This window comes from Rattus norvegicus, chromosome 7 (genome assembly GCF_021556685.1).
Source record: "Rattus norvegicus strain SHRSP/BbbUtx chromosome 7, alternate assembly SHRSP_T2T, whole genome shotgun sequence".
Taxonomy (NCBI): domain Eukaryota; kingdom Metazoa; phylum Chordata; class Mammalia; order Rodentia; family Muridae; genus Rattus; species Rattus norvegicus.
This window is the reverse complement of record NC_141540.1, coordinates 33,732,501-33,862,500: the sequence shown is the minus strand read 5'-3', so window position 1 is coordinate 33,862,500 and position 130,000 is coordinate 33,732,501. Positions and strand designations below refer to the sequence as shown.

At 42.8% G+C, this 130,000-nt stretch overlaps 3 protein-coding genes and 2 long non-coding RNA genes across 20 annotated transcripts in view; 4 read left to right on the top strand and 1 right to left on the bottom strand.

Moving 5' to 3' along the window:
• The window catches only part of Actr6 (actin related protein 6), a 20,790-nt gene extending 7,674 nt beyond the window's left edge, over window positions 1–13,116 (top strand). For 3 of the 5 annotated variants that reach the window (XM_087557129.1, XM_087557128.1, XM_087557127.1), the window contains 7 exons: window positions 748–883; window positions 994–1,050; window positions 1,828–1,926; window positions 2,011–2,089; window positions 7,812–7,983; window positions 10,341–10,479; window positions 12,527–13,113. In XM_087557129.1, coding sequence (XP_087413255.1) covers window positions 748–883; window positions 994–1,050; window positions 1,828–1,926; window positions 2,011–2,089; window positions 7,812–7,983; window positions 10,341–10,479; window positions 12,527–12,656 — 812 coding nt within the window. In that variant the 3' untranslated portion in view covers window positions 12,657–13,113. Of the gene's footprint in view, window positions 1–519; window positions 884–993; window positions 1,051–1,827; window positions 1,927–2,010; window positions 2,090–7,811; window positions 7,984–10,340; window positions 10,480–12,526 lie in introns of all 5 variants that reach the window. The other 2 variants (NM_001108081.1, XM_087557130.1) reach the window with 2 other exon arrangements.
• Window positions 13,117–23,927: 10,811 nt separating this feature from the next.
• On the top strand, window positions 23,928–26,135 carry LOC134479655 (uncharacterized). Its single transcript, XR_015625218.1, has 2 exons — window positions 23,928–24,327; window positions 25,899–26,135. It is a non-coding gene; the product is annotated as an uncharacterized LOC134479655 (long non-coding RNA).
• An 11,785-nt stretch (window positions 26,136–37,920) lies between these two features.
• LOC134479856 (uncharacterized) lies at window positions 37,921–45,963 on the bottom strand. Of its 6 annotated transcripts, none has more exons than XR_015625216.1 (4): window positions 45,816–45,963; window positions 44,697–44,764; window positions 42,883–43,055; window positions 37,921–38,686 (listed from the first exon to the last, which is right to left on the bottom strand). It is a non-coding gene; the product is annotated as an uncharacterized LOC134479856 (long non-coding RNA). The 6 variants fall into 6 exon arrangements; XR_015625217.1 differs by lacking the exon at window positions 37,921–38,686 and adding an exon at window positions 41,359–42,149; XR_015625212.1 differs by lacking the exon at window positions 44,697–44,764 and having other exon boundaries at window positions 42,883–43,071.
• Window positions 45,964–46,060: 97 nt separating this feature from the next.
• Scyl2 (SCY1 like pseudokinase 2) lies at window positions 46,061–98,959 on the top strand. 6 transcript variants are annotated; one of them, XM_087557125.1, is made up of 20 exons: window positions 46,288–46,595; window positions 47,295–47,361; window positions 48,770–48,899; window positions 57,072–57,276; window positions 64,420–64,577; window positions 66,318–66,462; window positions 70,948–71,097; window positions 72,123–72,344; window positions 73,037–73,153; window positions 73,960–74,085; window positions 75,019–75,195; window positions 77,685–77,807; window positions 78,925–79,038; window positions 82,058–82,190; window positions 83,036–83,154; window positions 86,392–86,492; window positions 87,927–87,993; window positions 88,123–88,215; window positions 95,695–95,814; window positions 96,620–98,612. In XM_087557125.1, the coding sequence occupies exons 4-20, from the start codon at window positions 57,100–57,102 to the stop codon at window positions 97,265–97,267; spliced, it is 2,790 nt and encodes a 929-aa protein (XP_087413251.1). In that variant the 5' UTR covers window positions 46,288–46,595; window positions 47,295–47,361; window positions 48,770–48,899; window positions 57,072–57,099; the 3' UTR covers window positions 97,268–98,612. The 6 variants fall into 6 exon arrangements, with proteins under 6 accessions (NP_001178709.1, NP_001421479.1, NP_001421477.1 ...); XM_087557123.1 differs by having other exon boundaries at window positions 48,018–48,899; window positions 88,120–88,215; NM_001434550.1 differs by lacking the exons at window positions 47,295–47,361; window positions 48,770–48,899 and adding an exon at window positions 77,565–77,576 and having other exon boundaries at window positions 46,062–46,292; window positions 96,620–98,959.
• Window positions 98,960–115,288: 16,329 nt separating this feature from the next.
• Window positions 115,289–130,000, top strand: part of Slc17a8 (solute carrier family 17 member 8) — a 53,846-nt gene continuing 39,134 nt past the window's right edge. Inside the window, exon 1 of one of the 2 annotated variants that reach the window (NM_153725.2) lies at window positions 115,289–115,989. In NM_153725.2, the coding sequence (NP_714947.1) occupies window positions 115,889–115,989 (101 nt within the window). In that variant the 5' untranslated portion in view covers window positions 115,289–115,888. The remainder of the gene's footprint in view (window positions 115,990–130,000) is intronic. The other variant, XM_087555918.1, reaches the window with a different exon arrangement.

Here is a 130,000-nt window from a genome sequence, read left to right as displayed (position 1 = left end):
TGCACACTGAGTTCAAGGCCAATCTAAGCAACTTGGTGATAGCCTGCCACACAGTAAAAAGAGGCTAAATCATGAGTTCCAGGTCTATCCAAACTGTAGTGTTAGCTTCTGTCTTTGCTTCCAAAATAAAGCCAGCAGTGACAAAAGAAAAAGATTGTATTATTTTCTTTCTCTTACCATGTAAGTTAGTGTGCCTTTTAAAAATTGAAGCATTGAGATCTTAAACCAGTTCTGAAGGGACTGGAGAAATGGCCCAGTGGTTTAGACCACCTTCTGCTCTTACAGAAGACCCAGCTCACGTCCCAGCACCTATGTTCAACCACTCGTAACTGTAGTGCCGGCCTCTGCAGGCCTCTGCACTCATGTGCACAGACACATAGTTAATAAGGTCTGCAAAGAAGACGATTATACATACAGTTTAGAGTTAAAATGTTTTCTTAATTAAAGGCTTTTTTGTTGTAGTTTGTGTGGCTTTGTCATTGGGCGTTTTGTTTGTTCTGAGACAGTCTCTCTATATAGCCCTTGCTGATCTGGAACTCACAGAGATCCACCTGTCTGTCCTTTTGAGTACTGGGATCAAAGGTGTGCACTACCCCACTTAGCTTAAAGGCAGCTTCTTGTTGTTGTTGTTGTTGTTGTTGTTGTTGTTGTTGTTGTTTCTGTCTGCCTAGTTTGCCCCTTTTCCTTGTTATTTTAAGTGTGAGCATGTTGTGATTTGTCTGTCTTCCCTCGGTGTCCTGGAAACAGCTGGCGCTCTTAGTGCCCACAGGTATTTCCGCGATAACCCTTCTGAGCTCTGCTGCATTATTGTCGACAGTGGCTATTCCTTCACGCACATCGTTCCTTACTGTAGAAGCAAAAAGAAAAAAGAAGCAATCATTCGGTGAGCTCTGGTCAAATCATTATTTTCTTTATCATTTTATGTTACTTTCTTGCAGTCTCTTAGGAGGAAATATGTGATAACTGAACCAAGGTCGATTTCTCTGCTTTTAGGATAAATGTGGGTGGAAAGCTTTTAACAAACCATCTGAAAGAGATCATATCCTACAGGTAATACTGGGCTTTGAACCTGGGGAGGATGAGGGTCCCTCACACCCAGTTGGAGGTAGCCTAAATTTAAAAAAAAAAAAAGGGTCTGGAAAGATGGCTCAGAGGTTAAGAGCTCTGGCTGATCTCCCAGCGCACCCTGGTTTGATTCCCAGAACCTACACACAGGCTAACAACTGTTCATGACTTTAGTTGCAGCCCCCTTCTCTGGTCTCTGTGGAGATTGAACACAAGTGAACAGACATGTATGCAAGCAAAATACATATACATAAAGTAAAAATAATTTAAATGATACTTTAGAGTTATGTTCAGTTGCTGCTCATGTCAAATTTTATCCATTTATAAACTTCATTTAGTGTGTGTGTGTGTGTGTGTGTGTGTGTGTGTGTGTGTGTGTGGTGTGTGTGGGGGGGGAGAATTTGGTATCTGCATGTGTGTGTGTGGTGTGTGTGTGTGTGTGAGAGAGAGGGGGGAGAATTTGGTATCTGTGCAAGTGAGTGTGTGAGAGAGTGTGTGAGAGAGAGAATTTGGTATCTGTGCAAGTGTGTGTGTGTGTGTGTGTGTGTGTGTGTGTGTGTGTGTGTGTGTGTGTGTATTTGGTATCTGTGCAAGTGTGTGCCTCCATGAAGGTCAGAGGACAGCTTGTGGGACAACTTGATTTTCTCCTTCCAACTTGTAGGCTCTGGGGATTGAGCCCAGCATGTGAGGCTTGGAGGCAAGTGTCAGAATGTGCTGAGACACCTGGCCAGCCTCACATCATATACATTTCTGTTCTGTTAGGCAGCTCCACGTTATGGACGAAACTCACGTGATTAATCAGGTGAAAGAAGACGTGTGCTACGTGTCTCAGGACTTTTACAGAGACATGGACATTGCCAAGTATGTATAATAGTAATCTGTTAGTTGGGATGTTCAGATGATGTTAACAGTTACAGTTTCATAAATCTCTACTTTGTCTCCAAGGTTAAAAGGAGAAGACAATACAGTGATGATTGACTATGTTCTGCCTGACTTCAGTACAATCAAAAAGGGCTTTTGTAAGGTAACTTTTATATTTCTTTTTTGTTTTATATTTTTATTTGATATGTTTGGGTATTTTGCATGCATGTATATCTGTGTATTATGCATGTGCAATGCCCACAAAGGCCAGAGGAAGAGTATCTAATTCCCTGGAATTGGAGTTACAGACAGTTGTGAGCCACTGTATAAGTGCTGGGAATCAAACCTGGGTCCAGTGCTCTTAATTGCTAAGCTCTCTCTCCAGTCCTTTTAAGGTGCTTAAAAACAAAGTCCTTCATAATATCTTCTTAAGTGACAACCTCAGCCAGATTTGCAAAACATTTCACATCTAGCTAGATTGACAGGGTGTTACAGTGCCTGCCTTCCTTGTAGCCATTTCTTTAGGCACAAGTAGATAAATTTAATGAATAAGTTTCTCACTAAGACCGTTGTCAAGGACAAACTCCACTGCATGTTCCCAGTGTTAAGAGGCAGTTTGTCTTGATTGTCAAGATAATGTCCCTTTGTCTTTGATCAGCTCAGGGAAAGACAGTTCTGTGTTGGCGAATGTGAAATCTGACCCTCTAGTTAACTGGCTTGATAAAGACTCTTGGGCAATTAAAAATTTCGGCTCAACAGTGGTGACACACACCTTTATTCCCAGCATGGGAGGGAGGGGCAGGCAGATCTTGTGAGCTAGCCTAGTCTATAGAGTTAGTTCCCGGACAGCCAGAGTCACACCAGAGAAACCACCACCAACAACAATATAAAATTTCTATTCAGAAATGTAAGGAGATGGACTAGAAAGATGGCTCAGCGGTTAAGAGCACTGACTGCTCTTGCAGAGGTCCTGAGTTCAATTCCCAGCAACCACATGGTGGCTCACAACCATCTGTAATAGGATCTGATGCCCTCTTCTGTTGTGTCTGAAGACAGCTACAGTGTACTCACACATATTAAAGGAAGGAAGGAAGGAAGGAAGGAAGGAAGGAAGGAAGGAAGGAAGGAAGGAAGGGAGGGAGGGAGGGAGTGAGGGAGGGAGGGAGGAAGAAAGAGAAATGTAAGGAGACGTGATAGTATTCATTTAGAACTGTGGGAAATTGGCAACAGCCAAGATATCTAATAGTATATTCATATAATAAATGAATGAAAACAATACAGAGCTACATGATTAGCATGGCTTCACCCCAAAATGTAATGTTTAATAAGAAGCAATCTATAGAAAGGTATGCATACTTTCAGTGTATATAGATTACTTTATTTTGAATACAACAACAATAGCTTAGTTTTATATAGTTTCAAAGATTATGTGAGTGATGCACATTGAATATTAAAGGACATGATAATTTGTCAATTTACATCAAGCTGTTTAATGGTATTTATATTTTATGTAAATATTTGTACTTAGCATGCCTGAGAGCTTTTGTTTTTTCCCTAGTACAGAGGTGAAATACAGATCAAAACTGTCCCAAACATTTCGACTGCAGAGCTGTCTCATTAGACACACTTGACCATCCACATATTTTACATCTAATTATAATCACGATTGAGCGATAATAAGAGATGCAGTGGAGAACATGACACAGTGGTAAAGTTGTCAGTTTTGCATCTGTCACAGTGATTTCTAGTCTCTCCCAACCTGGCAGATCACTGGAGTCATAAGGGCATTAAAATCTGTGTGGTTTCCATTCTTCTTTCCAGGAGTTTTTAGTTCCTAAGCCAGAACTTAGTTTATTTCCTGCATAATGGACAGCCAACTATGAATCCTTCTCCTTAAGAACGTTGCTCCTTCTGTGTAAGTGACATGCCATTAGATTATCACATGATCTTTAAGTTCTGTCCATTCCTTCTTGTTTTCTCAGATCAGCCCAGCTCAGTAGCCAGCATAGGTAAGGTTGTCCTCTCAGCTGACCAGTATTTGTTCTCTGTGCTGGGGGAGGGGCGCGTGGGAGGTGACCACTGACAGATGGTCAGACACTGCACAAGAAGCAAGTGGCATTAAGGTTGTCAGGAGGTTTTCTTTGATCTGTGACCTTGTGAACAGTCGAGTTAGAGCTTGGACTTGTTTAGCTTCACACAGACTTCTTGGCTTTGACCTGAGTGGGCACGACAAGGAAGGAAGCAATCTGGACCCTCAGCACAGCGGGGAAGGTCCAGAGGTTCAGTAGGAGGATCTGTCGCAGGCTGGAAACATCTGAGTGGAGGAAGCCGCAGTTGCTAGTTCTTGCAAACACTGACCAACCACGAGACAGCACTCATACTTGGATTAGAGGGAGGCTTTGCCATTGTAAGCCGGACCCTTAAGGGGAAGGCTGTGCCACTTCCCCATGTGTTGCAGCATGGGTCTTACATGGCAGTGTCTGTCCACAGCATTCCCTCAGGGCCCCATCTACTGCCTGCAGTCACTCGGGCTTCCTGGCTGCCTCACACTAATTGTTAATGGCTTTCATGTAATGTCCACTTTTTCAAATGAGAACATAAAAATGTTAGTTGAACTGGACTCTTTCTAAATGAACTAATGCAATAAGTATATTTTTTAAAAAGAATATTTTATTCTTTAAGTTTCTTTAATACTTGATTTTGTTGTTTCCTGTTAGGAAAGCAAAGACATATTTATGACATTAGAAAAACACTCTTGCTTAGAAGGAGAAAAATGTTTGTGAGCCTTTATACTTTGTGTCTTAGTTAGGGTTTCTATCACCGTGAAGAGACCATGGCAACTCTTCTACAGGGAAACTTTCCTCTGGGGCTGGCTTACATTCTTTTCCTGTCAGGAAGCATGGTGGCACACAGCAGACATGGTGCTGGAGAAGGAGCTGAGAGTTCTACACCCGAGAGAGAGAGAGACTGGGCCTGGCTTGAGCATCTGAGACCCCAAAGTCCACCCCTAGTGACAGACTTCCTCCGATAAGGCCACACCTCCCAGTAGTGCCTCTCCTTGGTGACAAAGCATTCAGTCTGTGAGCCTGTGGGCCCATCCTATTTAAACCACCACATAGGATATTGTTGATTTGAACTGGGATACATTAGTCAGGAATGCTTGGGAAATATGAAGCTTTGATTTCTCCCTGCTGATAAAAAGAACAATAACAACAAATAGAGATGTAAGATCTATAGAATCATTGGACAAAAAACAGAAATTCTAATTTACGTCTTTCCAAAAAGAGGATGCCTGCTAAGGTATAAATTGTCAGACCTGAATTGAGAATATTTCTTTATCTTTAATGACTACCACTGTCTGCAGAACCATTATAACACAAACTGATAGTTTCTTTAATAGTACTGGAAATAAATGTATGAGGGTCATTCCATTCAGTAAACCACAGACTTCACTGACCAGCTTCTCACATCCTTCTAAATCCCTTCACTTGCCTATGTCTAAAGAAAGGTTTTGGAATTGTACCCTTGAAAACAGAAACTCCTTGTACTTCCCGATTACATATTAGTGACTAATGGCATTCGTGCTGACATTCAGCAAGGACACTGAGTACTGGCTCTTTTCCCGGTTAGATTATTTGGTCAGTCAACCTAATCATCATCTGTGAATCAGGGCTTTAAAACAGCTATAAACCTTTAATGTCCTTCAGTCAGTATTGGCTCAGCTAGCTTTCTAGTACTGAAAAAATGAATTATCCTGCAAACTGAAGTGTGTGTGTGTGTGTGTGTGTGTGTGTGTATGCGCGCACGCATTTTCTTTTTCTTAGAACAGGGTCTCCTCCTATAGCCTAGGCTAGCCTCAAACTTGCACAGTTCTCCTGCTTCACCTCCCATATGTTGGGATTGCAGGTGTATAGCATACCAGGCTGCGGTAGTTTGTATGCGCTTGGCCCTGGGAAGTGGCACCGTTAGAAGTCATGCTAGAGGAAGTGTGTCACTGGGGGACAGTGCTTTGAGTCCCATATGTATGCTCAAGTCTGGCCAGTATGATCCAGACCCTTCTCCTGGCTGCCTGTGGAAGACAGCGCCCTTCTGGTGGCCCTTGGACCAAGATGTAGAAGTCTTGGCTTCTCCAATACCATGTCTGCCTGCATGCTGCCATGCTTCCTGCCATAATGAACGGACTGAACCTCTGAATCTGTAAGCCAGCCCCAATTAAGTGTTCTTTATAGCAGTCGCCGTGGTCATGGGGTGCCTTCACAGCAATGAAACTTTAACTACACATAGGCATAATGTCAGTTGTAAGCTATTAGTAAATTTATAGGCTCTCTTCCATTCTGCCTAACACAGTGATATTCTTCTTTGGAGAGTAATATACTATTTTTCTTACTACAAAAATTATTTAATTGGGTTAGATGTGACATATTTATAGCTTCTTTGTTTTCTTTAACATGTATGCTATGAGCCGAGTGTTCCCAGGTAATAGCAAGCCAAATCATTGTATCCAGACTGTATGTAAAGGATAGTTCCGGGCACTTGAGGGAGCCGTGTGACTGTCCTGCGTGTGACCGTCCTGAGCCTAATTATACCATGAGTGAAAGGCAATGCGCCTGTCCTGGTGTTAAGTGAGACTTGTGGAATACATAAAATGTCTGATGCAGTTAATGGCACTGTTATTTCGCATGCCACTGCCCAGGAGTGCATTGAACACCTACCATATACAGGGAACCGTGTGGTGTACTAGGCAGTGCCTATGTGATAAACACTGTAGGTTGGGGAGGACTCCATGTATATTAAGGAAACAACATATACATATATGTGTGTACTTGCACATACATGTGTATACTCACATACATTACTCATTAGTAATACATACATTCTTCACATATTCTGAGTATGTTGTGGTGGAGAACTGCATCTATCAGCTGAATGACATGACCATAGCTGATTCTACAGGAAATGGTGACCGTTAGACTGAACAGGAGCATCGTTTAATGCTGTGGATCTTAAGAAGGAGAGACTCTTTCTAGCTCCTTCAGGTTCACAGCTCACTGACTGGGAAGGTTAGCAGAACCTAAAGACGAGAGTGGACCCGATTATGTAAAGTTCGTGTTTGCTGTATAGACCCAGTAAAAGTTGGCACTAAAGGGACCGTTTCAGCAATGTAAAGCATGTCTTTGCCTAATTGTTTGGAAATGGATTTTTATTGTCTGAGAATTTCATTCCTGCATTTAATGCCTTTTCAGACCCTCTTTCCTTTCTCTCGTCTTCCTCCGTATCCTTACCACCAGTCTCCTTCCTAACAAAGTGTGCTGTATTCTTCAACCGAGCCTACTTAGTGCTGCCCACGTACACGTGGGTGTAGGACCATCGACTGGAGTGACAGCCACATGTGCAAGTGTGGCCGTGTCACGTGTCCACCTCTGAAGGAGAGGAACAACCTGGGTCGGGACAGGAACTCAGGAGAGCAGATGCTGTCGCTGCATCATCTTTGCTTAGCAATGGAGTCACTGCAGTGACAGGGCAGCTGCGACATTCCCTCTTCTGTGTCCTCCTTTCCTTTAAAGACGCACAGAGTACAGCTGGAAGATTATCTGCAGGGTGGGATTGACAGAGGAACACAGCTCTCCCACCTACCCCACACCTGTCCTGGAACCTATTATGTAGCCCAGGCTGGCCTCGAATTCACAGAGATGCTCCGGCCTCTACCTCAAGCTAGTTTTTATTTGTGTACTATGGCAACAGAAGAGAAACCTCTTTTCTAACTTTTGAGAATCGTAAGACTTCTATAAGAACATGGTTACTCGACAAGTATTAGGTTTCTAATTATTATCTGTCCTATGAGCAAGGTACTGTAGCTCAAACTCTTTTTCTCGCTTTGCTTTAAGCCCAGAGAGGAGATGGTGCTGAGTGGAAAGTATAAATCTGGGGAGCAGATTCTTCGCCTTGCCAACGAGAGATTTGCTGTTCCAGAGATACTCTTCAACCCCTCCGACATTGGCATTCAGGAGATGGGGATTCCAGAAGCTATTGTCTATTCAATCCAAAACCTACCCGAAGGTACGCTAATGGTTAGAGTAAAATGTGAGAGAGAAATGGTACTGAAAAACCATAATCACAGTATTGTTTCTTAAGTAATTTTAAAAGATAACATCTGTATTATTGGCAGAAATTTCCAGATCATATAATGCATTTAAATAAGTCTTAGTTGATTTGTTCTGGATCATAAATTGTATTTTTTAAAAAGTCATTATGGTCTATTTAAGCATGAATATATCTTTCCTTAAGTTGCTCTGTTCATTTTAGAAAAGTATTTATTTATTTATTTTTTGAGGCACAGTCTTGCTATGTAGCTCAGCCTGGTCTAAAACTCAGGATCTTCCTGTTCAGGCTCCTGAATGTTAGAATTATAGGTGTGTGCTAGAAGGCTTGACGGAAAGCTCTAACCTAAACTTAAATAGAATTGAAATTGGGAGGTTTTAGTGGGCTGCTTTTTCAGTAGTTCATAAGACTGGTTTATTCATTATTTAGAATGACAGGATTACTTTTTTTTTTTTTTTCGATTTTTCATTCTTTTTTTGGTTTTTCAAGACTGGTTTCTCTTTTTCTGTGTAGCACTGGCTGTCCTGACTCTATAGAACAGGGTAGCTTCTAATCCACAGGTCTACCTCTGCCTCCAAGGTGTACATCTGGGTAACTTTTAATAAGATAAACAGGAAGATGGCCCAGGCCTTTGTGTATGAATCTGACAGCATGAGGTAATTTCCCAGAACTTACATAAAGGGGAAGGAGAAAACCAATGTCACAGAATGTCCTCTGACCTCTACACTTGGTCTGTGGCAAGAATGTCCCTCTCCTATCGTGTGTGTGTGTGTGTGTGTGTGTGTGTGTGTGTGTGTGTGTGAGAGAGAGAGAGAGAGAGAGAGAGAGAGAGAGAGAGTAGGCATACGCACAGTAATAATAAAATAAAATGAAGATGACTGGAGTATAGTGTTTCGTGGTGGCATCTGGATTTTTCTTATGTTTAAGTGTCCTTGAGTTTTGTTTTGTTTTGTTTTGTTTTCTTTTCTTTTCTTTTTTTCGGAGCTGGGGACCGAACCCAGGGCCTTGTGCTCGCTAGGCAAGCACTCTACCACTGAGCCAAATCCCCAACCCCGAGTTTTAGAATAGCTTAATATGCTGCCTTCCTACTAAAGGTGCATTTGTTTATATATGTGTGTATATAGTGTTTGTGTGTGTGTGTGTCTGTCTGCCTGTCTGTCTGTCTGTCTTGAGGTTATGTGTGCCACATGCATGCAGGTGTCCTCAGAAGCCTGAAGATGCCCTGGAGCAGAGGCTATGGGCAGTTTCAAACTGCTGGACGTGGGAATAGAACTCGGGATTTTTGGAAGAGTACTAAACTGTTTTAGCCACAGAGTCATCTCCCCAGTCCTTTCTTCCTTCTCTATCAGGAGCAGTCATGGCACCAGAAGAAGTCTAGTGCACACGGTGTACTTTCCTCTCAGTAATTACAAAGGGAAGGAAGGTCATGCTATCCCTCGCACGGCTGTTTTCCCGACTCACAGTGTCTATGTAGTTGCAGTCATAGAGTACAATACGAACACGGGGCTAACATGGGCAGCTTTATCCTGATGAGTAGAAGCAGTAGGTGTGGGTGGCCAGCGCCCATTACATCTTCTCGGGTTTCCCAGTTGTGCTCTAGGTGCACCTTATGATGCTGGCGTTTGCCATCACGTGCCGTTAGTGTTTGTTCACATCTGGCCTCTTCGTCTGAGGGCTAGATAGAGTGTGAGTGTGTTCCCCATCAAAGGTATGTACTGTGCAGTAGAGAGATCTGTGTTAGTGCAAGAACATAGAAATTTGGGCTATCAAATTAAAAATACAGAGGAAGGCCTTTCTGTTACAGAAGTTTATAATCTCGTCTGTGGTAAAGACTCCCTTCATTTTAGGAAAGAAGAATGATAAGTATGACTCAGTGTCTGATGCAGAAAGTTGCTTATCTGTGGCTTCCGTGCAAATATGATTGGTAGTCAGCAGTTCTCCCACCTTAGTGTTTTGTTTTAAAGACCTGTGAGGTTCACCACTGTCTTAGTGTCTCCCCCCGTGTAAACTCCCGCCTGGTGGTAAATTTTAAAATGTAGCCTCCTGTGGTGGGGCAGGTCTATAAGTCCTGGTACTCTAGGGAATGAGGCAGGAGGATTACAGTTTGAGGCCATCCTGTCCTATCTTGTGAGGCCTTGTCTTAACCAGCCACAACAGAATCTTAATAGTGAACACAAGAAAAAAATGTAAAATCTTAACCAGTGGACCCCCAGGTTGTGTGGCCTCCCAGCCACACCCTGACTTAATTGCCCACATTAGGAGATTTTCTGACACTCTTTTACTTCTTTTTTCTCCTTTCTTTTTTTCTTTTAAAGAAATGCAGCCACATTTTTTTAAGAACATTGTTTTGACGGGAGGAAATTCCCTTTTCCCTGGATTCAGAGAGCGGGTTTACTCAGAAGTTCGGTGTTTGACGCCAACAGACTACGATGTTTCTGTCGTGTTGCCTGAGAAGTAAGTATTGATTTATAGGGAAGCCAAGGGCAGCTTGCAGGGAGGGGGCTTGTGGAAGGTATGACTTTAAAGCTGGTAGATTTATTCCCCAGCGGGATCCTTGTTCTCTTTCTTTCAAAAATGAAATCTTAATTCTTGAGTGAGGTAGAAGAGGTGGCACGGACCATGCCGAGCACACGTTACATTGACACATGACAGAGCTCGGTAACAGGAGCTCTTTCCGTGTGTGTCTCAGTCCTCCTGCCGAGGCTGGTTATAGGCAAGGAAGCCAGACTGTTTCTTGACTTGTCTTAGACGTGCCACCTCGATAGGTCCCCTTGAGAGTATCGTTGCAACTTAAGCTGTAAAAGTTAAGGCAGATCTTCAGAGCTGTGGGAGTGGACTTAAATAGCATCCTACTCCAAGTTTGCATTGGACATTGGAGAGAGAAGGCCTTGTGAGCCCCTGACTCATGCTGAGTTCATAGCAGTGACCAGAGGAAAGCCCCATTACATCACCTGCGTCAAAGGGCTTTCATCTTATTGTCATTATATGTACATGATGTGCAGGGTTGGGGATGTGCACATACTCCAGGCATGCATGTGGAGGTCACGGGACAACTCTATGGAGTTGGTTTCCCTACACCTTTACCTGGGTCCCAGTGGTTAAACTCATGTTGTCAGTCAGGCTTAGGCAGCAAGAAGTTACCCTGTAAGCCAACTACCTCACCTCTCCAAAACAGGAGTTCCCTTTGTCGTTTGTTGGAGATAGTCTCACTGGCTGGTCTGAGACTATGTAGACCACAGTAGCCTCAAATGCATAGAGATCGCTCTGCCTCTGCCTTCTGAGTGCTAAGACTAAAGGCTTAGCCACCACACCATGGCCAGATGGGAGTTCTTAACCTTAAGATTGTCTAGTGTCAGTGGCAGAGTTACAAATGAGATCCTAGTCTAATTAAATTTAAATTCACACTGAAGTATTTTTCAAAGTCAGTAAACCAGGCCCTTATCTAAATCATCTTTTAGTTTTCTTTTTTTTATTTTTTTTATTTTTTTGAGCTTCAGCATTGCTTGTTGTGTAGTTACAACAGACCCCAACTGGCGTTCATTGTGCGCATGCTCCCAAGTGCTGGGGTCACAGATGTGAACCACCTATAAAACTGCCATTTAAAGCTAGTAGACCTTAAAATTGTTTAAACTAATCTTTAAATTAAATCCTTACTGAAACCTTTCAAAGGAATAAGGAATTGTTAAATGCTGGAATCATTTTTGTCAGCAGTAATGCTCATATACTTCCTGACATTTTTTATCTTGCAGATACATGCCCAAGGCCGAGGGACTGACAAATTAGCTATTGTTCTTTAATTCCAGGAATCATAATGGGCATTTCTCCTCCACCCCCCCCCAAAAAAAACCCATAGAGGTACAAATATAAAGATATAAGTCAGCCTGTTGATAAAGGTTGCAGATGCAGTGTGTGAGAACAGTTGTCTCCATTGGTCTGCTCAGCTGGGGATGTGGTAGCGCTGAGTCAGCACAAAGCTGGCTCGGCTGTGGTCAGCAGAGCCAACCTGCATGCTTCACGGCTCACTCGTGGGTTTTACCTACTGTCTGACCTCTGTGGGACTATCAGCAGTGTTCTATAGCAGCCACAGGACAGACTGAAGATGCCCTGAGACAGCTGCAAGGTTTACAGCGTAGATGCAGGGTAACTTAGACCCTCCCATTTCCGTCCCATTAGGGACTTAGGCAGCTGGTCTGTGGCTTCTGTGAGAAGCACTAGGTTAATACTTCTTCACTGGGTTTAGGGCCAGAGTTGGAACATTTCCCCCTTTACTCATCTACAGCTTCTGAGTATGTTCTGGGGTTTTCACTAAAAGAAGAGGGGGTCATCCATAGGGCACACAGGGAAGAACCACCCACTGTTTGTACTGGTGAGGAAGAGCTTATCTCTACACCATAAATGAGATTCCATTAGGTTGAAGAAGGCGTCCAGCTGTTTAGTTCATGAGTGGCATTTGCTCTATAGTCACTTGGTGCTGGGTTCATTTGTGTTGTCTCTGTTTCAGCCCTATCACTTACTCCTGGGAAGGTGGGAAATTGATATCTGAAAACGATGACTTTGAAGATATGGTGGTTACAAGAGAAGACTATGAAGAAAATGGACATAGTGTCTGTGAAGAGAAATTTGATATTTAAGAAACATTTCTGAATGAAAGACTTGGAAAGTTTATTTCAAAGTTCCTTTTATTGGAGGTTAAGAACTATGTTACTTTTCATCATAAAGCCTTGAACTTACATAACTATTCTGAGTCATGGCTGAGGTGCACAGGCTTCTTAAATGGGTTATTACAGTAAACTGTAATTCAGCCGTGTTTCATTAAGTGCACTACTCAGCAATTCTATACTGTTCCTGAGAATAAATTATTTTTCATGAGAAAGTAAAAGAGCAAATATTTAATTCTTCATACTTGAAAACACAAATTGAAATATCCCACCCATCAGTTTTCTTTAGAAGGTACTTTGTGTAGTTTTGACTGTGCTTAGCTAAAGTATTTACAGACTGTTAAGATTCTGCTGCCTTAGAACTAAGTATTTTATTTAAAGTTTGTTATTCTTATTTGTACATAATAAAATTTGAAAAATCAATATTAAATATGTCTGTGCTATGTTTATTTTTTACTTAGTGTAAGCTTGCAAGATAGAGATGTCTGTAGTGTTTGTGATCACCACTATTTTGCAGAAACATACTACTTTGTTTCAGAAGTTCTTTTATTCGACCCATAGTCAACATATTAAGATAAGGTGCTTAGTGACTGTACTCTTCTGGAGCATGCTCAAGGGCCTGTGTCTGAGCTCTGCATTTCCAAAGCAATAGCTTCCCAATAGCTTCCCAAGGGCCTGTGTCTGAGCTCTGCATTTCCAAAGCAATAACTTCCCAAAGAATGAGTTAGTAATTTCCTTGAGTTAAAACATGGCATCCTAGAGGAAACTCAAGAAGAACTAAAAAGAAGCACATTAAAACTCAAAAACCAAACAATTCAGAAGTCTCAAAAAGTCCCTTAAGCTTAGCAGAAGCACAAGACCTCTTCCTTCCTGGCATATGTTAATATTAATGCCTTCTGAGAACAAACTTTCTGACCTGCAAGTCATGTAGAGCACTCCAAGGTTTCAGCTTTTTCTAAGTTGTTGCCCATGCTGGTGGGCTTTCAGTGACACAGCTGCCTTTGAGACATCTGTGTTGCTATAAGTAATCCCTCACCCATCTTCCTATAAATAATGCCAATAAACATCTTGGTTCACCAAATTGTATTTGGGTTATGTTGTTATTTTGGTCTGTTGTCTGTTCCCTATCTGTGATAAGTAGATATTTATTTATGCCTTGCCCTGGATAGTGTCACACAACACAGCAAACGGGTCAGAGAAGGTGCTGGGACTGGATGAGTGATAGACATGATCGCATGGGAGTCCCATATCTGTAGAGGTCAGAACTGTCAAAAAAAAAAAAAAAGTGCCCCACCACAAGGCTGGATAGCTGCATGAAGAATGAAACTACATCCTCTTTCCCTGCAACTCTAAATGGATCAAAGACCTGATCCTGGGATCTGTTTCAGGAGAAAGTCAGAAATATGTCTCAACTTAGAGGCACAGGAAAGAATTTTGTGAACAGGATAGAGCAGCATAGACATTAGGACCAACCACTGACACATAGGACCTTGTGAAGTTAAAAACTTATGTATAGCATAGGTCACCATCATGTGGTGAAGAGGCACCCTACAAGAAAGGGGAAAAAAAACATTTGTCAGCTGTATGTCTGGTGAGGGGTTAGTGTTTAACACACCTAAAGGCATGCACCTTTCACTCCAGCTCTTGGGAGGCAGAGGCAGATGGATCTGAAAGTTCAAGGCTAGCCTGGTCTATGGAGCTTGTTCCAGGATCTATACAAAGAAGCCCAGCCTCAAGCAGGCAAACAAAAAGAATTAGAAACATGTCTTATATATCTATTACTGCTTTGGAAGTGCTATGTTCTTTCTGAAAACAAAAACCCCTATTGTTTCAAATCATTAACGAAGAAAATGCAACCTCAAGTCAGTGAATGCTGATGTCATTAAAAAGTCTGTGTGTACAGGTTTTCTAAACTAATCTATGTGCTTTACATCTTGAGAGACAATGTTTGGTTTCAGATTTTCCAGCTTCGTCACAATAAATAGATTCCTTCTGTCTAGAAGAGCTTCACTGGATAACTAGCATTCTAGATAACTCTGGTGCAGACGGACTCTTGCCACACTGTCAACAATACTTGCCTACAAAGAGGTACTTATTAAAATAGCCTGACTCATGGAAGAAGGTGTGTGTCTGTGCTTCATTTTTTGAGACAGGCTCTTGGTGTACTGTCTAGAGAGAGAGCCTGGAGTTTTAGGCTCCTTCCACTTCTGACCTGCCAAGATGGGAAGAGTACTAGCTGTCTCTCTCTGCTGCCTTGAACCCTATCATGCCAGGATAAACCATCACAGTGGACTGCATACCTTTAAACCGTGAGCAAGAATAAATCTTTCCTCTCTTAAAAAAAAATTGTTTCTTACTGTAGTAATGACTTCTAAAGTTCTACTTCTTCTAGAAGAGCTCTCATAAATGCTTTTCAATATCTAGTTCAGACCTTAAGCCCAGGGTTAAATATTGTTACCACTCTGAAGCCTTTCAGATATCTTAAGAAATAAATCCATTGTCTCCAGAGTTGCAACCACAGCTTCATGTTTACGGTTCTTCTGCTGGATTTTCTTTTCTAAGAATGGGACCCTGACTCATCCATTTTATATCTCCAGCATAATTCCTAGTGCAGAGAAATGCTAATTACACTCATGATTGATTAATTTGGTAGCATTATCAGTCATCAGGTTTGATAAGTTATTTCTCCGACAGTGAAATGAGTCGATTAGAGCCAGATTAGATTACATTAAATGCAGGTTTATTGGGAAGCTGCTTTTGGGTGGGCATGTTCACTGGTCCTAAGGAAGGAGTCAAGGGAAGGTTTAAGCAACGGGTCTGAAGGTACCTGGAAGAGAATGGGGGACAAGGGACGAGAAGAAGGATGCCAAGACAAGAGTCTGATCAAGGCGACAACATTATTTTTCCCCAAGGCTGAATTTATAACAGAACATGGGTAGCAGAGGGCGGGGGGAAGTAAGAAACATTTACGCAGGCCAAGGACACAGTATTCGTGTGGTCAGGGAATCGGCTGATGTTGACAGACTGTCAGAAAGGTCATAGGTTTGTCATATCTATTAGTCAGCAGGAGAATTTTATCATATTATTATTTTTCTTGACCACCAGATTTGTATTAGTCTTCTGCAGCTGGCTGGGGATTTTCCATGAACCTAGTCATACTTAATTCTAACATCAACAATGGAGGACTTCAAGGGCATCGCTCCCGACAGGAAGGGAGAGAAGACAGGAGACGGGGGAGAGAGAGAGAGAAAGAGGTACACACAGAGAAAAAGAAGAAGCAAAATGTCTAAATTATATAGGCTAGAGTCTCTGGGACAAAGACAGCTCTATCCCTGGGCTGGAAAGTTCAGGGTTGGGGGTCAGTGTATGCCAGGTAGGGACCTGGGATGCTGGGAGAACCTGGGGGCCAGGTCTGCTTTGATATAAAAGTAAGCACCTCAGTTCCTTGTCTTTGCTGTGTTTAATAAAGAGAAGCCAGAGACATGCTTGGCGGAGGCATAGTATGGTGTTGGGGAAGGGGATGCCTCTGCTGGCCTATGCTGAGGCACACCTTCCCCCTGAGGTACCAGCCACACGAAGGTATAGTATAGAATAGAGTTTATTTAGGGCATGGGGAGGGGAGTTGAGGGGTACTAGGGACAGGGAAAGGCAGGGGGGAGAGGAATAGAGGCTAGCCATGAGCACATGGAGAGAGAGGAGGGAGGGGAATGGGAAGGGGGGAAGAGGGTAAGGGAGCAAGAGAAGAGAGCAAGATCAAGAGAGTGAGGAGGGGACAAGCAATCCCTTGGTGTGGGCTTAAGACCCTCACCCTAGCAGCCTGGAAGTCTGTCTTCCGCCAGCAGCCTTCAGATGAAGATGTAGAACTCTCAGCTCTGTCTGCACCATGCCTGCCTAGATGCTGCCATGCTCCCACCTTTGATGACCCTCTGAACCTGTAAGCCAGCCCCAAATACATACATGTTGCTCTTTATAAGACTTGCCTTGGTCATAGTGTCTGTTCACAGCAGTAAAACTCTAAGACCCTTGCCAGATACAGGTCTTTGAACCTTAAATCTCACAGCCTTCAGAACTCCAATTAATGCATTTTCTAATTATTCAGTCATTCTACTGTAGCAGCATAAAACAGGGTAAGTCTGGGTCAGTGGATAGACTTGCTCAATTGTAAAAAGGATTCTAAAGTCTCTGAATTGCAGAAGACAGACAAGGGTGATCAGATAACACCTAACGGGAGATGAGAATCCTACAAATAGTAGAATGGTGAGCTTCTTGCTAAACCTACTTAGTAGAGTTACCTGTTAAAACAGGCTTTGGTAAGGAAGGACACAAATGGATCTGGGAGAGAGTTCAGAAGCCTTAAAATCTGACCAAGCAAAGAATCTTCGTCATACCCCAATCTGTGAATCATAGGTTAAATATTACTCAAGCATGAAAAATCAGAATAAATTCTTGTGGAAATTCACTGAGTATTTTTACTAGAAGATAAGCATTTATTTATTTAATTAACACCCCCCTAAAGTTTTGCATATGAGCATACTGCCCCAAAGTTTTTAGTCTAAAACTGAATGGCATTATCCTTAGGATTTAAGTTCCCTTTAAGCCTAATAAAATAGTAATAATAGTAATAATAATAGTAATATATACAGCTGCCACTAGGTGGCAGTGAGTTGCTGGTACAGGTACTTCTGCTTCGAAATCATGGCCAAGGACACAAAAGAACCACTTAGGAGAAGTAAACTTTCTCTATAAAAAAGTTAGAATTAATATGTATATATATATAAACATACGTGTCTGTGCATGTGTGTATTATATATATACACATATAAACATATGTGTCTGTGCATGTGTGTATTATATATATACATATAAACATATGTGTCTGTGCATGTCTGTATTATATGTACATTACTGAATATTTCACAGAACATCATTCAGTTTAAATAATATCGCATTTATATAAAGCACGACTCACTGTCCTCATCGAGGCTCTACTTCTTTAGGTGCCACAGCTTCTCCGGCTACTACCATAACAGGAAAACTGTGATCAGAGCATAAGCCCACAGGACACACCTCCCAGTCAACCCGTGCTTGTGCTTTGCTATCATCTGGTCCAATCTTCAATGTAAATACAAATCTATATGCACATACATATACACACATCCACACGCCACTTTTTTTTTTTTTTTTTGAGCTAGAAGTCTGAAGGTACAGCATGAAGTGACAAGGAGCTAACCCTGTGGTACAGGCTGGACTTAAACTCGTGACAGTCCTTAGCCTCCTGAGTACTGGGATTTATAGGCATCAGGGTTGGCATATTTGTTTTATTATTTTATTGGGTTCTTATATCTACTTCCTTTCCAGTCCGTATTCCACCCTGATCCCTTCCAATCCCCCAACACTAGGTAGGAGAGGAAGAAGGTTAGAGGGGATAGGGGTTGTAAACTTCTTTAGACCACTTCCTGATGATTAGGGTCGTTGGGTTTCTTGGGGGGGGGGCAAGTCTAATTTTCATTGTCAGGATATCCAGCAGCCCAGCAACAGCAAAGAAAGCAGCAGCAGGGGGCAGCAGGGGCTGCTGCAGGCTCTCCCATGTAGACCCTCTGCAGAGTCCCCCGAGTTAAACTGGGGGGCAAAAATAACCGCCAATCCTCACCCAGGGTGAGAAACATCAGGGTTAAAGGCTGTGGACAAACTGAAGCAGTCCCATACTCCACACTTGGGATGAAAACAAAAACATGGGTTTTTTTTTTTTAAAGAAACCAAAGTTCTCACTACATATTAGTCACTAGGCGTGATAAATTTGTGTCTGTGTGTATGTAGGTGTAAGTACATGTGTTCACAGAGAGGCTAGAAGACACTATTGGGAATCTTTTCTCTCTTGCCTCTTGCTCCTCTGAGGCGGAGACTCTCCTGGAGTTGCAACTCCTGCTTTCTCAGCTGTTCTGAAAGCCCCAGTGACACATTTACCTCCATTGCCTTTGAACCTGGGGTGATGGTGTGTGAAGGTTGCCTGGCTCTTTATGTGAGTGCTGGGATTCAAACTCCACTCCTCTTAAGATTTATTTATTTTATGCATATGACTACACTGTTGCTGTCTTCAGGCACACCAGAAGAGGGCATCAGATCTCATTACAGATGGTTGTGAGCCACCATGTGGTTGCTGGGAATTGAACTCAGGACCTCCGGGAGAGCAGTCAGTGCTCTTAACCACTGAACCCTCCAGGCCCCTCCTCTCCTTTTGATTTTTTGTTCAGCAAGCATTTCTAACCACCTCTCCAGTCCCATTATGTCTACTTTAGTTAATGAGTTAATTACTTAATTAATCAACTTTCAATATAGGGTTTCTTTAGAAACCTGGCTTTCCTGGAGCTCACTCTGTGGATCAGGCTGCCCTTGAACTCAGAGATCCATCTGCCTCTGCCTCTGCCTCCCGAGTGCTGGGATTAAAAGCACACACGACCACGTCTGGCTTACGTTTATCCTTTGTTATGTTTAATACTCACAAATTATCTTCAGAGATGATAGGCCAAATTCGGGAGTTTTATTTTAGAAATTGAAATTACAAAACTGAGGCTCAAAGAGAAGATATATGCTGAAAGCTTTTAATATTCTAAGCAGTCGATTCCATGGCAGAGAAATACCATTAGAGTATTGATCCAAGTGTCTGTCCGAGAGATGACCAGCAATTTTTTATCAGTTCATGTTGAGAGGCTTGCTCTTTCCCTGGGGGCTGGCATGGGGTACGGCTGCACATTTACAATAGTCTCCTGTTTTCTTATAAACCAGCTTCTCACGTCGTGCACTGGAGGTATATTAAAGACCTTCCTAATTCTGAAAATAACACATTGGGAAAGTTAATCATTTTTTTTGAACTTATAAATTCTTTGTGAATCTCACATCATGCACCCCAACCCACTCATCTCCCCATATCAATCCTCTGCCCTTGCAACCTCCCCACGCAAAGAAAACAAAAAATAAAAAATAAAAATAAATAAATAACCCCATCTCCCTGTGGGAGCTGCAGTGTGTCACGATGTGTCACTGTACATCTTTTCGCACAAACAGCTTTACTTGCAAATGTTCATTGCAGTGAGTCATTGGTCTGGTTTGAGGTCTCTGACTTCTGCTACGCCATCAATAGTGAATTTCCACTAGGACACCTTGGATATCCTGTTGTTGCTCTGTATCATGGGGATCTGCTTTGGTTCTGCAGGACCGGTCCCTTCATGCGCTCTATCAATTCATAGATGGGTGGATGTTGGGGTGGCCAACTGGATCTGGGCCTGGGTGGTACCTGCGTTGGTCAGCCTGCCAGCTCTCCAGTGGTCGTGCCATTGGGGTAAGCACTCTAGCACTGTCTGCTTGAGTGCTGTAGCCGGTGAGGGGCAGGGCCAGCTCCTCCATGCTGACCAGGTTTGGGAGTGGGCAGCTCTCCCAGAGAAAGTTAATCTTTTAATAGAAAATATCACTATACTTGGTTTTCTGCTTCTTTTTCAAGTTGGAAGAAACACAGAAGTCCTATAGCTTAATGTTCTATTGTAAGAGAACATCTGAAGAGTTGATTAATAATCTACCCATAAAGTAGAAGCAAAGTTTGAAATATATATACATATATATCAAGGCAGACCTTTGTTGTATCTCGGAAGAGACCACACCACACTGCCCATTCTCTAACCCAGTCCCAATCTTCATTGATAATCTTTGTGATAGTATGAATCTTTCACTGGAAAGGTATATCTGCATAGGTATACATAGTATTTTACAAAACATACTGTTATACTGTGGGGAATTTTTTATTTAATGAGAATAACTCTTGCCTTCAGAAACTGAACTTGAACTTTTTTTTTTTTTTTTTTTTTAGTTTTGGTTTTTCAAGATAGGGTTTCTCTGTACCTTTGGCTGCTTTGGTGCTTTGAATCTTGCTCTGTGGACCAGGCTGGCCTCAAACTCCTAGAGATCCGCCTACCTTTGCTTCCCAAGTGCTAGGATTAGAGCAATGTACCACCATGCCCTGGCCTTAGAAACTGAACTTTGTCAGACCTTGCAACTAAGTTAAGAATAAGCTTTGAGACCATTTGAAAGTTTATACTTGGTCTATTTTCCAGGTGTGTGTTTACTTTAACTGACACTTCAGAAACAATGTAACCAACCTTAGGTGCCTAAGACAGCTTTTACAACTTAAACACTTAGCTTTAATTTTAAACTATGTGTTTATTTTTCCATACCGTGACCCGGAATAGTGGTGTATGTGTGTGTGTGCTTGCGTGTGCTTGCGTGTGTGTGTGTGTGTGTGTGTGTGTGTGTGTGTGTACACGTGTGTGTGTGTGTGTGTGTTGTAATCATTTACTGAAAGCAGGCAATAGATTGAAAACAATCTTAAACAAAATCCACCATAAAATTTGGGAGGATTATAAGGATATAGGTTGATAACATTTGTTCACAGTTTTGAGTGCTATCTGGGTCACTAGGAGTCAATTCATTGTAAAAAATTATGTTAAAATTTTTCTGCAAAAAATTCCTCATTCTTCCCTCATACTGTATGTTCTATACTGTTCAATAAATACAGAACAAAACTCTTTGTTAGGGACAGACAGCAAGGCAGACATTACACACCCATATGCTCCCAAACACACACACACGCTCCCAAACACACACACACACACACACACACTCACTCACACACCACAGATAGTGTTGGGGTAGAAATCTCGGTTCGCATCCAGACAAAACAAACTAACATGGTTCGATGTGGAGAGATTTAATGAGAGAAGAAGAGTAAAAGTGGGAAGGAATGAAGGCCGGCCATGAGCACATGGAAGGAGGGGGGAGGGGGAGAAGGGACAGGGACAAAGAGGGCATGAGAGTAGAGAAGAGTCAGGGCAAGGGCAAGAGCAAGAGAGCAAGGAGGGGCCAAGCAGCCCTTTATATAGTCAGGCATACCTGGCTGTTGCCAGGCAACTGTGGGGCGGAGCATAGCTGGCTATTGCCAGGTAGCTGTGGGGGTGGAGCTTAGACAGAATACCAACGTCAGACATATATAGCAAACAGATGGGATAGACACAGATTACAGACATCAGAGAGAGGTGGATGACATAGACAAACAGAGAGTTCAAATCTGTGTCCATTGTTGGTCTAAACTACTTATTCTAAGATAAAGAATACTTGGATGTGGCATCAATACGGTGCACCAGACTTTGGATATTTGAAATCTTCTCATCTCATTCCCTTGAGACGGTCTCTAACTCAACCTGGAGCTAGGTTTCCAGCTAGCAAGCTCCTACTTCTGCCCCTAATTGTTGTAGAACATTTTAATCCCAATCCGGGTTTCTACAATGCCTTGGTCATTCAGGTCCCGGATAAAAGATACACAACTTTTATTGTTTACAATAAGCCTTAATCAGTACAATAGCTGGACAGATATCTACCCTCTATGCTATTCAAATCTATTTCCTATCGATAGCCAAGAGTTATTACTTACTATGGTTCATCTTGGCTGCTCTTAACTCCAAATGGTCAGCCCCCAGGGTCATGTTTTCTTAACTCCTAATCCATGGCTACTTTGTCATCCTCTTCACTTTCTTCTCTCATTCACGGTTCTCTTCTGACCCCTCAAGCCCAGGAACCCTAAAACCTGCCTATGTCTCTTCTGCCTAGCTATTGGCTGTCGACATCTTTATTCACCAACAGAAATAACTTAGGGCAGGTGGTGGGTGGGGATAGGTGGGTGGTGGGTGGGTGGTGTTGTAGTAATTATTAAATAATGAATCTACATCCCACTCTAGTGCCAGCACCACAGTGCCATATGGCATTAGCAGGTAGCCAGTGGCAGCTGGCTCTAGGGCACCATACCACGCTACCTCTAACTATCCTCTATCCCTGGCAGTCTCTCCGTCCCCATTGCTAGCTGCCCTCTCCTGGCTGTATCAGCTGGGAACTCTCTGGTCCCAGCAACCCTGTAAAATCAAGACTCAAAAGCTTAGAATTTAGCAATCAGACTTACTTGTTATATTCTCAATCTACAATTCATCCACCCAATAAACTCAGAGCCAACTGAATAATGCTATAAACTGCCCACCTAAATAAGATAGATTGACCTATAAAAATCCATCCCTTAAGAAATATTCATAACTACCTGTGGCCATTTAAGGCCACATGGATCTGGGTCGTCCTTCTCTGCCTCCGTCTTGGTTCTCCTTTCTCTTTTCCTCTTCTCCCCTGCCGTACAAAAACTTTGTCCCTGCCTTACTTTTTACTGTCCAATTACAGGCCTCGCCTTAACTTGTGCCAGCCCTCACCTGCCTATAGACATCAACCTACAGGGTGGAAGGTCACATAGCTTCACTTGGGTCTATGTGAGGACTCGCTTGTCTCTGAGGCAACCAGGTCTTGGGGGCCTGCACTTAGTATTGCAATATGCAGCACAAGATAAAACCCCGACACTTCATAGTCCTGGGATTTCAGGTATGTACACTCATACTTGGCATTTTTTTCAAAGATTTATTTATTCAATTTATGCATGAGTACACTGTCACAGTCTTCAGACACACCAGAAGAGGGCATCGGATCCCATTACAGATGGTTGTGAGCCACCATGTGGTTGCTGGGAATTGAACTCAGGACCTCTGGAAGAGCAGTCAGTGCTCCAGCCCCATACTTGGCATTTTTAATAGAAGCTGAGGATTCACATTTGCGCAGCAAGCACTCTTACCTGCCTCATTCCTTTCTTGACCTTAAAGTTAGCACACAAAGTAATGAATTTCATTGTGACATTTTCATAAATATGTCTGCATAGTTTTAATTGGGAGCTTGAATCTAAGCACTGAAATCCAAGACAAATAAAGCAGCTTTCGTATAAAAAGGTGGAAACCGATACCAACTCAGGGTGTTTTTTAAGCACTTACATTTTAAACCCCATTTTCCTCGTGACTAGTGACGACGACGATAATAACAACAAAAAAAATGCAATTAAAATGCTTTCTGTTTCTGTGTAACTTTTAGTGGAAACTGAATCTGTAACCCATGCCAGTTTAAGAGAGTGGTGCCGGGGTTGGGGATTTAGCTCAGTGGTAGAGCGCTTGCCTAGCAAGCGCAACGCCTTGGGTTCGGTCCCCAGCTTCGAAAAAAAGAAAAGAAAAGAAAAGAAAAAAACCAAGAGAATGGTGCCAGAGGGTGAACTAACCAGTGTGACAGACAGCAAGGAAACAGTGAGAGTAAACGAGGGCAAAGGGAGGTTGGGGGAGGGGCTGAGAAGATGCCAAGAAAAAAAAAAAAAAAACCTCCAAGTGCCAAACAGGGCTAGAGGGAGTGAGCAAAATCGTGGTTTTTTAGATACTTGTGATTTTAAAATATTTAGTTTTTTTTAATCTTCTACCTAAATAATTTAAAAAGGTTTATTTATTTTACGTGAAGGAGTGTGATGCCTATATGTATGCTCGTGAATGTGTGTTTAGTGTCATCCAAAGAAGCCATAAGAGGGCGTCAGATTTCCTGGAACTGGAGTTACCAGATGGCTGTTGTTCGGGTTTAAATCTCGGCCGGTGCCGGGACAGAACGCACCAAGCCGCATGGAGAGAAGAGGAGAGGAGAGGAAAGGAGTCCGGCCATGGGCGCGTGGCGGGAAGGGGGCAAGAACGGAGAAGAACAAAGAGTACGAGCGAAGTAAGGGGGTGGGGGTGCGGGGAGCAAGCAGCCCCCTCTCTAGTCAGGCACAGCTGGCTGTTGCTAGGCAACTGAGGGGCGGAGCATACCTGGCCGTTCCCAGGTATCTGTGGGGGTGGAGCTTAGACAGAACACCACCAGCTGTGAACTGTCACGCAGATGCTGGGAACTGAACCTAGGTTCTCAGCAAGAGGAGCAAGTGCTCCAAACTGCTGAGCCATCTCTCCAGCCCCTCCGATCCACTATTTTGACATCGATGATTCTATTTACATCGTTAAGTTCTACCTCAAGGAAATAGCTTGAAATGCTATTACCGTAAGGAGAATGTCCATTTTGTCCAGGGAGCTCAGGCAAGAACTGGGAAAAAGGACTTAAGGAAATGTACTATACCCTCAATAAATATTTAGTATGCGGTACTAACAACATAAATGACTCAGCAGAGGCAAAGACTAACTTGCACTCATTTTAAATTTTTAAAGAATTATTTATTTATGTATTGTGTATATATGTATATAGATTTACACATATGTTATATTTGGAAGGATCATGCAGATATATAGATATATATATATAGAGAGAGATAGTTATAGATATACAGAGGATATATATCTTCAGACACACCAGAAGAGGGCATTAATCCCATTACAGATGGCTGTGAGCTGCCATGTGGTTACTGGGACTTGAACTCAGGACCTCTGGAAGAGCAGTCAGTGCTCTTAACCCTGGGCCGTCTCTCCAGCCCTTGCACTCCTTAAGATAACATATTTTTAAAACAAGATTTTACAAACATGTTTGACGACTATCCTCCCTCTCAGAAACACCACCATTACCAGGCAACAGTTTGTGTTTATACATTGTAATGCTTTGCCTCAGGAATCTCAGTTTACAGCTTCTGGGTGGCATTTTTGACATTCTTAATTAGTTTTTTTTTTCTGTTTCAGAGAGATACCGAGGTTAATATTAATTTAATTTTTATTTTAAAGTGCCAACTCGCTTCTCCTCCCTTCTCACACTCCTTTTCTGTCAAGTGTTGGCAAGTGTGAAACCTTACAAAAGAAAGCAAAAAACCGAAAACCAAAACAACCCGCCCCCCACCCCTCCACACAATCAAAGTAGCATTGGGGAAGCGATTTGTAAAAAGGCAACATCTAAAAGCCTCCACACTGTCTGAGCAGCATGCATTTTTAAAACAATTGAAGGGGCAGATGCCTCCTAGCTATTGTTAACCCCACTGAAGAGAGTAAAGACCGTTACCCAAATTCTTTGGCCAGTTTATGAAAGCCTTATTTTCTGTCAGACAGGGCTATCTCCCTAATTCGGGTTTAAGATAGTAGCATCAGACAGAGGAGAAGGAGGGGTTTATATTAGTTCCCCAAACTATAAGGCTTGGGGGATGGCTTCCAAAGGGTTTTGATTATATAGGAACTTGGCAAAAATATTTCAAAATTATTTGGCAGAATATTTTATCAGGGTGGAGGCTAGGGTATTAAGGTGTGGAACATGTCAAATTCCAGAAGATAGTTCAAGACCTGGTAAAATATAATTTTTTTTTTTTTACAGAAAATAGGAACGAATTTATTTTGACATCGAGCTGGAGTCAGGCTGGTCCACCACCATCAGGAGTGTCTTAAATCAATGCTCATGTATTTTAAGTAATCGAATGGATGGATAAGAGATACAACGTAAAGCATAGAGATAATTTTAAAAAATCAATTGTGTAATTGAAGCAAGTTCAAAATTTTACCGAATAAGAGATAAAATCAAAATAATTAAACTGCTTAGGGAAAAATATTGCCAGATAACTCTTTGTCATATTTTTTTAAATGCCTGTTTAAAATATCTCAATGCTGGCCTTAAATTTGCGCTGTTGTACCAGGAGATGTGTTCATTTGTTCAAGTAAGGAAACTACATCTGGTACAGCAGACGTAATCATAGTTACTACCCATTTAGTTCGCAATAGTCAACTGACATTCTCCATGAACCATCCATCTTCTGCAGTGGCCAGATAGGAGAGTTAAAGGGAGATGTGGTGGGAATCACCATCCCTAAATCTTTCAAGTCCTTGATGGTAGCACTAATAATTTCTGCAGTTCCTCTAAGAATACGATACTGTTTTCGATTCACTATTTTCTTTGGCAGAGGCAACTCCAAAGGCTTCCATTTCATCTTTCCAACCGTAACGGCCCTCACGCCACAGGTCAGGGAAGCAAATGTGAGAATCCTGCCAACTTCTAAGAATATCTATCTCAATTATACATTCTGGAGCTGGAGAAATAACCGCAGGATGTGTTTGAGGACCAACTCCACAAATCGCCTGGCCTTTGTAAGCCCCTACTTTAACGAGAGGGTCATGATGTTTCTTGGGATCTCCTGGAATCAATGTCAATTCAGACCCAGAATCCAACAGACCCTGGAGAGTCTGATTATTTTCTTTCCCCCAGTTTACAGTTATCCTTGTAAAAGGTCATAAGTCCCTCGGGGGAAGACCTGGAGAAGGGCTAACAGGAAAACTTTTAGGTTGTCTTATTACCTCAAGGGAATCTGGCTACCCTTTCATTCAAGGGGGTTATGGATCTGGAAATTGATTCACTGGCCAAGATTGTCTTTTGCTATGATCCAATGTAACCTTTCTTGCATTTGAGAGTTGTTCTGCTTATACAGATCCAACAGAAACTCAGTAGGCTTCTTCTCTATTTCTTGCCTGGAAATATCAAGACTGATTAGCCAGTACCAAAGATCCATTCGAGTTGTGCCGTTATAAATGTCACCTCTCCTGTGCCACCATTATGGACCAGTGTAGATTGCTGTCAATACGCAGGTGAAATATAAGACTGGAGTCTGTGATCAGGCAGTGAAAAAAGAAGGTGGGCTGAGAGTTTTAGAGATGTGACAGAGAGGGACAGAGAGGACAGAAGGACAGAGAAGATGGAGGAAGAGGAGGATGAACCCGATCTACATGGCTCTAAATCGCCTATCAAATATGCCTATCATAGAAGAGCATAATATAATATAGGGCAGTTTATTCAGTCTCAGCGGGCAGCTTGTATTGATATCAATGAAGGGACTGTTGAGTTCTTTGTGTGGGCGTTTTATGGGTTGAGAATTTACTGATGGGCTGGAGAGATGGCTTAGCCGTTCAAGGCTAGGCTCACAACCAAAAATATAAGAGAATTTACTGATATAAATCTGATCAACAAATTACGAGCATCTAGAGTTTTGATTTCACTGGGTTGTGGGCTTTGTGACAGCTAGCCACAGGTGGTTGGTAACAGGGAAACGTGAGCAGGTTCTACAGCAAGTGAACCCTCAAGAAGTTAGTCAGACAGTGCATGGGGTTAGCCATGGGGACGGGGAGTCTGCCAGGGCCCGAGAGTAGCGTGGAGTTAGCATGGTTTGTTTTTTAATTAATACACGCAACAGGCTAGGTCATTATGAACATAGTTTTGTCTTCACTGCCTATTCATTACACTGCTGCCCTGGGAGCCAGTTAAACTCATTGCATTTAATTCATCCAATTGAACAGCAGATCTCCAAGCCTAAGGTCTGGCACAAGGAAATGGGCAAGAACAAAAGTCTTCAAATGTGCTGGTGCCCCTCTCACCAGTTTGTATCTTATAGGATTCGTGAAGGGCGTATTTGAAGGGGGTATCTTCTGGGCCTTCCCACTGTGGAAGATTACGTCTTACACAATGTATCCACTCTGGCAGCACAATTTCCCTGAGCCTTAAAATCCCTTTGTCAACACTAAGCCAGGGACTATCAGGCATCTCTAATCCGTTTTAGTAGGCCATCTTTTGATAAACGCTTCAACCAGCCATTCAAGCAAAAGTCTGACACATGTTTTTTTTTTTTTTTTTTTTTTTTAACTGTGCAAGTTTCCATATTAAACCTAGAATCTCCACTCGACGGCCCATATCAATAAACTCAGCCTGATTTAATTTTATGTTCCTTCTGCCATTATCCTACACCCTTAAAATCCATCCCCACACATATGCCCCAGACTTCTGCTGGAATGGATCAGCAAACTCAGTAAGTTCCTTAGTAGGGTAGTGCGTTTCCTCATGGACCACACTTTCTACCTCCACTCTAGGGCCAGCTTTGCCTGGAGTCTGGTTATAGGTCTAGAAGCAACTACTGGTGGGCCTTGAGGAACGTCAGTAATGTCTTGCCTGGCATTTTCTTCAGAGATAAATCACTGCTGCTTTATCAGACAATGATGGATTAATTTCCTCAGGGGAAAGGGCATTATTTCAAGGGGGTAGGGCTGAGAGTACTGCTTCCTCAGGTGAGTAAATCTTTGAGAATCTGAGGATTCAAAGTTCTCAGCTTCAATAGGGTCCCCCCACTCATCCCCATCCCAAGTTATAAAATCCCATTCTTTGCCAATTTATGCCCTTATTTATTTATTTATTTATTTTCCGGAGCTGAGGACCGAACCCAGGGCCTTGCACTTGCTGTGCAAGCGCTCTACCACTGAGCTAAATCTCCAACCCCTTATGCCTTTACTTTTAACTGCTGACACCCTCTGAGGTTGAGACTTGAATTTTTGCTGTGATTTGGCCAACCTTATAATGAGGCTTTGGCTTGATTTTCTATAACTTGAGCTCCATGGCTGCTGGAGAGAAGATTCCCTTCAAGGGCACACTTAGAAACTTTTAGATTGTTTATTTGAATCTGGAGCCATTCAATTTTATCAAGAAGCTCATTCCTTTATCAATTTATCCAGAGATGCTAAAAGCAATGAGCCAGCAAAACCATTTTCCTTATTTCTCACCAAACTGTAGAAACTTTCATATACCAGGTCATGTAATCCATTGTCAGTCACAGTTGATGGGTCAAGATAACCAAAGGCATTTACTTCTTCAAGTTTGGAATATAGTTTCCACCATAGGCCTTCAATATTTTCTGAGCTCTCAGGAGATTGTGTCTGGAGAGGTTTCAGTAGTCGAAGGTGCTGGTGAATTGGAAGGTGCTGGCAAATTATGAAGCCCATTCCAGATATGTAAAAGGTTCATCCTCATGCTTCTGTTCTTCCAGAACCACTCCTGATACCAACTTCTGCCTTAGAGTTTCCATTGCCTTAAAGAGACAGCGTGACCAAGGCCACTCTTATAAAGAACAACATTTAATCGGAGCTGGCTTACAGGTTCAGAGGTTCAGTCCATTATCATCATGGCGTGAAGCATGGCAGCATTCAGGCAGGCATGGGGCAGGAGGAGCTGCAAGGTCTACATCTTCATAAGAAGGCAAAGAGGAGAAGACTGTCTTCCTCCTAGGGGGAAATTCCCAAAGCCCACCCCCACAGTGACACACTTCCTCCAACAAGGCAACCTCTCCAAAGTGCCACAGTTGCATAGCAAGCTCAGCACTCCTGAGTCACACAAAAGACTTGCACCCCACTACTGGTAATAACAATAAAGGAGAAAGCTGGAATCAATACCTAACATTTGGATCTTCTTCACAAAGAAGATTCTTAATTTTCATACTAACCAGATCCTATAAGGTAACTTGTGTCTACATCAAAACAGGGATTCTCAAATACTTAATATGATTTTTTTTTCTTGTCATGAATTCAGCATAGGAAAAAAAAAAACACATTTGTTTTGGGCCAAACCGTCGAGGAAGATTACAGATGGGAGGGGTGGGTGGTGGAAGGCCCGGGAATATAGAGAGTAGGAAGTATTTTTATTCTTAAACTAGATTTTCTGCCTTTGTCTATGTACTTTATTTGAACTTAGGTTGATGAAGTATTAGAGAAATGCTTGTCTGGAAAAAACGAGTTTACTCATATTCTGACGATGCCATCCATGTGCCTGGGGAACTTTACATCATCATCACATGGTCTATTTTTAAATGGTGGCTCTGAAAGACATGGAAACATTTTCTTAAATTGAGTCAATGCTCCTTTTCCAATAGATAGCGACATTAGCTTGAGGCTAAAGTTCCTCTGCTCACATGGTTACAGAGCCAAGTCCTTAGTCACCAGGGCCCAAGCGTGTATACAGGCAGTGCCATCACCCCGGAATCCATTGTTGAGGCAGAAATGTCTGCTTGCATCCGGACAAACCACAACGGGCCAACATGGTTCCGCGTGGAAAGGTTTAATGAGAGAGAGGGAGGGATGGAGGGAGGGAGGGGGAGAGAGAGAGAGAGGGAGAGAGAGAGAGAGAGAAAGAGTAGAAGAGGAGAGGAGTAAAGGCCGGCCATGAGCACGCGGAGGGAAGAGGGAGGGGAGTAGGGAGGGAAGGGACAAAGGGGCAAGAGCAAGAGAGTGAGGAGGGGACAAGCAGCCCCTTTTACAGTGAGTCAAGCATATCCGGCTGTTGCCAGGTAACTGTGGGGGTGGAGCTTAGACAGAATACTAGTATCTGTGGGGTGGAGCTGAGAATACTAACACCCAGAAAAATGAAATACCTTTCATTTTTATTTTATACTTCCTTTCCCCCTTTCTTTTAAAAGTTTTGTTGCTGGGCATAAGACGTGGAGCCTCATGTGTGCTAAGCAGCTGCGGCTATTTCACTGGCTGGTGCATCCCTCCCTCCACCCTCCCCACTTGCCCCCCCCCAAATACCTTTCTATAGTTCCTTCTTAGCCTCTCCGTTGTCCACTTTAATTCAGCTATAAAAACCAGATGATTGTTTTGTGCTAGCTGCTGCTCTGGGCTACGAATAAGCAGGTTAGCAAAATTACAGCCGCAAAGGACAGACAGACAATGAGAAATACACCCATGAACACGTAATTTTCGGTGCTGATTTATTTTCCAAAGGAAAACATACAGCAGGACAGAGGTAGGGTGGTTTGAATAGGAATGGTCTCCATAGACTCATGTGTTTAAATACTTGGTCTATAGGGAGTGGCACTTTTAGGAGGTGTGGCCTTGTTGGAGGGAATGCATCACTGTGGGGGTGGGCTTTAAGGTTTCCTGGGCTTAAGCTCCTCCCAGTGTAGAAGAATATGACCCCTTCTGCTCCAGGCAGATCAAGACGGCAGATCAAGTCGTAGGACTCTCAGTTCCTCCATCACTACTGTGTCTGCCTGCTTGCTTCCCACCATGATGATAATGGACAGAATCTCTGAAACTGTAAGCCATGTGCAATGAAATGTTTTCTTCTGTAAGAGCTGCCTTGGTTATGTTGTCTCTTCACAGCAACGAAACCTACCTAAGATAGGAGGTGAGAGTAAAGAAAGCAGCTATTTTGGCCAGTAAAGGAAATGTCCATCTTTCTGAAAGGTAACACTGGAGCAGAGGTCCAAACAACTGTAAAGAAGTGGGTCTTCAGAAATGAACCCACAAACCTATGGTCACTTGATTTTTGATAAAGGAGCCAAAACCATCCATTGGAAAAAAAGATAGCATTTTCAGCAAATGGTGCTGGTTCAACTGGAGGGCAACATGTAGAAGAATGCAGATCGATCCATGCTTATCACTCTGTACAAAGCTTAAGTCCAAGTGGATCAAGGACCTCCACATCAAACCAGACACACTCAAACTAATAGAAGAAAAACTAGGGAAGCATCTGGAACACATGGGCACTGGAAAAAATTTCCTGAACAAAACACCAATGGCTTATGCTTTAAGATCAATAATCGACAAATGGGATCTCATAAAACTGCAAAGCTTCTGTAAGGCAAAGGACACTGTTATTAGGACAAAACGACAACCAACAGATTGGGAAAAGATCTTTACCAATCCTACAACTGATAGAGGCCTTATATCCAAAATATACAAAGAACTCAAGAAGTTAGACCGCAGGGAGACAAATAACCCTATTAAAAATGGGGTTCAGAGCTAAACAAAGAATTCACAACTGAGGAATGCCGAATGGCTGAGAAACACCTAAAGAAATGTTCAACATCTTTAGTCATAAGGGAAATGCAAATCAAAACAACCCTGAGATTTCACCTCACACCAGTCAGAATGGCTAAGATCAAAAACTCAGGTGACAGCAAATGCTGGTGAGGATGTAGAGAAAGAGGAACACTCCTCCATTGTTGGTGGGATTGCAAACTGGTACAACCATTCTGGAAATCAGTCTGGAGGTTCCTCAGAAAATTGGACATTGAACTACCTGAGGACCCAGCTATACCTCTCTTGGGCATATACCCAAAAGATGCCCCAACATATAACAAAGACACGTGCTCCACTATGTTCATAGCAGCCTTATTTATAATAGCCAGAATCTGGAAAGAACTCAGATGCCCTTCAACAGAAGAATGGATACAGAAAATGTGGTACATCTACACAATGGAATATTACTCAGCTATCAAAAACAATGACTTTATGAAATTCGTAGGCAAATGGTTGGAACTGGAAAATATCATCCTAAGTGAGGTAACCCAATCATAGAAAAACACACATGGTATGCACTCATTGGTAAGTGGCTATTAGCCCAAATGCTTGAATTACCCTAGATGCTTAGAACAAATGAAACTCAAGATGGATGATCAAAATGTGAATGCTTCACTCCTTCTTTAAAAGGGGAATAAGAATACCTGTGGCAGGGAATAGAGAGGCAAAGATTAAAACAGACACAGAAGGAACACCCATTCAGAGCCTGCCCCACATGTGGCCCACACATATACAGCCATCCAATTAGACAAGATGGATGAAGCAAAGAAGTGCAGACCGACAGGAGCCGGATGTAGATCTCTCCTGAGAGACACACCCAGAATACAGCAAATACATAGGCGAATGCCAGCAGCAAACCACTGAAATGAGAACGGGACCCCCGTTGAAGGAATCAGAGAAAGGACTGGAAGAGCTTGAAGGGGTTCGAGACCCCATATGTACAACAATGCCAAGCAACCAGAGCTTCCAGGGACTAAGCCACTACCTAAAGACTATACATGGACTGACCGTGGACTCTGACCTCATAGGTAGCAATGAATATCCTAGTAAGAGCACCAGTGGAAGGGGAAGCCCTTAGTCCTGCCAAGACTGAACCCCCAGTGAACGGGATTGTTGGGGGGAGGGCGGTAATGGGGGGAAGATGGGGAGGGGAACACCCATATAGAGGGGGAGGGGGAGGGATTAGGGGGATGTTGGCCTGGAAACCCGGAAGGCGAATAACAATCGAAATGTAAATAAGAAATACTCAAGTTAATAAAGATTTTAAAAAAAAGAAGTAGGTCTTGGGTATGTTTGGAAGAAAATGGTTCTGGACAGCAGACAACATGAATAAAACATCCTGTAACAGAAGCATGCTAGGCCTCTATATATAAAGACTCCCAATTCAGGCTCCCGAAGCACCTCCTTGTCTAATCTCTAGGAACCCTGCTTCCTGGATCCAACACTCCAACTTCCTCTAGCTCATGTCAAGTTCCCTTTCTCTCATTGTGGCGTACTACAAAATGTGAGCCCATATGTCTCTTGACGATGTTGCCACTTGCGATATGGAGGAACAGTAGAAAAAAAGAACAAAACCAGAAGTATCTGTCATATATCTGAAGAGGAACGTATTGCTTAAGCGCTACCTAAAATGTGTGATCGCTGTTATCCAGCTCTTTACAATCTACCCTCTACACAAATGCAGAACTTTCTTTATAAGTGACAGCCAGATCAGGCACCGCGTCTCTCAGACTCGCCCATGATTCTAATGTGAGGGCATCATTGGGTACCCACTGGGCCCCTTATCTCATTTATACAACTCCCGGCTACCCCTCCCCCACCATCCAGAAATCCTTGCACTAACTGTTCTCTTTCCCTTTTCTATGGCATTTATTACTTCTCATCACGCTGTTGGCCTTGATGTTGTGTCTTTTTATCATCTGCCTTCCTTCTTTTGGGTAGAAATTCCCCGAGGGCTTGGATGTTTACATTTTGTTCACGGACGCATTATATTCGAAGCCAGTAGAACAATGCCTAGTCATGCATCAGAAACGGATCGACTACATCAATCCATCAAAGTACCAAGGTTGCTTTAAGTGGGTTTCCGTCTCTGGACCGGGTATGAGGAGACATTGCTCCTTAAAGCTTTTGCGCATTATGGGTACTTAGTAAATTAAGTAAACGACTTGTCTTTTTGCTTAACACAAATAGAAGTTAATGTGCCCAGATAAGATATCGTGATGCACTGGCAAGCTCAGAGTGGCATTACAGCGGAAGCCGGAGCAGTTCAGCCCGTGCTTTTAATAGTGATTTGGTTTGCAAGACAGCGTCGGCAGGAGTTTTGAGGACCGCCGTTCCGGTACCACACTATAAAAGGAAAGAATAATATTTAGCAACTGGTTTGGAAAAATCTGGTGAAAGATTATAACGCCGCTATTCCAAAGCTTTTGACCTGCGCTTGCAACGTTTAAGAGTAGGGTTCTGATGTAATAGTCATAAAATTAAGCAGCTGCCACAATTCTCTTCTCCAGTGATGGAAGAGCAATCTAGGTATGGTGGTAGTCAGTGGCATTCAACCTGTGGGTCATGACCCCTGGGGTTGTCCAGTGGCTTTTTCAGAGGGGTTACAGAAAGCACCATATATTTACATTACAATTCACAATGTAGCAAAATTGTAGTTACGAAGTAGTAATGAAAATAACTTTATGGTCGGGGGTCACCACAAGATAAGGAACTGTATGAAGGGGTCGTAGCACTTAGGAAGGTTGAGAACCACTGCTCTGGGATATTTTACTAAATGAATGATGGAGTGAATGAAAGAAAATGGCTTTTCTCCTCACCAAATAACCATTGTATGCCTGCATGCCCACTGTGTTTTATTACTTATTTCTTGTATTTAATGCTTTCTCTTCTATCCTATCGGTGGTTCTCCATTTCTTTTTTTTTTTTTCCCCCTGGAGCTGGGGACCGAACCCAGGGCCTTGTGCTTGCTAGGCAAGTGCTCTACCACTGAGCTAAATCCCCAACCTCGGTTCTCCATTTCTTTCCAGGACATGGGTGCAATTCTGTTGCTATCTGAGAGGAGGAGACATGTTCACTCCCCTCTGTTTGTCATGCTTGGAACTGGGGGTGTTTTATATTTTTGGACTTTTTCAGATTTGGGTATATTGACACAGATTTCGAGCATCTTGACAGTCTCTAAACTTTAAGTTTTAGAACATTTCAGATTTTTAGGTCACAGATACTCTCACCCTGTATCAAACTTTCCTCCAACCCCTACCTACTGCTTAGCCTAATACATACTGTTTCCTCCTTGCCTATCTATCCCAGTAACATTCGATCTCAGGATCCAGCCATGCCCTGGTCTTCTGTAACTCAAAGACTCTGTCAGAAGTCTTGAATCCCATTCTCTACATCTGTTGGCCTTCCAGCCTGGAGATTCCCTCCTCTGGTTGAGATTGGTTGGTATTTATCATTCTCTTAAAAGTAGTGTCTTAGGGTTTTACTGCTGTGAACAGACACCATGACCAAGGCAACTCTCTCTTTTTTTTTTTTTCAGAGCTGGGGACTGAACCCAGGGCCTTGTGCTCGCTAGGCAAGTGATCTACCGCTGAGCTAAATCCCCAACCGCCCCCCAAGGCAACTCTTATAAGGACAACATTTCATTGGGGCTGGCTTATAGGTTCAGAGGTTCAGTCCATTATCAAGGCAAGGAGCATGGCAGCATCCAGACAGGCATGGTGCAGGAGGAGCTGAGAGTTCTACATCTTGTTCAGAAGGCAGCCAGAAGACTGCTTCCAGGCAGGTAGGACAAGGGTCTTAAAGCCCAAGCCCACAGTGGTACACCTACTCCAACAAGGCCACACCTGCAAATAGTGCCACTCCCTGGGCCAAGCATATAAAAACCATCACACATAGCTTCCTTTAAAAACTGGGCAGCATATAGTTATTTTACGATATCTGTATTATTCTTCAACTTCTGCGCATTCCCACAGTCTTAACCATATTTACTTGGGATGTATGTGTGCATGCATAGTGGGTAAGAAGGGAAAACGAACAGTCGAGCCGAGAACAAAGTACGTTACCTACTGGTTTCTCTGCTCCTCTTGCCCTTCCCCCATCTCAGCCTTCTAGGTATTTATTCGTTCTCTGACTAAAATATTTTCTCAAATACATTTTTCTGAAATATATTAATATATTAAATATATATATCATAGTGTATAACATAATATTTTATATTATTTAAAGGTACTCAATTATACACAATTAAATATATATATACTGTTATATATTTAATACATAATATTTATATTATATTTAATACATATTTGACTATATATAAATATATACATATATATTTGTTATTATATAAATATATATTTATATATTCCTGTACTGAAGATTCTACCTGGGGGTGGGTGCCTCATGCATGCTCTGCCTGCACTCTTACCTCTAATCTATATTCCCAACCCTAGATGAGTTTATTTCTTTGAGTATCTATCCCTCCCTCCTTCCTTCTCTTACAGGTGAAAATGGTGTGTCTTGTAGGATCTGTGGGACTTATCATCTTCTAGACCTTAGGATCAGTAGCTGAAGATAGTATGGTGTGGTAGTTTGAACTGGCCTCCATAGTCCCATAGGGAGTGGTACTATTGGAAGCCGTGGCCCTGATGGAGGAGTGTGTCACTGTGGAGTTGGGCTTTGAGGTCTTACATATGCTCAAGTCATGCCCAGTAGGATAGTCTCCTTCTGCCGCCTTCGGATCAAGAACTCTCAGTTCAGTCTCCAGCACTTTGTTGGTCTGTGTGTTTCCAAGCTCACAGCCATGGTGACAATGGACTGAACCTCTGAACCTATAAGTCAGCCCCAATTAAATGCAGAATGGTAGACACTACATGGACCCACAAGTTCTCAGCCACCATGCCCTTCCCAGATAAGCTTACTGCCTCCTGGCTTTGGAGGCTTAGTCACCATTTGGTTCTCACAGAGAAAGCATTGCGTTTGCACTTTGCTGGAACAGCAACCAAAGCCAAGGTTCTCATATCTCCCAGCTACTGGTTTACTAGAAACGGCAAACATCTTGGAATTGGGAGCATAGTGGAAAGTATTCAGTTTACAGGACTCCCTGGGACTCTTGTCCACAGGCTGACTTTCATGGTGGCTTCATCAAACTGCACTGTTTTTTTCTTTCATGTCTATCTCCTTTACTAGACTGTGGACTGTAACCATTTGGTCTTTTCTATGTCTGCCCCAGTTCCTGAATAATGAATGACATGATGGCTCATTCATTTATGGTTAATACCTAGGCCTTAAGCTAGGGTTGTTCCTTAACTAGTTCATATCTCAGTGAATTCATTTATACTATTCTCTGTCTGCCATGTTGCTGGTTACTTCTCCTCAGTTTTACACCTCTGTCTTCCTCCATTTCTTGGTGGTGGAACCCCTCCTTCTTCACACCTGACTCCTTCCCAGAATTTCTCTCTCTCTCTCTCTCTCTCTCTCTCTCTCTCTCTCTCTCTCTGCTGAATATTTCACCTTCTCTTCTCTCCTGCCTTGCTAAAGGTCATTCAGCTTTTTATTGACACGTGATGTTCTTACACTGTGCACAAGAGATTATCCATACAGTAGATTTTGAAGAGAGGGAATAAATAATCTGGTATAGACTGTGATGTTCAAATGTTTTAGCATCATAAAGCAAAAATGATGAGTTGGGTTGGCGTGGGAGAAACTGGAAGCACATAATGGAACACCAATTTCTAATGGTCTCATCTTTTATTACCAGTGTTGGCTCTGTTAGAGAAAATGGAAATTCAGATGGCCTTCTTTTTGCTTTCTTTCCTCTAACCTTCTCCTCCTCCTTTTTGTTCTTCTTCTTGTTCTTCCTCCTTCTCTTCCCTTTGTTGAAAAAGTCTTGTCATGTAGATCAGCCTGGCCTCAAACTCACAGAGATCTGCCTGGTTTTTCCTCCTGAGTGCTAGGATTAAAGCACACCTATCTGAAAATTCAGTTAAATCATAAACTAGAGATGGGACTATGGGCTTATACTATAGATGTGTTCTCATGTCTTTTTTTTTTTTTTTAAGATTTATTTAATGTATGTGAGTACACCGTCGCTGTCTTCATTCACACCAGAAGAGGGCATCAGCCCCCATCACAGACGGTTGTGAGCCACCATGTGGTTGCTGGGATTTGAACTCAGGACCTCTGGAAGAGCAGTCAGTGCTCTTAACCGCTGAGTCATCTCTCCAGCCCCGTGTTCTCATATCTTAAGGTACCAAGAACAAATAAATGGGAGAGCTTTTAGTTATAAATTATTTGACAGTGTATAATTTTGACTCTTTACTTGGGTTTGAATCATCTCCCTCTTGTCTCAGTGTTAGAAATGACAACATCTCCCTCTTCACTTAGCTGGGAAGTTTGCATTTTCACTGGAGGCTTTTCAAAGGATTTTCAAAGATCAGAAGTGGATCCATTGAAGAAGATGTGACAATGTTTGTTGTTTCCAGCTGTCCCTCTTAGCTGAGAAAGAAAAAAAATTCATCTGTCAAGATTAACAAGTAAAAACACATGTTCAACCAATATAATAGTTATTCCATTTCTAAACCATAGTTAATGAGAATACTTAATTAATTTAAATTGATTGATAAATGCAAATAAAGGAAATGCTCCAAGCCATGTTTTCGCATTGTAGAAAATATATTGTAGAAAATATATTGCAGTTTAGGGCCAAACTGAAATCTCATAAGGCAGCAATGTAAACATGTTATTCACACAGATATTTACATTACAGTTCATAACAGTAACAAAATTTTAGTTATGAAGTAACAACAGAAATAATTTTATGGCTGAGGGTCAGCACAACATGAGGAACTACATTAAAGGGTCCCAGAATGAGGAAGGCTGATCTAAAGCTACCATGGAGGATGTATGACACGAACTTTTTAAAATGTATTTATTCTATCATGGAGAGCACTTTTAAATATTTATACCAAGAGAAACTTTATGTCTTCTGAGGAACTGATATGCTTTCTCATTTTAAAAACCAACCAAGCCAAGGATATCTAGAGACTCAGAGCAGAAATTTACTCTATTCTGCTGACTGTATTATCCTTTGAGTGTGTTAACCTTAGAATTACCATATGCATTGACCCTTTATTTCAAAGCCTAATCTGTCTTCTATTGTTGACAATTTAAGAAAGTTATTCGTTATATATATTGTGATAGACTGCCTTAAAGCCCACCCCCAGTGACACACTTCCTCCAACAAGGCCACACCCACTCCACCAAGGACACGCCTCCTGATAGCACCACTGTCTGTGAGTCTATGGGGGCCATTTTCATTCAAACCACCACAGGCAGTCAGGTGGGATGCAGTCATATTTCATTAATGGTTACAACCTTTACTGCATTTCTTTCATCAAGTCATCACAGAATCAAGTACATACAGGGTGCCCAAGGAAAGTATGTAGAGAAGAAAGAACTAGAAGAGACTCTAGGGAAGACTAATATTTAGAGCAGAGATACTTAAATGATTTGCATTCCCAGCCCTTCTTCACCAGAGAAGTTTTACATAACCATGGACATACAAGGATGTAAAATGTGATATATAAGTCAAATAATCTTAAGAAGGTCACTTCAGAACACATGTCAGATCAGAGTAAATAAATCTGAGTCCTCATTTTTTTAAAGATTTATTTATTACATATCAATATATTGTAGTTGTCTTCAGATACACCAGAAGAAGGCATCAGATCTCATTACAGAGGGTTGTGAGCGACCATGTGGTTGCTGGGATTTGAACTCAGGACCTCTGGAAGAGCAGTCAGTGCTCTTAACTGCTGAGCCATCTCTCCAGCCCCTGAGTCATCATTATTACAGAGCTATGGCTTCCCAAAGATTTCTGTTCTTCTCTTTCTTCCTTCCTTCCTTTCTTTCTTTCTTTCTTTCTTTCTTTCTTTCTTTCTTTCCTTCTTTCTTTCTTTCTTTCTTTCTTTCTTTCACCACGATTCTTTCCTTATTTCCTTTCTCTTTTATTTTTGGTTCTTTTTTTTGGAGCTGAGGACCAAACCCAGGGCCTTGCGCTTCCTAGGTAAGCGCTCTACCACTGAGCTAAATCCCCAACCCCGCCTTTCTCTTTTTTTAAATAAGGATTTCTGTCCTTCCTTCTTCCCTCTTCCCTTCCCTATCTCTCCTTTTTCTCCTTCCTTCCTTCCTTCCTTCCTTCCTTCCTTCCTTCCTTCCTTCCTTCGAGACAGGTTCTCACTATGTAACACACACACACACTACACACACACTACACCCACACACTACACACACACTACACCCACATACTATATACACACACTACACACACACACACACACACACACACACACACACACACACATACACACACAGGACAGAGACACAGCATGCTTGTTGTCTTAGTCAGTGTCCTATCCTTGTAGAAAGTCACCAAAGAGTCAGCAGCTCCTTCGAGACAGGTTCTCACTATGTAACACACACACACACTACACCCACACACTCTTTACACACATTACACACTATACACACACACTACACACTATACACACACTACACACACATATATTACACACACACACTACACACACACACTACACACACATATATTACACACACACACTATACACACACACTACACACACACACTACACATTATACATGCACACACTACACACACACACTACACACACACACTATATACACACACTACACACTATACACACACACTACACACACACTACACACTATACACACACACACTACACGCACACACACACACACTATACACACACTACACACTATACAGGCACACACTACACATTATACACGCACACATTACACACACACACACAGGGCAGAGACACAGCACACTTGTTGTCTTAGTCAGTGTCCTATCCTTGTAGAAAGTTGCCATGACCACAGCAGCTCTTACAGAGGAAAGTATTTAACTGGGCTGGCCTACAGGTTCAGAGATTTAGTCTGCTATCAGCATGGCAGGAAGCATGGTGTCAGGCAGGCAGACATGGCACTGGGGAAGGAACCGAATTCTACATCTGAATCAGAAGGCAGCAGAAAGAGTGAGCCACTGGATCCGGCTTGGGCTTCTGAAACCTCAAAGCCCACCACCAGTGACGTACTTCCTCCCACAAGGCCACACTTTTTTTTTTTAAATCTTTATTAACTTGAGTATTTCTTATTTACATTTCGAGTGTTATTCCCCTTCCCGGTTTCCGGACCAACATCCCCCTAACCCCTCCCCATCTCCTTCTATATGGGTGTTCCCCTCCCCATCCTCCCCCCATTACCACCCTCCCCCCAACAATCATGTTCACTGGGGGTTCAGTCTTGGCAGGACCAAGGACTTCCCCTTCCACTGGTGCTCTTACTAGGCTATTCATTGCTACCTATGAGGTTGGAGCCCAGGGTCAGTCCATGTATAGTCTTTGGGTAGTGGCTTAGTCCTGGAAGCTCTGTTTGGTTGGCATTGTTGTTCATATGGGGTCTCGAGCCCCTTCAAGCTCTTCCAGTCCTTTCTCTGATTCCTTCAACGGGGGTCCCGTTCTCAGTTCAGTGGTTTGCTGCTGGCATTCTGGGTGTGTCTCTCAGGAGAGATCTACATCCGGTTCCTGTCGGCCTGCACTTCTTTGCTTCATCCATCTTATCTAGTTTGGTGGCTGTATATGTATGGGTCACATGTGGGGCAGGCTTTGAATGGGTGTTCCTTCTGCCTCTGTTCTAAACTTTAAGGCCACACTTCTAATCTCTCTCAGGTTGCACGATTCCCCGATGACCAAGCATTTATTTAAAGCTCCACACTTGCATATATCAATAAAAATAAAACTAGATCTTTTCAAAAGTCTGCTGGGAGAGAATAAAAACCTCTAAATTATCAAAGTATCTTTCTTCTGGGGGGAAAAAAAGCTATGGCATGGTTGTGTTGCAGGAAAGCTGGCTGCTTCTGGAGGAAATGAAAAACACTGAGTGACCAGGAAGATCTTATCCACTAGGACAACAAAACAAAACAACAAACACCAAAACCTAATAAGAAAAAAATTAACAAGCTAAGCAGAAGACTTTTATACCACGATCCTACAATCTGCACACAAATACATATAAACAGTAAGATCTAGAAGGATAAACTTCCAGTTAGTAATCTTGGGGACACAAAAGTATACTGTATATGGGAGAGAACAATTACATTTCTTTTTACTTTCTTTTTTGAGACGGGGTTTCATGATACATCCCCGAGTACCCTGCGATTCTCTATATTGTCCAAATTAGCCTCAAACTCACACAGATCCATTTCTGTCCCCAGTGCTGGGATTAAAGGCATGTGCTACCATGCTTGGTCACATTTTGGTATTTTTATAATGTTCATATATAATTTTTCTTTGAGATATAATATGTAATATATAATGCATATCATAAGTCCTCTTCAACAATAACAGCAGCAACACCCTTGCCATGATGGGGCCACTGAAATAACATAACCTAATGTCTCTGCTGTTGGTTGGCACCAACAACTGAATATTAGGACTCTTTTGCTAAAGATAGCTCATGCTTTGGTTGTAAGATTTAAAATAAAATCAAATTGGAACTGAAATGGTAGCTTTCTCTTTGTTGGGTAGCTTTTGTGGTGCTGGAGGTTGCTATTTAAGATTTTAAGGGAGAAAAAGCATCAATATTCTTACCTGAGTGTGAATGCTGACCGCTACACAGCAGAATCTCCGAGCAAGATGTCTCCAGTGGTACAATAGCGGCACGACTGTCATGTGGAATACCAACTGCTTTCTGGTTGAATTGAGACTCACTTCACAGGAGGGAATTCATGCCTTGTACTGTGAGCTTGGTCAAAAACCTATATCTGAGGAGTTATAGCTCTTGGGGCAATAGTAATAATGTTATTGTGCTATCTGGGCATGACGTGACTTTCGAATTAGCTTCTAAATGTTTACGCCTATAGACTAACGCTGCTCTTAGTCTGGGGCACAGAAGCCTCGTGTTTTAGTGGTCAGTGGTTACTGCAGAGACTCATCTGGTGAGGGTGCTGAGAATAAGTGACTCTTGAGTTTCCAGCCCCCAACGAGATAGGTATATTATCTCTGTTCCCCAAAGCTTAGGATAATCATAGAAGAGGGGAAAGAAAGGATGGAAAGAGGACAGGAGAATGTTACCTTCCAGACATGATGAGGTTGCTTTGTTTATGGACCTAGCTGTCGCTATCTGTTGTTTTTAACAGAATCTCAAGCATTCAATTTTACCAATAAGAGACTTGGGAGCCAGATGCTGGGATGACGTCTGCTAGCTTAGAGAGGCAGAGAAAGCACCCAGCTGAACGTCCACAGCCGACATGCCAAAAGAGGATGCGATCTTTTGCCAAGCTGTCTCAAAAACCCTTCAAACGGAATGTCCCGCCCTTCTACTTCCTGTATGTGTCTCTATCCATCCTCCTGACCTTCTCTTACTCTCTGTTTTCTTCTTACGTTCTCTCCCTGTCAACTGGTTTCTTGCTCTGCCTCTTGACCTATGGTTGACTTAATTTAATCCTGTTTACAATGAACAGAGAGGTATGAGCTGGGGCTGAGTCATACCACAACTAGAAACAGGTTTTTTTCAGTACCACAATCTCGGGGGTTCGAGGTGTGATCAGATATCCTGCAACAGCTATCCTCACAAGATCTGCAAAGGGTTAGGCTTCTTAACATGGAAGAAGCTCAGATCTGCCAAAATGTTTTTTGTTTTTTCGTTAAAGATTTATTGTATGTATGTGAGTACACTGTGGCTGTCTTCAGACACACCAGCAGAGGGCATCAGATCCCATTACAGATGGTTGTGAGCCACCATGTGGTTGCTGGGAATTGAACTCAGGACCTCTGGAAGAGCAGTCAGTGCTCTTAACTGCTGAGCCATCTCTCCAGTCCTTCAAAAGGTTTAATTCAATGTTTCTTAGTGCATTGGCAACATTGTACAATCACTGCTAACATCTGATCCTAGACCATTTTAACATTCCAAAAAAGAGACCTGTGTTTATAGTAGAGATAAACTAGCTCTCCCTACCCCAGTAAAATTTGAAATTAAGGCATAGAAGGAAGAAAAAGAAGTTGAAAGATAGAGAACATTAATATTTCTAGATGTTTTGTGTGCAGAATACAAGAATCTAAGCCTTTCCTTTCTTGACAGGAAGAACTAGAAGTGGCATTACTAACACATACGTTATAAGATACTCTTGGCAAAATGACAGAAATAAATGTCCATCTCTCTGGGGCTGGAAAGAGAAGGCTCAGCTAGTGAAATGCTTATCTTTTTTTTTTTTTTTCCAGAGCTGAGGACCGAACCCAGGGCCTTGCGCTTGCTAGGCAAGCACTCTACCACTGAGCTAAACCCCCAACCCCTGTGAAATGCTTATCTTCTAAGCATGAGGACCTGCCTTAGTCAGGGTTTCTATTCCTGCACTAACATCATGACCAAGAAGCAAGTTGGGGAGGAAAGGGTTTATTCAGCTTACACTTCCACATTGCTGTTCATCACCAAAGGAAGTCAGGACTGGAACTCAAGCAGGCCAGGAAGCAGGAGCTGGTGCAGAGGCCATGGAGGGGTGCTGCTTACTGGCTTGCTTCCTCTGGCTTGCTCAGCTTGCTTTTTTATAGAACCCAAGACCACCAGCCCAGGGACAGCACCACCCACAATGGGCTGGGCCTTTGACCACTAGTTAAGAAAATGCCTTATAGCTGGGTTTTATGAAGGTATTTCCACAACCGAGGCTCCTTTTCTGTGATAACGCCAGCTTGTGTCAAGTTGACACACAAAACTAGCCAGTACAGGACCTAAGTTGGATCTCCTGAACGCACATTAAAAAAGCCAGGCTTGGTGGTGGATGCTCCTAATTTCAGAGCTGAAGAGATGGAGAAAGGCAAAGCACCAGGTTTTTGGAGACCTTATCTCAAAAAAACAAGAGGTTCAGCTCCCGAGGAACAACACCTAAGGCTAACCTCTGGCCTTGGCTTTTTCTGGCATGTGTACATACAGTTGCACCCACACAAACATGTAAACACACCAGGGCAGCGTACGCGCGCCCCTCCCCCCATAATTCTTCTCCCATCCCTCCTCCAATTCTTCTTGTAATAGTCTATCCTATTACCCATCTTAAGACACTTTAACTTGAACAGAGCAGAGACAGGGGAGGCAGGGTTAGGGTTATTAGGGTGGTGGGACTATGGACGGGCTACTTGAATGGATAGCAGGGAGACAGAGGCTGTGCCCAGTGACGTCTATATTTTCGGAACAATTTACTTCTTTCATTAAGCATGTAAGATAAATAGTGTTTGTTGCTCTAATTGTGGAACTGCGGCACTGGGGTTATCCGAGCATGTTTTAGAAACGCAGACTATCCGATCCTACTTCAGCAGCAGAACGTGCACTTTAACACGGCCCCGCGTGAGAAGCTCGGCTTTTCTAGGTTCTAAGGTCACTTTATGAAAAGTAAGAGAAGGCTGAGTACACTCAGTCACTAGACCTGCAAGGGCAGGTGGCTCAGGAAACAGAAAAGGGGGCGGGGCCTTACAACCAGAGCTTCAGAGGCTATCTAGTCGCTTTTGTCAGTTATCTCCAATATACATTTGGTTACCTGTCCTCATTATCTTTGAGAATCCTCTTCTACGGCTCCAGAAACTCGGCCTTCCCAGCCGAGTAAGCCGGGAAAGCTCCTCTTGCTGGTGAAGACTGCAGATCAAAGTCACAGGCACCGCTGTCAGCAGACGCCCGGGCTCCTCCCCAGCCCCCGGAGCCCCGCCCCATTCTGCCTCAGGGGGCGGAGGGAAGTCAAGCCCCACCCTTCCGAACCGCCCGGAAGTGACGTCATGCAGGAGCGGGCAGGTCTTTCGGTGCTCTTCCCCCTACCGTGCTCTTCCTCCCTAGTCCCTTCCCTCCCTTCCCCCTTTACTCCTCGGTCTCGGGGTTCTGCGGCCTCGGGGGTGGCGGAGGAGATGGAGTAAGCGTTCGGTGGCGGCCAGGCGCGCGGCCCGAGCAGTCACAGCCCGGAGGCATTGAGGGAGCGGGCGGGGGACGGGCCCTAGCACCGCCCCTCCAGGTAGCCGGCTGAGAGGTGAGTGACCTGTCGCGGGCACCGGGCGACCTGGGTCAGCGGCCAGCTAATGGGCTACGGGCCTCCCCGGGCCTCGCGGCTGGCGACTGTTGCCTAGGGACGGGCCGGGTTGGACGGGCCGGCGGTGGGTGGCCCGGGAAGCCGGACCCAGGTAGTGACAAGCGGTAGGGAGCGGATCTGAGAGGCCAGTGACTCCAGGCGAGGCCTTTAGGCGACGGGAGACTCGGTGCCTGTGTCGTTCTGCTGCTGGGGAGAGTCCCCAGAGCCGGCGCAGGAGCTCGGGTTTCCGCCGTGGAGATCTCGGTATCCTTTTGGGAAATTGGATACTGCTCCGGGACTGCTGAGACAGCCCCCCTCGTTTCTGAAACTCGGTTCCGGTAGCTGGGGGTCACCAGCTAAGGCCCTGCACTCCGGACGCCCTTTTCTGTCGGTAGTTGTCTTTCTGGCCTGGACGGTTATTGTGTGTGAGGTGGGTGGGGCAGATAAGGTTTGAGAGAATGAAGTCCCCGTCGGGGGCTCCTGTCCGCTTGTTTGTTTAAGCTACAGAGGAAGGTTTAGACAGAGAAAGCTTGCAGAAACTTCTGGGGATTCACCTGGACGCATTACCTGTGATCATTAATTAAGGACACCAGTGTTTCCCTCTCCTAACTGGATTGATGAGACTCCAGACCAACGACTTAAAGTGATTTGATTGTAAATTATCAACTAGAGTTTTTTGCACATCAAAACCAGGGATTGTTTGTGTGGTGACACTTTTTAAAAAAAAAACTGTATTTAAGTTTTCTGAGCCGGGCGCCTTAGTTCAGAAAAAAGCAATTTAACAAAAATGCTGTAAGTCAGTCAGCCATTATAAAACTCCAGCGTGTCTGGTGTTTGCTCGAAAGATTTCCTTTTCGACTTTGAAGGCTTTCCCCCTCCTTAATAAAGGTTGGAGGAGAAGGGGATCGTGGTTATGTAGAGGAAAGGAACCTAATTGAAGATATGGACCTTTATTCTGTTCAGATAGATCTTACGCACATGTGAAGATTATTCACTTTGTCTGTAAGAGACGATTGCATATGTAATACAGGTGGGTTGTAATTCCATACAGTAGGACACTGCTCTACGAATTCATTCTATATGTGGGAATTATATCATGTTGATATAATTGAAATTTGTGATTTATCCTCTCAAGAAAAAAAAATAGGGCCGTCATACTATGTTTTGATCCTGTTCTGTAGGAGTTGAAATTTGTTGTTCCTATTATGCCTTGTTAGCCATCTCTTAGGAGGTCCTATTGATTTTCTTGAATCTTCTTTCTCTTCATCTTCAGCATTACCTTCTTGTTCCAGCCACACTGGTCTCTTGCATCTAGGGTGCTTAATTCCCGTAGTTTCTATGCTAGAGTTGACATTTTCAAAATAGAGATCTGATCACGATTGCCTCTTCTCAGTTGTGTTGGAGTAACTGAAATTCTTTCTTTGTTGTTGTTGATTTGTTTTGTTCTGCTTTGCTTCTGTGACACAAGGTTTCCCTGTGTAAGCCTTGGCTGTCCTGGAACTCCCTTTGTAGACCAGGCTGGCCTTGAACTCGCAAAGGCCTCTGCCTCCCTGCCAATGCCCAGCCTCACTCCTGCACAACTGTTTCCCCCCGTATGTTCGTCTAGCTTCATGTCTACAGTACCTTTGGCAGTCTTCTTCTTCCCTGTCACTGTGTCCACCGTCTGTTTTCCTGTTCCTCCTCCAGGCACATGGCTATTGGTTATACTTCCTGGAAGTGTCCACAAGAGCCCGGAAATGTTCTTTTTCCAAACTCCCGGTTAATGCCTGTTTATCATTCAGTCCACTTCAAATAGTCTTTGATCGGTATAGATCCCCCTTATTAAGTGTTCTCAGGACACCACTGCAGCTCCCATAGTCATGTTTCTCACCTCCTGATACCGTGTACCTGTTTGTTAACTGAGTGTATTCACTGAGAGCTTACTAAATGCACCAGAAATGGACTGTGTTCTAGATGTATCATCGTCTTTAATTCCTATAACAGTCAACTAGGAGGTATTGGTGACCCCCCACCCCTATCATAGATGAGGAGTTAGACGAGTGTGTGAGTTGGATTCTCTAATACAGAATCAGTATATATTAGACGAGGATTATTAGGTTGCCTTCCATCATAGGCTGAGGCGGTCCAGCATTGGCCATCTGCATGCTGGAGAGGCCAACCTGGTTACTGTGGAAGACTTTGGGTATTCGTGGAGGACTGCTTGTCTTCAGTCCACACTGGAAGGCGGAAGAAACTGGGTTCTGCTGTCAGCAAGGATGGCGTAGTGCTTGAATAGGTTTGGTCCCCATGGACTCGTATGTTTGAATGCTTGGCCCACAGGGAGTGACACTGCTGGGAGGCGTGGCCTTGTTAGAATAGCTGTGGCCTTGTTGGAGAAAGTATGTCACTGTGTGGGTGGGCTTTGAGGGCTCCTAATGCTCAAGCTCTGCCCAGTGCAGAAGGAGTCATTCTCCTTCTGGCTGCCTTTGGATCAAGATGTAGAACACTGAGCTCCTTCTGGATTACCATGTCTGCCTGGACACTGCCACGCTTCCTGCCATGATGATAATGGACTGAACCTTTGAAACTGTAAGCCAGCCCCATTTAAATGCTTGCCTTTACAAGAGTTACCTTGTCTCTTCATAGCAACAAAACACAAGTTAAGACAGATGGCAACTACAGTGGCAGCAACAAGGTAGATTCAGTAGCCTGCGAGGAAGGAAAGCAGGCAGGTGAAAAAGGCCCACTCTCTGTACATCAGGGCTGTCTCTAGAAGGGCTGCCAGCTCTACAGGACAGTCTTCATCTCCTCAGTTAACTCTCCCAAGAAGTACCCTTGTGGAGCCACCTCGAGGCCTGTCCCTTAGTTGGTCCAGACCCAGTCACATTGACAGGCAGTAGTGACCATCATACAGTAAGTATTAGTATTGGCATTGGCTGCAGTGGAGTTGGTATTGGATATTATATAGTAAGACACTCCAGTCTCGTACATGCTGTGCATCTGTCTCCCAGGGTTTGATCAAGATCCAGATTCTGATTCCTTAGAGGTCCATAGGTCCTTAGACAGTCGGTAGGTCTGTGGATTACCCAGGGTGTTTAGGTGTTTGCCAGTCTGAATCCTTTGTCTTGTAGAATTCTTAAGCACTTCATGAATTCGTTTTCACACATTGTGCTGTGCTCCGCTTACATTTCCCTTTCCTTCCCTACTCCCTCCCTCCCTCTCTCCCCTTCTTCCCCTCTCCCTTCCTTCCTTCATCTCTTCTTTACACTTTTTCCTTCTTTCACCCCTTTCCCTTTCCTTTCCTTTCCTTTTCAGTTTTTACATAATTTTTCTGAAAGTACATGATTTGGTGTGTGCACTCGTGTGGGTCTGTGTGCTATGGTGTACGCATTAGGTCAGAGGAGATGTGATTTGGTGCACACTCGTGTGGGTCTGTGTGCTATGGTGTATGCGTTAGGTCAGAGGAGACGTGATTTGGTGTGTGCACACTCGTGTGGGTCTGTGTGCTGTGGGGTGAGCGTTAGGTCAGAGGAGACGTGATTTGGTGTGTGCACTCGTGTGGGTCTGTGTGCTGTGGGGTGAGCATTAGGTCAGAGGAGACGTGATTTGGTGTGTGCACTCGTGTGGGTCTGTGTGCTGTGGGGTGAGCATTAGGTCAGAGGAGACGTGATTTGGTGTGCACACTCGTGTGGGTCTGTGTGCTGTGGGGTGAGCGTTAGGTCAGAGGAGACGTGATTTGGTGTGTGCACTCGTGTGGGTCTGTGTGCTGTGGGGTGAGCGTTAGGTCAGAGGAGACGTGATTTGGTGTGTGCACTCGTGTGGGTCTGTGTGCTGTGGGGTGAGCGTTAGGTCAGAGGAGACTGCCACAGTAGGTTGTCACTTCCACTGTGTAGGTCCAGGGATGGAACTCGGGCATCAAGTATGGCAGTGAGTGTCTTTACTGGTCTCGCCATCTCAGCAACCCTGGGTTTTTAGATAAGACTCTTATGGAGACCAGGCTGGCCCCAAACTTAATAACTGTTTAGCTGAGGCAGGCCCTGAAATCCTGATCTTTCTGCCACTGGGCATGATAGGTTTCTTTGTCTATCTTCTCTCTTTCCTGCTTCCTTCCGTTCTGGGATCTGCCCCTCTCTCTCCAGTTCTTTTATCTTCTGATACTGTGTAAATATAAGTATTTTAACTATCAAATGTATTTTAGATAACAGTTCATTGTAATACATTTAATAAAATACAATTTTCATTTTCTTGGGTGTTAAAAGGACTCTAGTTATTTGAAATTTAAGAGTTATTCTAGCATAAATGTAATTTTACATATTACATTGTTTGTTGTACCTAATGTTCATGATCAAGTAATTATCTGCTGCTTCAGCTCCTGCCATCAGTGTCAGATGTAACATGCTACCCACTTTGCCAGGTGCACGCATGATCTAGTATACAGCAGAGTCACCTGTTGGTCCCATTGAAAGCCAGGTGAATGCTGAACCGGATGACAGAGTCAGGCAGCCTTCATTACTTTCATTTGTATTCTCTGAGCTCTAAGGGGCAAAGATGGTTGAGTTTCAGATGTCTTCTGAGTGTATGAGGAGAAATGGCTTATATTTGAGCAGACATTTCTGTTATTTATAATTTTGTCCGTTAGAAAAAGTGGGGGTTGGGGATTTAGCTCAGTGGTAGAGCGCTTGCCTAGGAAGCGCAAGGCCCTGGGTTCGGTCCCCAGCTCCGAAAAAAAGAACCAAAAAAAAAAAAAAAAAAAAAGTGGCTCATTTCTCTCTTCATTAATCAAATAAAAATTGAAAGGCTATTTTTTTTTAAAAGATGCAACCAACCTGGGTTTTGCACATGTCAGATTTCTAGTGCTGGACACCTTTAATCTAGCACTGGAAGCAGAGCTCGGTGGGTCTCTGAGTTTGAGGCCAGCCTGGACTACATGGTGAGACCCGTTTCATGCAAACAACCCAAAACCAACCAACCAAGTGTAATTTAAAGTTTTAGGTTGCATCCCGCTGTCCTACTTTTGTGTTAGTGTCATGTTGTTTCAGGCATTCTGTCCTTGGCCACTTGTTGCAGTTATGATGTACTTTTCCTTGGGTGACCCTTCCCAAGTCATCAGTCTACAGTACTCACTCATGGTTTTACCTTCAGTGAAGAACCGTTTCAGAATTTTGGGTCTCTATATCAAAAACTCTGTATTTTCTTATACTGTCATTTATACAACTCAGATTATACATATCCAAAATTGAGTTCCTCTTCCCTTAAAAACAGCTGTTACTCAATGTCCTAGCTTGGTAAAGGGTTTCTTCTGAACTTCAGTTTTGACCTCGGAGATGAATGTGAGGAGTGGGATTCCTAGTTTTAACTCCTCCCTTTATGAAGTTTCCAAGTTCTCATCCCTCTGAGAACTTATCTTGACTGCCCTCCTTGCTCACTGCTATCTCCTTAATTCAGCACTTTGCAATGTGAAGTGTAACAAAATCACCTAACAGTTACTTTATAATTATAAAACACATTTCTGTGTAGCCGGTCATCTTTGTCTCTATTCTTGTTTTGTTGGCTTTCCACACTGTACAGACTGAAGTTCGCTGAGGTCTTTCCATGCTCTCAGCTCCCCCCAAGTGGATCTTGTACTCTGCTCAGTGAATGGATTCATCATCTACTTAATGCCAGGAACCTTCTGTGACTTCTAGCCTGGTTTGTTCAGTGCTCTGGGTAGTCTGGCTTTTCTGTTGTCTTTCCATATTTTCTTTTCTCCTGCTTTTGTCTGAGTGTTTACTCCTCTGTCCTTCCTGTTCTCTAGTCCTTTGCCAATGGCCTTAAAGACAAACATCTTTAACATTACTCTCTGGGTCTTGTAACACTGTATATCAAGTATAATAATGCTTTACCAGCTGTCTGAAGAATAAATCCTTTATAGTTTATTTTCCTTTATTTCCCTCCTGTCTTTTTCTTATAGAGGTATCAGGTTCATGGGAGGTTTTCAGTAATAACTAACTGGTAGTTCCCATGTCGCCTGCCTGTGTAATTAGTGTTGATTCTGTGTGGATGCTAGCTAGCTACCTCAGATTGGAACCTCAGTTCTGGAACTGGCTTTTGTGTTCACCATGACTGTTTTATCATTTTCAGTGCACATCATTAGCATCTTTCTGTATTATGGCACACAATGATCCTTTCTCTAACACTCTATCCCTTTTTTTGTTCCCACCGGAAAGCATTTTTGAGCTCATCTTTTTTATGCCTTGCTTTTTAGTTTTTTTTTTTAATGTATGTAACTATTTCGCTTGTATACATGTATATGTATCATGTGTGTGCCTGGTATCCATGGAGGAGAGAAGAAGGTGTTAGATCCCTGAAATTATAGATGGTTATGAGCTACCATGTGGGTGCTAAGAACCAAAATTGGGTTCTTTGCAAGAGCAGCAAGTACTCTGTTGTTTGAGGGAGGGTTTCTCTGTGTAGCCCAGTGTAGCTTTCCTGGAACTCATTGTGTAGACCAGGCTGGCCCACAGCCTGCCTCTGCCTCCCAAGTGCTGGGAGGAAAGGTTGTGTCACCCCTGCCCTGCTGTAATAAGTGCTCTTAACTCTTCAGTCATCTCTCCAGTCCTTTTGAGCTCACGTTAGTGTTTGTATACCTTGGCACATTCAAGTCTCTGATTTGTTGTTGGGATTTGGGCAGTCTGGGTCTGCCGCAGGACTGATCGCTTGAGAACAGAAACATCCCATTCACGTCTGTCTGCATCCTCCTGGATGACGAGGTGCAGAGTGTGTGTGCAGTGTGGAGCCAGTCTGGCAGAGGTAGAAGAGTGCATACGTTGGTTTTGAACAGGATTTTGTGTCCTTTTGCCTTATCAGAATCAGCAGCAGATGCTCACAGAGAGCAACTTGGCACAGCAAATAAGTGTTTTTTTTTTTTTTGGTTCTTTTTCTCGGAGCTGGGGACCGAACCCAGGGCCTTGCGCTTCCTAGGTAAGCGCTCTACCACTGAGCTAAATCCCCAGCCCCGCAAATAAGTGTTTTTATAAATGCCAATAGCAACATTTCTAGCTGCTTACAAAATGCAGCGTTACATTGAAAAGGGAAAGGGAATCCATTTCTACTTAATATAGTTCAAATCTTTAATAGCAGGAAGTAGGTTACATTTGCATTACTGTAACTAACAGAGCAAGTAGAACACAGGCAAGTGCTGTGTTAGTCCAGTGCTCTTCAAATACCAGTAAATGTGTACTAGTAAATGCATTTTGTGTGTTTTTAGATTGATGGCATCTGAAAATTGTAGGAGCTGAAATAGTTGTGAAGGTCTAATTTCTAGGTTGCCATATAGTGTGGTTGTTCATTATTTCATGCAAGTCCGGAGTTCATGTAAATCTTATCACAGAGATGTGTAGGACCTACACTTTCCATTTTTGTCTGGTACCAGGGCCTTGGACATGGGTGAGCTTACTACCACTGAGCTTCAGGCCAAGCCGTGAGTTAAACAGTTGATAGTGTGGCGGTTCTCTTTATTTGGTCTTTTACTGAAACAGAACCCTCCTCTGTGTGCCACATGCCTTTTTCATATTTTGCCTTTGGCTGTGTCTGTAATCCTCTTACTTTTTAACTTGAGATAGGGTCTCACTATGTTTCCCAGACTAGCCTTGAACTTGTGATCTCTCACTCAGCCCGTTAGGAGGCTGTGATTACTGGCTTGTGCCTCAAGGCCAGGCTTAAGAACTCTTGATGTCTCCAGCAAAATGGTGGATTTTTATTTTTTTCTTAATGATGTCAGTTTTTGCTGTATTTATTTCAAAACTGTCTTGTTGCATATATAAACACTCAACAATTGAGGATGAATTGATACCTTTGTCATTACAAAGTGTTTATTTGTTTTAAAGTCTGCTGTGCCTGTATTGGTATATTTTATAATGCCATTTTGTTAGACTTTCACATACCTTTGTGTTTTTAGTGTATTCTCCTATAAGCTGCTTATAGTTGGATCTTGCTTTTTAAGTAGTTGCCACCTCTTTATTGCAATTTAAATTTTATTTCTCCTGATGTCCATATTTCACTTGATTATTGAAAGTTTTTCTCCTAACCTATATAGTTTGAGGCAAACTATTACTTTTCTTTAAAGATTTATTTTATTTTATGTGTATGAGTGTGCCTGAATGTATGTATATGTGCCATAAGTATGTCTGGTGGCCACAGAGCTGGAAGCGGGCATAGCATTTCCTGGAAATAGAGTTAAGGATGTCTGTAAGCCATCAAGTGGGTGCTGGAAACTGAAGCCAGGTCCTTTGGAAGAGCAGCCACCATCTGAACCAACTCTCCAGCCCTGGAAGACTGCTTGAGCACTTTCCAGACCTCGTTCAGTTAGCTGTACACCCATAGTTTATGGTATGAAGTATGAGAAATGTGCTATTTCTGTTCTGTCTGTAATTTATCTGTTCTGTGGACACTTTTAGGACTTAATCCTGATTTTGAGTTACTTAGTATGATAGTTTTAGACATGTTTTCCTTTGTGTTTATTTTTTGGGGCTTACTAAATTTCTTGGAACTTTGTAGTTTGATGAGATTTGGAAAAGAAATGTGCATTATTTTTTGAGATAGTTTTTTCCATCTCTCAATTTAGGGATCTGTTTATATGTCAAGCATATTAGACCCATAATTTTGTCTGATTGGTTTGATTTGTCTGAGTCTGGCCCTGAACCCCTAATCGTCCTGCCTCAGCCTTTTGAATGCTAGGATTTCACCACACATGGATTGGTTTGTTCTATAACTAAGGCATGGATATTCCTTGGTTTCTGCTAACTACTATAGTTGTCAGTGAGCCCCTCTCCATGGAGGAGTCTTGTGTGGACTCTGAAGCTCTTGCTGTCACAGCTCCCCTATTGGGCCTTGCAGTACCCTGGTAGTTTGACACTGTAAGGAGTTCAGCATTCAGTCTCTGATTCCTTCCTAGTGTTGTAGGTGCTATGCCTTACCGTAGAACAGGAGAGAGAGCCCATCATGACTTCCTCAACCTAGCTAGGTTGTTGGTCAGACTTTTGTTCTTTTCCCTGTGGTTTGAAACCTTCCTCTTGGTAGAAAATTGGGACAGCATTCGTTGTATTTCTCATTGTAATCATAGACCCATGCTGCCTATTGGGTGCTGGAAGTTGTTTAAGAGGGCAAATTCACTCTCTGTTCTTTCTTCCATTACAGTCAAATGTTAGAGTAATATTAATACGCAGTATTGAATATTTAAGGGCTAGAAAGGAAACTGATTGAATTTGAAATAAATTTTTAAGAGGTTTTGAAGTCTATGCTGAGGATATGAACACTTTCAATGCTTAAATAAACAAAATCTAATATGGGGATCTAATGATAACTCTAGTTCTCTCTGAGTTTTTTTTTTTCCTTCTTCTTCTCTTTTGCTTCCTCCCTCCCCTCCCCTCCCGTCTCTTCTCTCCTTTTCTCTTTTGAGACAGGATCTCCATGTTGTCTTGCTTGTCCTGGAATTCTCTATATAGACCAGGCTGGCTTGAACTCACAGATCTGTCTGTCTCTGCCTCCTGGGTGCTGTGATTAAAGGTGTCACTGTCACTTGACTCTCCGATTTCTTCATCTGACTTTAGATTAGAAACTTCTACTTTGAAATGTCTCAGCCTGTGTAGTCTCTGAAAAATTTTCCTGTGACTATATTTTAGGGATACTTTAGCTTGAAGAAAACTTCCTTTGGACAACAGATTATTATTAAACGAGAAAAGTTAAACAATTATTAATTTAAAAAAGTTACTGATGATTCTGTTTACTAAACAATTATTAATAGATGGTCATAAAAACACCTAATTATGTCTAACCCTCATACAATGTCAAGCATGTTTTATGACCTCATGTTCGTCCATTTGAGTGTGGCTTGAAAGAGAGGGGGGGAGGAGGGGCATGAGGGTGAGAAGGTACAAGAGCGGTCAGGTCAGAGGACAGCTGCAGGTGCTGGTTCTCGCCTTCAGCTCTTGGCGGGAGCGAGTATTTGTTCACTGCCTGATACCTTAGCTGGCCCAGGGCTGGGTATTCTGTCTCTGTCTCTCCTGTAGGGAGATGCTGGACTTCTGGATGCCTGCTCTCCGGTGTCTGTTCTTTCATGTGGGCTCTTGTGTTGTCAGGCTTCTGCAGCACATGCTTTCCCCGCTGAGCTATCTCCTTGCTTTTGTGCTTTTTTTTTTCCTGTCCTTTTGTTATCATTGTTTTGCTGTTCCTGCTCCTCCTCGTCGTTCTCTTCTTCCCTTCTTCTTCCTCTTCTGAGAGAGGCCTCACTCTGTAGGCCACATTGATTTCCACTTGTTGTAGCAATTCTCCTACCTCAGTAGTCTAACAGACTGTTGTTGCCTAGGTTGGTTTGAACTGGAGGACTAGAGGGATCCTCCTGACTCGATGTCATGAATAACTGAGACTATGGCTATACATCACTGTACCAACCAATACTTTAGAAAATGTTAGCAGATCATTTTAGGGTTCATATATTTTATATGTATCTATACATACACGCACACTAAATATATATATATATATATAATATACATAACATATTTATATAGTATAGATTTATTGCTGAATATGACATTGGGAAGAGTGTGTTCTAGACTAAAATTTATACTTGTGGTCACGTTCTCTGATGACAAAAATCAACTTAGAACTTACATGTGTTGCTCTTTTGGAGGGGACACATTTTTGGAACTTATGTGAATATGTGCCTGAGCTTACTGAACAAGTAAGAACCGTTCAGTTTTCCATACCCTTTTGTGTTTCTAGGTGACTTGAACTACCAAGTACTGCAGCCATGGAGTCCATGCTCAATAAACTGAAGAGTACTGTTACAAAAGTAACAGCCGATGTCACCAGCGCGGTTATGGGAAACCCTGTCACTAGAGAATTTGATGTTGGGCGACACATTGCCAGTGGTGGCAATGGGTTGGCCTGGAAGATTTTTAATGGGACAAAGAAGTCAACCAAACAGGTTAGTTTTGAATGTAATTTGAAAGCGCACACATATAAAATATCACAGAGTGACTTTGTTTTTGTATTAAGAAATGCCAAAAGGTCTCGGATGGATTTCCCCTGAAGCACAGTTCAGGTTGTCCTCTTCCTCCAACTCAACTGTGTGGGTGGTGCTGCCCTTGAACTTGAGTGTCCTGTTTCTACCCACCACACGTGAGGATTATAAGAAAGAGTGCCATGTTTTGAATAAATTGTTTTTGTGTGTGTTTTCAGCATGCCTAGGTTTGGGTGAGTGTGTGTGTGTGTGTGTGTGTGTGTGTGTGTGTGTGTGTGTGTGTGTGTGTGAAGGCTGGAGGTCAACACTGGGATGTCTTTCACAACAATTCTCCATGTTGTCTTTTGAGCCAGGGTTTCTCAGTGAACCTGGTACTGGATTGTCTAGGCTTGCTAGCCAGTGAGCTCTGGGCATCTACCCACTGTGTCTTCCTCCTGGCAGGCACATGCTGCTCAGCCTGCTTTTATGTCATGCTGGGGATCTGAACTCAGGTCCTCATGTTTTGCACAGAGATACTTTACCCGCTGAGCCATCATTCCAGCCCTTTTTTTTTTTTTTTTTGGTTCTTTTTTTCGGAGCTGGGGACCGAACCCACGGCCTTGCGCTTCCTAGGCAAGCGCTCTACCACTGAGCTAAATCCCCAACCCCCATTCCAGCCCTTTAAGGGAATCTTAAATGGACTCTTTCAGTCTTACTTTGTTTTATGAAATCAAAGCAAATGCTTTTAAATATCTTGTTATCTCTTGGTTGCAAATTCATCATTTGATATACTTTATCATCTTGCAGTTTTCGTCTCCTTGATTAATAAAATAGAAATCTCATGTTAGCATATTAGATGGTAATATCCAGCAAGGTATATGTTTTAGGATAAAAATTCTCAAGTCTAAATTTTAATATTTGTCAATATGTTAGTGGGCAAATATCCTATTAAATTTTGCCAGTATTAGGTATAACTGTACAACTGTTGTTGTTGTATAATAGTACTGAGAACTGAGCATGGGTCTCACATTTGCTAGGTAAGGACTTAATCACTGAGTTGTGCCTCAGTCCAGTTGCTCTGCTATTTCCTCTTTTATTCTACAGAATTATAGAAAAATAGATCTCTCTAATTTTTATCTCATTTATTCATATTTATTTATTTTGGTGTATTGATACCTGGTAGCTTTTACTACCACAAGAGAGGTACAATTATGAAATATAGTAAGTACTGTTTTTGGCTATATTAATTTTATTGTTTTAAGTTGTTTTCAAGTTAACTTTTTTTAGTGGAGTAGTTTGAGTAAGTTATATTAAACAAAATTGGCCTAAGAGACCAGGAGGTAGTTTTAGAAATGTAAAGGATGATTATTTAGTTAATAGATTATGTATATTTGTGGAGTGGCGGTTGTTCAGGTGATCGCATGGACCTTTTACAGATCCCCTGGAGCTGGTGTTACAGGTCATTGTGAGTCACCTTGCACGGGTGCTAGAACTGAACTCAGGACCTGGGGAAGAGCAGTCTGTGCTGTTAAGCACTGAGCCATCTCTCCAGCTCCTGGTCAATGTCTAAAATACCGATAACGTCTTGTTTTTTACATTGTTACGTTACATTTGCCTATACACACAGCTGTGCCCTGTGCTGAGAGCAGCGTGTAATTGATGACTCTTTCTGTCTGGCTCAGGTCCTGGGCTTAGATGTCAGCTTGTCAGGCTTGTTGGCAAGTGCCTTTCCCCATATCTCACTAGCCCAATTATTGTTAAATTTTATTAGCAATTTCTGTTGGGAATTGTTAGGGTTAGAAATACCCAGGCTTAAATTTTCTGTAGAAATAGGATTTTCCTGTTTTTATTGTCATTTGTTTGGAAATCTATTGAGATCCAAAGCTGATCCTTATTTTAAATGATCGTTGATTTAAATTGTCAAATTTAAAGCTTATTTTCTCTTTGAACTCACCAAGTGTGTGTAAAAAGTGAGGGGTAACAAATATCGACTAGTTTAGAATCATTAAGGACGTTGTAAATGGGTACTCCACAGAATTAGTATAGATTGTTTCTCTGCTCATTTTCAACAATATAGTGCTGAATGACTAAGATATATTGTAAGAAATATTATTAATTTTATCATTGTAGGACTATAATAGTGTGTCCTTAATAAACTAAAGCAACTTTGGTATTGTAAGGCACTATAATTTTGGGGGTCCACTGTCATGTACTTGATGACTGACTAACACATTGTTCCACAATGATTATGAATAAGATGAAGAACCACACCAGACTTACAGAATTAAGCATTTTTATTAAGGACATGGAAGTAAGCATTGTCTTTATGCGTAACCAGAGAGTTTTGGGAGCAGGTGTTAATATTCGTTGGTTGTGAATATCTTAAAATACCATGATATGGTAGGTGCTTAGAACAGGAGAGTAACAGGCTCGACAGATGGTAGAGCCACAGCCCCGTTCTCAACCGTTAACTAAGTGTGGGAGCTGACTTCTCCCAGGAGGCTTTACTTTATTCTATTCTTTCCTTAAAGATACTGCTTTGGGGTTAGAACGTATCTGGATAAACCATTGTTCTTGGTGGACATAGTTTTTGTTTGCTTTTGTTCCTAACTTTTTTTCATAAAATATATTTTGATTATATTTTTCTCCTCCCCCAATTCCTTCCAGATCCTTTCTACCCACCAACTTATGTTTTCTCTCTTAAGGAAAAAAAAAAAAAAGAAGCCACAAAACACAAAAATCTCAAGAACAAAAGTTAAAACAAAACAAGTAAAAGACCAATAAAACAAAAAATGCCAAAACTGCAGTACAGTTTTGAGTTATTTTCCTTTGGTGCCTGCAACCCCACAGTCTGCAACCCATAGTACTTCTCCTCAGCCTTCCTAGTGCTGGGGTTATTGGTACCTGCTGTGGTCAGGGCTTGGCAGGGTTTCTTTACCCGAGAACCCCTAGGAATGATCCTAGATGTCCATGACACATTACCGTGGAGTTGTCCTCTCGTCGGTCGTTCTGCACCAGCCTTTTCAGTGGCTGGATCCGCGCAGACTTTCATCAGCTGTTAGTTTCTCACGTTCCTGCCAACCTTGTCACAGTTACTCTTGGTAGGGTTGTGTGTTTGGGGAGAGGGTCTGTGTAAGCTTTGAAATTGCAGTGAGACAGTTCCTTCTCACCTCTTAAACTTTTAGAGTACTGTGTAATTACAAGTCTGGAGTTTACCTCATTGAGTTTCTGAATAGTTCTGTAACTGAGTCTTTCCCTAAAATTTCAGGTTCAGGCTTAAAAGATTAGCTAAACATAGGTATTTGTTTTTTTTTTTTTTGTTTGTTTTGTTTTGTTTTTTTAAATTTATTTTATGTATGTGAGAGTACACACCAGGGCATCAGATCTCATTACAGATGGTTGTGAGCCACCATGTGGTTGCTGGGAATTGAACTCAGGACCTCTGGAAGAGCAGTCAGTGCTCTTAATTGCTGAACCATTTCTCCAGCACCCATAGGTATTCTTTTTAAAAATATTATGTACTCTAAAAATATTTGAGAGATTTTCTGAAACAATTATTTTTTTTATTTCATTCACTTTTTTTTTTCTTTTCTTTTTTTCGGAGCTGGGGACCGAACCCAGGGCCTTGCGCTTCCTAGGCAAGCGCTCTACCACTGAGCTAAATCCCCAACCCCTGCTTTTTTTTTTTTTTTAGAGAGAGAGAGAGAGAGAGAGAGAGAGAGTGAGTGTGTGTGTGTGTGTGTGTGTGTGTGTGTGTGTGTACATACCATGGTAGTGTGGAGGTCAGAGGACAACTTTTGGGAGTTGGTCTTTCTGTACCATGGGACCTAGGAATCAACTCAGGTTCTCAGACTTACCCAGCAATTGCCTTTAACCACTGAGCTGTCTGTCCAGTCCTTTACAGACCTGCTGTAGCCCATACTGGTCTGCAGCTTACTGTGTGTCCAGGCTGCTCTCACACTCAGAGCCTTATCTCAGCCTCCCCGTGCCCATGCTACGGCCCATTAACTTGGTGTAAATAATACCTGACCTTCAGTCCAGCATTTTGAAGAACTGTTACCTAAAAGTAGATGACAAATGAAGAGTATAATTGATACTCAGCATTCCCCGCTGAGTCTCAAGGATCTACAACGCACAGCTCATAAAGAACATCTCTGAGTTTGAACAAGGGGCTTGTGGGTCTGAGGTGATTATACATTTCATTATATAATTTAGCTTTTACTTCTTGAACTATATTGTTTTCAGTAGAGTTCAACTTTACTGTAAGCAGGTAGCTTTTAAAAATTATGAACAGGCCTCAGCCTCCTGGATGCTAGTATTATAGTTGTGTTACTGTACACATCTGAGCATTTATTTCAATAATTTTATAGTCTTTATTTAAAGTTAGGCTAGTAAGAAAACAGTACTTTTTTATTTTTAAAGATTTTTTTATTAGTTTTTTGAGAATTTTATAGAACTTTAAAATACATTTACCTTCCCTCCCCCTCTACCTCCCTCCTTCCCTCCTCCTTTAACTATCCTCTTATTTCCTCCACTCAGTCCATCTAGTCTAGTTTGTGCTGCCCAGCTAGTTTTGGCATGTGGCTGACCTACCAGGAGTCACACTGTTAAAGAAAACTGATTCTCCCTTACCTAGTGGCTGTCAAATGCCAGCTGCTCCTCAGCTAGTGGTGGGATTTCATGTCCACTTTCCCTCTCTGTGCTATGATTCTGTCTGCCTGGAGCTTGATAGATCTTATGCAGCTGTCACAATTGCTGTGAATTCATGTGTGCACTGCCCTGTTGTGTCTGGAAAACACTGTCCTTGATGTTACCCGCCACCTCTGGTCCTTAGAATCTTCCCACCCCCTTTTCCTCCAAGATCCCTGAGCCGTGGGAGGGAAGGAGGGTGTGCTGTATTTGCCTAATTTATGGCTGATCTCTCCACTATGGCTCTACACTGTGCTGGCCAGTTGAGGCCTCTGTTATTTGCCATGCACTGCAAAGAGAAGCTCCTGAGTGTGGTTGAGATGCTCTGGTCGGTAGGTAAGCAATACGTCATTAAGCATATGTCCATTTAGCAGAAAAATAGCATCAGTTCTACCCTAGAGCCTGTGACTATCTAGTCACAGGGGAACAGTACTTTTAATGTATGTAGTGAATATCAACAATGGAATACCACTTCCTGAATTTTTAAAGGTTTATTTACTCTTATGTATATGAGTGTCTACATGTGATACCTGTGCCCAAGCTCTTTGTTTTGCTTTTCAGTTTTTGCGTTTTAAAAACAGGGTTTAGCTGTTCAGGCCAGGCTCACCTCAACCTTGTGATCCCCCCTCGCCCCCCCCCCCCAAGCCTGGTGAGTGCCGAGGTGCAGGTGTGTGCTGCCACACTCACTCCACTTCTGTAGTCCTGACGGGAATCAGAACTGCTGGATCTTCCCGCACACTGGAGACTGTTTCCTGATAAGATGAACACTTTAGTTCAAAATGATAATAACAATTTTATTAATTGCTAGTCTTTATTGATAATCAGTGGACAGTAAACATTTGAGAATCTTTTAGATCTAAGCCATTGCTAGAGTTGTGACTTTGTAATAACTACAAGGTAACAGGCGAAGCTATTTTTCTGGAAGTGGTAATTTTTAACTAATTAATCTCTATTTGATGTGCTTGCAACCAGAAGAATTTCAGATTTTAGAATTTTTTGGGTTTTGGAATATTTGTTGACTTTACTGCTTCAGAATCTCTAATATCTGAATTCTGAAAACCTTCAAACATTACAGGTTTTAATTTAAGAAAAGTTTAAGTGTCAGGTCTTCAGATTATGGCAGCTTAATCTGATAGAAAAATAATAAAAATACAAACTGGAAATCATGTTGATCTAACATTATGAGAAGTTTCAGAATGCTGGCTTTAACTTAGAGTTCTCAGGAAGCTTGAAATGGCTAACAACACAGTTTGGTTGAGATTGATTGATTGTAAGTAACTGACTGAAGCAGAAAAGTCCTAGCGCTAGTTGATAACCTGTTGTGATCTATGGAGGCAGAATGTGTGGTTTTTGACCCAGCACAGTGCAGTTAGGATCTGCTGATAGGGCAGTCTCTGTCTTCATGACCCGGAGTGCTCCTCTTTAAGAGCAGTGAAAAGGCAAGAGCGCCAGAGCCATTTCATGTGATCCGCTCTGAAAGGAACTGTGAACAACACATTTAAATTAGATGCATTTATAAAAGGTGTTAGAGAAGGGCACTTACTAAAATAAAATCCTTCACGTGATTGCAAGGGAACAGTGAGGTAGGAACTGGACATTGAGGTCATCTGGATTTAATTAGTATCATATGAGACCTTTGCCTTCTGGAGTCTTACAACATTCATTCATCAGTGACTCTTTAATGAGACGACTGTAAATTAATGTCTTTGGTAGACTGATGCCCTGCAACTTTAGCTGTGGGGTTTGTTGTGTAAGTGTTCTCCTCCTTGCCTTTTATAATGCTGTGGTTTGAAAATAACAAGGGCCAGGATTTGTGTTCATTGTCAGTAGAAGGACAAGTGGCCATCCAGTGACTCCCCATAGACGGGGCAGGGACAGGGAAGGAGGAACACAGGTCACTCACATTTTAAAGCTTCATACATAATAGGTTTTGTATAAACAATAATCTCTGACAGAGAACCTGTCTTTGTAGTCCCCCCCCTTATATTTAGTTGCTGGGCTGGGTTTTGGGGTACAGATCTGTAATTCCAGCCCTTGTCATGTACAGGCACTCTTAGCCTACCTTGCCTGCGCTACGGGAGTCTGTCATTGTGAAAGACCTTTTGAAGTTCTCAACATGTGTTAGAATGCTTGAGTTGGGAGCACTACATGGTGGAAATGAGTGGCACATGGTTTGTCTGTGTGTCTCCTAATCCCAGATGGTATTTCCTATGGTTTCCTTATGTCAAGTGAGCCGCACAGGGGCTGGGGCTGCTGAGTATGTTTGCATTCCCTTATCTCCATTTGCTCCGCTTTTTCATGGTATACTACTGTAGTATTACTAAACTCACTATACTGTTCGTTTTCATTCTTTGTTCATAAACTGTTATGACACTCGTATATAATTTTACTGCTGTGATATATTTCCTGATAAAATTAGCTATATTTTTTTTTAATTAGGAAGTGGCTGTTTTTGTCTTTGATAAAAAGCTGATTGACAAATATCAAAAATTTGAAAAGGATCAAATCATCGATTCTTTAAAACGTGGAGTCCAACAGCTAACCCGGCTACGACACCCTCGACTTCTTACTGTCCAGCATCCTTTAGAAGAGTCAAGGTAAATGTTTGAAACTTCATACAGGAATTGTACTGAATAAATAGTTAAAAGTAACTATGTGGTCTATTACAGATATCAACAAAATTTCTTGAAAAGTAAGTGTTGCGATCAGATGGATTGTAACCCTAAAATTTATATCACCATGCATGAATATGTCTTTTTATTTTTATGTGTATGTGTGTTTGCTTATGAGTTTATGTGCACCATGTGTGTTAATGTGATCTATTTGTCTTATGTCTCATAACGTGTTTGAAGTTTCCTGAGATGAGAAGGGCTAATGGACTTTCCTTATCATATAGATTTTTATACAGTGATTTAAACATAATGACTTAGGAAATTAAACATTTTCTTTCAAGTTATTAAGTTGGGTGTATGATGTATATGTGTGGGCATACATGTCATGGTTTGTGTAGAGGCCAGAGGACAATATCAGTTCTGTCCTTCCACATTATATGGGGTCTGGGAATTGAACCCAGGGCAATAGACTTGCATGACAAGCTCTATCTTCTGAGCATCTTTCAGCCTTGAAAATAGGAATTTATTTGCCGTCAGGAAGAGACGCAATTCAGAGATTACTTCATGACATGTAGTTGTAACGTTTATGAAAATTGTAGCAAGCATTAATCATAGGAGGATGGACGCTTTAAGGACTAGAAGAAATAGTTTCCAGTTTTCAATGTATTGTTAGACTTGAGGTGATGGATTTAGATTCCACATTTCTTTTCATTTGAAAAATAGGCTCAAGAAAGAAGGAAACCTGCAGAATCTCAGACACAGTAGATCAGAGTGCAGAGCGCTGTCCAGTAACTGGCTTCTTGGAGCTGAGCTCGGCTTATCCTCTGCACTTTGTAGGTTTTCATTGCTCAGCCCAAAGCCAAAGACTGGTTGGGCCTGGAGTGCTTGGTAATTACGACATCAGCGCTTAGTCCATTGAGCATGCACAGCAGAAGCTGGTGCCTGCCTTGTACTTCCGATGATTATCTCCCTTGGTTCTTCCCGTAACCCTCCAGAGTGTGTCTTTTAGCACCATCTTTCAAATGGACAGAGAGAGGCTCAGAGAGATGGTGTGTGGTATCACCAAGACAGTAAACAGAAAAGCCACGGCTTGGGGCCAGATCTTACCTGTCTTCCAAGCTCCAGGTGATCATTACAGCATGGACGCACACCACCAGTACCCATGGCAACAGTCTCTGATCGTTAAACTCTCCAAGTCAAAACAACAGTAATTGAAACTTATCCTTTCAAAATGTTGTACAGAGTAGATACAGCTGTTCTGATTGATGAAAGAATGGGGGCCCATCTTCCCCGACTTCCGCTGTGGGATGTGAGAGAGCTGTAGGTTTCTTGGAGCATAGTCTGAAGATTACAGCCGTACAGTAAGTGTAGACTAGGTTTACTGAAACAGGTTTTTCAGTTAGTGCTTTCATTTTCAAGCAGTCATTTAAAAAGAAAAAGTGAAATGTTTTCTGGCTTTTAAAACTTAAAGTTAGCTGCATCACAGCTGTCACAGTACTTGGTTTAAAAGACAGTAACGTATCCCATGTGGCTTGTGTGTAAAGGGGACTCTTGGTTGCGGGATGCCATTGTCACGCTGTGTGTCAACCCCACACTCTTACTGATAGGAAGAGGCGTCTTAGCCAACTGCACTCTTTGCTAGGTCGTCTGTCATGCATATGCATTTAATTTTTATACATACTGTGAAAATGTAAAAGTGACAGTGACTTTTCTTTTCTAAAACAGGGATTGCTTGGCATTTTGTACAGAACCAGTTTTTGCCAGTTTAGCCAATGTTCTTGGTAACTGGGAAAATCTACCCTCTTCAATATCTCCAGACATCAAGGATTATAAACTTTATGATGTAGAAACTAAGTATGGTTTGCTTCAGGTATGTAGTTTGATTTAATATGAGACGTTTCTTTCTCTTTAAAACAATTTGCAGCTATTTCAAATCGATATGCCATGTAGACTACATTATGTAAACCTTTGGCCCTTGACAATAATTTGGAAATTCTTTTTTTTTAAAGATTTATGTATTTATGTATTTATGTATTTATTTATTTATTTATTCATTATATATGAGTACATTGTAGCTGTCTTCAGACACACCAGAAGAGGGCATCAGACCCCATTACAGATGGTTGTTAGCCACCATGTGGTTGCTGGAATTGAACTCAGGACCTCTGGAAGAGCAGTCAGTGCTCTTAACCACTGAGCCGAGCCATCTCTCCAGCCCAGGAAATTATTTTCATGACTAAGAATTTTTGTCTTTAGGCTTAAGTTATATATTATGCTCCCCCTACCCCAAAATTAAAAAAAACAAAAAAACAAAAAAAGAACCCCCAAAACCCCCAAATCAGCCAAACTTAGAAACCAGGCCTTACCATACTGCTCTGGCTCATCTGGTCCTTGCTGTATAAGCCAGGCTAGACTTGAACCACAGTCCCTTGCCAAGTTATTTTAAATATATGAAGCTCATAACATTGGTAACCTTTGAGGGGATCACTTACTGGCTATTGGGTAAGTTCCTTTTAGTTCTTTTGAATCATGTAAATTTGGGTTTTTTTTGTTATTACAGTTCATAAACAAAACAATAATGAAAATAAAGGTATTTAATAACAAAATAGCTTTAAGGAAATTTACACTATGTTGAGAGGTATTGTTGGTCTTTCCTGTATGCCGAATTTTTAAGATTTTTTTTTTCTGCTTACTAGCACCATGGATTAGATTTGCTAGTAAATTCTGAGTTCCTTTGAAATAAAGATTATATTACTTACTAAAATTTTAAAAACAATTTACAACTTTATCATTATTGTGCATCACGTGGGGAGTGTGTGTGTGAAGGTCAGAGAACAGCTTGTGGGAGTGGGCACTGACCTGTGTGTCCAGGGGTGGAGCTCAGGCCTAGGCTTGGCAGCAGATACCTTAACCTGCTGAGCGTCACGTCAGCCTTGAGCACTTTTCCTTCTCACTCGTGCTGTTGGTCACATCCGAGCTGTGAGAACCAGCACCATGAAGTGCCCCGTTGTTGTCTTAGGAGGTTAGTGTTGCTGTTCCTGTGGAGGCCTTGTACATGCTCAGCTCATGCTCTGCCATGCTGCTGCCTCTCTGGCTTGGTTAAGTTTTGTAAATGTCGTAAAGGTCCAACTTCATTCTTTTGTAGATAGTTTGTTTTCCCAGTGTCTGTCACTTATTAAGAAGCTGAACACTGCGCCCCCCCACCCCTTCACTGGTTTTAGTGCCACCATAAAAAAAATCACTTGAGCACATGTAGAGACTGTTTCTAGTTCTTCTTTCTGACTCACTGTTCTGTCTGGGCCAGCACCACCTCCATTTTGCTTGCTGTTGCTTTGTAGCAAGCAATGGGACTGTTTTTCCAAACTACAGAATAGTTCAAAGATGAGCAATAGTTAAAATAAAAAAGAAATGAAGCAGGAGAGAAGGCTTAGCAGATCCGAGCACTTGTTGTGTAAGGACAAGGACCTAAGTCTGAATTCTCTGCACTCGCTTGGAGAACTGCATGTGTGCACGCTTGCAGTCCAGCTCTGGGGTGCAGAGTCTGCAGATGGGTGCTGTCTGCCAGCCTAGCTCTGGGCTCCGTGAGAGACCCTGAGAATGATAGCGCAGTCACTGACGTCCTCCCCCCATCCCCCATGCATGCACATACCACTCCCACTCACTGACTCTCGTACATAGAACAATAATATATATCATACATACCTGTTTACATAGCACTGATGTGTATCTTAGAGTTAATGTGCTACAACACTGGCATTTTAACTAAAGTATATGGGACGTGATCCCTGTATATAAATATAAAATACTAAGTCACTCTTCTAAAAATATACAGTAAATATGTAGCTTGTTCTCTTGTGAAGTTAAGAAAACTTCTAGATTTGAAAAACTTTGTACTTTTTCAAGTTATGTTTGGGAATAGTATTTTTGAAAATGTACAGTTTTACCATATTTTTATCATATGTTGACTATGTAACAGTGGGTTTCGTTGTGACATTTCACACCTATGTGTAATGTGTTTCAATCCTGTTCTTCCATTACTCTCTTGTCATGGCTCCCCCACCTGCTCCTACTCCCCCTCTTTCTTTAAACATGAATGTTTTTGCCTGCATAAATATGTGCACCACACACAGGCTGGAGGAGGCATCCCTTAGAGATGGTTGTAAGGCACCATGTGGTGCTGGGAATTGAATCGGGGCTCTACTGCTCTGCCCTGCTGAGTCTGTCCCTCCCCGTCATCTTTTTAATTAGTCTTTCTTCTGCATTAATGTCTTTGTTTCTTTAGTGGCCCAATAAGCACCTGCCTCTGCTTCCAGGGTAGCTGGGAACCTTACCAGTGACTCCATCAGTGAAGAAACGTCTCCCCTACTGTGAGAATCCTTAGGGAGGGGTGGAGCCTCACGAGTCACCCCCACTGTGATGAGGTTGACAGGTCCAGTATTGTGTTGGTAGTCACACTGCTGTGTGGCTCTGCGGGCAGCTCTGCCAAATGTAAGAAGCCGCAGACCAAAGGACACAGCCGTATTAATCAGTGGACATACACGGAGGGGTCTGGAAGGCAGTTCTGTCTGTCTGATTAGCAAAACAGCAGCATTGTCTTCCCTATTGCCTACAGCTGCCTCAGCCAGAGGCTTTTAGCCAGACTTACACTATTAGATATGAACTTCCTACAGCCTGGGCCTTAATGCCAGTCCGAAAGTATTTGGTTACCCGGTAACAGACTTATTGTTGCACCTGTATAAATCTTACCTGACAGGAAGGGAGTCCATAGCTAAGGCCCTTGCCAGCCATTTCCCTAGCATCTTGTGAGCTAGCCAGCAGGTAGGAAGCTGCCAGTTTAGTACCAGCTTGGTTTCTCTGTGTTCTGTGATCAACCGTGTTATCTTCTATAGTAAAGACTCACATTACAATATAGTTCTGGTGGGCAGTCAACAGTGGCAATTATATTTTGGAGGCCTCCTTGACCTGTAGCTCATAGGAAGGTAGTCTACTCCAGGGAGTGGGATCTTATTTAATTATCTTTGACTTCTGGGAACATTTATACATCCTAACCTTGCATGACCTTTATGGGTTCCTAGAAGCCAAAGAAATGCTTCAGATTTTACTCTGAGAGAAAGGAGGTTTGAACCGCAGAATGAATAGTCTAGGTTATGTTTTAACAGAATACTGAAGCAGCTGCACTGACTAACTGTAGGAGAAGGGTAAGCCTAGAGCTGTGATAGGCGTGGCTCCTGGGGCAGCCCTGGCCAGAGACAGTGGTGGTTTAGAAGTGGGAAGGGGTAGAACTGGATCACATCCTAGGTCTATTTTGAAATAAAAGTACTATGCTTTGCAAATAATGCATGCATGTGCGGGAATACACACGCACGTGCGCGCGCACACACACACACACACACACACATGACAGGGACTTCCTGTGTAACCTTGGTTCATCTGGAATTTGCTTATGTAATCCAAAACTGTCCTTTTTTAACCCAGCAGAAATCCCCCTGCCTCTACTTTCAGGGTACTGGGCTATGGGTTAAAGTCAGTACCTCCATGGCAGGCTGATTGGCTAAATTAGAACAAACAACTCAGGGTAATTTAAAGATTTTTGTTCTTAGTAAATAGAAAAACAAAGCATTATTAACCAGTATGGAAAACATTATAGAAGGAATGAACTAATGAAGGAAAGAAGGGATGAAGGGGTAGAAGCTCAGTTTCAGTTTCCTCTGGGATCCCCATGCTTCCAGGAGAGTGAAGGGAAGAAATGGCGGTGGACACAGAGCCGAGGCTCTGCTCCATGGCGGAGGGGTAATGATGGTGAGAATGGAGGACGTGAGCAGATCCAGAAAGCCAGGAAAGCACACTAGAAAGAAGGGACCAGTAGGGTTTGAGGAAAGCCAGGACAGAGGTTTCTCAGAGAGCGGCCGCTTGCCAGAACCCACCTCTTCCTGGTACAGACGTCTGTTTCCTGTTTACCTGATCCCACAGTCATCTCCAACCCCAATATAAAAGTTACCTTGTGTCAGTTTACTGTGCCTGTACGCAAACAGTAAGTACTTAAAACTAAACACACTATTCACTACTTAAAAAGTTGAATTTTAAATATAAAGTATAACTACACAAAAATATCCAACTCAATGAGAATTCTCATGTTTCAGACTGGAAATGAATAAATTTATACAGCGGAAATTTATCTTTTTGTTATTATAAAAAGGGACATCTTTATAGCTGTACTTCAGTTTTGTTGCACGATTTCCCCATTAGTTCGATTGCTAGCTGACGTGTGAAAACTCTTAACTAGGAGATCCAGCAGGTGCTGTGTTCCATACAAAAACCATTTTTTACAAGAGTCATTTTGGTTTTTTTTTTCCAGGTTTCTGAAGGATTGTCATTTTTGCATAGCAGTGTAAAAATGGTTCATGGAAATGTTACTCCTGAAAATATAATTTTGAATAAAAGTGGAGCCTGGAAAATAATGGGTTTTGACTTTTGTGTGTCGTCGAGCAATCCTTCTGAACAAGAGGTAATGGCAGTTTTAGATTTGTTTAGATTATTTAATGTTTAGATTTTTAAAATCATGGAAATCTATGATTGTATCTGCAATGGACCAGAAAATGGGATGTCACCTTGTAAAGCATGAGGCAGGTTCAGTGATGGTGCATTGTGTGTCTGACTGTAAGGAGAAATCTGGCTGTCTGTGTGCCAGAGAGCAGTTGTCAGGTGGTTAATTCTGTAGAGGTCTCCAGAAAAAGGCCCCAGAGAAAACAGAACAAACTTAGTTAAACAGAAATTTCGTTTTTAGAAATCCAAATACACAAACTGCTATTGTGATTCCTTAATACCATTGCTCCTGCCTGGGAGAATGTGGATCTTCCTCAGGGATGACAGAATGCTAGCAGTGATAACATGCCTTCATTTATTAAAGTATTTTCTTCATCTTAAAAATCAGTTCAATGTATTCTTTGACAGTCTCACACGTGCATATGACAGGTCTACCCCACCCCTTCCTTTTATTGCCACAGCGCAGTGTGGTTTATATCTTACAGGAACAGTGAGTTTGGGGGGATGCTGCATGTTCAGCTAGGATCTGAGCTCCATTTTTCTGCTCCCAAGCACTTGTTTTTCAGTGATTCAGGATACCTGTCCACTCATACTTAGAACACTGCCTTAGGCCAGCCGTGCTTTGCGTGGATTGGTTCCTGATGACATAGAAAGCCTTCGTGATGGGACACTCATTACAACGAGGTGTTTGTTGCACACATTTTCTAGATTTGCTGATTTGGGAATTTTAGAGTTGAAGGTGATGGTAGCATTTTCCCTTGTTTGACTCTGTAAATGTAACCCTGGCTGTCCTGGAAATCACTGTGTAGAACAGGCTGGCATTGAACTCACAGAGATCCACCTGCCTCTGTGTCCCACTTGCTGGAACTAAAGGTGTGCGCCACCATGCCTAGCTGGGTGAATACAAATTTAGAGATAGCTGTGGCTGGTGGTGGTTTGCTATTACTTAAGTTCTAACCATGCCCTCCCCTTCCTGTCTTCTTACAGCCCAAGTTTCCTTGTAAGGAGTGGGATCCAAACTTACCATCATTGTGTCTTCCAAATCCTGAGTACTTGGCTCCTGAGTATATCCTGTCGGTGAGCTGTGAGACAGCCAGTGACATGTACTCCTTAGGAGCTGTTATGTATGCTGTGTTTAATAAAGGGAGACCTATATTTGAAGTCAACAAGCAGGATATTTACAAGAGTTTCAGTAGACAACTGGATCAGGTATGTGCCTGTTAACATTGGTTTAGATCTTCCCTGGGCTTTTTTTTCTAAAATGAAGGCAAAAAATTCTTCTTAAAAATATAGTATCTTTATTAATTTTTAAAAGATTTTTATGTACACATCTGATGTCTTTTGATCATACTCACCTCTTTTCCACTAACTCCTCCCAGATTCACCCCTAACTCATTTTCCCAAGTGCCCAACTCATGTTCTTTGTTTATGTTAAGTTTATTTTGCACTGTTCATATACTTGAGTGTGTGCTTATCCTCTGGAGGGTATCTTGTCCCAGCAGTGAGGGAGGGGTGGGGTCTATGAGCGAGTGGTCCTTCTCCCCATGCTGGAGAGCTGACTAGCTTGATCTGAGCAGTCTTTGCAGGGGATCAGAGCTGCAGACATTTCATAACAGAAATGAGCACTTTATTTCAATTTGTGTAAAGTTGATTCAGTAAAAGTAGTTTCTGTAAGTAACAATTACATCAATTCCTACAGTTTTTATCCTGACATTTACTAGAGTATCCAAAATACTCCCCGTCTTACTTTAGACATGGAAGTACTTGAGTATTAGAGACATTTTTAGTTGTATTGAAAAAGTAGAGTCAGTATTTGTGCAGTCAGCAGACACACTGAGTAGAAAGGGCTCGTAACCTTTTCTCTGTTATGTACTCATAATTGTTCTCGTTCTTTTGGATAGTTGAGTCGTTTAGGATCTAGTTCACTCACAAGCATACCCGAGGAAGTTCGTGAACATGTCAAACTGTTGTTAAATGTAACTCCGACTGTAAGACCCGATGCAGATCAAATGACAAAAGTGAGTATGTTTAGGTTTTTGTATTAGCTGATGGAACAAAAGAATACAATTGAGACTCTTAAAATGCATAATTTTGTCCTTAGATGCTACGTTCTTGAATGTATTAAGTATTTAGCTTTTAATGTTAACTAGCTAAATAATTTATGGACATAGTTGTGAAGGAAATTAAGGTCTCAAATAAACAGAGATCCTGATGGCACAATCAGGGACATTCTGGATTCCCCGAAAAGTCAAAAGTGTCATACTTAGTGAAGATGATATTCATCATGTTTTCGAGGTATTTTATTCTTAAACACTTTACTTACTTTTTTTAATGGTATATTTATTTGCATCTGTGTGAAGGTGTGTGTGTATGAGCACAGAAGTTGTCTGATGTTATGCTGGGAATTTAACTCATGTCCTCTAGAGTAGGAACATGTGCTCTTCCCTGCTGAGCCATCGTTCCAGCCCCAACTTTCAAACTAGTTCAACTTTTCTGTATTTTATAAATAATGTTACTGCTCAGCTGATTCACAGGTACTGGTGATTTGAACTTGAAAAAATGAATTTTTTTTTTTTTTTTTTTTTCGGAGCTGGGGACCGAACCCAGGGCCTTGCGCTTCCTAGGTAAGCGCTCTACCACTGAGCTAAATCCCCAGCCCCCGAAAAAATGAATTTTTTAATTTGGATTTTTCTAATTATAAATTTTATTTAATAAATGTTTAGAATGTTGCTGAATGTTTTTGAATACTTTTTCACTCTGTTGGGGTAATTTAGAGATGAGTAACTTTAACTGAATATCAGAATAATTGGCCTCTATATTTTAGATTCCCTTCTTTGATGATGTTGGTGCAGTAACTCTTCAATATTTTGATACCTTATTCCAAAGAGATAATCTCCAGAAATCACAGTTCTTCAAAGGATTGCCAAAGGTTCTACCAAAGCTGCCCAAGGTTTGTTACTCAGTTTTGTGCATAGTCAGGAGCTTTTAATTTAGTATTTAGGTGGACTTACTATGAACTACTCTTCCAGAGAAGTAAGACAGCTTTACGGAGGAACATAAATGACAGTAGCATGCTGCAGACTGAAGCCAAAGCTTGGGTATGGTGCACATAGGTAGGATCTATAACCTTGGGATGCTTCCTGCTTTAAGACTTCCTGTGCTGCTTATTGCATGTGTCCCCATCGGTGTCTACCGACAGCCATGGTGGAGCTCACAGCTCACCAGCAGCTAAAGGGTGCATCCAAACTGATGCAAACCTTTCTGTTTTCCCTACTTACTAAACAGTGTCAGGTAGTAGTCAAATGCTGGTGAGGCTGGTCTGGTGGCCCATGCCTTTGCCTTTAATCCCGGCACTTGGTGGGGCAGAGCAGGGGACTTCTGAGTTCTAGGCTAGCAGACTACATAGTGAGACACAATCATAACACCAAAAACAGTGAATGCTAGAGAAGATGCAGTTGTAAGCCTATCAATTGCGGACTCTAAACTCGTTTGTAAAGCTTCAGCAGTCCCAGCCTTTGACGCTATCCTTTACTGACACAGTCCTCTCACAGCCACCACAGCAGACACAGGCAAGGTTGCCGTCCGGGAATGAACAGGGTCAGATGCTGCTTCCCTTAGATGGCTGGAGTGCTGAGGAATGACAGGATTCAGAGAAGACGCACTGTCAGTGAACACGGTTAAACTTGTGAAGGCTGGAGCGAGCATGTGGCCCGGTTTGCTGACATCCGGAGCCTGTGCAGTTTGTCTTGCTATAACTAGAAGAGAGTCTAGAAAATATTTCAGTTTCAGCCATGAACTTTATGATCACTTTACACTTCAGTTGCAAATACCGAAGTTCTGGAATACATTTTGTTTTTATAATTTTTTTCATTTTCCCTTTCAGCGTGTCATTGTGCAGAGAATTTTACCCTGTTTGACCTCAGAATTTGTAAATCCTGACATGGTACCTTTTGTTCTACCGAATGTTTTGCTGATCGCTGAGGAGTGCACCAAAGAAGAATATATCAAATTAATTCTACCTGAACTTGGTCCTGTGTTCAAACAGCAGGAGCCAATCCAGGTATGTTGTGAGTATTCTGAATATCTGTGCATTATCCTGATAGCTACTACTGCTGAGAACAAATCAGTGTCTACTTGGGCTTTTAGAAGTTGAGTTTGCAGGCGCTAGAGAATGGCTTAGTGCTGGCTGCCCTTGCGGAGCACCTGGTTCAGTTCCCGGCACCCACATGCTGGCTCATAGCCATCTCTAACTCCTGTCCTAGGGGATCTGACTCTGGACTCCAGGAACCAGACACAGACTACACACTCAGGCAGAATACCCATACATATCAAATAAAAATAAATAAAAATGTTAAATGTTTAAAAACTTGAGGTCAGTATATTAGATTTTATTTTCACTATACAGAAAGATAAAATTATAATTAAACTTAACTTATAATTATAATTAAAATGAATGTGGCTTTTTGAATAAGTCATTGTCTTAGAAAATAAGTTGCATGTGTTATGTTGCTCCTAATTAAAACGTAGCAGTTTGGAAAAATCCAAGTTTTAGATATTTTTATTTGGCTTGATAATTCCATTAGTTAATTTTTAGATGATGTATTTCAGTTGTTTCTCTCTTTTTTTTAATAAATTTATTAAAAGAGGAAAATGTGTAAAGCATCATGGAACTAGTATGTAATCCGTGTGCATGAGAAAGATACAGATTATATAGATACAAGATGCATATACATATAATTGTATGTGTAAGTGAAATAAATTGTGTAGATTTTCTTATGGTATATATTTATTTTGAGTTTAAGAATCATGGGGTTATATACCTGGATTAGAATCTGGGTTTATGTCCATTCTAAGAAGTATGCAGTAGTCATTATCATCTGAAAGCTTATATCCCCATTTCTAACAAGCGGAGTTGATGGCTGAAATGCTATTAGATGTTTCTGGTGATGGTGGCTTATTAGTCAGCTATGCACTCTGATGTACCGGCTTTGTGATTGGTTGCAGTTGTTTCCTTGAAGATGAAGAGTTTATTTTTTACTTCTTAGAAATTAGCGTATCAGGTATCATTCTGACATTTGGAATAGTGTGCATTTGAGTGGTTCTTCTTTCCCATCCCTTTCAGCCCTCTGATGACCCTCATCCGTAACCCGCTGAACCAGTCTCACCACGTAGCCGTGACTTGCTTGGCACTCTCTTTGTAGACCAGGCTTACCTCAAACTCACAAAGATAGATCTGCCTGCCTCTGCCCCTGGAGTGCTGGGATCAAAGGCACGTGCTTCCAGGCCTGCTGCCAGTTCTTGTGGCTTCTCCCTCAGTCCCCTTTCTTTAAAGAGGGAATGTAGCAGCAGTCTGTGGGGTGCTCCTACTAACCAGGGAAAGGTCACAGGACAGGACTCTCAGCGTCAAAGCAGGGCTCCCTGACAGTTATCACAGTGTTGAGGACGAGTTGGCATCACGTCACCCAAATTGTTCATCATGATGAAAATTCCAAGACACCCGTGGATCGACCTGTTCTTTTTATTCTGGTAACTTTTGATAGTTGGCTATGTAGAATCACCTGAGACAAGTCTCACTATGCAGCTGTCTGGATTAGGCTGTTTTGTGGCTCTGCTTGGGAGGGCTTTTCTTAAGTAGACTAATTGAGGTGGGAAGCTGTACCCTGAATGTGGGTAACAGCAGCACTTCACAAACTCTGGCCAGTTCTGAAGAAATGGAGACAGCTGAACGCTAGCAAGCATTCTGTCTGTGTGGCTGTAACTACCGCTCCAGTTCTGCTGCCTGACTTCTCTACCACAGTGCAGCCACTGGAACTGGGATCCAAACAAACGCTTTGTCCTTAAATTACTTTTACCACAGCATCAGGAAATGAAACTAAGGTACCCTTTCTTCTTAGTTTTTCAGTTAATAAGCCCTTCCGAAAAATTTTAATTGGGCATTGGAAAAACTGAGTATTCTTGTGCTTGGAGAGGTGGCTCAGCAGTTCAGAGCACTAACTGCTCTTGTAAGGACCTGGGTTTAATTCCCAGCACCCACACAGTCCAAAACCCGCTGTAACTTCAGTGTCAGGAGCTCCAGTGCCGCCTTCTGGCTTCCATGTAGTACACAGACATATTTGCAGGCAAAGTACTCATACATATAAGAATAAATAAAGATCTCACCTAAGTATTTTGTTTTGTTTCTTACAATTTAGGTATGTAGAAGTAGCTAGCAAAATAATGTTAGGAACAATTAAAAATTCCTCAGAGATCTTTTCATTTCTGTTGGTTTTTATTTCCTCTTAAGTGCAGTCCTTTTCTGGGTAATTGGAGTGTGGGGAGTCATGTGTTCTGTAGCTCTGTGGAGCTAGTCTTTGTTTGGGTGATTAAGCATTGATTGCTGCAGACATGTAAGAGCCTTGATTTGTGTGTTTTTGTCTTCCATGCCTTCAGGCTAGCAACATGGTGAGTGTCCACATACAGAACTTACTCTTCTGAAAACACTTTAAATTGGGCAGGTACTGAATTTCTTAAAGATTGTAGATTTTAATAACCTTCCCTTTTCTCACACAGATTTTGTTAATTTTTCTACAAAAAATGGATTTGCTGCTAACCAAAACCCCTCCGGATGAGATAAAGAACAGCGTCCTGCCAATGGTCTACAGAGCTCTGGAGGCTCCTTCAATTCAGATCCAGGCACAGTATCTGCTTCCTTTGCCCTCATGAAGGTCGTAAGGCAGGAGAGAGAAATAGCAAGGCCCAGTTTAGGATTAAATTTAGCCTTTTATGTACAGCTCAATAGTTAGTATATTTATTGAATTACACTGCTGGTCCACTATCATTACTAAAGAGTCAGTTGGACGGGGCTGGAGAGGTTGCTCAGGGGTTAAGAGCAGGCGCTGTTTGTATGGAGATGGTCTTCCTCTGCAGCCCAGGCTGCCTTGAGTTCAGAGCTCCACCTGCTTTTGCCTCCTTAGTGCTAGGGTTAAAGGTGTTGTCACTGCACTGGGTACGTATTCCTCTTACAGAGAACACGTTAGGTTTCTAGCACTCGTGTCAGGCTGCTCACCACTGCCCGTAACTTCAGTTCCCCGGGATGTGGTACCTTCTTCTAGGTACCCCTCCGCCTCCAGCACCAGCATTCACATAGGCATAAACCCACATTCACGCTCACTACCAAAATTAAAAAAAAAAAAAGAAGACATCAGAGTCCAGTGTAGTGGCCCACACTTGTAATCCTAGCACTTGAGGGATAGAGGCAGGAAGACCAGGAATTAAAGGCTAGCCTGGGCCTTGTATGTTTGTACTGCCTTGTATATATCTGCTCCTGCCATAGATTTCAAGCCCTATTTTTGATGTATTTCTGTCTTTCTCTTTAAGTTTTTTTAAGAGTGTGAGTTGAATTTTTCCTTGTAGTTAAATTATGCCCTAAGTGTTGGAAGGCATACTCACCCCTTCTTTTCAGCTCTCTACAGTTATAGCCCCGTGTAATTAGAGGTGCTAGCCTCATACTAAAGCAGAGGGCGTGTAAATTTGAGGCTAGCCTGGGCTACATAAAGATCATGTCTCAAGGGAAAACAGAGCAGCACAGCACTAGCTGTAATTACAACCCCTTGAAGCACTACGCAGGCCCTGTGTAGCCGTGCCATTTTTCATCTGATCATAACTCCCCGCTCCCCCCATTGTGTAAGGACAGATAATGTGAAGCAGCAAATGGAAGCTTACTTCATGCTGCGACAGATTAGCTGAGCGGGGGAGGAGGAGGAGGTTGGGTGCCTTTCTTTAACACTGATCAGATTTGTCTTTTCAATAGGAGCTCTGTCTAAACATCATTCCAACTTTTGCAAATCTTATAGACTACCCGTCCATGAAAAACGCTTTGATTCCAAGAATTAAAAATGCCTGTTTACAAACGTCTTCCCTTGCTGTAAGTGCTTACACGTCATTGTTTGTCTTCCGCTCTGTACCTGACATCGTTTCTCTTCCCAGGGAGCGACGCCTCACTTATGCTGTATTTACAGAATTCGTTCTAGTTGGAGGTAGCCTATATAAACCATTGTAAATGTCTGTATGTAACTTATGTCTGTATGTATGTCTGTGTAGATGTTCGTGTGTATGTGTGTGTGCAGGCAGTCGTGCGTGTGGCGTGTGTTTGAGTCTTAGCGTGTGGGTTGTGGGAGTCGGTTCTCTCCTTCCACCATGTGCTTCCAGGGTTCAAACTCACAGTCAGTTTGGCAGCTCCTTTACCTGCCATCTTTTCTGCCCTTCATGAAATTTATATTTCCCTGACTTAATAAAGGTCCCTTTTATAAAGCTTGGTTTTTGATGAGAATCCCTCTTTATCTGGTGCAATGAGAGTTAGAAAAATCCATAGCCTTATGGGCAAAAGCAGCATAAGTGGCGTGGCTTCACTTTCTGGACTCACCTATTTCAGTGGGCGTTTCTTCTGGAAGAGCTCTGCAGTTGAAGTCGGGCTAGTGAGGTGGTAGGGAAATCAGTACTGAAATGCAGGCATGCCGGGAAATGGGTTATTCTCTGTCCGTTCGTTACTAACTGCCCACGGCCTTGAGCATGTCCTTATACTGCTAGGGTGTCCTGGTTTTATAATTGGCTTTTTAAATACATGATAAAATTTTAGTTTCTGAAGCACTGCTTCAGAAATCTTATGCTTTTTTTCATGCCATTATGAATTTATCTTACCACTTCTCAGCGTATTCTAGTTCAGTTCTCTGTTAATATGCAGGGCTAGATGTAGGGCACACAGATACTCAGTGACCTGTGACAAGTGTCTTGTTGAGGTCTGTGTCTTCTAAAACTGCTGACTGGCCCTGGTCCTTCAAGACAATGGCACTTCTGAGGACAGATGTGAATACCTTTTAGAATGCTAATTCTGGAATGGGTGAGCATTTGCTATCTCACTTACAAATGCAGTTTAGAGGGAGCTCTCAGGCTCCTTGCTTGCTTTTGAGTGTATTTATAGCCTTATTCTCTAGGCTCTGCCAGCCTTACTTGGGAAATGCTTAAAACATAAATCATTAAAGTTGTCCAAAAGTGAAGAAAAGTACTGCATAGTTAGGTAACTGTTTCAAGAGGTGTATTTGTGACTTGTCTAATATTGTATACATTGTGAAGGAAAATAAAATTGCAGCGACATTTGCAATTTATACCTAGCAAGTGCATTAGTTCTTCGTTATAATAAACTGATCCTGAGAACAGTTAAACCTGCAGACAGTATTTTACATTTATAGTATTCTGGGCTTAAATTTCAGAAAATAGTTGTTCATATATTTTCTGAAATGGAAAATTTACATTTTTCTGTACAAATATTAATCAATGAATTATTTTCTGCTTTTTTTTTTTTTTTTTTTTTTTTTTTTGTGGTTCTTTTTTTCGGAGCTGGGGACCGAACCCAGGGCCTTGCGCTTCCTAGGCAAGCGCTCTACCACTGAGCTAAATCCCCAACCCCTCTGCTTAATTTTTTTAGACTTGAGTTTCATTGATATTATGGTTTAATTAATACTATGGACATGACTTTATGCTACTCCGGTTTCTGGAGTTTGAGGGAAGATTTGGTACTCAAAATTGAATCCATGATCTTTTTTTTTTTTTTTTTTCTTTTTTCTTTTTTTCGGAGCTGGGGACTGAACCCAGGGCCTTGCGCTTGCTAGGCAAGCGCTCTACCACTGAGCTAAATCCCCAACCCCTGAATTCATGATCTTAAACACACAGAAGAAACCTACGTGTAGAGCACCACTGCCTTTTGTGTGTACGGGGCTTCTGCTCTTAGAGTAACTCAGGCTGAAGCCAGCCTTGAGCTTGCTGTATCAGCTGACCTTCTGCTTCTCCTCCCAAATGCTGGGTTCTATGTGCATCGCTGTGCTGAGCCCCAGCCCACTTCTTGTATCTTAGGACATGGTCTTACTGAATTGCCCAGGCAGGCCTTGAACTTGAGCTCTTCCTACTCCCATCTCCTGAGTAACTAAATTATTACGGTCCTGTCCAACAGACCCAGCTAATGTACTTTGTCCTACTAAATCCCAGCCTTTGGGCCAGTGAGATGGGTCAGTGGGCAGAGTGCTTGCTGCCAACCTTACCCTCTAATTTGATCCCCACAGTGTACTTGCTGGAAAAAGAGACCCACCCATGGCAAGTTATCTTCTGACTTCACACGCAGGTTATGGAAGGCCATGCGGCACACAGCCACCCACATTCAGCCAGTCAGTAGATGTAATCAGTTCTAGCTAAGCCTAGGGTATGACGGGTATCAAAAGTGGAGTGAATTAGATATTTTAGGAGGTTACACATGGTAGACCTTAGTAAATATGAAGAACAACTGTATACAGATGTGGATAATTTTATATGAGGTCAGGAGCATCCAGGGTGGTCTGGCCATAGTAAATATGGATAATTTCAGTTAAAGTATTTAGTTTTAAGAAGGACTTGAACCTCAGTAGAGTAGCTGAATCACTGTGAAATTGGCCACTTGGTGGAATATATTCCGTTTTATAGTTAAATCTTACTAGTAAACACATATAAAAGCTTTTAAAGACCTGATATAAACTGTAGGACTGGGATTGTTGTTTATCGACAGCTTGGTTAGTAGGGCCTGGCTTCCTTCCCTAGCATCATAGAGATGAATGAGTGGATGGATGAATGGGTGAGTGGATGGATGAGTGTTCCCAGGTTGACCTGTTCCTCTTCTTGTCTGCTAGTATCTCACTCAGTTAAGCAGTCTGCAGCTCTTTCTGTAACATTTGGGAAAATCAGTAAATGAGTGAACTTCTTATGTTTTATAAAATCTACTTCAGTAAACCAGTTTTTATTGAGATTTTAGTAAACCATTTTATTGAGATATTTATTTGATGACTAAGTTTGCATTAAGTATTTCATTTTTCATTAACAAATTGTACATGACAAATTTCCATGCAGTTTCTTTGTTTTAATAGGTTCGTGTGAACTCATTAGTGTGTTTAGGGAAGATCCTGGAGTACTTGGATAAGTGGTTTGTACTTGATGATATCCTGCCCTTCTTACAGCAGATTCCCTCCAAGGAACCTGCAGTCCTCATGGGGATTTTAGGTACTGAAAACTTAATGTCATTTGCTATCATCTTCATTTCATATAATAGTTGTGTAATAAAATGTTCAATCTATAAAACATCTTACTTTATGTATATGACTTTAATCAGTTGTAGAATGCTTAGATAAATGCTACAATATAACTTTTCTCTGTTTAACAGCAAAGGAAGTAGACTCTTGTCATTTATAGAAGGCCTGGGCTATATGGGACACTTGACCAGTATGGGCAGGTTCTGGATTTGATTTCCAGGATTGGGGGAGTGAGGAGAAGTAATATAATCCTGGTTGACATGACAGTATATAATTTTCTTCTGTGAAGTAGTCTAAAGCACAAGAGGCAAAGCTACTGCAGTGAGTCTTCCTTGCAGAAGAAATGTGTAGTGGACATGTAGACTAGTCCTCACAGACCGTAGTCCTCACAGGCCGTAGTTCTCACAGAGACCGTAGTAGTCCTCACAGACCGTAGTAGTACTCACAGAGACCGTAGTCCTCACAGACTGTAGTCCTCTCGGCACCTGTATTTAAATACCGGGAATAGATGCTCCAAATTTAAGGATGAGGGGTCACTCTATAACCTCATTGCTGGGTTACAGTAACCATGCCTTTAGTTTTGGGTTGTCATAAAACCAGAACAGCACAGGATGAATAGGCCATGGTGTTTATAAGCCTTGGCTGACAGTATAGCCCAAGTCATTGTGGTCCGCAGGAAAGAGGAAACTTCATTCTAAGAAGAGCAAAGCCTGCACTACGTCAGTTTCCAGAAAGACTTGCTATATATACAGTACTTTCATGGTTTCTAAGAACTTTGTGTGTTAATTTTTAAATTTTATTACACTTTTCTTTTAGGTATTTATAAATGTACTTTTACTCATAAAAAGTTGGGAATCACCAAAGAGCAGCTGGCTGGAAAGGTACTGCCTCATCTCATCCCCCTGAGCATTGAAAACAACCTCAACCTCAACCAGGTGGGATTTTTTTTTTTTTTTTTTTTTTTTTTTTTGGTTCTTTTTTTCGGAGCTGGGGACCGAACCCAGGGCCTTGTGCTTCCTAGGTAAGCGCTCTACCACTGAGCTAAATCCCCAGCCCCCAGGTGGGATGTTTTATGTGTATTTAGTTTCTTCCCCTGTTTGCAGCTTGTATTGTGTGCTTTATTATATTACACATGTAGGTGGCCAGAATAGGTAAAACATGCCATGAAGTTAATAAAAGTTACGGAGTAAAAGGATAGGCCTTCAAGCCTCCTTGGAGGAGGTGGGAAGGGTGCTGAAGGATGTTAAGATTGCCTGTCTCTACTTTAAATTTGGGTCTGTGTGTTGACGAGAACAGTCACAGACTATTTGGATATTATTGCTACATAAATGGCCATAAGTTGAGTGTTTTAGTATTTTTAAGCAGTGCATACTTAACTAATCTTACCTTTTCTATGGGCCATGCCAGGTCTTAGCTTAGTTGAATTTGTTACTGAATTCAAGAGCTTAGGTCTCTTTGAAGGTCCACCTGAGGACTCATAGGGTTCCTAGTTTACTTTAATGGTTGTTGGTAGGCTTTGGCTCCCTTTGGGCTGTTCGGCTGAGGGCCTTAGCTGTGTGTTAGTCAGATGCTGCTGTTAATTCTGTACACAGTTCCCTCCCCAATCAGCCTTGTCCAGCCAGACTGAAGTTAGTGTCTTGTTATATAGTAAAGAAAGTGTGATACTCTGTTGGCTTTGTCACAGTCTGTTGTTTACAAGCAAGCGTGGGTCTTACCTGTACTCAACATTAGGGAAGTCTATAAACAGTAGAAAGCAGTAGGAATTGTGAACCATTTTAAGACCCCCTGCCACAGAGAAGGAGTAATGAGACAAAGTAAGGTAATATTGGTGGGCTCAGATATCTATACGCTTTAGATCAAGTATTTAACTGTGACGATGTAAATGTTTGGGCCAAGAGGGGGTGTGTGTTCAAGACTTGTTACGGCATTGTCTTTCTGCATGCCGTTTGAGGCAGTCCTCCCAGCTGTGTGTCACAGTCTGGAGGCCGCTGTGCTGCTTCTGCATCATTAGCCCAGTCATAACGCGTGCCAGAGAAAGAGAGACGATCACGAGAAGTCAGTGGAACCCGCTGTCTGATGAAACGTGAAAGACTTAGAAGAGCTACTGTTTAATGAGGTTGGCGAGAGACAGGAGGGAAGGTTTAGAGTTAGGATGGAAAAGCAATCACAGCAGTGAGGAAAGAAGAGCTGGGAGAGCGGGGCTCAGGCCCGGGGAGAGAGTGCTGAGCAGGCAAGTTCTGAAGGTGAAGAGCTGTGTGGTCCTTTGAGGTAGTCAGTCAGGCAAGCTTTCCCCCCTGATGTTTGCTTTCTGCCTCAGGTGTCAGGTCACTGTTGGTAGACCGGAGACGTGAATATGAAGAGGAGCCCTCCAGTCTAAACCAGTTTTCAACTTTTTGTTATTTTCTTTCTGATTTGGGATATTTCCAAACATTTCTAGTAGGAAAAGGCTGGCGAGAAGTAACCGGTTATGTAGAGGGTTTGGGATTGCTTCCTTACACCCACATGGTGGTTCACAACCATTAGATCGAGGGGCTCCACTGTCCTCTCCTGACCTCTTTGGACACCAGGCATGCACGTGGTCTGCGTACATACTTGCAGGCAAAACAGTCTCACACATAAAATAGAATAGAATAAATCTAAAAATCCCACTGCTTATTTTAGGATACATAGTTCTGTCTAAAATGCTTTCTGATTTTGGAGGGCCTGTTATCTGCAGAAATCATCCTGCCTTTTGTTAATTTCCTTTGGTTTAGGATGGAGGTGGTCTCTTTCTCTGTTTTGTGATTAAACTTGCTAGCTCAAGAGTGCCCTCTTCTGTTGTGATTTTAAGTAGTTTAAATATATTAAGTAGAAAAGAGCATATTTATACAGAGAGTTAAGTATTGAAAGCCACCATTATCAGTTCTAAGATAGCCAAAGTCTACCTTGCAGACAGATCTAGGACCTGCCGCCTTCGCCCATTCTGTACGATGTCCGTGAGAGAGTGGGGTGGATCTGGCAAACAGAATGTTGAACAACTGAAGCTGGGTACAGAAGGCGCTTCACGAGTGCTTTCACTCATGCATGTATGAAAACCGTCTGATGCATGCTACTGCAGAGCAGAATAGTGTTGACACAGAGCATAGGGCTGGGGGACAACCAGAAGAGAGGACCAGGAAGCCTCCAAGTGCTGACAGGGTTTTGTGTAAGTTGCCTTGGATAAGTTCAGGCATAGCCTGATTCTAACTCTGCCGTGCCAGCCCTTTGCTGTCGTGTGAGTGTCCGTGTCTCACTCAGTCCAGCGTCCTCATCTGCAACGTATAAATCTTGAACTTAGTTTGAAGAGCTGTAAAGACTGAAAACATTGTAATACATGTTCATACATGCGTGTAAGAAAATGGAGTGGAAGAATGCTGTTTCTAGTTTTTGTATATATAGTATCAAATAAATTATTTATTATAGCTAGGAAGAACCATAAAACTAAAGTTTAATGAAAATTTAACCTATATTAAATTGTAGCATTGGATTACTTTACAAACTTCCATTATTAAAGTAGAATCATGAACGTTTAAGGTTTCTACTATCTTTTCAGAAAACAAGTTTATTTTAGCCAAACATTGTTCTTTATGAATAAACAAGGATTTCTAAGTGTTTTAAAGTGAACTTTCTCCTAGTTGGCACAGATTATCAGTGTGTGACTGCTAGTAGTAAACTTACTTAAAACCTCTCTGAGAAGACACTGTTAGATAAATAAAGAAGTGACACTTGCTCAGATCATGTCACCTCCACATAAGACTGGGCACTTGCTCTGGCATGCCCAGTTAACCGGACTGCTCTTGTGCCCGTGTGTGTGTGTGTGCGTGTGCGTGTGCGTGCGTGCGTGTGCGTGTGCGTGCGTGCGTGTGTGAGTGTGTGTGTGCGTGTGCGTGTGCGTGTGCGTGCGTGCGTGTGCGTGTGCGTGCGTGCGTGTGTGAGTGTGTGTGTGAGTGAATGTGTGTGTGCGTGCGTGCGTGTGTGTGTGTGTGCGTGCGTGTGTGTGTGTGCGTGTGCGTGTGTGTGTGTGTGCGTGTGCGTGCGTGCGTGCGCGCGTGCGTGCGGTGTCCTGTTTCCCAGGGATTGTCTCACTGAGTTGTTGGGATTGACTCCCTGAACTGCACAGGCGCTGTGCCCTAACCACACCTTTACTCTGGCAGTTCAGCTCCTTCATTGCTGTCATAAAGGAGATGCTGAGCCGACTGGAGTCTGAGCACAGGACTAAGCTGGAGCAGCTTCACATAATGCAGGAGCAGCAGAGGTGAGCAGGCTGCACGTGTGCGCATGGGCCTGGGAGTCAGCACGGCTCGTGATTGCTTTTCTGGATTTTGAATGGGAAGATTGATGGAGTTTTCATTCGATTGTATATGGGCCATTTAAAAATTTCCAATAGATTAGTGATTTTAAATTCAGTAAATCAGGGTGTTGTTGAAAACAGTGCAGGTATGGAATATGATGATTTTATCTATCTGAGGAGATCTGTTGTCCTCATCAGCCAGTGGTATTGTCAGCCCTGGTCGCTGAATACTGAGAACAAGGACATAGGTGTTTTTGGAATCTGCGATTCCCAGTGTTATGATTTCTTCATCTCTTCTCTAGTCCCAGGAGTATGGAAGCATGCAGCACTACAGCATTTGCCTCTTTATTTTTTCTAGTAAGTCTTAATTTTTAAAAAAAGGAGAGGGTTTTTTGTTTGCTTTTGATGTGTATGGGATACGAATGAGTCGTACATGCACAGCATATGTGGATGTCAGAGGACGGCTTGTAGGCCTTAGTTTCTCCTGCTACTCTGTGACTGCCGAGCTCAGATTGTCAGTCTGCAACAAGTGCCTTTTCCTGCTGACACATTTCACTGGTATAAATGTTTCCCCCAAGGTTTATTTATTTAATCTAGTATATGTATGTGTGTGTACCAGTATGTATGTTTCTGCATGTGCAAGTGGGTGCCCTTGTAGTCCAGAATAGGTCATTGGTTGCCTCTGTAACTGGAGTTACAAGTGTGTGAGTCCTCTGGTGTGGGCACTGGGAAGTGAACTTAGCCCATCTGGAGGAGCAGCAAGTGCTCTTAACTGCTAAGCCAGCTCCCCAGCCTGCCAGCCCAGATGATAAACATTGAATTAAAAAACAAACAAAACAAAATATATGCAGACATTTCAAAGATTATTGATTGTGTAATTAGGAGGGTGAAAGAGAGGGAGAATGAGAGAGAGAGAGAGAGAGAGAGAGAGAGTGTGTGTGTGTGTGTGTGTGTGTGTGTGTGTGTGTGTGTGTAATGTATATACAGGAGTGCAGATGCATGCATGCTGCAGAACATTAAGGGGGGCTGGCTCAGAGGACAGCTTGTGTAGGAGGTGTTTTCCACCTCGTTGACGCAGGGTCTCACGCTCATGTGTGCTGTGCACTCCAGGCTTTCTGGCCCTGGAGCTTCCAGTAGATTCTCTCTCCAGTCTTTGCCCCGTGTTGTAGGATTGCTAGATTTACAGACACATGCCACCACCTCTGGCTTTTCTTTTATGTGGGTTCTGGGAGTTGAATTCAGGTCATCATGGCCCCGGATGATGCTGTCTTTGTAGTTGTCGTCATTATTTGGGCAAACAGACATTAATAGTAGAAAATAATGGGAAATCTCAGCTGGGGAATGAAGTTAATGTTTGTTTCTTTTAATTACTTTTCCATAATTTTGTCTATCTTGTAGGTCTTTGGACATAGGGAATCAAATGAGCACTTCTGAGGAGACAAAAGTCACACCTTCTGGAACTCAGGTCAGAAGACATTTATCTTATAGGAAATGTCTGAGAGTGCCTCATTTCATTTAAGAGTTTCTTAGTCTTTCAGGATACAATGACTTCGTTATTGAAATGTCTTCAAGTATTGGACTTGTATTTCAGCAGATTGATAAAGTCTTTAACAACATTGGTGCAGACCTTCTAAGTGGCGGTGAATCAGAAAATAGAGAAGACGGGCTGCAGGGTAAACAGAAAAGAGTAAGTTTCTCTACTTAAAAAACACATTTCTACTGTGAGACTTCCTACAAACCATGTATAGTTTCTATGTAGCCTCTTGTAATAGTCTATAAGGACGTTTGTGAAATGTGTTGCGAAGGAGTGTAGAGGCTGTTTTTATTTTCCTTTGCTATTTGACTACCCCTCCACCCATGGGACCTCTCCATAGCTTGACTTTGCCTGCATGGTGCCATCACGTGCAGTAGGCGGCTGTCTACCTCTTCTGCACTGCTGCTGTACAGCAACTGATTGTGTGGTGGTGGTGGGGTTGTCCACATGAGTGCAGGCGTCCACAGAGGCCAGGAGCAGGGCTTGGGGCCTCTGGGGCTGGAGAGAGAGTCGTGAGCTGCCTGAAACAGATGTGCAGAGCCGACCCAGGTCCTGAAGAGCAGGTGCACCCTTTCTAACCCCTGAGCCATCTCTCCAACTCCTGCTTTTCAGTGTTCGAGCTCTCTTCTTACTGTGTTCCTATCAGTGTGAATACCAAGTCATTATCCATCATTCCTTGTTAGCCCCAGCCGCCTTCCCTTTCTCTGTTTTTGTTTTTTATTCTGTGGTGACACCTAACATTTATGGCCTTCAGATATTCACTCAGGTTGTTTGTTTGTTTGTTTCTGATCCAGCTTAGGCTAGTCCTGAACTTGCTATGTAACCAGAGGCTAGCCTTCACCTCCTGGTCTCCTGTCACCTTTACATGTAGTGGCTACAGGCTCACCCCCCCCCCCCCCCCCCAGCTCATCTCCCTTGGCATATTCACAGAATACCTGCCAGTTATTGGCTATTTGGAAGTGTGCAGTATTTTCTCATAAGTATACTGAGGCTCTACACTCCTTTACTTACTCTTTTACTTAGAGTGTGAATCATATCTACCTATGCGGGCATGCCCGTGCCATGGGGTAGAAGGCAGTTCTTTCCTTTTATTATGTGAATCCTGGGGATCAAACTCACTGAGCCCAGGTTATACATTTTTGGCAGAAATACTATAAGAGTGGTGGGGGTCCTTTTTTGTTTTATTTTACTAAGGATATATAATGTTGATATGATTTATTAGTGGTGAGTGATAATTATAAAGAAAAATTTAAATTAAATACCATTTTACTTTATAAGTAACCTGAAATTTGAGTACAGGTTTTATTCAGTTTCCATTTTAAGGATTTCTTATGATTTTGAATAGTACACTATTAAGGTAATACTTTCCTATTGAAATTTTGGTTAGTATCCAATAAATCACAATAAATTTCCTACTACTGTTAAGCTCATTCTTGTATTTATTTGCAAAATATGATTGTCATATTTCTGTGTGCACATATATCTATGTGTATAGAGCTGATAGACAATTGGATATAGAGGCTTACAAAACGGTAAAAAAAAGTCCTATGAGCTTGCTGTTTAGTGAAATAGATGAGTGCGAAGTCAGATATCGACCTGATGCAGACAGGGACAGCAGAACATGTTTGTCTAATTCTCACAGGTGCTCACTTACTTACAAAGTTTTGTGGTATTGAGATTAAACCGAGGGCCTTGGAAATCCTAGGCAAGTACCCTAGCTCTGAGCTGAATCCCCAGACCCCTTTTAAAATTTATTATATTTATCTATTTTCTTATTTTGTATGCGGGTATGTGTATGCATGCCAGAGCATTCGTATGGTAATCAGAGAACAACTGTAAGAGTCATTTGTCTCCTTTCTACCCTGAAAGACCCTGGAATTGAACCCAGGTCATCAGACTTGACAGCAAGCTCCTTTACCTGCTGAGCCATCTCACTTGCCTCTTTGTCTGTGTATGTGTTCATGTGCACATGTGTGCATGTGTGTGTGCACATACTTGTTTGTCTGTATGTGTATGTATGTGTGTGACTTTGTGTGCTCACGAGTATGTGTGTGTGTGTGTGTGTGTATGTGTGTACACATACCTGTTTTGGTGTGTGCATGTATATGTGCATGTGTGTAGCAGTACTCAATTCTTTTTTTTTTTAATTGAATATTTTCTTTATTTACATTTCAAATGTTAACCCCTTTCCCAGTTTCCCCTCCAGAAACTTCCCATCCCATCCTCTCACCCCCTGCCTCCATGAGGGTGCTCCTCCACCCACTCACCTACTATCTCTCACCTCACTGTTCTGGCATTCCCATACACTGGGCAATTGAGCCTTCACAGGACCAGGAGCCTCCCCCCATTGATGATCAACAAGGCCTACCCTCTGCTACATACGCGGCTGGAACCATGTTGCTCCATGTGTACTCATTGGTTGGTGACTTAGTTCCTGGGGGCTTTGGGGTGTCTAATTGGTTGATATTGTACTTCCTATGGGGTTGCACACCCCTCAGTTACCTCAGTCTTTTCTCTAACTCCTCCACTGGGGACATCATTCTCAGGTCATTAGTTGGCTGTGAGAATCCAACTCTGTATTTGTCATGCTCTGGCAGAGCCTCTTTGGAGACAGCTATATCAGTCTCCTGTCAGCAAGCATTTCTTGATATCTGCAATAGTATCTGAGTTTGGTGACTGCATATGGGATGGATCCCTGTGTGTGGCAGTCTCTGGATGGCCTTTCCTTCAGTCTCTGCTCCACACTTTGTCTCCATATTTCCTCCTGTGAGTGTTTTGTTCTCTCTTCTAAGAAGAACTGAAGCATCCACATTTTGATCTTCCTTCTTGAGCTTGATGCAGTCTGTAGATTGTATCTTGGGTATTCCGAGCTTTTGGGCTAATATCCACGTATCAGTGAGTATACAACATGTATGTTTTTTGTGATTGGGTTACCTCACTCAGGATGATATTTTCTACTTCCATCCACTTGCCTAAGAATTTTATGAAGTCATTGTTTTTGATAGCTGAGTAGTACTCCATTGTGTAGATGCACTACAGTTTCTGTATTCATTCCTCTGTTGAAGGACATCTGGGTTCTTTCCAGCTTCTGGCCATAATAAATAAGGCTGCTATGAACATAGTAGAGAATGTTTTATATATTATATGTTAGAGCATCTTTTGGGTACATGCCCAGGAATGGTATAGCTGGGTCCTCAGGTAGTACTATGTCCAATTTTCTGAGGAAACTACAGACTGATTTCCAGAATGGTTGTACCAGTCTGCAATCCCACCAACAATGGAGGAGTGTTCCTCTTTCTCCACATCCTCGCCAGCATCTGCTGTCACCTGAGTTTTTGATCTTAGCCATTCTAATTGGTGTGAGGTGGAATCTCAGGGTTGTTTTGATTTGCATTTCCCAGATGACTAAGGATGTTGAACATTTCTTTAGGTGTTTCTTGGCCATTCAATATTGAGAATTTTTTGTTTAGCTCTGTACCCCATTTTTTAATAGGAATATTTGCCTCTCTGGGGTCTAACTTCTTGAGTTATCTATATATAATGGATATTAGCCCTCTATCAGATGTAGGATTGGTAAAGATCTTTTCCCAATCTGTTGGTTGCTGGTTGTCCTAATGACTGTGTCCTTTGCCTTACAGGAGTTTTGCAATTTTATGAGGTCCCATCTTGATCTTAGAGCATAAGCCATTGATGTTCTGTTCAGGAAATTTTCCCCTGTCCCCTTATGTTTGAGGCTCTTCCCCACTTTCTCTTCTATTAGTTTCAGTGTATCTGGTTTTATGTGGAAGTCCTTGATCCACTTGGGCTTGATTGAGCTTTGTATAGGCGATAAGAATGGATCAATTTACATTCTTCTACATTCTGACCACCAGTTGAACCAGCACCATTTGTTGAAAAATGCTATCTTTTTTTCCACTAGATGGTTTTAGCTCCTTTGTCAAAGATCAAGTGACCATAGGTGTGTGGGTTCATTTCTGGGTCTTGAGTTCTGTTCCACTGATCTGCCTTCTTGTCTCTGTACCAACACCACACAGTTTTATCACTTTTGCTCTGTATTATAGCGTGAGGTCAGGGATAGTGATTCTTCCAGAAGTTCTTTTATTGTTGGGAATACTTTTTGCTAGCCTGGGTTTTGTTTTGTTTTGTTTTTTTGTTTTTGTTTTTGTTTTGTTTTTTGTTATTTCAATGAATTTGCAAATTGTTCTTTCTAACTCTATGAAGAATTGAGTTGGAATTTTAATGAGGATTGCATTGAATCTGTAGACTGCTTTCAGCAAAATGGCCATTTTTTTTTTTTTTTTTTGGTTCTTTTTTTCGGAGCTGGGGACCGAACCCAGGGCCTTGCGCTTCCTAGGTAAGCGCTCTACCACTGAGCTAAATCCCCAGCCCCCAAAATGGCCATTTTTACTATATTAATCCTGCCAGTTCATGGGCATAGGAGGTCTTTTCATCTTCTGAGAGCTTCGATTTCTTTCTTAAGAGACTTGAAGTTTTTGTCATACAGATCTTTCACTTGCTTGGTTAGACTCACCAAGGGCAGAATTCTGTCCTGTCTTCAAAGAAGACCTAATACCAATACTCTTCAAACTGTTCCACAAAATAGTAACAGACGGAACACTACCCAATTTGTTCTTTGAAGCCACAATTACGCTTATACCTAAACCACACAAAGACCCAACAAAGAAAGAGAACTGTTGTTGTAAACATATAATAAATAAAAAGCTGTCTTTTATCCCGCTCTAGGTCCAACACCGTAGTGCCTGATGATATCTGGTCGATATCTTAAAACTCAGTCAGCAAAGCCTCTCACCTGCTCTGCTCCATCCCATATCACACTGCCAAAGGCCTCTCCCTGAGCCTGGCAGCAATCTCTCTACCCATCTAGTTCCCAAGGCAGGTTTCCATGCCAGAAACACACACATCCCAATTCCGTGGTGGCCCAGACCAGCTGCCCCACACTCCCTTACACTTAAATCTACACATGAAAGAAAACACAACACAATAACCTCTGATCTAATTGATAAGATATAATTGCCCACCTAAACATACAAAGTCCTGTACACATCCATCCCTTAAAAACATTTATAACAACCTGTAAAGGTACAGTGTGGAACCTTTTTTTTTTTTTTAAGATTTATTTATTCATTTATGTGAGTACACTGTTGTACACTGCAGCTGTCTTCAGACACACCAGAAGAGGGCATCAGATCTCATTACAGATGGCTGTGAGCCACCATATGGTTGCTGGGATTTGAACTCAGGACCTCTGGAAGAGCAGTCAGTGCTCTAACCGCTGAGCCACCTCTCCAGCCCCACAGTATGGAATCTTAACGTCACTTTCCACGTTGTCTTCCAGCTACTCTCTCCTCCTCTTCCTTAAGACTTTTCTACTGCCCATCCTTCCCTCTCATCCAGTGATAGGCCTCATTCTATCCTGTACCTGCCCCTCACCTGTGACATCATCCCACAGACAACTTCAGACCAATTTCCCTTGTGAATATTGGTGCAAAAATACTCAATGAACTTCTCAAAAATCAAATCCAAGAGCACATCAAAACAATCATCCATCATGTTCAAGTAGGCTTCATCCCAGGGATGCAGGGATGGTTCAATATACAGAAATCCATCAACCTAATCTACTATATAAACAAACTCAAAGAAAAAAACCACATGATCATCTCATTAGATGCTGAGAAAGCATTTGACAAAATTCACCAACCCTTTATGATAAAAGTCTTAGAAAAATCAGGAATTCAAGGCCCATACCTAAACATAGTAAAACAATATACAGCAAAACAGTAGCCAACATCAAACTAAATGGAAAGAAACTTGCAGCAATCCCACTAAAATCAGGAACTAGAGAAGACTGCCCACTCTCTCCCTACTTATTCAATATAGTACTCGAAGTCCTAGCCAGAGAAATCAGACAGCAAAAGGAAAAAAAAAAAAAAAAAAAGAAAGGAAGAAGTCAAAATATCACTATTTTGCAGATGATTGTATACTTAAGTGACTCTAAAAATTCCACCAGAGAACTCGTATAGCTGATAAACAGCTTCAGCAAAGTGGCTGGATATAAAATTAACTCAAACAAATCAATAGCCTTTCTCTATTCAAAGGATAAACAGGCTGAGAAAGAAATTAGGGAAACTGCACTCTTCACAGCAGTCACAAATAATATAAAGTCCTCAATTCTTGCTCCTCAAATCGGTTCCAGCAGTGCAGGCACTCCTCACTACCTACCGCAGTCAGTGCTCTGGGTTCGCAAATGAATACATATAAACTCAGCCTTGATATTTTGATATGCCTTAAACAGGTCAATGGCTGGGCCACTTCTTAACCTCCATGTCGCCAGTCCACCTTCCGATATCCCCACGTTATTACTTACTAAGATCTGCATCCGATATCCCCACCTTATTACTTACTAAGATTTACATCCGATATCCCTGAGTTATTACTTAACTAAGGTCTGCATTCCATCTTTGCTGACCTAGACCCAGACATACAGACCTCTTAAGCTTTGACCCCCTGACTCCTTCATGGCAGCTGTGTTCTCTGTCCAGCACCTCTCAGGCATATCGTCTTGGTTCTTATCCTCAGCACGGACGATTTCTCCCTTCCTCCTTCCTGGGTCCCTTTCCCAGGAATCCTAAAAGCTCCTTCTCCTTCTCTCTACCCAGCCATTGGCTGCCGACAACTTTATTTACCAATCAAAACCAACTGGGGGCAGGGTCCCTCAGCCTCATATGTAGGACACTGTAGGTTTCTGGGGAGCCTAATTAGCATGATAATACAAGCAGCTACACATGTCATGTGCATGTTTGTACATACCTGCTGTAGTATATGCTTGTCAGTGTGTACCTGTGTATATGTGTGGGGAGTATATGTGAGTATGTGTGTACATACGCGTGTGAGTGTGTGTGTGTGTGTGTGTGTGTGTGTGTGTGCACTCATACCTGTTGTGTGCGTATGGAGGTCAGAGGACAATTCAGGTGTCGGTGCTGGCTCTCTGCTTTGAGACAAGGTCACTTGTTTGCAGCTGTGTAGCCAGGCTGCCTGGCCTGCAAGCTTTCTGGGATTCTCTGGTCTCTACTGTGTATCTCCCTGTAGGCCGCTAGGGTCACAGATGCTGCTGTGTCTAGCTTTACTTGGGTTCTGGAGTCCAAATTGAGGTCCTCCAGCTGCTTTACCCATTAGTCATCCCTCTAGCTTCTTTTTTTAGTTTGTGAGTTGAGACAACATCTCTGTAAGTTGGCTTGACTGGCCTTGTACTCGGAAACCCAAGTCACTGAACTTGTAATGCTCCTGCCTCAGACCTTCAAGTAGCTGGAATTCCAGGTCTGTGCCACTAGGACTGACTCCCTACCTCTTCAGACTAAGATTTTAAAGTTGAACAAGAAATCAGTAATTGTAGTTGTAAGTTGTTTTACACTGGACACGTTGCAGCAGGTCCTGAGAGTTTCCACCTGAGGTCAGATGTGGATTCAGGTCCCACACCACACCACCTGCCTTTCACAAGGAGGACGCACTGCTAAGTGAGCTGTGCTGCACATGCCTTACCACAAATGGACTTTTGTTCTCCAGATGGGGTATAAAGTTGTGGTTGATTTTTGTTTTGTTTTGCTTTGCTTTCAGGGGTCACTAACACTTGAAGAGAAACAGAAATTAGCGAAAGAACAGGAGCAGGCACAGAAGCTGAAGAGCCAGCAGCCTCTTAAGCCCCAAGTCCACACGCCCATCGCTCCTGTCAAACAGGTCTGTCTCTCTGTGGTTTCAAACTCAGAGTGCCTGTCGGCTCGTGGCAGCCGGAGTCACCCCCCCCTCCCCACGCACAGTGCTTAGTCTCAGTGCTGGCAACCGAAGAGGACGTGTGGGGAGCTGGCACCTTTCAAGGAGTCTGTGGGTTAACAGTGCCGTTTCCAGGTCCTTCAGTTTCTCCGCTGGAAGAAGCTGCCTGACTCTGGCTTCTCAGTTCTACCTGGCGTTGTAGCATAGGGAAGAAGGAGAACCTGCATGGCCTTATTAATTAACGTCCCTCTGGGGCCGGCTCTGCACCCCGTGCTGCCGCCCTCCAGGGTCCTGCACGCTGAGTGCGCCCTGAGTGCTCTCCTCACTCACTGCTGCCTGTTCTCATCCTCTCTCACTTACGACAGCTCTTCTTAGAGGGAAAGATGTTTGCAGGCTAAGGGCAAAATCAAGAATAACCGTTAGATACTTACGGAAGAACAGAGAAAATAAATTTTCAGAAATCTTGATGAAATTCAAAATAAAAAAATATAAAATTTTATTATGATCAGTCTAATGAGAAGAATACGTTCTATCTTGGGAGCATTTCACTTGTTTTAAACTCATCATGTGCTGTCATTAAATCTCTTTCTGGAATCTGCTTATAAGCTGTAAGGAGGAGTCATTATTTGGTCTGTAGGCTGTAGTTCTCAGACTTGGTGTAGATCATCAGCTTGACTGTAATTTGTCCTTTATCATGTGATCTGTCAAATGGTTACTAGTTGGGAAGTAATTTGGTTTCTTGGAGATAAAGTAATTTGCTCTTATTTTTCAGACTAAGGACTTGACAGACACATTGATGGAGAACATGTCGTCTTTGACCAGCCTTTCCGTTAGCACTCCTAAGATTTCTGCTTCAAGCACCTTCACCTCAGTTCCCTCCACAGGCCTCAGCATGATGTTTTCTACACCAATTGATAATACAAAGAGAAATTTGACAAATGGCCTAAATGCCAACATGGGCTTTCAGACTTCAGGGTTCAACATGCCAGTCAATCCAAACCAGAACTTCTTCAGTGGTACGAGCACAGCTGGTGTGACCACCATGACTCTGGGAGCACCTCCTACCATGTCAAACTTCAGCCCTTTGAGTATTCCTCCTGCTAGTGTGAAGCAGACTCAACAGAGACCACCTGATATGTCTGCCCTTAATAATCTCTTTGGCCCTCAGAAACCCAAAGTCAGCATGAACCAGCTGTCCCAACAGAAACCAAATCAGTGGCTGAATCAGTTTGTACCTCCTCAAGGTTCTCCAGGCATGGGCAGTGCAGCCATGGGCACACAGGTGAATGTGATGGGACAGGCTGCCTTTGGTATGCAGGGCAACCCTTTCTTCAACCCACAGAGCTTCGCACAGCCACCACCAACTACTATGACCAGTAGCAGCTCAGCTAGCAATGATTTGAAAGATCTTTTCGGGTGAGGTGTCTCTCGCTGCCTTTTGGAGGGTCACTGCAGTTTCAATCATGGGAAAGCTGACTTACGTCAGTGTGAGGCTGTCTTGAAGAAACTGCTTCTGTGGGAGATGGATTGTTTCTGTGACAGAAAACTCCTGCTTCCATGCCAGCCAGCGTAGGAGTTGTGTGCATCCTAACAAGTGGAAGCTTTTAAAGCATGGAGGATTTTCTCCCTATTACAAACTCCTCTTCAGGTTTTTAAAGATCCAGTCCTTACTAGTCTCAAAGTGCAAAAGGACAGCTGAATTATCCTGAATAGCAGTTTTTAAATCAGATGTTTTATTTTGGCTTGTAAATCTTCTTGTTATTAAAAACCTTGAGTTGATGGTAACTGGAAGTCCCCTTGGTATCTACCTTCATATTCACTTGTCTTCATTGAAAGGGAAGAGTCTTGATGCTGTGCTAATGTGTGTGCATTTGTAAGATAGTGGGCGACAACACAGAAAGGATTGGGTCATTATTCGCTTTTCTAGTCTTATTTTTCAAAGAAATGTATGCTTAATAAAAGCACAGCAAAATGCTGCAAAATTTAACTTATATTAATTTCATTGGTTTAAAAAACATTAACCATTCTAAATGCAAACTAATCATTGTAAGTTATATTTTAGCATGATCTGCCTCAAATAGCAATGTATTTTTCTGCCTTTACTTGAATATATTTAGGCTCACTTTCTTCCCTGTTGTATCACAGAGGAGCTATGTACCGATTTGTACAGAAAACAGACAGAGCACTCGGACACGATTTTCTCAACTACTGCCTTCATACTTGATTTTCAGTTCAAACTTCTGAGGATGCGGCATATATGAATTACATTTTCGAAAGGAGATTTGTTAAAAATTTAGTTAAGCTATATTTAATGAGTAACTTTTGAGATTTCTGCCATATTGTTTCAATATAGTAAAGTCTAAAAATGAGCAAGCCATTGGCTACCATCAGGTTCGATGTTAGCTTGCCGTGATGCCTGACCTCGCTAGTTACTACTACAGTTGAATTCTTTTCTAGACGTCCCAGAAACTTTGTTTGGACATTTAGTGTCTGTAATCAGCCACTGTTAGGAAGGAAGGAGTCAATTCTAATAGGCCACACCTCACTTTTTGGAACCGTTCTGATGTCTGTCGTTAACTTGCTGATTCTACCACAGAGCCTTATGCTATAGACGTCATTTGTATTTTTAAAAAGTATACTCCACTGTTATGTGATAATTATAAAACTCCTAAAAAAACTCTGTATGTATTATAGTTGCTGCCATACAGTTTGTGGTTTTTAATTATCTGGAACCAGCAATCCTTAAATAAATCATATGAAGTTTATTAAATGGCTGAATGTTCATTCAGATTATATACGTGTGTGCACATGGTGGGTATAAATTGTAGGACTTGATTACAAAGTACATTTCATGCTGATACCAATGCTGAAAGCATCCAGTTAAAGCACACTTGTAAAAAACGTGAGTCAGCAGTCACACCTCACTCCTGAGTGTACTACACTTGGGTGGCATGACTTAAAAAGGACTGGAGGATGCAAAGAAGTCACTCAAAAATTAAAAGCCGTTTATCTTCGCAACTTTGCCTGATTCATTTTTAACACGATACTAATATTTCTTTTGGGAAATGTTTTATATGGAATAAAATTGTTATTGAAGAATATTTCTTTGGAACACTTAAGTAGTTATTTTAAGTTTTTTATGTGTGTGTGTTTTGTCTGCATAAATATAGGTGTATTATTTGCATGCAGTGCCTCCTAAGGCAGAAGAGGGGTTGGATCCTATCTTAGTTATTCCTGTGACAAAACACCATGACCAAGACAACTTAGAAAAGAAAGTGTTTAATTGGCTAATGGTCTCCCATTGTGGTAGGGAGCATAGTACTGGAGCAGTAGCTGAGAGTCTACATCCTGATCTATAGGCATGAGGCAGAGAAAGAGGTGTGGTGCTGGGAATGGTGTGAGCTTTTAAAGCCTCAAAGTCCAAGCACCCAGTGATACCTCCTACTAGGCCATACTCCCTAATCGTTCCCAAACAGTTCTATCAATTAGAAACATCACTTATGGTATTAATATATAGGGATATGCTTGCATTTATTAATGTTTATATTTATTGTATTTATATATTTGTATAGGGGGAATTCCCACTCAAACCACTGCAGGCACCCTGGGCCTGGTGTTAAGATGTTTGTGAATTACCATGTGGTTGCTGGGATTCAAACTCAAGCTCTCTGAAAAACCAGCCCCATAACTATTCTTAACCGCTGAGCCATCTCCCTAGCCCTCTTTTTTTTTTTTTTTAATTAATGTAACTTGATATTATTGTTGAATTTCTCATTCGGAGATAATATAACCATCTCTGTGACTTAAACTTTAAATATGCAGAATTACTTGAAAAAAAATAACACTTGTTAAAAGTTACTTATTAGCCACCCCTCCCTGAGGACTTTTGCATAGCTAGTGAGGGAGGGAGAGATAACTTGCATGAGTGTAGACATTATAAAGTTCCATGCTTCTTAAATCACCCTAATGAAATTCAGACATACTTGGGGGATAAGTTGGAGAAAAGGGGTAGTTGGACAGAGGAAGGACAGGAGTGGGAGAAGAGAGAAGAAGGTAGTGAGGCGGGGTGAATATTAATGAAAAACTATGTAAAGGAATGGAAATGCCAAAATGAAAACCCACTATGTATAGTTAATATATGCTAGTTGAAATGTGATAACTAGGGACAGGGTATAGTTTCGTCAGTAACGTGTTTGCCTTGCAAGTATGAGAGCCAGGGTTAGATCTCCAGAACACATGGGAAATTCCAGGTATGACGGTGCATACTTGCAATCCTAGTAGTGAGGAGGTGGGATCAGGAGGATCCCTGAAGCTCGATGGCCAGTTGGCCCAGCCTAATTGGAGCTCTCTAGGCCAACGAGACCTGTGTGTGTCTGAGGAGGATTCTTGAAGTTGCTCAGCATCCATTCACTTGCATACAAATGTGGGTGCCCCCCTCCCCATTAGAAAATTACTTTTAAAATACTGCTTTCGGGGCTGGGACTCAATGTGCACAAAGGGCTTAATGTGCACAAAGCCGTAGGTTTGCTCCCCAGTATTATATAAACCTCTTGTGTGAGTCTGTACTCTCGTCCATGTAGAGTTGGAAGCAGGATTAGAAGTGCCAGGGCTACCCTTGGCTGTAAGTTCAAAGCCAAACTGCTACAAGAGAGCCTGCCTTGAAAAAAAAAATCATTGAGAATTATGCAATTACCTTTTAACAACATTGTTCCGTGTTGTCGATGGGAGTTTACACTCTTTCTATCAATAAAGTTGGTGCCATTGCTGCTGCAGTGGTGAAATTGCCCTGTATTTAGGCTGATGTGTTTCTTTGTGAACCCAGTTTTTAAGTTGATAAACATTCTTAAGTCCATTTCAGAAACATTTAAATCTCTTAAAGTAGGAAGTCGGTGGGTATCTATAGGCATCAATCAAAATAAATTTCGTTGGTGTAAGCTTGAAATGAGATGTGCACCGGATGTATAAACAGAAACAGATGGCCTCACTCTTGTTTTCTTTTTCTTTGGAGTGCTTGTAAGCCTCCTTTTCTATATGTTCCCTATCTTAAATGACACACGTATGTGAGAATACCCAGTGGCAGGCAGAGTATGCGTCAGGTCATGTAAGGTTCTGATTTCATATTTTTCCCTACTTGAGAACTGTGTCTGTTCAGTTAATTTGCCCACTGATTGATTGAATTATTTGCTTTAAAAATTTGAAGTCTTGCTATTTCTGGTTGGCCTTGAATTCAGAGATCCACCTGCCTCTGCTTCCTGAGGGCTGGGGTTAAATGCCAGACAACTGTTGGCTTTTAAAAATAGCTTCTACTATTTTGCTAGTTTCATACGTATATATGATGGATCCCGATCCCAACCACCCCTAATTCTTCCTCTGCACACCTCCCCGTATTTTGTAATTTACTGCTTTTGGAATATTTTAAGACAAATGAGTCTGTAACAATTCAAATTACCGAAGACTTGAGTGTCTTTCAAACTTAAGCACGCAGTAAGACATAATATTTGTTTGTTTTGATACAGGGTCTCATAGTATAGCTCAGGCTGGCTCCAGACCAGTGCCCCCTGCCTCGGCCTCCTGAATGACGTAAGTTTAGGTATTCACTGGCTCAAACACATTTCATATGGCAACTACTATATAAAATTCACAACTGGAAGAAAATGCCTTTAGTAATTATAGTATGCCTTATTTTATGGTTGGTTATTAAAACCCTGCTGCTGACCAGGATGACATGAAGACAGTTTTGGGGGGGCAGGGTGGGAACGAGGGGGGGGGGCAGGGGAGGACATGACACTCAGGCCAATGGTCCTGGCAGCACCCAGATGTGTGATGGAATTAAAGTTTGTAGCCTTGGGGAGGAGAGGGTACAGTTCGACCAGCCCTTTCACTAAATGGTGCCTATTGGATATTAGAAATCTTTTTCTATTCCAAGCACCAGGTTATTGCTGCAGTGTGGGTACCGATCTAGGCTGTAAGCCACACGTTTCCATTTAAAAAGGTTAAAGTGATTTTACTATGTCTTATTTAACTTGTACCATTTGCACATGGGCTGATATGTTTTCCTTACTTTTCTGGCTTGTTAACAATTTGCATGTATTTTGCATTTAGCACATTCCCAGTTTGACTGCTGGGTCTCTACCTGTGGCTGGTAACTATTCTATTAGTGCCGTTTTCTGTATAAGCTGAGCTCAGCAGTGCCATGGTGTAAACTGTGGCGCTTTTCAGCTTAGCTCCAAGCTCCAAACTCTGCCAGAACTGGATGCTCTAAACTCGCTCTTTGCTGGCAAATGCCAGGCCTCACCAGGAGAGGGCCTTGGAGCTCCACCACAGAAGCCGAGCTGTCTAAGCAGGCTACTGTGGAGCAGATCCAACCCTGCCACTGTGGCCCTCCACCTCATGTGCTCTCCACCTCATGGTGGAAACACATTGGCATTTCCCACAAAAGCAGTAGCAGGGTTGAGCCTTCCCGTCTCAGGTACCCAGCTTTAAAATAAAGCCATTTCCTTGGCACACAGCCACTGCCTTGCTGCTTTTTAAAGCGCCTGCTGCTTGGGTACCATACTACTCTTTAGTTAACTGGCTTCTAGCTAATGATTACTTTATTAAAAATTTCCCATGTACGAATCTTTCAGGGCCCTACCCCTCCATGGGAATCAGCTGACGGATGATGGTGAAGGGCACTGTCTTCATTTAATGTTAATTCAGCTAATTGGATAGCACCCATGTTCATGCAGGAGGCCCTGGTTAAACTCAGTGGCTCACAAAAAGAAACAAACGGAAAAACGCCAACTGTGGGAATGGGACTCATGAGGGGTTTGATGGGGTGAGAGTCATCAATACGCTATACATGAAATCGACAAAGAATAAATATAATTACAATTTTTCCCCTGTTCAAATAGTGTGGTTTCTGCCTCCTGCCTGACCCTGCTGCAAGACTTTTTTTTTTTTTTTTTTTTAAAAGCAGGTCCATGGTATACATATCTGCTAGCAAAAGGCATGGGTGTTACTCACAGGTTCTATAGTAAAGCTTCCCTTTTGAAAAGTTCTGAGCTGGGCATGGTAGCTCAGGTGTGCAATCCCAGCATTTGGGAGACTGAGCAGGTAGATGGCTGTGCACTGGAGGCCAGCCTGGGCTACATAGTAAGTTTAGGGGCAGTCAGAGGGAAAAGGTATCTCACAGGAAGAACAAGCAGGGTTGTATGTGCTAAAGATGGTGGAGATGTGGTTTAGTTCCTTCAGATCTGATGCTTGCTCTCTCTCTCTCTCTCTCTCTCTCTCTCTCTCTCTCTCTCTCTCTCTCTCACACACACACACACACACACACACACACACACACACACACACACACACCAGCAGCCTAGGTTGCTGATGAACTTTGTGTCTGACTTTTTATGTTTTCTGCAAAGGTTCAGTATAGAGACGTGTCTAGAATTTTTACATAAGAATCGACATTGGGGAAAGTTTAAATCTCCCTCATGACCCTAAGCCCGCTGGCCTTTCCAACTGCAGTGATGTCACGTCCCCAAAGTGCGGCATGCCAAAGGCATGCTAAAAGCATGCAGTGCGTGGACTCTGGAGCCAGATAAAGGTGTGTTTGTCTTCTGTGTTTTAAGGAATCAGGCCAAAGTTACTTATTTGTTCATGAGTCGGAACAAAGCCAAAATTGTAAAAGAAAAAAAAAAAAAAAAAACAACAAACCCAAACTGAAGTCCTGTTTGAGTTTACCGGATTATGAGACAAAGTCTTGCTGTCTTGACTGTCACCCCAGCCTCTTGGGTTCTGGGATTACAGGCATTCGTCACCAAGCCAAGTTACGGAAGGTCAGTTTTGTAAATGGAGGGAAAGGCTTTCCACGGAGGCAGCTATGCTTGTCGGACTGCTCATATCTAAGGAGTTAGTCTAGGTTTCAGGTCCAACTGTGTGATCATGTGACTGACGTTCTCCCAGCAACAACCCTACCTACACTTACCAGAGAGCAATTGTCAAAAATCTCCCTTTCAGAAATGTCTTTGAATAGACTCGGATGTAAGTATTCCCGTCTCTAGACACTCTGAATTAAACCCACTGGAGCCTTCTGTGCCCCTGGTGGCTGGATTAGGGGCCATGGACTGTTACCTTTGTCACATTTAGCTTTGAACAGTTATGAAACCAATATTGGCGCCAGGAATGTCTGGTAAACTCTACTCTGGAATAGCTTCTCTGAGTTGGTGAAGGACAAATGTCGGACTTCAGGTCAGGGGTAAGGAAGGTTGTCAACCTGTTACAACCTGAAATTCTCCCAGATAATGGTCTCAAGGAAGGACTGTCTACACGCAGTTGGCCTATGGACACATTGGGGGGGGGGAACCTTAAGTAAATGGCCCGGAAAGACTCAGCTCACTGTGGGGGGCACCATCCACCACGCAGGAGATTCTGAATGGTATAAGAGCAGAGAAATTCACTGAGCTTGCATTTGCTCTCACTGCCCCTGATTGTAGATACAACGTACTTGTTGTTTTCAAGTTTCTGCCTTGGCTTCCCCACCATGACAAACTATATAACCTGGAACTGTAAACTGAACAGCTCTCTCTCTCTCTCTCTCTCTCTCTCTCTCTCTCTCTCTCTCTCTCTCTCCTCTCTCCTCTCTCCTCTCTCCCCTCTCTCCCCCCTCTCTCTTCCTCTCCCTCCCTCCTTCTTTCTCTCTCCCCTCCCTCTTCCTCCTCTTCCTCCTCCTCTTCCTCCTCCTCCTCCCCCTCCTCCTTCTCCTCCCCCTCCTCCATCTCCTCTCTCTCTCTCTCTCTCTCTCTCTCTCTCTCTCTCTCTCTCTCTCTCTCTCTCTCTCCTGATTTTTGTTGGGATGTTATCGCAGCAACAGAAGAGGAATTAGCACATGTACTTCTAAGCAACTGGTTGCTCTGTTCTTTTTAGAATAGCCAAATAGTAAATCAGGTACCGAGAGCAAAAAGGGACAACCAAGTTTTTAGGGCATTATACTAACGAAACAGGGCATCACTAGGACACAGAGTTCAATGCTTACATTTCTGACTTCAACATTTTGTTTGTTTGTTGTTTTTATGCCCTTCTGGACTATGATTTGCTTTTTGTATAAACATTTTATTTTAATTGATGTATATATGTGTATGCCTGGGTGCAAGTTTGTACAGATGAGTGTAGGTGCTCCCAGAGGCCAGAAGAGTGTGTCAGATCTCTGGAACTAGAGTCCCAGATCGTTGTGAGCCAGCAGTGTTAATGCTGGGAACCAACCGTCGGTCCTCCATAAGCAGCCACGCTGCCAACTTGACCACAGAACCACGTCTCCAGTCCATGATTTGCTTTCTTAAAAATAGAAGCACACAAAGTTCATGGAGGCTCCTGCTTTGGAATTAGAGTAAATATTTACACAGAATGAGGTTAAATCCGAGTCTTTCACAATGCAGAGTACTTTTTTTTTTTTTTCAGGCAAATTACGGGTCACACCTTCCCAGCACAGGGAGGGTGGTAGAGTGTGTGAAGTTCCTGGCGTGGCTGCTGTAGATTGGTAAGTGCTCTAGACATTCGCACTTCGTCACAATGCTGAATGCCTTCCAAGTACTTGAATGAAGAAAAAAAAAAAAAAAAAAAACCTCACAGCTTGTCACAGAGCACAACTTGAGTCCATTCATTCTTAAAAAAAAAGTAAGCTTCCAAGGTGTTGCAGACTTGGAATTGTGAAATTCTTGGGATACAAATATCAACGGGCTGTGGCCTGGCTCCCAGGTTTGCGGAGTATGAGTAAGCAGGCAGAGAGAGTGATAGCGCTTGCGTGCGCGCATGCCCTCAAGAGAGAGAGGGGGGGGTTGCGGGGGTGGGGGCATAGACTGTGGCTGGGAACCAGGGAGCAGGCACTTGGGCTAGCTTCTAGGGAAGCTCTTCACGGAGGAGACAGGGCCTGAGCTTGGGCATTCAGAGCCCTTTTAGAAGGATACTTGTGTTAACGAAGGGTTATGGAGAAGCCCCATTTTCTCAGCTTAAATTGGAAATCTTGAGGAGATTGGTTGAGATAACTCAAGTCCTTCTGAAATCAGGGGTCATATTGAATTAACCAAATTCGCTTATCATCACCATTGTTATTTAGTCTACTGTTGTTTTGTTTTGTTTTGCTTTTGAGACAGGGTTTTGCTATGTAGCCCTGGCTGCCCCACAGATCAGAGTGGTCTTGAATTCCCAGAGATCCACTTGCCTCTGCTTTTCGAGTGCCGGGATTAACAGCATGCTCTACCATTGCCTGATAATATTATTTTTAAACACGGTCTCACGATGTATCCTAGGCTGGTCTGAAACTTGAGATCCTCCTGCCTCAGCTTCCTCAAGGGCTGAGATCACAGGAGTGCATCACTGTACCGGCTGGCCAATTAACATCTGTTTCACAGTATAGCCCAGGCTGGCCTTAAACTCCTGGGCGGCCGTCTTGCTTCTATCTGTCAAATGCTGGCATGAAAAGCATGAACCACGGACACCTACCTGGCTTTGGGGTTTTGGACACTTTTTCTATGCATATGTTGTGAGTGTGCATATGTGTGTGTTCACATATCTGGGCACACATGTGTCTGGGTATAGATGGTTGGCATTGGGCATCTTTTTCTTTTCTTTTCTTTCTTTTTTTTTTTTTTTTTTGGTTCTTTTTTTCGGAGCTGGGGACTGAACCCAGGGCCTTGCGCTTCCTAGGTAAGCGCTCTACCACTGAGCTAAATCCCCAGCCCCGGGCATCTTTTTCTATCACTCTCTGTCACACTCTGAGGCAGCCTCCTAGCTCTGGAGTTACGCCGTCTCTAGAGTATGAAGCTTACAGGCGTCCGCCATGCCCTCTGGGTATCAGGACTCTGGTCCTCATGCTTGCGTGGCAAGCGCTTGTGCCTGGTGGCCCATCACCCCAGCTCTCTTTCAAAAACTTTCGATGAGTAGAAAAAGTGGAATTAGTGTTAGGTTAACATATTTGGTATTAAGGCAACAACAAAACAAACACCAAAGCAACCAACAGTGTTATTTGTATCAAACCATTGATATTTTGAAATATTTTATTAAAGTATTTTAGAGATTTAATCCACAGGGGTTTGAAATGGTTTAGAATAAATAACTTCATGAAGACTGGCTGATTTCTGGGAGGCGTGTATGCTGTGAATCTGTTTAATCTACAAACTGCCAGAAGGTGTCGCTGTTCCCCAAGCGATTCACATTAGCCTGTTTCCCAGGGGCATCCTAAAGAAGCTGGAGAAAGTTTTGTCAGGGATATTTCCCCGGTGGGGAGAGTCATTAGAAGAACAGCACCTCAAGAGAACGGCTTGTAGAAGATGCGTGAGTTCCTTCTTCTTTATTCTCAACACGATGAAATTATCTGGCCACTCAGGGTTTTGTGGAACCTCAGTAACGGGAAGGTAGAGTCGGTGAGATAGCTTAGCAGGTGAAGGCGCTTGCGACCACGCCCGACAACCTGAGTTTGATTCCTGGCACCCACATGGTAGAAAGAGAGAATCTACTCAGGCAAGCTATCTTCTTCACACGCACACAATTGGAAGCGAAGGCAATAAAAATATCTCAATATGGTTTGTGGCCCTGGCTTTTTGTAACATTTCGGTATGCATCATTCTATCACAATGGCATTTATTAAGTTTACTTTGGTTCTGGATGCCACCTAGGAATCTGTGAAAATTTTAAAATCATTCTGCAGGGACTATAAAACAAAGCCCCCCCCGCCCCCCCACCATGGTTTAATGACACACGGTCAAAGGAACCAGTGTCTTCCCATTTCCTCAAAAGGAGGGGAAGTGATTCATCCTAGTTGCCAACCAATATTTGCACACAGCCCGCAGGTAGCAGGTGGTTCAGGAGCAAGGACAATTCCACTGCTGTTGCCACTGGAAACCAGGGTAAGATATTAATGTGTTTTGTCGTGGAGAACGAAGCCTTCTGAACAGAAACAAGAGGCAATCAAGGACAGCAAGCAAATGAATGAATGGCGCTGTTTACTCGTTTTTGCTTGTGGGGACAGGCTTTTACGGGGGGGGGTGTCTTGGAAAGCCTCAATCTTGTGGTGATTCCTTGCCTCTACTTCCTACAGTCAAAGAAACACGCCATTACTCTTGGTTCATAAGTATGAGTTCGTTTGTAATAAGTCCTTTAGAGTGTGAGTGTGCGTGTGTATGTGTGTGCATGTGTGTGCATATGTGTGTGCACATATGTATGTGTGCATGTGCACATGCAACAGTGAAAGAAAGAGTGTGTGTGTGTGTGTGTGTGTGATGCAGGATGCACATGCACACGTGTCATGGTGGTCATGTGGACGTCAGAGAACAATTCTTGAGAGTCAGTTTTCTTCCACCTTGTTGAGTCGGAGTCTGTCTTGTTTCTGCCATCCTGCCATAGGCCTCCGGGTAATATTTCTGTATCCATCTCCCCAGAGGAAGGCTGGGGTGACAGAGGGATACCCTCCCATCACACTTCTTTTTAAAGCAAGGGTTCTGGGAGTCCAGGTTGGGTGACCCGGCTTGTACAGCCAGTGTTTCTCCTGAGCCACCTTGCCAGCCCACGGGTGTGATTCTCATCCCCTCTGCCTGACGCCCCAGTACATTGTTGTCTCCATTCATTCACTTTCAGCAATGAGGGGCAGTAGTGGGCCTGACCCAGTTCTGTGGGAAGTTACAAAGCTTGAAAGGGGGGGAAGTTAACAGCTTTATAAAGACAACAAATCACTTTTTTATTTTATTTTATTTATTTTATGTGTACAGATCCTATTGCAGATGGTTGTGAGCCACCATATGGTTGCTGGGATTTGAACCCAGGACCTCTGGAAGAGCAGTCAGTGCTTTTAACCACTGAGCCATCTTTCCATACCCCAATGAATCATTTTAATTTGTAAAGAAATTTTTTTGTGTGTGAGCATATGAATGTATATGTACATGTGTGAGTATGTACATGTGTTTTGTGTGTGTGTGTTTCGTGTGTACGCATGTGCCTGTGGAGACCAGAAGAGGCATTAGAGCTGAAGCCACAGCTGACTGTGATCTTCCCAACAGAAGTGCTGGGGACTGAACTTGGGTCCCCTGGAAGAGCTCAAGTAAATGCGGTGAGAAGTTCGGCAGAGTAAACTGAGAATTTGTCATGGGATTTACATATGGCTCCTCCCCCAAACTGACTTTGGATAAATTCTTTATTAGGCTTCAGATTGCTTATATGTAAAAATGGAGTAATGTTTGCTCATCCAACTTAGCATAACCTCCTCTCCATTCTAAGTTATGAGAGGGGAACCCTAAACCTAAAACGATGAGGAAGCAGTCACAACGGGTTGGGATAAAGGTTCCTATTTGCCTCCCTATGGGAGGGTCTCATCCAGTCTGCAGTCCACAGTAGAACTCCTAAGCCAGGATCTAGGGAATCATTGTGTCAACTTCTTTTCAATTTGTTGTGAGTTTAACTTCAGCCAAACACTTTATCGAAAGCAAACGTGTTACTGTGTAATCTTGAAAACCAGCGCCCTGCTCCTTTAAAAAAAAAAAAAAAACTTCTATAAGCTTACCTACCAATAGGGTACACGTTAAGGTCCCCACATTAACAAGTTCATACAGTACCACACAGCATACCCGCTACGATGCCATTGTTCCCCCCTGTTTTGGTTTGCCTCCCTGTCTCTTCCTGAAGCTCACACCATTCCCTCTGTCCTAAGGAAGCCCTCTTCCAGTCCTATCTGCTGGCTGCAGTTGGCATCCTCGCTCACACTTGAGGGACACTTTCCTTCTGCACGTTTACTTGTTTCATTAAGAGAAGTATTGTTTCCTTGGTAACACCATTGCCTGAAAAGCCACCCACAAGACCTTCATGAAACGGAACAACAACAACAACAACAACAACATCAGTGAATAAAGGAGCCTCAGTTCTGAAAGGTCTGTTCGTAGGAGTCCCAACTGCCCACCCTATAGTAAACCAAACAGTGCACAGAGAATATCTATTCTGGCTTCTGTTTTGGGAAGCACTGGTCCTGCGCCCTAGTCCTTTGGGTCTGTGGTGGCATGTTGTGGTGAAAGACGTACTGGAATGTCTTTTGCCCTGTGGCTAGGAAACAAAGGAATAGAGGAGAGGAACAGGGTTCCACAGTTTGCTTCAAGCATCCCAGTGACCTAGAGACCTCCCACTCGGCCCCGCCTCCTCAGGACCTGGCAACACCAGGCTAAGGAGGCAGCCTTTATTTACCACAGGGACATTTTGGGTGGTGGTGGGGGAGCAAAGTGTTTATACATTTCCAGCTCACAATCCATCACTGAGGGGATTCAGGGAAGGAGCTCAAGGCAGGAACCCAGAGGCAGGAACTGATGCAGAGTCCATGGAGAAGCCCTTTTTCCCGGTTTGCGTTTAGTTCTTCATTTAGCTAGCTTCCCCCGCCCCCATCTTTCAACAGAAATCTTTTTTTTTTTGAAGATTTTATTTTTCTTATCTATATGAGCACACTGTAGCTATCTTCAGACACACCAGAAGAGGGCGTCAGATCCCATTACAGATGCTTGTGAGCCACCATGTGGTTGCTGGGAATTGAACTCAGGACCTCTGGAAGTGCAGTCAGTGCTCTTAACCCTTGAGCCATGTCTTTAGCCCCCCTCAACAGAAATCTTACTACCCCACAGCAAGAAAAAAATATGAAGTTGAATCAGTATATTAGTATAAATACCTGACTTAGAAAGCACACAGCCACTTTGATAGGTAATTGGCTAGAGATTAAGTTTCCCGTGTGTCACAGTGAATGGAAGATGGTTGAACAAACATACAGCTCTTAAATATTGAAGTCTAGCAGGAAGGACAGCCCATGGCACACTGGGATGCAAAAGAACTTTTAAAAACTTCATACATGCTGATCTATGCCTTTACCCCCAGTACTCGGGAGGAAGAAGCAGTTTGAGTTTTGTGAGTTTGAGCTCAGCCTGGTCTACACAGTAAGACCCTGTCTCAAAAAATAAAAATAAAAACAATCAAACGAGTTTCATTTCCCTTCGAATTGTACTTTAACATATAGTTATAGCCATATACAGACTGTGTTTCTCTGTATTCTTTTCTAGTTGTAAGTGTTAAGGATGCAGAAATGTGTAAGGAAAAATGTTCCTATAATACTGAGCATCTGATAAAGCTTTGTAAATCATGCCAGCATCATTCAGGGCTTTGTTTCAATCATGTCTCTTTTAAATATCTTTTGATTTTTGATATTATAACTTAATTCCAATATTTTTGGGTGTGTGTGTGTGTATGTGTACTCTGGGTCTGAACTAGAGCACTGGGTGAGCGCTCTAACCTCAGCTCTAATAAAGAGTTAGGAGACAATGTTTAATGCCAGGCTTCTTATCCCACCAGTTCAGTCTCTTAGCTGTGTGATCTGCAGCAAATGTATATATAACCCCTCTCCCTGTGCCTCAGTTCTCTCAATGTATATATAACCCCTCTCCCTGTGCCTCAGTTCTCTCAATGTATATATAATCCCTCTCCCTGTGCCTCAGTTCTCTCAATGTATATATAATCCCTCTCCCTGTGCCTCAGTTCTCTCAATGTATATATAACCCCTCTCCCTGTGCCTCAGTTCTCTCAATGTATATATAATCCCTCTCCCTGTGCCTCAGTTCTCTCAATGTATATATAACCCCTCTCCCTGTGCCTCAGTTCTCTCATTGTGTGTCGTATAACGATAGAACCTACTTATGGCCCTTTCGGGAGGGCTTAAATAAGCCAGTGCATAGTAAAAGCTTGATGTCTGGGTGGTGGATGGGACAGGCTTGGCCCCCCATAGACTCCTGGGTTTGAATGCTTGGCCCATAGAGGGTGGCACTATTAGGAGGTGTGTCCTTGGAGGAAGTGTGTCACTGTGGCAGCCAACCTTGAGGTCTCCTATGCTCATGCCCAGTGTGACACACTGCTGCCTGAGGACCACGATGTAGAACTCTCGGCTCAGTCAGCACCATGTCTGCCTGCAGGCTGTCACGTTTCCCACCGTGAGATAATGGACTGAACCTCTGAAAGTGTAAACCGGCCCCAGTTCAATGTCTTCTTCTACAAGGTTTGCCTCGGTCATGGTGTCTCTTCACAGCCTTAAGTCTAGCTAAGACAATCTGGCACCTGGGAGATGTCCCCCAGATTAGAGTGGTCACTACCACTAACCATCCGCAGCACCAGCTCAACTTGTGCCTCATGCCCAGGGCTTTCTGCGGGACTGGTGCTCTCGGCAGCTGCTGGCCCTCAGAGACTGATGTGGTCTTTGCTGGGTTCTGCTCCCAGTATGTAATGTGATGTATAAGGAGTTTAAACCTATTTGGGAGTTGGAGGATGGGTTAGAAACTCTGCTACGGGTGCTATTCTGTAGGAGAGACTGCTTACATTTTATTGGCTAGCATGTGCTTTGAACAGATGAGTGACCTTGGGGGGGGGGAAGAAAATGCATAGTAAGGGAATAGACATGTGGTTTCCTGGGGCTTTAGGGTTCTATGCTATACAGGGTTGTATTGGCAAGGTTGGTGACAAGAAAATGCCCTTTTAAGAGCACAGGACTGGGCAAGATTGTGCGTGCGTGCGTGCGTGCGTGCGTGTGTGTGTGTGTGTGTGTGTGTGTGCTTGTGTGTGTGCATGTATGTGTACATGTGTGTCTGAATGTGTGCATGGTTTGTACACATGTGTGTACACGTGTGCCTGTGTGCATGTGTGTGTGTATGTGTGTATCTGTATGCAGGTGTGCATGTGTGTGCAAACAGAATAGCTGTTCCTAAAGCTCATATGCAAAATACTTAGAGTGAAGGAAGGCGATTTTTTAGAAGAGCAAAGTTGAAGGACCTTCATTTTCTCACCCATAGCTTACAAAGCAACAGTTGGGACAGTGTGACACTGACATATTAACTTGGTGTATAGATTGATGGAACAAAATTCAGAGTCCAAGAGTCTTTATGGTTTTGTTTAATAAATCAATTAAAGAAAAAGAAGTGCCAACATAGTCCATTGGAGAAGAGATAGCATTTCCTGAGCTGAGGGGATAGGCTCAGCCGCTAACGCATTTCATTTTAAGCAGGAGGACCCGAGTTCAGTCTCCAGAAACCATGCATAAGTACCCAGCCAGGTGGTTCACCCTTGTAATCCCAGCAGTGAAGCGGTAAGGCCGGAGGGAGGGTTCCTGAGGCCAGCTACTCTAGCCTATTCCGTAGCTCCTGGTCAGTGAGGAACCTTGCCTCAAAAGATCCTGAGGAGAGCAATTGAGGCTGTCCTCTGGCGTCCACATGCACATGCATGCATATTCCCCTGCACACACACATACAGATGCATTGCAAAGAAAGCGTAGCACTTTCTAACAAACGATGGGTCTTTGCATGATGAATTTGGATGTTTGTCTCATGAGATGCATAAACACGGCCACAGACTCGCACTTAAGTGCTCCAACAGTAAAGCTCTTAGAATACAACACAAGAGGAAACCTTTGAGGCCTCAGGACGGCTGAGACAAAGTCTGTGAAAAAAAATGCATCCATTTTTTTTTCTCATCAAAATATAAAAAGTCTGTACTTCAAAATATAGATAGATGGGGAAGAGCAGAAGCACAGGCAGACCTGTGAAATGGTTTGCAACACACGTATCTGGCAAAGAAACAATGTCCAGAACACGTACCCATGGGATCATTAATAAGCAGACAAAACCCATTTAAAACATATAAAGTACCTAAACAGGCACTTCCCTCCCCTTCCCCCACAGATGCTACTGGCTCAAAAGCACCTGAAAAGATGGTCAGCGTGTCGTTAGTCATCGATTAATTTAATGCAGATTAAAACCACAGGCAGATGCTGTTATGCCCACCATGGTGGTTATACTTTAGAAAAGAAGGGAAATGTTGGCACGGATTTGAAGAAAAGGGAACTATCAAATGGGCTAGAGGAACTGTCAAATACAGCCGCTTTGAGGGTAACTTGGCAGCGTCTTAAAAAGTGAAAAGTCCATTTCCTTAAGCATTTACCCCAGAGAAATTAAAGCGGAAAGTCATAAACAAATGTTCACAGTAGTTTTATCCAGAACAAAATAAGAACCTAAAATGGCCATCAATAAATCAATGGGCAGTGTGTGGCGTATCTATCCAAGGACTAGTTATCGACATACAGGCAGTGTATCCACGTAATGAAATGTTATAAACGGCAAGAAGGAACTGATGCATGCCGGGTGCTGGATATCTCATCTCACATCTCATATCTCACATGCTGGGTGAAAGAAGCCAGCCACAAGAGACCAAATCACACACGATTCTATTCAGAGGAAGTAGCCAGAAAAGGCAAATCTATAGGAACAATACATGTATAGTTCCTATAGAACCATGGGATGTGGATGGAGATAAACCATGAGTGTGAGGGATTAAATGAGTCGATGGAAATATTCTAAAATGGCTTCATGGAAGTAATTGTACAAGTTGGTAAATTCCACAAAGACTCATCGTGCTATATTCCCTTTGGAAGAAGGAGACGGTGTTGTTTGGATAGGCTAATCACCAGCCGTGTAATCTCAGACACAGCTAACTTCTTGCCTCTGTTTACAGCCATTAAAATTGGGAAAAATAGGAAGTCAATACACCTAAGGCGACGGTAGGGCATTGACTATGGTGTGCACAGAGTTTGTAGCACAGCATTGACTGCGGGAAGATCTCGGCTGAGCCTACTGCAATCCAGTGCTAATGGACCTTAATTCAGATCTGAAGAAGGTTTTGGACTACAGTGCACACAGAACACAGCAATTCTTGTGGAAACAGATCCTGGGATCCTGAGGGGTTACATCTACTCATGGCGTCTCATATTCGTCTTGGAGCATCAGTACCTCCCGTACAAGGCTGTTTGCTCATGGCTGCACTCGTACTGGGGGCATAGTCCTGAAGCCTGTAATGTGGGAGCAACTGGCTGTTCCTACACAGGTCCAGCGGGTGTTTGGGCAACATCCACTGTCATCCAAGTCTAGGTCATTTGGGGGCTTACAAGAGGGCCACCTCCCCTGGTCTATGGGACTTTGAAATGATGCCTTCGTGAGGCGGGAACCTCTAGAGGCTGTGCAGATAAAAGGGCAAAGGAGGTTACCAAGGCGAGGGGTATCACCTGAGGAAACCCCAGAAGCAGGAGGGAGCTTGCTGAGTTCGGGCTAGCGTTGCTATGGAGAATAGACAAGAAACAAGGGTCGGGGGTCTTTGGAGACGTTTCTGTTGCTCTTGAGGACAAGCAGTGAGGAGCTCAGAGCAGGTGGTAGGACAAGCTCAGATATCCTCGCTCGGTCCTAAAGGCATCTGTGTACTGTCCCTCCTCGATGTTGTGACCTGGGTTATGCATTCAGCCTGAAGTGTGCTGTTCCTTGGACCACATACGTGCTCGTGCCCAGCTCAAAAAGCGCCTCCCATTCTACCCGAAAGGGACTAAAAGGCATGACATAGTGGTTGAGAGCCGATGGGACTGGACCTAAGAAAAGCAGGAGACTTGTAAATGTTTCATAAACTTCACTCTGGGCTCCGGCCCTGGCTGGGAGCCCATTCATAAGCCCAGGCTGCAGAGGGGCAGGTGTTCTTGGTTTCTATAGCATCGCCCCAGGGAGAAGCTGACAGCGCCACCTGCAAGCTGAAGGAAGCAGGAGGGGCCAGGGCTGGCTTCAGAAACTGCTGCTGGTCTCAGGACCCCTCATACACTGGAGCTCACTTTAGCTTCTCCAGCCGGCCACAGCCAGGGATACAGGCTGTGCTCAGTCTGAGCGTGGCTGCCCGAGACAGCTGTCACAGGCTGCTGCTCAGCCGGTAGCTTTTGCAAGGGACTGGATTCCTAGCCAGCAATTCCTCAACCAGCTTTGTTGACTCTGAATCGAGAGGAGAGGGTTTTTCTCTTCTTAGAACATCCGAGCTGGGGTTCCCCTCCTTTCTGATTTTAAGTAGTTCCCTCCATGAGAACTAAATTTCAAGTGTTCCTCAAGGGCAAACGCAGCGCCCCTGGGCTGGAGGTTCGAGAGGATGACAGCTTCTGAGGTCGCCTGCTAAGGGCTCTGAGGTGCCTCTCCTATTGCCCCCATTCAAAATGCCATTTAACGCATTTGATACCTTCAAAGAAAAAATTTTGAAACCCGGGAAGGAAGGAGTGAAGAATGCCGTGGGAGATTCGCTGGGGATCTTACAAAGGTAAACTCTGAACTTGAACTTTAGATTTATTTCTGAGTAGCTTCACGTTGCCAGTGTCTAAGATATTTTGAATTGTGTTTATAAAGTCGCATTTTAACGGGAATAGGGGTGGGTCACATCAGATGGTTTCTGGAACCTCCTCTAGAGCCAAGTTTATGTCTGGACAAAAAGATGTGTGGAAAGTATCGGGACTTGCCAAGCATGCATTAAGTCCCCGAGTTCAATCCTCAGCGCTAGGATGTGGAGGTGAGAGGGTTTATTCAAGTCAGGAATATACCAAGGCAAACACTGTTTTATCTGTTAGAATTGCCACTCACCTGTTTACCTGTTAGGAATATCACTCACTGCTGGTGGTATTATTTATTATACATATGCTTGTTATAAGAATCAAAAGGAATTCTGGAGCCGGAATTTCATGTTAATTCAGTAGCAATGATGTAGTTGCACTTTGAGCAGAAATAAGAGAGTTTCACTAAAAATGATAGTCAAATATTTGCAGTATTTTTTTTCTTACATACATATTTTAAACCCAAATACATAATAGAAAGCAAGTGAAATGTCTCTTCGTGATATCGTTCTCAAAGAGGAGAGTGGCTGTAAGGTAGTTTAGAGATGGTAACTTAAAGCATCAGCATTCTGTAAGGGAGAAAAATTGTATGTAGTAGCAGCAGCAACATTCTAAGACTGTTGGTGAATTCAAAGAGATATTTAGTCCGTGACGAGAAAAAAACAACAGTTTTCATATAAAATTTATTACCACAGCAGGAGAGTTTGCCATGTATGAATGAATTGGTATCACATTTTAATTTGTTCCTTTTCTTAGTCGATAGTAAATGTCTCCTTAGGTTTTGTGGGTGAATTAACCAGTAGTCATCTGGGCAAGGTAACATGGTTTCTTTTATCTCTCAGATATAGGGATTGTGAGCAACGGCATTGTTATCTTTTTTGTTGTTGTTTGTTTATTTTTTTTCGGTGTTTGAATAATCATTTCTAATCCTAGTGTGAAAAAATGACATTTGGATTCTTCTTTTAGCTTTAAAAAAAAACCCATAAATTTTCAAAGCATTAATGCTCAAGAGGTCACTTCTAGGTAACGTGGATGATGTCTGAGAAGCTTCCCATCTCCTGTTTTTACGCCTCGTGTTCCTCTCGATGCTGCGTGTTTCACTGTGTTTCTCCTGATGAGGGTTCATGCCGTAAGAGGATAGAGTTAGCAGCCGCCTCACTTTAGTAATTAGAAAGCTTCCCTCTGAGATGCCGGGCCATCCCGTGCAGGGAGGAACTTGGTGAGAGCACATGAACCTGCCAAAAATAGAAAACGATTATAATATTTTTTTAAATGACTCTTCCATCCTGCGCTGGATCACTCTCCAGGCAGCATCCTACTGTGGTGGCACTCACTTGATTATAAATGCAAAGAGAAAGCACTTTAGTGTAATTGGCTCGTCCGAGGGATGACAAAGAAATCTGGCAGAGGGTCAGCGCTGTTCTCCCAACCTCTGCTGAGTCTGTGAAGACCTGAGGGGAAGTATTTAGTCCTTAGAAATGGTAACTTTGAACCTCAGTTGTTATCCACCATTTCTCCCATGATTCCATTCTTCCCAATGAGTGACATACGGTCAGATTTTTGTCCCCAATTATTATACATTGGGTTTCATTAATAAAAACAAGGGGCATTTGTTTCCCAGCTTATCATAAACATATTTAACCTTAAGCCACCTTCCACTTGATTGCTTTTGGGGGGGAGGGGAACTTTATTGTTTTTGAAAATAGGAAACATCAATCATAAGAATGACTTCTACGGTTTGGTTAGATTATTCGTATGGAGGGATTTTTGCTTACGAAGACGGTAGTCAGGTTCACGACTGAATCAGTAACTTCCAAGTCACACAACCTGCACTTGAAATGGATCTGTGAGTCTGGGGCTCCTTAACCAGCGTCCGAAGCAGTGGTTTTCAACCTTCCTAATGCTGTGACCCTTTAATACAGTTCCTCATGTTGTGGTGACCCCAACCATAAAATTATTTCTCTCGTACTTCATAACTGTAATTTTGCTACTGTTGTGAATTGTAATGTACATGTCCGATATGGAAGATACCTGATATTCAACCCCCAAAGAGGTGGAGACCTGTGTGAGGTTGAGAACTACTGGTCTGGAGACAAGCACCATAGAATAGGCTAGGAGGAGAGTACACCGATCAAATTCTGGACACCGTCATGGCTGACATACTATGGGACATCTTTAGAACAAACAAACCAAATCCAAGATTCAGTGTGTTCGTTAGGCAGACCTTAGGTGGAAATTGCTGGCAGGGAAAGGAAGGAGAGAGAGTACTCAAGCCTCAGTCGTGGTGATCTTTGTGTCAGAATTATCCAGACGAGCTCTGCCACAAGTCTATAAGATGATTACACGCAAAGTGTCCTACCGAGAGCCCAGCATACAAAGAGGCATTTCCTCCTTATTTTGTAGCTTTCCACATAGAACCAGGTGACAGACTCCAAGCCTAACAGTAAAACAAAGTATGTTTTCTGCCTCCAAGGGCATTGGGAGATCAGAAGCCCTGCTTTTAACTCCTCAGGTGAAGGGAGTTATAGACGAGGTCCATCCTAAGGTTTAAGACTGTGAGTATCATCTGAATGGAATTCCCAAAATTCTTCTGTTTGATCATGGACTGCTCCTCCTGGCTTGGGGGGTGGTCACCAAGCAGGGACGCCTTTGAGAGTTCCCACATGGGGTTGATTACTGTCAGTTTCCCTGGAGAATGGTTTCTGTCAGCTCAGCTGCAGGCACGGTTAGAAGTTCGGAGTGAACAAAGATTCCCACACTTAGAGCGGAGCCTGGGGCTGTAGAGTTGACACAGAAGCCACTGAACTTGGAGTGCATGTCCCAAAATTAGCACGCAGATTTGTTCAGCTTCAGTGGTAACGAGGGTATTCCAGGACTGTTCATCCATAGAAATATAGTAATTATGGCCAGTGCATACTGTATTCCAGACATTGTAATTTATTTAATACTATCAAAAAAAAAAAACCCCACAAAGAGGAGACTACTACCGTTGCAATTTTGTAGATGAAGAAATCAAGGCACAGAGAGGTTGAGTAAGTTGTCTGAGGACACATAGCTTACAGATAGCTTAGGTTTCAAACCAGACGTTCTATGTCAAAATCTTTGGCACTTTATTTTTAATTGACACATAATAACTGCCTACTCGTGGAGTATAGTGTGATGATTTGACGCATTATACAATGTAATTTTCAGGTCAAGATAATTAGCACTCCCATCTATTTAAGCATCCAGCATCCTTTGCATTAGAAACTTCGGGATGCCTCTTGTTCTTTATAAGATAGATAGTAAGTTACTGTAAACGATGGCTACCCCTTGGGCTGTCCTTCATCCCTCCCTGCTTTCTCTTCCCTTTCTAGTTCCAAGTGAATATTATTCCACACACGACTTCTGTGACATCGCCTGCCACGCCCCTGTGTGTGTGTGTGTGTGTGTGTGTGTGTGTGTGTGAGTGTAGGGGGGATACTGGGAATTGAACCCAGGTCCTCACATATTTAGTGTTGTATTTGTGTGATAAACAGATGTACCTCACATGCACTTATGGTCCTATCAACAAAGAACTCTGCGTTAAAGATGCTCTGAGATGACATGAGCCTAGGTTCCACCTGCTGTGATATCCTTGATCTGCATGACCTTAGGCAAAGAACATGGTAACACCAGGTGATTCTGCTAAGTTATGTCAGGTCACATCCCATCAATGCTCACAACACCCCCCACCCCCCAAAGTTTGACTTCATTCCACCAGTGCCTTCTCAGTCTACTCTGTACTATATAGACTTCTTGGACTTTTTTTTTCAAGACCAGAGTTTCTTTGTGTAGTCCTGGCTGTCCTGGAACCACTCTAACTCAAGAGATCCCCCTGCCTCTGCTCCCAAGTGCTGGGATTAAAGGATGGTGCTGCCACCACTTGGCTGACTTCCTGGCTCTTACTGGAGCTTCCCCCAACCCCCCAATCCCCAACTCCGCCAAACCCCGCTGCTGTCCTGACTTTCATAAGGTCTGTTCCCAGGGAGAGCTATTCTAGCTTAACCTCCCTCCTCTCACCTACCTCCCAGTGCCCCTTTCTTCATTTTATTCTACCATTGTTAGGCAGGATTCTCTAAAAGCAAAGAGTGTTGAGTCAGGGGGTTTGGGGGAGCCTGAACTATAATTCATGAAAACAAAGCTAACTCATAAAACATGTGATGGAGGCAGTAAGACAGGGCAGGAAAGCAGAGAGGACTATGGGAAGCTGTACTCTCAGGCAGCGGGCAGCGGAGGCTGAGGAACGTAGCCAGCACAGAGGACCAGCCTGGTGCATGGCTGCATTAGTCAGTCAGTGGCTATAGGCTGCTCCAGCAGGTATGGAGATCACTTACCTGTGGGCAGTTTTAGAAGGGAGGGGCTGTGCTTTCCTAGCAGCCCTGAAGGTGAAGGATAAGTGGCTGTTCCAGGCATGAGCTGGCCTGGTCGTCTTGCTCATGCACCTCAGTGCCTGAGCAGCCAACCATTCTATGACTTGCTTCTCTTCTTTTGCTTCTACTTGCTCCTCTCAGGATGATGGTCCATTCAGGTTCATCTGCATCCTGACTCCATGCTCTTTTTTTTTTTTAAATTAGATATATTTCTTTACTTACATTTCAAATGTTATTCCCTTTCCCGGTTTCCTGTCCACAAGCCCCCTATCCCCTCCCCCTCCCCCTTACAGGTATTTCCCCCCATCCATCCCCTTACAACCCCCCTCCCCAACATTCCCCTGCACTGGGGATCCAACCTTGGTAGAACCAAGGGCTTCCTTCCCCTTCCACTGGTGCCCCAACAAGGCTATTCTCTGCTACATATGCAGTTGGAGCCCTGGGTCAGTCCATGTATAGTCTTTCAGTAGTGGTTTAGTCCCTGGAAGCTCTGGTTGGTTGGCATTGTTGTTCTTATGGGGTTGCAAGCCCCTTCAGCTCTTTCAATCCTTCCTCTAATTTCCCCCAAGGGGGTTCTGTTCTCAGTTCAGTGGTTTGCTGCTAGCATTCGCCTCTGTATTGGACATGTTCTGGATGTGTCTCTCAGGAGAGATCTATATCTGTTCCCTTTCAGCATGCACTTTTTAGCTTCATCAATCTTATCTAGTTTTGGTAGCTGTATATATATATATATATATATATATATATATATATATATATATATATATATATATATATATATATGGGCCACATGTGGGGCACGGTTTGAATGGCCATTCCTTCAGTTGCTGTTCTAAACTTTGCTTCCATATCCCTTCCTATGAATATGAACTTCCCTTTTAAGAAGGAGTGGGAGCATCCACATTTTGATCATCCTTCTTTTTGAGCTTCCTGTGGTCTGTGGATTGCATCTTGGGTAATTCGAGCTTCTGGGCTAACATCCACTTATCAATGAGTGCATACCAAGTGTGTTTTTCTGTGATTGGGTTATCTCACTCAGGATGATATTTTCTAGTTCATTCCATTTGCTATGAATTTCATGAAGTCATTATTTTTGATAGTTGAGTAGTGTAGATTTCCATTGTGTAGATGTATCACATTTTTTGAATCCATTCCTCTGTTGAAGGACATCTGGGTTCTTTCCAGCTTCTTCTGGCTGTTATAAATAAGGCTGCTATGAACATAGTGGAGCATGTGTCTTTGTTGTATGTTGGAGCATCTTTTGGGTATAAGCCCAGGAGAGGTATAGCTGGGTCCTCAGGTAGTGCAATGTTCAATTTTCTGAGGAACCTCCAGACTGATTTCCAGAGTGATTGTACCAGTTTGTAATCCCACCAACAATGGAGGAGTGTTCCTCTTTCTCCACATCCTCGCCAGCATTTGCTGTCACCTGAGTTTTTGATCTTAGCCATTCTCACTGGTGTGAGGTGGAATCTCAGGGTTGTTATTTCCCTTATGACTGAAGATGTTGAACATTTCTTAAGGTGCTTTTTGGCCATTTGATAATCCTTAGCTGAGAATGTTTTGTTTAGATCTGCACCCCATTTTTAATAGGGTTATTTGGCTCTCTAGAGTGTAAATTCTTGAGTTCTTGGTATATTTTGGGTATTATCCCTCTATCAGATTTGGATTGGTAAAGATCCTTTCCCCATCTGTTGGTTGCCATTTTGTCCTAATGACTGTCTTTTGCCTTACAGAAGCTTTGCAGTTTTATGAGGTCCCATTTGTTAATTCTTGATCTTAGAGTATAAGCCATTGGTGTTTTGTTCAGGAAATTTTCCCCAGTGCCCATGTGCTCGAGACTCTTCTCCACTTTTTCTTCTATTAGTTTGAGTGTATCTGGTTTGATGTGGAGGTCCTTGATCCACTTGAATTTAAGCTTTGTACAGGGTGATAAGAATGGATTGATCTGCATTCTTCTACATGCTGACCTCCAGTTGAACCAGCACCATTTGTTGAAAATGCTATCTTTCTTCCATTGGGTGGTTTTACTCCTTTTTCAAAGATCAAGTGACCATAGGTGTGTGGGTTCATTTCTGGGTCTTCAATTCTGTTCCACTGATCTATCTGCCTGTCTCTGTACCAATACCATACAGTTTTTATGACTATTGCTCTGTAATACTGCTTGAAGTCAGGGATGGTAAATTCCATCAGAAATTCTTTTATTGTTGAGTATAGTTTTGGCTATCTTGGGTTTTTGTTATTCCAAATGAATTTGTAAATTGCTCTTTCTATCTCTATAAAGAACTAAGTAGGAATTTTGATGGGCATTGCATTGAATCTGTAGATTGCTTTTGGCAAAATGGCTGTCTTTACTATATTAATCCTGATAATCCATGAGCATGGGAGATCTTTCCATCTTTTGAGGTCTTCCTCAATTTCTTTCTTCAGAGGCTTGAAGTTCTTGTCATATAGATCTTTCACTTGCTTGGTTAAAGTCACACCTTTGGGACTGTTATGAAAGGTGTTTATCCTTTGAGTAGAGGAAGGTTACTGATTTGTTTGAGGGATACAAATTGGAAGGGAAGAAATCAAAATATCACTATTTGCAGATGATATGATAGTGTACTTAAATGACCCCAAAAGTTCCACCAGAGAACTACTTAACCTGATAAACAACTTCAGCAAAGTGGGGTATAAAATTAACTCAAATAAGTCAGTAAGCTTCATGCTTTTAATCCCTGAGCTATCTTCCAGAGAAGCTACCAAAACAAACAATAGCTCCCACTGAAATGATTGGTCTTTCTTCTTCAATTATTTTGATTTCCTCCATTTCTGTTTTTTCCTCTGGGAAGTTGATCCTGACTGTCAGCCCGGAGGGATCTGAAACCAAGTTAATATTTCCTTCCTGGGTCTTGGTTATTGAATCTACCCATTTGCAGGTCACACTTGACCAAAGAATACCAGGGACTGTCTCAGTAGGTATCTGGATGCCAAAATATTTCTTCTTTCATAATAAAGTCACAGTCCTAATCTCTCCTGAGGACCAGGATCCATGCTGCTTGTTGTTGTGATGGTCCTTGGTCTTTCTGTAATCTTCTTCCATGATGGCCTCAAAGAGGCCAGACAGTAATCATAGCCCCTCATTTAATGGGAGGGCCTTTGTGTTCCACACCTGATCTTAGCCAAGAGGTCAAGAAGAGATTCCAAGGTGCTGGAGAGATGGCCCAGTGGTTGGGAGTGTCTGCTGCTTTTGCAGAGGATCCAAGTTCAGTTCCCAGCACCTACATCTGGATGGAAGCTCCCTCTGGTCTCTGTAGGCACTGGACACATGTACACATCCTCACAGACACACAGACAGACACATGAAAATAAAAATAAAATCTTTAAAGAAAGAGAAGTGATTCCGAAGAGTTCCAAATGGGAGAGTTCTTCCTGGTGAGCCAGGATCTGTCAAGCCATGAGCTGAGCTCTGAAGAGTGATTTTTTTCCTCAGACTTAGCCATCCCTCATCTTTGTCTTAGTCACTGTCCTATTGCTTTGAAGAGACACCATAACCAAAGGCAGCTCTTATAAAAGAAAGCATTTAACTTGGGGCTTGCTTGCAGTTTCGGGGGCTTAGTCTATGATTATCATCGTGGGATGCCGACAGGCATGGTGGTGGAGCAGTGGCTGAAAGCTTTACATCCTGATCTATAGGAGGCAACTATCCAGCCAAGGAGAGAGGGAGAGAGACAGAGACAGAGACAGAAACGGAGAGATAGAGAGGGATAAAGGGAGAGGGATAGAGATGGGGGAGAGAGAAAGATCTATCTATCATCTATCTATCTATCTATCTATCTATCTATCTATCTATCTATCTATCTATCTATCTATCTATCTCATCTATCTATCTATCTATCTATCTATCTATCTATCTATCTATCTATCTATCTACCTACCCACCTATCTATCTATCTATCTATCTATCTATCTATCTATCTATCTATCTATCTATCTATCTATCTATCTACCTACCTCCCTATCTATCTATCTATCTATCTATCTATCTATCTATCTATCTATCTATCTATCTATCTACCTACCTACCTACCTACCTATCTATCTATCTATCTATCTATCTATCTATCTATCTATCTATCTATCTCTATCTTTTAAAACCTCAAAGCCCATCCCCAGTGGCACACCTGCTCCATGAGGAACACACCTCCTAGTTCTTCCCAAACAGTCTCACCAAATGGGGACTAAGCATGCAAATATTTGAGCCTATGGGAGCCTTTCTCATTCAAACTACCACACCATCTCTCCAGTGGGGACATTATGTTTTCATGGCTTTGATCATGCCAGCTCATGAAAACTATTTTTGACTACATTGTCTCTTGATATCCTGTGATGAGGTAGTCCATTTACCCTCCCCTGCTCCACTCAGTTGCAATGCCAGGAGTTGGGCTTTATCTACTAGGGAGGCATGGCCTTACTCTAGATTGCATGCTGCTGTTCATTGAGAGTTTGTTAGACAGTTCATCTGATACTTTCCCTCATACGGAACCAGAGGTATGTAGATAATACATCTCGAGCAGTGAGATGGCTTCTACTGTATCCTGGGCAAGTCATGGGCCACTTTCTTGCTTTTGGATCTTACCTAAAACTAACAGTTTTCAGTGTATAGTTTGTTTCACAGAATAAGTATGTCAGAACAATGTTCCCTAGTGTTCAAGACAGTGCTTTGTATATCTTTAAGTAGAAAATACTGAGTACAGCCATTTTTCCTTTACTTAGAAGGAAGTGTTCTAGAATGCCCTGAACCAAGTTTGTATGTGTGTGCACGCGAGCACTATGTGCATGTGTGTGCCTGTGTGTGCATGTGTGTGTGTGTATACCTGTAAATTCTTGAAAAATTTATTTGTCATACTCAGATGGACATGAATTTTATGAGTAATTGGCATTCATTTTGTTAATGAGCTCTGTAAAACATGTTATGTACTTGTCATAATGGACCGCTGCGGTATTCTGAGGAAGTTCCTGCAGATCTGCGACTATGAATCACCATAAAATCTCATAAATCTTCCCACTGGGATTTGCTTCAAAGGACCTCAGGTTTGAACTCTCAGGTCTCTTTTCTAACCATAGCCAGGAGACTTCCCTTTCTTCCCCCTCCTCCCCTCCCTCACTCCTTCTCCTCTCCTGTCCCCTCCCCTCCCCCACTCCCTCTCCTCTCCTCTCTCCTCCCCTCCCCCACTCCTTCTCCTCTCCCCTCTCCTCCCCTCCCCCCTCCCTCTCCCCTCCCCTCCCCTCCCCCACTCCCTCTCCTTTCCCCTCCCCTCCCCCACTCCTCCTCCTTGCCCTCCCTTCCCCTTCCCCTTGCTCCCCATCCTGTTCTTTTCTCCTCTCCCATCTTCGGTTTTCCTCTTTCCCTCCTTCCCTTTCCACCCACGCTCTCTCCTCTTTTTCCTCTAACCACTGTCCTCCCAGCTCCATCCACCCACTTCCACCCCTCTCCTTCCTCCTCCTCCTCTTCATAGCAGATGGATCCAGAGCCTTGTTCTTGTGAAGCACATGCTCTACTCTAGGGCACCAGTCCTGGGAGGTCGTTGTTGCTTTGCCTCTGAGACAGGGCTGACTTCAAACTCAGCCTTCCGGGTAGCTGGGATAGCCTGCACCCCACCCCCACCAAATCTCCCTATATTGCTAAGTCCTAGGCTCAGTCCCTAGTCTTTCCGGTAGATGTTATTATAGGCTTAGGCCACTGTCCCTGGCTTTATTTTCAGGTCTAAAGAGTCTTTTTTTATATTTTCCCAAACTCTCCAATACATGTATCTAACAGCCAAATTCTTTAAATGCTCGGTTTAGGCGCACTACATAAAGAACCTACGGAAGACAATGTTTCAGTTTTGGACATGGACATATATAATGTACGAACACATAGACGCTCTCTCGGCTTCCACGGAGCAGCACACTGCACTACTCAAGGGGCTTCGTTACAATCAACAGATGGATAAAGGGTATCCAGCTTTGATAAAGTGGACAGGAAGGTAGGAAGGCAGGGCCAAGCCTGGATGCTGGATCTGCAGAGGAAGAGCAGTGGGAACACACTATGTGATGACAGGAGATTGTCATCACTCCCGATCACGGCTGTTGGTACCAGTTATGGTTTGCTGGGCAGTCCTCTGGCTGTGACCATGGGCAACAGCTGCCCTCCAGGGCACAACCACTGTTGGCCTCTGAGAAAGCAATTTAAAGGGAGGAAGGGTCTATTTTGGCACCTGGTTGAAGGTACAGTCTAGAAGGGGGAAGCCTGGTGGCTAGAGTGATTGTGGCTGTAGAGGTCTGAGTGTGAGGCTGCTTGTTCACATCTGGGGAGATCAGGAAACAGAGGTGGGGCAGGAAGAAGAGGCCAGGTTATAAACCTCAAGGCTTAGCTAGCCTCTTACTCCAACTGTACTACATAAATAACACATATATGCTATATATATCATATTACATATGATATAAATATATTATAATATTATTATAATAAATATACAATAAACATATCATATATAATAAAATATATTGTAATAAATATTACAATATAATAATATATAATATAAAATATAAATATAAAATAAACACATAAAATAATATATAATAGATAATACAAATTACACACACACACACACACACACACACACACACACATTGTCTCAGTCAGGGTTTGTATTCCTGCACAAACATCGTGACCAAGAAGCAAGTTGAGGAGGAAAGCGTTTATTCAGCTTACACTTCCACATTGCTATTCATCACCAAAGGAAGTCAGGACTGGAACTCACACAGGTCAGGAAGCAGGAGCTGATGCAGAGGCCATGGAGGGATGCTGCTTACTGGCTTGCTTCCCCTGGCTTGCTCAGCTTGCTCAGAACCCAGAGCCACCAGCCCAGGGACAGCACCACCTACAATGGACTGGGCCCTCCCTCCTTGATCACTAGTTGAGAAAATGCCTTACAGCTGGGTCTCATGGAGGCATTTCCTCAACAGAGCTTCTTTCTCTGTGATAACTCCAGCTTGTGTCAAGTTGACACACAATACCAGCCAGTACAATATATATTCTCCCTTAATTCACAACACAGTCTCGAGAGGACTTACCCCATCTTACTTGGAATCGCACCATAAACACGTACCCAATGCTGGCAAGTGGGCGGCGTTTAAGCACTTAAGTGATCTGCGGGTTCTGCTCACTGTGCACGAATGTCATTGAGCTTGTTCCTTAAGTGAGAAACCTCTTCCATAGCCTGTGGAACGCTTGGATTCACTGACGAGTTAACTGTTCTGAAAATGCTTGAAGACTTCTCAGGGTCTGTTGAGCAGTGAGGCTCTGGGGCTTAGACTCTTACTAGACAATCATCGCCCATGAGAACAATGGAAGGAACTTTTGCATGTGGAAAAGGCCCCAGCCCACAGTCCGCAGCTTTCTATATCTGGAGAAACAACAATGCTGGCTGTCACCCTGGAAAGAATGAAGATTCTCTCATCTAAATGAAGAGCCCTGGGCAAACGCGGAGAGAGTCCAGAGTGGTCTAAACAGCTATTATGGCTAATTAAAGCCCTCCATTTCTTAAGAAAGGAATTCTTTTTTTTTTCTCCCTTATTCATGACCAAGTGTGCCCTCCATCCTTCACCTAGAGATTATTTGGGGGACGGGAAGAATACATTCTCACTCGGTCTCTGAGGGCTGCAAGTCTGGAGTGATGTGTGCGCTGACGCCCCAACGCCATTCAGCTGAGTGAAGATCCATTGTCTACGTGAACTGCGCTGAGCTCTGGGAACGAAGACGAGGCGAGGGCTCTTGCCCACCGGGTGGGACGGGTCTTCACTCGTTCGTGCACACATGCGTGATGTGGCGTCATTACTCTCTACCCCTATGCTCAAGAAGACAAAGAGAAAACCCGATCTCTAACTCTCAACACGATCAGCATCCAGACGGAGGACTAGGAAGTCTTATGGTGCCGTGGGGTGCGGGAAGTGTGCTTAGCACAAAACGAATAAAACAGACGCCGAAGTGACACATGGGAGGAGTGGGATGGCGTGGAGCCTGTCAGTTATTCGATGTGCATGCCTTTATTGGCTCTACTATTTTACTCTGTGTGGCTTAAACCCTAACAGCTCCATAACATTTGTTACAGAAGAAATGGGAGATGCAGAGCAGCCAAGACACTTGCCTGAGGCCACACAGCTCTTTACTCATCCCGGCCACGTTGTCTGACTGACTGAAGTGTCCTCTGCCTTAGTCTTCCTGTTTGAGCTTTCCTATATCAAAACGCCAACCCGACGCAGCAAAATCTCAGCCACTGATTCGGTTTATTTCTGAGACAGGGTCACACTACGTAGCTCTTGCTGTCTAGAAGGTCACTAGGTAGACCAGGCTGGGCTCGAACTCGCTGAGATCCACCCGTCTCTGCCTCTAGAGTCCTGGAGATAAAGGAATGTTTCACTAGGCCTGGCAACTTGGTTTTAATTTTATCCTTGGTGTGCTTGTTTGCTTGTTTTTTTTTTTTTTTTAATTTTAGAATAGGAGATGAAGCCCACAGTCTTATGCACATCAGGCAAGTGCCTCTTCACTAAACTGCACCCTCCCACTACTTTAGACATTTTTGAAACGAATCAGTTTGTTGTTCTTTGTACCTTACCCGATACAAATTAAATCTTCATCGTCTGGATGTCTCCTGACCTCCGTCCAGGCTGAGCGAATGCTTCACACACAGCTCAGGACATCTCTCTAGGGTCCACCCTGTGGTCTCTTAGAGTGGAGCTCCGCTGTCCCTTTTCACAAAGGAGACTGGACCTAGAACCCATTGTCTTAGCTGCTCCGTTCACTCGGCCTCTGCATCCATTCTGAGGGAGTGGCTTCAGAGCAGGTAGTTCTAGATTCTGTTGCTCACAGAGCCCACCCTTTCTTCACTGGGGATCTATACCCTTTCCACATCACTCATATGACCCCCATACTCTTGCATGTTTTCTTTGGAAAGTCTCAGGCTATCTTAGCAGGCACTGTGTACCAGAGGATGCTTGCATACGTTTGGGTTTTCTAGGCAGCAGACTGTAAGGTAGGACTAGACACAGGAGACACATGTTGAGAGAACCCGAGGAGGGAGTGGGCATGTCTGGGGAGCAGCTAGACCACGTGCTGTCTGTGGACAGAGAGGGAAGGGAGTCAGGTTAGGGAGAAGAGTTTCGGGTCCCAGTACACTGCTTTGTAGCGACTGTTACTGTGTATGTGTGCATCTTCCTTCTATACCAGCGCAGGAGCTGGAGGAGAGGGGAGAACACACCACAGTCATCAGAGTCATCACTGTCCTTTGTCAGCAGCACAGCCACTGGCCTGTAGTAGGTGCTTAGTAAAATATGCTGTGCTGGTCTGAATCTGAGGACTGTATGTTTTTCCGTGTCTGTGCTTCAAACCTCATCAAAAGAAGCTGCCGAAATTATCTTCTGTATGAATTCGTGGGCAAAGGAAAGTACTTTGTTTTATAAACTGTTTTGTTAACAGTTATGATAGCTACTTACATGAGTTTAATGTTTATGGGAATTGAGAGTCATA

Excerpts from the sequence above, each read along its gene's own strand:
- Scyl2 (NM_001434550.1), top strand. The coding sequence starts at position 57,100 with ATGGAGTCCATGCTCAATAAACTGAAGAGTACTGTTACAAAAGTAACA. Across the intron at positions 77,808-78,924 it reads CTCCTTCAATTCAGATCCAG|GAGCTCTGTCTAAACATCAT; the intron begins GCACAGTATCTG and ends TCTTTTCAATAG. Across the intron at positions 86,493-87,926 it reads ATAATGCAGGAGCAGCAGAG|GTCTTTGGACATAGGGAATC; the intron begins GTGAGCAGGCTG and ends TCTATCTTGTAG.